Source organism: Coffea arabica, chromosome 2c (assembly GCF_036785885.1).
Source record: "Coffea arabica cultivar ET-39 chromosome 2c, Coffea Arabica ET-39 HiFi, whole genome shotgun sequence".
NCBI lineage: Eukaryota > Viridiplantae > Streptophyta > Magnoliopsida > Gentianales > Rubiaceae > Coffea > Coffea arabica.
In genome coordinates, this window is record NC_092312.1 from 24,348,621 (window position 1) to 24,491,488 (window position 142,868).

Below are 142,868 nucleotides of genomic sequence, written 5' to 3' on the forward strand. Positions count from 1 at the left end.
TACTAGAAATTGGGTTTGAGCATAAACAGCCTATAAATTTAGTATGTGATAATCAAGCGACAGTTTATATTGCGTCTAATTCAATGTTTCATGAAAGGATAAAACATATTGAAATTGATTGTTATCTCATTCGACAGAAATTGTTTGATGGAGTCATCAAGACATCTCATATACCGTCTGTAAATCAACTGGCTGATTTGTTTACCAAGAGTTTAGGGGTCTCTAGGGTGAAATACATTTGTAACAAGTTGGGTGCTTATGATATATATGCTTCAACTTGAGGGGAGTGTTAAGAGAATATAAATATTTTTGTAAATAATAAATTAGTAAGGGTATTCTTGTAAATAGTTTGTTAAGTTTGTACTCCTATAAATACTAGTTGGTCACTTATAATACGATGACTAGATGTTTTCCTTCTAAAATACCTATTCTCCGTAGTTATCAATATACATGTGAAATAGTCAAGAGAAAAATGACCAGGAAGGGAGTAAGTAGGCTTCTAGCCAAGGGAAGCAGAAATGTAGCACAATTTGGCATACTGGTCATAGCTTATAGATAATAACGTTGATGATGAACAAAGCACTAGATGCTTAATTTGTTGTCTATATATGTTAAGTGATTGCTCTTATTGGTGTTCTTTCAGTTTTCTTCATTTTTGGTTAGGCAAGATACTGTTTGAATAACTGTCAAGAAAGCCACTTATATTTTTTATTACTTGCTTTTGGATAGATAAATTAGTCGTAATGCCCGTGGAATACAAGCATCTTGTCACATGTTTCTTTTTGTTCCAGGATTCTGGAAAGTAGTTTTTATGCTATAACTGAAGTAGAATTCATGTAATAAGGAGCAATCAGGCGTTTAACTATAACAGCTACATTTATTACTACCTTCACACCAAAATAAAGAGCTACATTTATTACTACCTTCGTACCAGCTATGAACAAAAGCTTTTCCTCCAATTCAGGCAAACAAATCCAGCTGCTTTTCTAAAGGCAGGTCAAAAAATGTAACACTAATAGTTTATAATCAACCTCGCACACAGAATCTAATTACAAACCAACAAATTTAATAGCCAGAGACAACTGACAAACAGCAAGAAAACAGCAGTACAGTAGACAAAATAAAATCAAGGCAAAAGTAGAGCAAGGAGTTCACCTTGCAAAAGTACCAAAACTAAGCTTTTATCAATATTTCTTACAATCATAACCAAGCAAAAATGAGTAACCTCAATTATTTATGTTAAATACAGCCCTTAATTATAAAAGGAGAAAAATGAAGAGCAGAATAAGCAAATCGTGTCTTGTGACAAGAAAATAATAGTGCAGCAAAGAAAATATGATCAAGACGGAAATGGAGTGAAGGGCTCAGCCTGCAAAACCACCAAAAGGCAGAAATAAAGCGAGGTGTTCACCTTGCAAAATTAGGGAATTGAAACCTTCAATTGAAAAGGAAAGTTGCTTTTATTAGCGAGGAAAAAGAGTGAAGAATTCACATTGCAAAACCGCCAAACCCGAGCCTTCAATTGAAGAAAGAAACAAATCTAATGTGCAACTTTTGAGATGGCTTGCTCACAAGATTACCTACACAAGGGAGCTTTGTGCTGCTCCCACAGACCACTTCGCACACCGCCCACTCATCGGTAGAGCTGAAGCAACGACAATTACGCACAAGACGAACAATTTTAGTTGGAGAAACCAAACACACACCTAAAGCACAAATACAAAAGTCACCAAAGTTACCCATAATTACCGAATAATCGGTCCATGGGCAGCAAACCACCGCCATCCAATGCCAAAAGACCAAAACACCCCTCAAGCTCACAAAAATCACAGGATAACCAGACTATGAGGCACTGTTCACAAGCCATTCGCTCTTTATATATGTAAGATATGCTTGACTACGTGCATCTACCCAGGTGGGGCTTGCTATGCATATCGCTTTACTAGAACTTTAAGCTTTGTTTGGAAAAATTATTTCGTTTTCCATGAACACATTTTTCAATCATCTTTTTCTCTCACACATATCAAATCGCTATAATAATTTTTCTACAAAAAATCCTGAAAAATGCAATTCAAACAAAGCCTTTAGCTTCTCTCTTTTTTCCCAGTTTCCTCGAGAATCTAAAGAATCGTTTGACTTTGAATAAAAGCAAAGAAGAAGGGAGCTTTTTCACTCTTGAAAGAAGTCACCACTAGAGTGCAAAGCACTCTTGCAAGAGCTGCTTTAGAGAACAGAGGAAATAGAGCACAACACTTAGAACGAGGCCAAGCATTTTTGTTCCAATCTAACATAAGGAGATTATGGATTTTATACTATATAGGGTAAAATACAGAAAACCTCCTTGTGATTTGACTAATTGACACGCTATCTCCTCATTATTTAAAAACCACCCACACTACCCCCTCGTGCTTTGGACTAGAGTGGAATTACGCTTTTTGACTTACTGTGAACCGGTAGTCTGTCTATTACTAATTTTTTTCTTTTTTTATTTTATTTTCCTTTCCTTTCCTTTCTTTGTCTTTTCTTTTCTATTTTTCCTCTTCTTCTTCCTCCATTTCACATTCTCCACAACTCACAATATCGAAGCATGCTTGGGAGGTCTCCGACGAGTCTTTTCAGGTAGTGGTTTCCCAAAAGTACTGCAAGTGCAAAACCCATATGCCGAAACCTTCGGAGATGGCGGCTCTATCGCCGGAGACACCCTACTAGTGCGATAACAGGGTCCACCACCGTTGGATCGGCTCCTCTCAATCGATCCAACAACAGTTCTTGGTGACACCCAGGAGGCAGCAACCTCTTCTTTGGCTTCTTGCTAGCCTTGGGGTTGGGTTCTTACTGGCCCTATATAACTGCAGGCAAAATTGCTGCATCAATTGCATTAGAGAGTCATTGGCAGGTAGTCCTCGCCTTTATTTGCAGGTTTTTGGGGGATCGGAGATTTTAGTTTAGAATCTTCTTTCAATTCTTTGCTAAGATGAAACTCTCTTTCTCCCTCTCCTCAAAGCCCCAAAATTCGACCCTCGAGAAACCCTTTGCCGCCGCCACCGACAGCGGAGAGTCAAAAGAATTCGTTACCGAATTCGACTCCTCCAAGGCTCCAACCGCAAAAAATAGGGATAATCGGGTAATTCCTCCTAAGCCTAACAAATGGAGGTTGACTAAGAAGATGAAGAACCTCGAGCTCCCACTCCAATCTGATGCTCAAGAGCAACCGATGCTCCAATTTGAAGTTGTTGAATCTGGCCCGTTTGACCCAACTTCTGAGAGTATGTCCTACGACCTTAATCTGCATAATTCGAGTAATGGGGCGCTGCTATTGCCGTGCTGCATGATTCTTTTCTTCTTTTTCCTTTAGCCGCTATTGCTGCCATTGCCGCTGCCACTTTGTTAGCCATTACTGCCACCATCACCTACTACGAAACTTTCAGCAACCCAAGAGACATAAATAGACAACCCAACAGACATAAATTGCCGCTACCACTTTGTTAGCCATTGCAACGAGGTTCCAAATTCAACAATGCTAGAGAGTTGCGTGAATGATGGAGATCAAGGTTTACGAACCCCTAATAAAATTGGATGAAGATGAATTGATTTATTAGATCAAGCCAGACTGAATTGACAGTGGAGGTGCCCAGATTTTTAGGATTCTTTGGGCAGCAAGATCCACCTAAATTCTGTGAGGTGCTATGGTAAATTTTGGCGATAAAGATTTTGGATCGAGTAAAGGAAGAAAAGGAAAGGAAAATGGAAGGGAAAAGCAAAATAGAAAAAATGAAAATTGAAGGAAAAAAAAAAGGAAGGAGCAAGATTTCTCCTATAAAATTTGTAAAGATACCTATGATAGTTAAGTCAAAGCACCAAAATTGAAAGAAAAAATGACAATAAAATAAAAAATATTAAAAAAATAATAATACATCACTTTCAGGTAGCATACAGGTTACCGGTTAAATTTCACTCTAGTCTAAAGCACGAGAGGGTAGTGTGGGTATTTTTAAATAATGAGGAGGTAGCGTATCAAATAGCCAAATTACAAGGAGGTTTTCTGTATTTTACCCTACTATATCCTTATACTATATAAGAATGAGTTAAGGGCAAAAATTTCAACCGCAAGGGTGGGGTTATTTTGGAAATAGTAAATATTATGTATTAGCTTAAAAGCTTTAGGTGCAACTTAACAAAGCATGTATTTGGATATGTTTACTAAAATAACCCCGTTTCATTACATTTAAAGTCCTCATTGATGAGCCATTGGGTATTGATGGAATGTATAATGAGTGTACAACTGTTTTTGCACTTTGTACACCCCATATATGCTTGTGTGTTGGTGTAATTACTGGAATACCCTTAGCAATCAATTATTCCTCTAGACGGACAAGTAAACGTTGCTTCGCCGTGGGAAGAGGCGCTATTGAAATCCTCCGCTGTCTGAAACGTTCCACTCCTTGCCGGGCTGTTATTGAGTGTTAATTGTTATGAGTGTTATGAGTGTTAATGGCTGCCGAACTGTTATCCCCTTTACGAGCGCCCCACGTAAGTCCGTTTCCCCCCGTTCAGTTTCAGTCTCTCGCCGAGTCCCTTTACAAAGGCCTGCCGCATCGTTTCCTCTTCCAGGTTTCAATTGCTTAGTCTCGACTTCTGTTAGCTAGATGAGTTAATGCTGTATGCACTTTACTCTGAAATTACCTATCTTGTGGCCGCGTTTCACGCCCCAAATGCCTTACTTGCTTGTTAGGGCTGCTAATGATTGGATAGGGGAGGCGTGAGAGTTCAAATGGGGCTTACACATTTCTTATGCTCTCCAATCCTGCTGTAATTATATTGATCATCCTATTTTCCCCTTATTAATTACACTCCAATTTAATTTCCGAACCGTGGGTATGTTAATGCCCAGACGGTTGATGCTCAGGTACCCCCTGTTCGCATTTCGGGATTGGGTTACTTCTTCGTGGCTCCATAGTAAGCAGCTCAGAATGCTCTTCAGCCGCAGCTATACCTGGTGGTTCAGCTTGAGGTTAGATTCCACCCCTCCCCCCAATTTTTCAGTTCTACCCTTATTTTTGTGAGTGTGTTCTTAGAACCTGCAATTAGCAACTTTTATTGCGTTGCCTAACTGCTGCCCTCTGTAATTTGACTGGGTTGGCTATGATCTTATAGGTTTGGAGCAACAGCAAGAATGAGCTCTCAGTGGGGATTTTGGCCTAAGGTTAGCTTTCAGCGTACCTCTACCTTTTAGTATTACCACCGACCTTGAATTTGCTACCGTTCTAATGTTGAACTGCCTTGCTGTTTTGAAAAGGGTAGCTTTCTTGCTCCAATGATTATATCGTTTATTGTTGATTTGGGTGTGCAGTTTTGACTTTACTTACTGCTAAATATGTTCCTTATTTTATTTTATATTGTATGAGAATCAAATTGTTATGTTGTATTCCAATCTCGACATTGCTATGCAGTTAATGGCAACTTAATCTATATTGAGAAGAAGGGGCAACTTAATCTATATTGAGAAGAAGCTATATGGGGCTTGCATGCACTAATTTGTGAAATGCAAGTTCGTCAGAGTCTATATGTAGAGAATGCTTGCTAAACCTGTTAATTAACTCCGAAATCTCAATCCTTACTTCAGTTTCCCTCTTATTCTTGTAATCTCCAAATTCAGCCGCAATTTCTCTGCTGTTACACCTGCACCAGTCCTCTCCCAATCTTAATGCAGAATTGAAGCCTTTAAATTGGCCTCAAAGTTGCCTTTTCTTACATCCTGCCTCATATTTATCTCACCCTTGCAATCTCCAATTCAGCCAACACTGCTGTGCAGTCACACTTGCACCCGTCCTCTCCTGATGTTAATGCAGAATTGAGGCCTTTTACTTGGCCTCAAGGTTGCCTTTTCTTGGCCTCTGCATAAGTAATATGAACCTTTTTACTAGGTTTATACAATTAAGTCAGCAACCAATAGGAACTTTTGTGAACAAATTCTGATAATCCTTTACGAGCTCTGATCATCATTCAACATTCACACTGCAAAGATCAAAGATTTATTAAGTCTCATCTAGGCTTCGGCTCTTTAACTCGAGCTCCAAACTAATAAAGCCTATGCTTTCTGGAAAATTTATAGAAGAAAGCAGACCTAATAAGTAGACAGGTAGCTAGGAATTTAGCCAACGAGGTGCCTGTACAGTTTGAGATTATACATAGGGCAGGAGATATAGAAGTTTCAGCTTATAACAGCCACTGGTCTAGCTTCTCCAACAGCCACGGGTCTGATTTCACCACCTCCTTCCCCTGTCAACCATGCATGCATGGATGCCCTGAAATAACAGATCAGAGGATCAAAATTACAGTTAATTTATACCGAAAGTTAATAATATATGGAATTTCTAGACCATAAATTAATCCTTGCATTTCAAAGATATCAAGATAAGGAGTAAGAAGTGACAAAGTAATTTAAGTTGATCTAAAAGGTCTGTTAAGTTCATTTCTGGAACTCAGAAATCCACTCCCGGAATGTTTAAACTCATACTAACCCTCCATAATGTTATACGTCTCTCTTTTCCTCTGCTTAAAAGGACAACAAATTATGCATAGATTTTTGTGCAAAAATAGTAACTGTTATTAATAGAAAAAGTCAGCGTCAAGATCCTTATTCAAGGAACAGAAGAGGTGATCACCATTGTGTGTACAGACTACAGCATCAATCTTTCAATAGGAATTTTTTTAATACTTGGGTTTATACTCATTTTCTCAGCATCAATCTTTAAATGATGAGTGTATGATAATGGTATTTTTTTTAATATAAAATTTTAGAAACTTGAAAATAGTATGGAAAATGATTGATGATATTTTCAAAAAATAACCATGGTTCCCTGCAAAACTAACCACAGTTACGAATTAAATATTGGAAGTGACCTCAGATAAGGAATCTTAAAGAAATAGTTATGCTAAGAAAGGGGAAAATTAAGCATTTAATTGGAAAGGCTAATAGCTCTTTTATTTTCTTTGATTTTTTCCCTATTTCTTTTGATTTCTGTTTGTATTTCTTAAATATTGGAAGTGACCTCAGATAAAGAATCTTAAAGAAATAGTTATGCTGAGAAAGAGGAAAATTAAGCATTTAATTGGAAAGGCTAATAGCTCTTTTTTTATTTTCTTTCATTTTTTTTCTATTACTTTTGATTTCTGTTTGTATTTGCTAAAAAGACAACATATACATAAGGACAAAACTTATGAAAAATAGAAAAATTGGGCAGTAAGCATTTATTAATAATCCGGAGAGTATAGTTTAAATTGTTCAATTACCTAAATACCCAAAGCAATCATGACTTAAATCGTAAAGCAAAGTTTGACTAGAAAATAAGTATACTAAATTTTCATTCAACTTAATTCTACTCATACGAGTTAGTGCTATAAGATTTTTGTTTTTGACAATTCAATTTTGATAACAAATATGTTAATTATATTGTTTTATGTAAGAGAAAAACATTTTAATTTTAGTTGTATGTTGATTAATCAATACTTTCATACTTATGAGTTTCATAAGAATAGAAAGGAATTTGTTTAATTATAATTTGTTGAGTTGCACCTAAATATGGTACTTAGACTACCAATCTAATTGCTGTTAAGAACAAACCTTACGCAAGTTGAGTGAAATGAGGATTTGCTTCTGTTTTATTGAATAAGAATGAAAATTTTGTTTAAAGTCAGTTTGATTCCTTGATCATACTTTAAATCCAGCTATTTTCCCTCTATTTAACGGAAGGATTTTTTTTTTTTATCAAAAAATCCATGAAATATTCCTTTATTAAGGTGCCTGCATAATACCCTTAAAGAGGATCTTCAATTTTTTTTGGTTGAGTCTTTTTTAAAAGTGTCATATGTATCCAGATTGGAATCAAGTCACACATGACTGTGGATGAACTATATCTTCGTAAATACTCCATTGCCTATTGAGGGATTGATAGTTAAAGGAAAATTTTCCATTAAAGGAAAATAACTTACACAAGTTTAAGGACCAATCCAATTATCATCTTCTACAAAGTCCAGAGAAGGAACCAGTGATGCAGCACCTGCACAACAAAAGGACGGCACCGCCAAGAAGCAACGCAACTGAGTACTTAAGGCTGCCCATTACGGACACCATAACTATAATAAAGGCTGCAATCTAATAAGTTTGCTATTAAGGACACCATCACAGTTTCGTTTAAAGGCTGTCTACTACTATTGCTATGACTAAATAAGGGACTCCATGGAGCCAGACCTACAGCAACAACTCTCTTTCTTCACTCCCATCTTTCCTTTATGGACTATTACTACTGTTCAACTTCTCCTACTTTATGGACTATTTCTGGTTTGCAACAGTAACTGCTGCTCATTATTTGATGTTTATTTCTTCTCACAATATATTATTGTTTGTTTCACAAAGCAACCTTTTTTCCCACAGGCACCAAACACCCGCGCGATGCGCGGGCACTCCCCCCCTAGTATGTTTCAAAGTTTATGTGTGACTTGGCTGCAGAGAGACAAGAAAAGAACGTAATTAATGAGCAAAAGCTGTACGGGTGAAGGAGCTCAACAGATTCAAAGGGACAATTAGAGACAAGACTCTGTGGAAGTTCTCACATGAAATGAGATAGGTGAGCTCCAAGCCACTCCTCCATTAAGGGAAAGCCAGCAAGGGGAAAAAGGATCAAGACACTGTGCTATAGGGCAACTCCATGAATGTGAAAAGAGAAAAATAGCTGTTACAATGATAACCCATAAAATTTGTGAAAATAATTTGATCTAACACTGTAATTTCCCTCTATTGTACCTGTTGAGAGAGCATATATATCTACCTTGTATATAAAAAGAAATCCAAATTACTGTAGCTAACCATCTTTTTGACACATGTATTGCATATATTTTTGACAAGTGGACCTTTGATTATTTTACCTAAATTTTTCTTTTCCTTTTTTGATTCAATTGGGCTAAAGAATTAAAATATTTTTTCTCCTTGAGAAAATCAACTCCATCTCTTCTTTTTCTTCTTGCAGTAACTACTGCCATCCCTGATCTATTTTATTTTTTATTTTTTAAAACTAATCTAACTAAGATTGTTGCCATGTTCTTTTTCTTTTTTTTTTGTCAAGATGATAGCTACTTAGCAAAAAAAATTCTTTATTATTTTTATCCCACTTTGCATTTTCTTTTCTTCCTTTTTTCTTCATCTCTAATCTCTTATGTTTGCTCTATTTCTTTATCATAATGTTATAGCCACCTGGCATTTGTTTGTTAAATTTATAGGATGATGTTTTTATTTGGTAGTCCTTCATGGATAAAAGGTGAAATATTAAAATATCTTAGAATTCATTTTATACCAATGATCATTTTCTATGAAAAATAGAACAAAAATTCATTCTTTTATTTTCTCCTCCCATGATTTGATTTCTGACTTCACATTTTGTTTCTTTTTTTTTTTTTTTTTTTTGGTTCCATTTTGTAATTATCTACAATTTTGTGTATTTTTTTAGGAGAAAGATATATCATGTGATGTTTCCACCAAGATAAATCTAGTTAGGCATTCTTGTATCTCCATTTTTCTCTATCTCTTTCTTTTTGCAATTACTTTATGGCCTGTTCAATTTAATTGAAGGATCCAATAAGATTTTGTATATATTTAAACTAAAGTGAATTTTTGTTTGTTTTTTAAGTACTCTAAGTGTTGTAGTATCAATTGGGTTGGTATTCAAGGATTGTAGTCGGTGGTGGAAGTCACAATTGAGACTTTCGGCCTAGAATGTGACTTGACAAAAAATTGTTAGAAAATTCAATTTTGATTAGGAAGATGGTTTTGCAATAAAAAATAGTTCAATTCTAATTTGTATATGTAGATCAAGAAACATAGCAATTCATATTTTTATCTAATCTTGCTATTTATATTCTGGAGCTGCAGGATAATGTTGTCACCTTTACGCGGAATTTAAATAGATGAACTGGATTCTTCTATCAAAAAGAAAAATATGAAAGTTTATAGTAAGCTATATTGATGTTGAAAATTGTACCATGTTTTAGCAGTTTTCTAAACTTTTTCTCATTATTAAAGTACTAAAAGTATTACGATTGCTTTTAATTTAGTTTTAACTAAAACTATACTACTATTAATACATCAATGCACTTATAGTGTATTAATTTTCTCTCCTTTTTGGGTATCATATAATAGTGGTTCAAAAATCTTTATTCAAATCACAATAAATAGGGAGGTTGAATTCATAAATGAGATTTCTTTTTACAACAAATTTTGAGAGAAATTTTATTTATTTTCCATATTTTGTTAATTGTATTCCTACAATAAACAAAAGTTATATGATAAAAATAATAGCGGAAGTATGATTAACAAAAATGAGAATTCAAATAATATTTGTCAATTTTAATTGCTTTGATGCTCAATTTTTCTCTTATATTTCTATTCATTCATCATGTGGCAAAATAATTTGATGCTATGCATTCGACTAAATTTCTAGGGTCCAAACTGTGCTTTGCACAGTTCAAGTACCTCTAGTTTTGCATAGAAGTTTCCAACAATGAGTCCCTTAAATGCAGCCACGGTTATCACTGCTATACCTCTTTTTGAGAAACACATGACTAACCTGATATTTGGTGCACTTCGTCTGGCGAAAAAGAATACCTGAAGAAGAATCTTAATTTTCCTTACTGGAACAAATTGAGTAGACAATGAACTAATTATGTCAACTGGGATACATAAGGAACTGAACTCAGACCGGTACAAAGACGAGGGAACAACCTATATCCCCTATTTGCCTGGAAATTTCTTTTCTCCGAGATCACATGCATATGCCGAAGCATAAAGCAAGATCACCACAAATTAAGTTGAATGCAACTGATGTGAAACTGAAGAACCCTTCTCCCTCCTTATCATGGCATGCATTTGCTGAAGAATACAGTACATTATCACAAATTGAATACAATACAACACGTACGAAACTGGAAACCCTTCTCCCGTTTTCATGGCGTTAGACTAATTTTACTAATGGTATACGTCTCAATTACATATGTACTATGACCTTAAACGAAACAGAGACTTCCATTTAAAATTTTACAATGTATTTTCTAAACGAAACAGAGACTTCCATTTAAAATTTTACAATGTATTTTCTAAACGAAACAGAGACTTCCATTTACAATTGTTTACAATGTATTTTCAATGTCGAACACAATATCGAAGCAACTTCAATGACTGACCAACAGAAACTTCCATTTCAACTTAGTCGGTGTACATTATAATGTAAAATCTAATTACAGTTTTGATAGCAAATGAATACAAAGGTTTCTCTATGTGTATCATTCACCAGTAATCACCGCAAGAGCAAGAACCATCCACAAAATGGTGAAATCGGTTTCGATCCCTCACAATTATTTTGCGTCCTGTAATTTTTGAGATGAGCTTAGTAACAGTATGACAATCTAGACATACCCTTAGGTTCTTGACAATCTTAATAGTAGTTCCCTGACTGGTACTTATAAGTCCAAAGCCAATTGCAAGCTTTTCACTATGAACTTCAAGCGATCGCTCTTTCTCAGTGTCTCCAATATCATGTAACACTGTGTCTATCTTAGGTACATATCCATGAGCTTTTAGCCGTCGATTCATCTCCTCTAACATCATGTAAATCTCTTTACTATTCGGGTGTTTCCAGTCACCAGAAAGAAATTCATGTACCTTGTTGTCCACCTCAATTGAACTGCAACCTGGCTCCTTTTGGACCCCACTTTGCTTCATCATTGACCTTACTCTTGCAACCCCGTCCCAATTGCCAGTAGCTGCATATATATTAGAAAGAAGAACAAAAGTTCCTGAATTTGCAATTTTCTGCTCCACAAGAGATCCCGCAATAACCTCTGCCAAATTCAGGTTTCCATGAAGTCTACATGCAGCGAGTAGAGTTCCCCATAAAATAGGATCCGGGTCAATCTTCATGTTCTTAATGAGCTGATACGCATCTTCCAAGTGCCCAGCACGGCCAAGAAGATTTACCATACATCCATAATGCTCAACCTTAGGCTGAAACCCATATTCATCTTTCATTAAATTAAAAAAGGCCCAACCTTCAGAGATCAGTCCAGCATTAGCACAAGCATTTAAAATACCAAGAAATGTTATATCAGTTGGTTCAACACACATTCGACGCATCTCATTAAACAACTCTAATGCTTCTCGGCTAAGCCCATGCATTGCATATCCCAGAATCATGGAATTCCATGCAACAACATCCTTCAAGATCATTCCATCAAACACTGCCCTAGCATCCTCCAAACTTCCACATTTGCTGTACATATCAACCAAAGCAGTACCAACATGGACATTTATTTTAATGCCATTATTCTTCAGGTAAGAATGAACCCACAGGGCTGACTCCAAAGACCCCAATTGCCCACATGCAGAAAGAATTGCAAGCATAGTCACTTCATTAGGCTTCACCTTTGCCAATAACATCTGCCTAAAAAGTACTAGAGCTTCATTTGGCCTTCCATGCTGAGTATACCCATCAATCATCACATTCCAGCAGACTACATCCCTGTCATCCATCTCATTGAACAAAGCTCTCGCCTCATCAACATCCCCACTCTTTGCATACCCAGTAATCATTGCCGTCAATGAAACCAAACTTCTTTCAGGCATTGTGTCAAACAATTGACGGGCAGACACCACATCACCACTTCTTGCATAAATATCCACAAGTGCAGTTCTCACATATGTATCACAGTCAAATCTGAACTTGAGGGCTTGGCAATGAAGAGCTCGCCCAAGATCAAAAGGGCAAGCTTTAAGGATAGCTGAGAACGTAAATGCATTGGGTTCAACGTTTTCCATGAGCATTTGAATGTAGTAAACCAAAGCTTCATTATGAAGATTATTCATGGCATGGCTATGAATGATGGTAGTGTAAAAGAAAACATTGGGATTGTGAGATTTCTTGAAAAGTGTAACTGTCTGTTGAAGATAGCCAAAAGAAGAGTAAGAGCGCTGGAGCTTGAAATTCAAGACAGGGTGATTTTCAAAGCCATGACGTATGAGGAATGCATGAATTTGTCGAATGTGATTGATGGTTTTTGATTTGTCAATAAAAAATGCAAGGTTATCAGGAGATGGTGGAGAATAATTTTTCTTGATGGTTGTTTTGGTCGGTGTAAGTGTTGGTGGAGCGGTAAAAAGGGAAGTTGAAGACATGATTTACTAGCTGTGCCCCCAAAGCTTAGCTTTCACAAGATTCAAGTTGTCAGAGAAACAATTAAACCTGAATGCTGGAGGGTCATTACTGGTGCAAGCATCTAAGATATCCATTCTATGTAAGACTAAGTAAACGCTGGACTAGCTGAGGAGTCAATTTCTGCAGCAAGCAATTTCCCTTGTTGAGATAAAACCCGGAATTAGTGCCTAACAAATTAGAACTCAGGAAGAATCATGTAAGATACACTTGAAATAAATGGAACAAGTTAAGAAGTGACAAACAATTATAGGCACTAGTGCATGTTGGTGTTTTTAGTTAATTTCAGAAATTTTTGTACTATCGGTTTATTCATTGCAAGTAAAGAAGTACGTCAATCAATTACAGAAGTTACCTTGATATGTCATGTTTGTCGCAATGCATTTCGACTATACAGCCTATGAATACAGATTTTTTACTGAAAAAAAGCCAGAGGCTTAAAAAAGAGAAACTCAAAGAATTTTCTGGAATTTTTTTGTTACTTCTCTACTCTACTAGAGTTGGATTTCTGACAAATCTTACTGTAATTTCCCTCCTTTTATTTTCTTTTCTTTTCTTGCACCAGCTTGCCTTGTGAAGTCCTAGAAGAGCAATATGAAACCAAAGAAAGAAGAACAATCAAAGCACATCAACCTACTTCCTCCCGGAAAAGTTCACCTTGTGTATCAATTATCAGCCAAACTTCAGAAGAATTCCTCCCTCAAACTGTTATCTTTTGTGCACTTAAATACAGAATGATGCACTCTTCCACTTACTAATCTTTTGTAAAAGCTCTTGGTTCTACCATTTCAATTCCATGAAGATAGAGAATGCATTAACAAACTTCTAATTTTCCATCAAATATTGCTGGTAGAATCTCATATTCATCATATTTTACAACCACTGAATAACATAATCTCGAATTGGCACAGTAAAAAACTACCTCAAAACCCACAAGGGTCACATCAAAATCGAAACATAATGAGATATTTAAGCCAGTAATTGCTTCAAACAGTGGGCAGGCATCTTCAACTACCTTTCTTAATTCACACTATACAAACGCTAGTTGATTTCTTTTGTGCATTCCCAATGTTCGGGTACGTGGATTTACAGCTAAATTTGCAGTTAGATATTGTGGTCAAGTACAGAAAGACTAGTAGAGATAGAGAAGATGTATTCACCTGAGGAGCTTGAAAACTGCTGCTTAGGAGTCAGAGAGAAATGCCGGAGGGAAGAAAGATGGAGCCATGCTGATTAGTCCATTTCTGTTTTCCTTTCCTTTCAGGATAGCTTTGCGGAGATGGATTTGTTTGCGACGTCGTTTCCTTCCCTATTTGCTACCAGAGAATATTTCCTAGTAGCATTTATTTCTCATTAACATATATTATTTGAGTAATTTCACCTTTTCCTTCAAAAAAAAAAAAAAAAGTGATTTCATTTTGGTTACTATTTCCAAATTGAGACTTTTTATTCGTCTGAGGTGAATTTTTCCCAAACCCTTTAACAAGAGCACATGTTAGCCAAACCGTACTAGTTGTTTTTATTCTTAATATGGAATTGAGTCCTCAAATGCTGGAAAATCAACTCCGTACAAAAATCAATCTCCCAAATCAACTTTTCAAGATTTCACTCGGCGCATTAAAATATAGTTAAAAAATGAATCAAACTATTTGATACCCGAATTGAACTCGACTTGATAAAAACTCGTTCAAATTTAATTCGTTAACTACTCAAGCCAAATTTGAATAATGTTTTATATTTGATAACATTCAATTCGATTAAAAAAAAAAAAAACTCTCTCGAACTTGGTTTGACAAATAAACAGGTCAAATTTGAACAAAATTTTATATTCGTTAAAATAATCAAACAAGTTTCAACACTAAAATGTTCGACTTAATTAAGTTCATTTACACCCCTACATTAAAAAATTCAAAGTTCAAAAAAAAGAATCCCTAACAAGCATTACAAAAAACAAAAAGCAAAAAAAAAAAAAGAAAAAGAAAAAAGCCCTCATAATTCTTGTTACGTGTCAATAGAAATTTGACGTAATTTAAAACAATATGAAAATATCACCCGTGATCTCCCTTATTTATCTTGTGGTGCACATTTGCTTAAATTTTTACGCCAACTATTCTTTGTTGCTCCGGATTAAAATCCAAATTTAAGTTGCGTAAAAAACGAAGCAGAAAAGAAAAGAAAGAAAGAAAATCTTAACCAAGCAACAAGAACTATAATAAGAAGCAAAATTATCAAGCTTTGGACTTGCTTGAATCCGAGTTCGGGCCCTACAAAATATTGAACCACAAAATGTATTCCATTTTTACACTAACATATGCTTTAAACATTATTGTCAAAAACTTCCTTTTACATAAAATCAATACTTTAGCAAGTTCAAATTGCCAAATTCATCTTTTCCAAATCATAAAAATGCACCACCCCCTAGTTACATATATTCTTGAACTTGATCCACCTGAGTCAACCTTATACAAGCACTCAGCTAGAAATCAAACAGGGCTCAAGTCATACAAGTTAAACAAACCATCCCCAGCCACTCAAAACAAGCCATTCCAAGCTTCTTCTTTTTTTCCCCCCTTGCTCCTGAAAACAAGTAGCATTGTTCTTTGATCTGCTACAGATTGGAGGAGGGATTTTAAGAATAGAAGAAAAAAAATAAGAAAATATGATGATCTACATTCTTTCGGCACAAAACTGAAGCTTATGAGGACGAATTTTAATCCTCAGAGTCTCTGCTTTCAGGAAGTACTATTCCTTCTGAATTGATGAACCTGTTTGTTGCACCAAAAACATCAGCTAGTCGCAGAACTGTTGTTTGACATGTAGCAGTCATTGGTAGGAATGTATCTGGAAGGCTAGGGACACATTCAGGGAGAAACTCTATCTTTATGGATGTTCGAGTATACAGGCCGAGCACTGCCCGACAAAATATGAATCTGCAAAAGCGCAACATACTTTCACCTTCAAAACGTATATTATTTTCAAAAAGAGGCTCTTCTAAAGCCAAAGGACAGTCTACTACAATGAACCCAAAATTTAAAACCAAATAATAATAATAAAGGATCTTAAAGCCCATAAAGCAATGTGTCTTTCGGATGGTCCAACATTTAGCTGCTTTTACTGTAAGTGGAAGTCAAAACCCTTGATGTGCTGAACTACTGATAGCTTGAAATTCATGTTCACCAGAGGTCCATAAGTTCAAGCAACAAATAAGTTCAAATCAAATAGGTACTAGGCAAAGGATAATTGAGAAAAGAATAAGCAGCACTTAATTACCTCAGGAGGAGTCGTCTTATGAATGGATCAGCCAAAATTTGAGCCCAAACAGGATTAAGATTGTCTGATACAGCCAGTAATGATCCCCACTCATTTAACGATGAGGAAAGCAACTTCTCAGCTTTATTATACAAATCCTGACAACACATACTTCTTCTGAGACCTTGCAGATCCTTAAAGAAAATTAAACTAAAAAGTGGAAAAAACTGAAGGGAACACTATTGACTACTATCTAACCGTCTCAATATCAGAGCTGGTAAAACCAAGCATAAGAATAAAAGCCTGCAGAGGAGCTGTCAGGAAATTGGTGAATGGACTTCCACCAGGCTGGCGAGAAGAGTCAACAGCTGATATAGGCAATGAGGCAGTGGGTGACAGGAGCATGGCAACTGGCTCTCCTTTTTCGGCTCCATCTATAGCCTATCCACGGTGCATGCCACAACTAGGTGATGTCAGTAGTTATCAACTCCTAGAAATTGATTTATCAGTACTTTAAGAAATGTTTCCTTGCAAGAGTTTCAGAAGTTTAAGCGATTTTCCTACCTCTCAGAACCACAGTTCAGTGTAGCCTAAGTTCAAGTATGTTCTACAAGGAATAGTTCTTATTCTGATTGGATTGCTATAGGGATGAAATTAAATACTCTAATAAAAAGCTTAGTGCCATCAATCAACTGAGGCGGATAACAGATCAGAGAAGACAAAAACAGGTATCACAGGAAGGTACTGTGTGCAGATGCTCTCCTAAGACAAGAATACCCCTTCAAATATCAAACAACCATTTCAGTGAAAGCAATATCTTCCTACAGCTTTTAAAATTCCAAAGCAGACACGAATGGGCACTAGAGCAATTTTGGTCTACAGGCTAGCTGAATCTGTCAACATTCATATGACACCGATGCGAATGTGACATTACCCTAGCTAACAGAAATGTAACCACTCTACAAAAGCTAATCATGACATTCAATTAGGGTCGCATACATAGAGATATCTAAGTGTATAGAACTCCCACCAATCCTACTGAGTGAAAGTCAAGTTCTGTCCATGTCTCTAAACACCCGCTTGCTCACTTAGAAATGATACATAAATAAAAAAAGATGATATGTAGAACCCAGGTTATTTAGTTTCTCTGTGAAACGACTAAGCCATTTTACAAGATACCTCCTCAGAGGCAAAAAGGGTCCTTGAATTGACATGTTATGAACTCTCTCCTGTTACCTTCTAGACTAAAATCACCTCTTCTTCACAGACATGCTTTTACAAGAAAAAATTTAATCCTCAAAACATATATATTTGTTGGGAAACCAAAACTCTCAAGAGTATGCTAACATGCTAGCTTTCTCATGCACAGAGACGTGTCAGCCCAAGGTCAAATAAAAGATTTTCTACAGAACAAAATCTAGAATTGATGAAAATCACAAGGCTTTGTGCTATGGAAGAAATTAGTGCAAATGCACATGACTGAAAGACTTCTTTTAATTGGACCCCTCATAATTCCTTCTTTTAGTATAACATGAGACATACATATGTAGCCAAAAATGATACTGAAAAAGTGAGAAAACAAAAAACTGAGAACCTATGTCATTATGAATATCTGGAGAATGTGTTTTCGCATTTGAAGATTTCATTGTTAAGATGAAATAGAGGTTTGCTGGATCTCAGTGTTTCACACAAAAGTTTGATCCTACATGGAAGCTAAGCTGATGATGGGAAGTTAAGATGATGGTGATCTCATTAAGATAGCATAACAAAATGCCTTTTGCCAGTCAAGTGTTTACAGATGACTTTATGGTCTGTTTGACTAGACCCTACATGGAAGCTTTACTGTGAGAATCTCCATATGGCATAGAACTGGAACATAGAATACATCAAATACTCAAGTGATAAGACATCCAAGCATCATCTTCATTTCCAACACTTGGCATATATAAAGCCGCTTATAGTTAACTTCGGGAATAAATTATACAAGAAGCCCATCTCCTAGTACATACCTTGAATGCTCTGCTAATGTCACTGTCAACTATTAGGAAGAGTGGCGTTCTTGTAAATGGAATTAAATCACAAGGATAGATGCAATTTGAACCTGAAAATTTAGTTTGGTCAGCATGAAAGATTATGACAATCAAAATTCAACAGGACAGCAAAAATCACTAGTTGATCAAATTCAGATTACTTATGCAGAGTGAATACATGCAAATAATACTTGTTCTCTTAATTTTGGGAGAATCCAAACCAGATGTACAATCATTAGCTAAACCAAGCCACCAACTGAATTAGGCAAATCATTCTATGACTAACAAATTAACTAAACCAACCCACCAACTGAAAGGGATGATTTAATAGCGACTAAAAGAAACGGAAAAAAAAAAAGCAGTAGTTTATGATTAGGGAATCCTAACTTGTAATTGTTAGTCTATCTAAGAATAGATACCTCCACTTCCACGCCCACCAATATTTAAACAACCAGTGCGGTTATCTAAGCAGCCCACATCACTGTGAACAGAAGTAGGATTTGATCGGTCATTTTCAGCATGGGATGAAGATGACAAACTTTGCCCACTGATCCCTGAAGCATATAAAAATGTGTACATAGTTTACCTTAAGCAATTAGACAATGTAAATTATCAAGGATTATAACAGAAACTACAAAAATTCATCATGGAAGAGACACGGGCACACCTTTGTCACCTGAAGCTGACATGTATATTAAGAAAACCCCATCAGGAGGAAGCTCCTCGCAGATTGTGGATAATACCTGCATGATGCGTCCTAGCCAATTGAAGTTCTTTTGCATAACATTGTTTTCTTAAGAGCTCATTGAAAGTCCTCAACCATAAATTCAATCTATTTTTGAATTCCTCACACATTTAGTAATACAGTTAGCAGCAGAACTGTTCCTTTAATCTTCACAAAAAGGAAAAAAAAAAAATCCTATCGCAAACTAATATCAACTACTACATATTATATTTTAGTAGAAGGGATAATTCTCATACTAACATTCTATGCATTCAGCTCCAACTTGTAAATAATTGCTAACTAAGAAGATTCTGATTCATATTATGCAAAAACTTTATTGTTTTTACATCCACAGACCATCTATAATTCAAATTGGCACCTCCACATTAACTAGTGTTTCCCCAAGTATAAAAATACATTCATGTTACTGTCTTGAATTTAAGCCCTAAAAAACTACTTTTATCTTTTGATCAAATAAGTGGTGCCTGGTCTGTAGTCCAGAACATAATTCATCTTAAGGGTTTAGCTTGAGATCTTTATGGACATGCACATATACATGGGCTGCACAAAAGTAATAACATAACCACTAAAGACTAGCTACTCACAGCAACGAAATGTGTAACAGAAGGACGATATAAGATTGCTTTTCTTGGATTTGGTGGCAACATAGGATCAGTTATATCCTGGGAATAGTTGATGTGACTGTGTCCTGGAGCCCCATTCTGGCCAATGCTATTACCACTTGGAGGAGCAGCACCTGTCTGGTAAAATGAACCGCTAGGCTCCCACTCCAGGCACTGTAGCATTCTGAAAGTGTCAAGTGTGAGTTCTGAAAATTTGACCTGATCAATTGATAACAAAACCGCATCAATTAGCTAAATAGGAAGCATCACCAGTTGGTACTTCATAATTTAGACAAAAAAACCAAGAACTTCACTGGAACTTAGACTATGATGTGCCTCGAGAACAAGCGTAAGATGCACAAACCTCATTAGGATGGTAGCTGCACAATAATGCATCTTTCAGTTTTAGCTTTCTCTTTGCCTCAGCAGCATTTGGTATGGAATCTGGATGGAGATCCAGTACCACACTATATCTCAAAGGCCTCAAATTCATAAAAGCTGTGTCAGCTTTTAGAAATTTAACTATTTCCTGAACCACCAGCTTCCATTCTTTAAAGTCAGTTTCCTGGAAACATCATTCAACTGTCGCTCATACATGTGTAATAAACAAGAGGACCAAGAACTCTTAAAACTTAGAAAAAATATTAATTAGAAAACTAGAAATGGTCCATTTCAATCTCTTGGCACTAAAATGATAACATTGCAAACCATCTCTTATTACACAATATTACCACGTCAAACCACAAAATATATCTAATTGATAACTAAACAATTTGAGCCTTTGCTCACCAATTGTACAGTTTTACCCAATATTAACAAAATCACTTATCGTTTCTTGGAAAAAAAAGATAACTAAACAAAAGTTTCAGACATAGAGAAATGCATGTGAAAGAAAATTTTTTCTTATAATGAAAGTGGAAAATTTTGCATATTAAACTGAAAAGATGAATTCATATTAGAACATACAGAAATCACACTTGAGAAAATGTTACTAACAGGCAATGCTTAACGTGGCTCAATTAGTAAAAACACATTAGGGGTGAAGCTTAGGACTGTTAAGTGCTGATAGATGTAACCTGGTATGTCCTCTTGCAATCATCAAGTAGCATCTTGAATTGATTCACTAACTGATACACCACATCTCGCCGACTCAACACCAAACAAACAGTCAAAAACCGAGCAAGAAATCTCAACTGCTTGAATGCGATGTTAATTTCTTGGAACATTCCATCCTTGAAATACTCCCTCGTTAGTATTGCCTCATAAAATATATATGATTCAGACAAATAACTAGCCTCGCTTGTTCTCATATACTGCCCAAAATAAAGCTGGCCAATCCGTGAAGCAATATCCCCAATCTCCCATCTCTTTAGACCTGCTTCCACCAGCTTCTGCCGGTTCTCTTGTTGAAACTTCCACAATTGGGTGTAAATCTTGAAAACTTTAGAGAAATAAGTATCATACCTGGGTAAATTTTTCAAAAGAAAAATCATTAAGACCAAAATGATCAGCATCATGCAACAGTCTCAATTTCAGGAAACCGGTAGTTATTAACTTCAACCGTTTAGAGAGATCGATACCAGATGCCCACATACACACACACACACACATGTGGCTATCAGTTACAAGGTATCCAGCCTGGGAACAAAGATTTCTATCTTCACACTGTTTTTTCAAGTAAATGTAAGTTCAACAAATTGTACAAAAACACAGGCAATGCACACAAATGCATAGGCTACGCTGTTTGACGAATATCAATGAAACTTCCAGTAAAGGGACAACTTCTGAAAGAATACAGTGATCCTCAATTCCCCAAAAAACCCAATTCCCCCAAAATCATATTTTCTTTACTCCCCTACTATCTCAGTTACCAACGCGAAAAAACCCATGATCCTCCGAACCGAAAGTACAGTACAACCGAATACCGTACGTCCCATTCAAATTCTTGTCTCCAATTCAACAAATTTAATACTTGGCTCTATTCCAATTCCTTTTTGTTTTCCTCTCTCTCTCTCTCTTTTAACTATCAACAGAACTCACCAAAGATTTTCTGCACGTGAACATCATTCAATACAAATAACATCAACCCACAAGTGAAAATGCCAAATGAACCAAGGAAAAAACGTAAATAAGGAAAAGGGTCTTTTTCTTCTTTACCTATTACGTTGGTAATAAGGCAAATCCCTGATCTTGGAAAACTTCTTATCAGCTTTTGCCACCAAAGACCAATAAACTTCACTCACAGGAAGATTAAAATTCCCAACATTACTGTTAACATTACTGCTACTACTGCTGTTGTAAAGATGCTGCTGTGACATTTTACAATCTGATGTTCATGGATTCAATACAAATGGTCTTTCTTTCTTTCCTCAACTGTTATGTTATTTTTTGCTTGTATTTGTGGGCTGATACCGGCAAGCAGCAGGAAGATGGAGTAAACGGCCCCAGTGACTTTTCATTTTTCAGCTTTCAACCCCCAAGTTTTGGAACATGTTGCATTCTAGTCCCGAAGCTTCAATTTTACCAATGCCGACCCCTGGCCTTAAGAAACTTTCATAATAAGCCCGCTAACTTTAAGCTATTTGTAGCATATCACTCGTGTGATGTGTCAAATGTAATTTTTTAACTGTTGATTCTTAATAATGCCATTTATCAAATGTTAGACCAAATTAACCCAACGTTTTATGTGGGAATCATCGTCAATCTCATAATGAATTCGGTTAGACCCAGTTGTCGAGTTATTCGATAGTGTCGATTCGCTAATTTTTTTATGTGATATCATGGACTTTTCAAGGTGGTATGGATCTCCGAACTGTTGTTTGAAACTACGTCTTAAAGGAATGACCTAATCTGACCAATGTATCAGGTGCCATCCAACTGACACATATTAGGGTTCAAATCTAACCCTAACACCGTCGAATTTTTTTTAACTAAGACATCATACTCTCCTTCATTTCCCTCTTTGTTGTTCGTCAGTATAGATGCCCCTCATTTTGCCCTTTCAAAGTTGTATAATCACTCTCTTGTTCTCAGTGCTACCACATTTGGGAATCTTTATTAACTTAAGTATCAAAGTGAAACTAGGGATAAAGCCTCATGTCGAGTTCCTTTGTGATTCGCAGGTCGTATTTTTGTGTCCGTTCCAACCTGGTACTTCAACATTTAGGATTACCTATTAAAACATTAAAGCCATTTTAAATTAGAAGTGAAATTTGTTTACTTAATTTGCTAAAATTTGGACAGTCGTAGTACTTATAAAATTACTAAAGTTCTCTATATTACTATTGACAAACTATTAAATACTTTTATTCTTTTAGTTTTGTTCAAGTAACTCTATTTGTCTATCATATTCCAAAAGGAGGGAGGACCCAACACAATTATCTCAGGAGATAAAAATTTATCATCTTATTCTATTTACATATATAAATATATGGAAATTATGATATTAATAGATGCTATTTTGTATATAAGTTGAAAAATATGTCATTACAGTTATACAAATTTTATTTTTTTAAAAATAATTGAAGAATGGTTTGGCAAGTATAATACACCAAAAGTTTATTGCACATTTTATAAGACTATATGAAAAGTAGGAGAATTTTTTAAATGTCTGAAATGTCAAAATATTTTAAGTTACACGTATGAATGCGTATTATACAGGTATAACATGAGTATTTACTAACTGGGTTAAACGGTAACTTAAGTCAAGTTGATAAAACCTAGGTTAATATGATTAAAGGTTGATGCAAAATGATGTTACAACATAAAAGGCAACTTTGCTTAAGGACTTGGCATGGTAACAAAAATCAAGTAAGCAAAACTATTGTAAATAGGGTGAAGATTATGCAAACATTTTGCATTTGAATATAAAATATAAATAAATCATATTACTTTGCATTATTTTGTTTATCTTTACTATACTAATAGCTAGTTTGGGAGATGAGATTTGAACAGAAAAGAAAGGAATAGAAGAGAAAGACTGCATCTCCCACATTTGAGAGTTTTAAGTGAAAGGAAAGGAAAAGAAACCGACGGAATTGAAAGGAGAAAAAAATAGTTACAGACTTACAGTTTAAAAAAAATTTCCCAAATCGGGCAGAAAGCAAAGGAAAGCACGGAAAGGCAGCAAAAAGTTTTTTAAATTGCCCATTCTACCCCTAAAAAGCTGTTGAATGAAATATTTATTTACTTATATGTCCAAAATTACTTCTTTTCTTTCATAAACTCCCAAACAACATTAAAACCTCTTCCCTTCTTTTCTTATCTTTTCTTTTCTCTCGTAACTTAATCTTTCTCTTCCTTTCTTTTCTATCCTCAACTCACAAACTAGCTATAAAAGTGGGAGTTTGGATTGCTACAGTGAAATTGGGCCGGTTATCAAGTAATTTTCAGCAACTTTCAGGGCATTTGGTTTTGTTAGTTGGACAGGTGTACTTCTTGGAGGGGTGGGAAGCGGTTGGTGAAAACCTCATTACCATTCATTTTTTACGCATGTTTTCTTTCAGTTTGGGACCTTTGGGTTAACTAATGCAGCAGTTTATTGTTTTTTAAGTGCTAAAATTATGAAGAAGCCACTACTGTTATCTCAAAGATTTCATCTCCAAGAATCATTGATGCACATCACTAAAAACGCATACAAGTTTTCTAACTCCATCCCATTACAAGCAAACAAGAAATAGAGAAGAAGGGGAAAGTAATAGCAAAGCCACAAAAAAGGGAGTCCGGGGAGCACGGAGGAGTCATTGCCTGCTGACCGGAATCCACCGCCGCCACTGCCATCGCCATTATCGTTAAATTTCTTCACCAGAAGAGCATTGTGAACTTTCGATGGTTTTGAAAGGTGAACTTTTCACTCTACTTCTATTAGCTTATCGGTTTTGAGTTTATCAATTTGCTGATCATAATTGAAGGTCGCATTGATGTGATTTGTTTGTTGTGCTGATGTCTTTTGTTTTATGATTAAGGGCTGTATTTTTAGACAGGTCATTCAAACTTATTTGACGTGCACACCATATATTCGCTATATGTCCTCATTTAACATCTACAATCATTGTGTGTTAGTTTTTCTCTGTTTCAGAAAATTGTATGATGTTTTGGATTGGTTTAATGTAATTTCATCAATGCATGTTTCGATTGTGATATGGTATTTGCTTGTTCTTTTGTTTTTTGTAATTTGTTATGATATTATGGTTCCCTTCCTGTGTTTACATAGTACATTATATGGTTCACGTAAATTTGAAAATTGCAGAGCAAAAAATCTAGTATCGTTGTCAACGGTTATGAATAAAGAACATAAGTAAGAGACTTTCGATGCTTAATACCCAAGCCAATGCAAATGTCCACTTGGATAGAAACCAAGTAGTTCTTGATTTGTGATTAGTACATGAATTGGCAACCAAACCCATGAGCATTTTGTTTAACCACTTCGAAATATTCATTTGGTTTTAGATTCTGTTGAAGATAAAATACCTTTCAAATCTTTTGTAACAAGTTGGCAAACTGTTGCAAAATTGACGTAGCCAGATGTAGATTTTTATATTGAGCAACAACTTCTTTGATATCAAAACTGGTGGAGCATTAATTTGTCATTTTTTTAACAACTCATTTATAATGTATTGGAGCAATTGATTTTTCTTCTCGTAAACAACACCTAACAGGTTTTGCAGTTCCTATAACCTTCTCTTAGTATAATATCTGTATAGTTTAATCCATTACAAACTAATAAGTTTCCAAAAAGAACCAGAAAAGCTACAGAATAGAAAGGAATATATGGAAGGCCAATTGGATGCTATTTTTCTCTTTTTCTTTCTTTAATTTTCCTTGTGTAAGACATGGCCAGGCATTTCATACTTTCTGTTTGACTTTGTGTTTGTGTGTGTGTGTATGTGTGTTTTATCTTTTTCCTATTTTACTTTGTGGGTTTAGCTGTTTGTAATCTAGCCTATGAATATATCCAATTCATTTTCTATGTTTGAGATTTAAAACATTAGAAATTACGCAGGAAACTAATCAAATTAAAAGGTGTTGAACATCAAATTTGCAAGTTCAATTTTTTTTTGAATGAGTTTAATTAGGTTGTCAAGAGACAAACTATTATAAACTAATTACATTAAGGTATTTGTATTCCAGAGGCATTACAACTAACTTTTCTATCCAAAACCAAGTAACAAGAAAAATATAGGTGATTTTCTAAACATATTGAGAGGTTATTACAGTTGGTCTAGGTGTTATTCCTAACTTCAATAAATGAATGGTGGTCTAACAATATGAACTTGTTAGCCCTGAATTTATGCAATGTAAAGCTAAGAAAAGATGATGTGTTTTTTTTTTGACAATTAGCTATACTTTTTTTTTTGAGTCTGAGCAAGCTTAGACTGTTGAAATATGCCATGGTAGTGAAATTAGTTCCAAAGATTCTTTGATGTTAAATTCAGGCCACTTCAGAAGAGCGTTCAGCATGATTGATGGGTTAAATGTATAATTTTTGGTTCTCTTTTTTTTTTTTCCAGGAAAGGAAGTCAGTTTTTGTCCCAAGTCACTTATGAAATTTCACGCAAGTAGCTAACTCTTCAATTTAGAATAATAATTTCATGCAAGTAGCTAACTCTTGAATTTAAAACAATTGGATTTCCCCACTTTTGCGTGATTTCTTTTTCCCTTGCATATTTTGTCTCTTCAAACCAAATTAACAAAAAAAAAAAGAGAAAAAAATGAGAGGCAGAGTCTTGTTCGAGGAATAGGGATGAGCTATTGTTTGCCGAGCAGAGTTCGCCACCACTATTGTGGTGGCAAAATTTCTTCATCGGAAAAGCACGGTGAAGTTTCTTCATTTTTTGGGTTTTCTGATCTTGTTCTCCAATTAATTGGGTATCCATGAAACAAACACAGAACACACTCTTATCTCAGGAGCAACTTAAACGATTGAAGAACTCATTCTCATTTCAGACATTTCATTCTCTAGAATCATTAACCATGGAAAATGATGGATATTGTGAATGGATGAAAAGTTGAATTCAATCAAATACAGTTGCGATTGTCACCTCTTGGTTATAAATGTTCCATAACAGCTAATTTCTGCTCTGTTTACTCTTTGTAGTATTTTTCTCCATCCTAATTAGTGCCCAAAACCTATTTGTAAAATGCCTTAAAGCCAGATTCAGCTTTCTGAATTTAATTAAGATAAAATGTTGCATACTTATACTAGGTGTTCTAAGGATTGCAGATAGAGAGAGCTTATTTGTTTTAAACCAAGTTTACCACGTTTAGAACCAAGATAGAGAGAACTCATATTGGAGGGAACTTATTTGTTTTAAGTCAAGTTTACCATCATTAACATATTTTTGTAGCCTTGGACAAGTTGGAACATTTACTGTCTTTAGAGTCTAAAGCAATACAATCATAGTTAGAAAATGCACCTCCTCATGCCCAATGTATGACTTGGGAATTAGGATGATGATGGTATTGAATAGGGCTGGTCACTTCTTGGTTATAAATGTTCCGTGGCAGCTAATTTCTGCTCTGTGTTCATATTTCATTCTGTTTTTTATTTTTTAAGTTCCGTTTTCTTACTCACCTTTGTTTGGTGATTTGATGTTTTGTTTTCAGATTTCCAAGTTAGCAAAGGGTAATAAGATCTCCTGTTTTATTCCGGTGATTTGAGTTTCTGATGATTCTCTATTTATGTGGTGCATGCTTTGATTTGTGTTCTTTACATGAACTTTTGCCTCCATTTATGTGGACCATAGTCTCAGGGCCAACTTCTCCTTCCAATTGAAAGCTTCCATTTCCTAATTTTGCAAGGTGAGCTCTTTGCTTTATTTTGCCTTTTCGTGATTTTGTCCTTGTAAAGAAAGGCCTAATGAGTCAGAGCGTTCAAATCAGCGCAATGGTTCACTGAAGGATGTTAATGAATATGTTATTAATTCTTGATAGCATATTGGAGGCACAAACGTTGTTATTTATTTATTTATTAATTGTGTTTATGCTAATAATTTAGTTGGTTATGCATTCTTATTGAAACCTTTTTACATATGTATAGTTGAGCTTTTTCTAAATGGGTCGCCAATGAAAATATGCAAGCTTAGAAGAAGCGTATGAAGAAAGGATTAGAAAGAGACGTGAGCAACGTGCCAGTCCGAGTGCTAAGCATGACTGTGGTAGATATCAAGGTGTATGTATTATGGCTATAAGTACATTTAACATATGCGAATCGAGCATGACGAGGACAGTGATATCAATTCATGTATCAGCCACCCTGGTGCATTGAGTATGACTTAATAAACCAGGAAAAGGATTCTCTCACATCAGAATTATTAAGTATGCAAGTGTTTTATACTAAATTACTCGCCATCATTTAATTTTGAATGTGAAATGTTGGAGAAAACCACCTTTCAAATAAAAAGAAATAAATAAAATGTCCGCCCAAATTAGACTAGAATAAGGCTTAAAAGCTGCAACAAAATCCAAGCCCATTTTTTCCTTAAAACTCACCTTCCTCTAGTAAATGCACTCCCAAATCCTAACATGATAGGATTATTTTACCGCATCAATAGAGATTTAATAAGATTTTATGTTCTACACAAACAAACAAAAAGAGAATTTTCAACTGATAGTGACTAATGAGAAGTTATGGCCTTGTTTATTCACTCAATTTATGTTCCTCGACGAGTAGTTGAAATTAACCTTGAAATTCAAAATATGGAAGATAATAATATCTGAAATACTCAAAGATTAATGGCACCAGTGTATTTGTGTACCATCAAACCATAAAAATAAGGAATAATTTTTAATTTTTATAACGATGAGTAGTTCTTAAAAAATATATATATAGAGATGTAGCCAACAACAAACTAATAAAAGAGATAATTCATTAGCTTTAAAGAATTGAAGTTTTCTTGCTCATTAAGCTAAAATGGCAATAAAAATGTTTTACATCAAATCATTAGTAAAAAACTTAGAAGTTAAAATTATTAAAAAATTCTTTGACATTATGAGAGGCTTTGTTTTGAACACCGTTCCATTTAATCAATTATAAACAATAATTTTTACGATTTGATGTTTCAATAGTAAAAAAAAAAAAAATTAAAAGTCAAAACTATTAAAAAAATCCTATGGCATTTAGGTTTGTTTTAAACTTTTTTTTTTTCTTTTAATCAAGTACAAATTATAAACAATAATTTTCATGAATTGATGAAGGATTTTACACTTATACTATAAAACATAAACATGTCTATGCATGCATAAATTATATGTAGATACGTGTATATGTGTGTGTATTGGCGCACATATGTGTGTTTATGTATATGTTATGTATGAAAGAGAGGAATTAACTAAGTAAATATTATATGATAATTGGACTAACAAATTATGTAATTTTTACAAAAACCAAAATTTTAAGAAAATTTTATTAAAAATTCCCAAAATGAACTGCAAGAAAGGCTAATCCTTTATAGATTATTAATTGTTTAGTCAATAAGATATTAAAAGCATATCATGGGCACCTTTTGAAAATAAAAAATTGTTAGGACCGATAATAGACTAACAAAAGGATGATTTATTAGTGTATAAAAGAAATAAAACTTTCTTGCTCATTCAATTAAAATAAAACAAATGCATTAACGTCAAATCCTTAATTAAAGAATTAAATTGAAAAGCCGTTAAAAATAGCCTATGATATTATGGGAGGTTATGTCAAACTCCTACTTTATTATGTACAAATTATAAATAATACTTTTTCTTAGCTAAAACGACAACTAATTATAAATAATAGCTTCTTTGCTAACTAATTTCTATGGATTCATCTTTCCTACACTCACAGTGTATACACGATCAGTATTAGATAAATGACAATTATGCAAAATTTGAATTTGAAATTCAATTTTTGCACACATGTCATGAATCTAACGATGAAAGTGTTTTACTACAGATAGTATATACACTGTCAATGTAGGAAAGATTTCCTCAATTTCTATAACATAGAGTGGCTAAGTGATTAGAGAGTATGTTTACTAGATAAATTTTATACATCACATCCACATACAGTAGCTAAGTGATGCGAGGACCGTAAATTAGGGGATGCAATCTTCAACTATTGCACACCCCTCTAAATTTTAATTGTAGAGTACAATGATAATGCTTCTTATCTTTGCAAAATTCCATTTCGGTTGCTATTTTTACAAGTTTATATATATAAAAAAAATGTATTGTAGCGATCGATTTAATATATGTGATATAAAAAATAATTAAAAATATATTCACGAAAAACGTAAAAATTTACTTTTATTAACAATATTACTGTCTAGAGTTTCTTCAAAAGATGTCAGACAAAATGAATATCTGGGGTGGAGGCGGAGCTTCGTGATACTTGCCATAGAAAGTCACAGATGCCAAAAGCACGTGCTTCCCAGTTTCCACAAACCCTTGAATTCTCGGTTGAACAAATCCGAAGCTGTCTGAATGGGTTGACATTGGATTCGAATCAAGACAACGGGGACTAAGGAACATGCCAAGGAGGGATTTATGAGCCAAGACATTTTCAAAGTGTTGGTATTGGTGAATTTCAACGTTGAATCCAAATTAGGACTCCATAGAATTACTTTTTCTGCAGAATTTTATATTTTATTGTTGGAATTTTTTGACGGGTACTTTAATCGTGGACACCCCCCCTAAACGGATGCAATCATAATTATTGTACCCTTTATCTATAAATACTTTTCAAAACATTCCGTTTGGATTGCTATTTTTTTATAAATTTGGTAGAAAAATATATTGTAGCGATTTGATATATGTGAAGTAAATAAAAAGATGATTGAGAAATGTATTCATAGAAAATATAAATTTTTTTTTTTTTTTGGAAAAATTGGCTTTCTTGAGATTTCAATTAGAAGGAGAGATGGGTTGAATGGTTCGAATGGAGGATGTGTAAGTGAGAGGTTTTAGATTAAAAAAAAAAGAAAAAAATTTCACTTAACGAGTATTTATTAGACACTTGTTAGTCAAGTCCATTATTTTTTAGAGTTTTTTAACGGATATTTTTTAAGGCACCTATTACTCAAATACTAGTTTCTTTATAGAATTTTTCTAACAAGTACCCATTGGACGTTCATTAATACATCTAAATTTTACATAACATATCATGTATATACACATTTTAATATTTATCGTCTTTTCTTGCATTTATACATTTTCTCTGATTAATCTTGCATTTTCAAGAATCTAACAATTGAAGTGCATCTTATCTCGAGCGCCTAATGAGCATCGATCAGACCCATTTTTTACTATTAATATTTATACATTACGTCACAATACAAAAACATAATCCACGTGACACTTAAAATCAAATCTATAAGCGTACATGAATACCTAATGAGGTCAGGAATTAATTATCTAAATTCTCGTATATTGTGTGTGCGTTTTTATCCTGATTACTTGTTTTGTCATTTGGACTATTTTATTCGGATGGGAAGTGGGAACTGCGAAATTTCCAGACGGAGAAAAACACATCTGATGGGACCCACGCATTCATGACTCACACAAATTAATTAATGTGTAATGGGGTCATTTACCAAAATAGAAGGAAAAAGAAAAAAAATGAATAAGAAAAAAACTTCAACGACCAATTCGGGTTTGACTTTTAAGAGCAGACGTAAAAAGTAAAAACAATTAACTAACATCTCAAACCCATTCTCTTCTTTCTCGAATAAATACTCTTCAACCCAGAAAACCGTTTTTTCTCGAATTCTTTCATTTGGGCTGCTGCTTCTTCTTCTTCTGGATTTTGAACATTTGAATCCTAGATTTCTGCTGAAACCATTATTAAGGTAGAAAGAATTCCCATTTTACCTCTCTTTTTCTCTTCTGTTGATGTTCTGGAATTCTTTGAATTTTTTCATTTCTGCATGAATTTTCAATCATTTCTTGATTTTGAGGTTCCTTTCATTTTCTTCTGAATTTTCTTGTTATATGATTTATTATTACCATTGGTTTTATGTTCCAGTTTGGTTTCCATTAATCATGGTAATTTTTGTTGTGGGGTAAGTCTAAACATTTTAACTTGTTACTTCGTGTCTGTTTCACTAAAGACATTCTGAACTTCTTTTAGCTTACTTCTTTTATACTTTGTTTTTCCTCTTCTTCTGGTGCCTGGTCTTGTTTCTTTTTTTTTTTTTTTTTTTTGAGTTTTTTGTGCGCTGTTTTCTATCTTTGTAATCTTGTTTAATCAATTAGTAATTCCTGATACGGGCTACCACTTGTTTAATGCATGCAGCTGTTTGGTTGAAGTCTGGTTTTGCTAATTTCGTAATTAAAATTTGAATGATATTCTTGAATATAGGCTCTCAGAAAGAAGTTCTTGACTGCATGGCTACCTTAGTGGTGAGTGTGTTAAAAATTTTATTGCTTGATGACAAAATTATTGTATCTTCTGAATAGAGCAATGAGAAGCAGAAATATTCATCAAAGTTGTGTCATGTTGTTTGTCTTAGCTTTTTTTTTTTTTTTCATTGATTTTCATCATGTAACATCCTTGGCTTGTCCGAAGAAAGTTATACACAATTTGAAGCAGACCTAGCTTTTTTTAGCAAGATGGAGATGCGTCTGTGTTTTTTTTTTTTGGTGGGGGAGGGGGGTGGGAGGTAACCACTCATCTTTTGCTATTTTTAAGTGCTAGAGACTCCATGAGTATAAACTGGACATTGCAACTTATGGCTAGTATACTTGTTCAGAAAAAAGTGCTCTCTGGCGTTACAGGAATTTTTGAGCTCACCAGTCTAGTTAGTCCACTTTATTGAAAAATAAAATCTTCTATTCTGCATCCAGAAACCTGAAATACTGTAGAGGGATCTGGGATGCTATTGTTCGATCTGCACTGATTAACGGCTGGAAGTAAGATTCTTCAGTATACAAATCATGTGGGAGTTCTGGATTGGCTGTTAGCATCATCTACTTTGGTCATTTTTGGGGACATTGTAGGATTTAGTCTGCAGATTGGTAATGTGATGTATCAGAGTTTTCTGGACAAATTGGACTAGATGTACCTCTCAAACATGTTAATCTTTCTCGTTTTTCTATCTGGTGATGTTGCAAAACGAGAAAATGAAAGTGGATGCATCCATAAACTTTACATGAAGCCATGGAACCTGATTTCTGTTGGTTCCAAAGTTGTTTTTTACAGATTATTGACCATTTTGAACTTGAGCTGTTTTTCTGGTGATTCAAGATTGTAAGCTCCATTTCCAGTGTATATCAGCAAGTGATTTTATGAAGTGTGCTGTCATTGTATGTTGAATTATGTGGCTCTGCTTGCTTGGTCTTATATATGTCAACCAGTTGAGGGCACTGGACCTTCAAACTTATGTTGAACTTAAATTGGTGGTGCTCAAGTAATCATGCTTGCCTCCTGTGACTTGGTTGTTGAAATAATTTAGTAAACTTTTATGCAGCTTTTTTCTTTTCTTGATTTCATTCTTTTTGGAGAAGTAGATGAGGACATGAGATAAGAGGTCTTCTTCATGATGTTCGAATAAGATGGTCCCAAAGCATTGAAGTGTCCTACTGTTAACGATCAGAATAAAAGGTTGTGCAAAAATCTCGAAGTAATAGATCTATGAATGGAAACAAAGATATGCACATGGAGGCAGGAAGCAACAATTTGGCTAGCAGGTAGTTCATTAGGAAAGCATTGGAGGGATGTGTATGCCTTTTGATACTTCTTCTAAGACAATATCAATCTGCTTGCAGGCCAAACATGGCAACAAATTCCATAACAAAGAATTTCAAGGGAAGTGACAATCATCACAATTTTCAAGACCAGGCAGCTGTGGTAGGGGTATATCTGAATCAAGACAATCCATTTATAGACACTTGTATTGCTCTTCTTCACTAATTATGCTTGTCAATAGGAACTGTATTCACAGTCTAGGGCTAAAGAGAGTGAGATAATGTTTCTTCGTGAGCAAATTGCTCTTGCCAGTATGAAGGTATACCATGTTATTTAAGTCTTTTACTCCACATTTGGTACTCTGTATGTCATAGTTCTGCCCAGAAAAAAAAAATGACCTTCATTTAACTGGTCAGGAATCTCAGCTGTTGAGTGAGAAACATTCACTTGAAAGAAAATTTTCTGAGTTGAGATTGGTATGTCTTATATTTCTCATACAATTAATTCTCTTATCCTATCAGTTTGGTCCTTGTCATTTGTACTCTCTTATTCATTCACTCACTTACTGACAAAGGTCTGATTGGAAGAAATCTCTTGACTACAGGCTCTAGACGAAAAGCAAAATGAAGCCATAACTTCTGCCTCAAATGAATTGGCCCGGAGAAAAGGTGATCTTGAAGAAAATCTGAGATTGATTAATGAGTTGAAGGTAGGTTTTCATTTAAATTTTTTCAGGAGAATTGTTCAAATCAGATCTGAACTGAGGAAATATAGTTGAACGTGGACTGGATTCAATCTTTTCATGTGTGTGTATGTGTGTGTGTGTGTTTTTTTTTTTAATTTTCATGCTTTTTAGGATGTCCCGTACTGGTAGGAATTAGGTTTTTTTTGCTTGCTCTGCCACTGGGGGCATAACTTGTACATGTCTTTAAAAGGATGGATCAGTCAATGATCAAAATAGGCTAGTACTCTTTCAGTCCATTTGTGTATTGTTGTTTGCAAATATTAGTTGTCTTACAACATATGCTTTTCTGCTTCTACATAAGCTTGTTAACAAACCTGGATGGTAGGATGATTTTTATTACTCCAAAACTTTTTATTCAAATGCAGTCCGTGAAGTTTTCTCTGATCTTATAGCTAAGTTTATAGGTACATTGAACTGGAGACTGTTGTTTTAATTGGGAGGGTAGATAGATTGTGGCAAGGAGGGTTTTCTTTGCTTTTTTGGCCAGGGTGAAACTGCTCATGCCTTGTGTAGCTGTTCTGTTAGATTTGATGCTTCTTTTGTGTTATTGCGGATTAATTTCCTTTGTCCCAAATTAATGTTGCCTCAAGGACTTGTAGAGATTTCTGGTTGTTCAAGAGGTAAAAGATTTCGTATCCACAGTCTGATTGCTGACCTTGCTTCTAAGGCTAAAGAGACGTTATATAGGTTTTTCATGAATGCCTGACAGACTATTCCTTGATCTTACTGGCTGGAAGTAAAGAGTGCTCAAAGACTTTGTTCATGTGCAGTGGCTAAGTAGAACCATAGCATGTAGATCCTCAAGATAATTCATTTGGAAGTCACCAACTTGCTTTGTTTCTTACCATTTGTTTCAATGTCACTCTGTGTGTTTTGAGTATATTTCTGTTAACTATGAGCAGGTCCTTCTTCTTTTAGTTGTATTGCTTATTCTTACTTCATACTTTCAAAAGAGATCTTTATGCATTGTTCTTGTCAATCTATATCACCTCCTTCTTCAGTATTCGAACCTATTTTGTCATTGCTAATATCCTCTTTTCTTTTAATGCAAATTGTGATGATGTAAAACAAAAATTTGATAGGCTTGGAAAGTGGTTTTGTCTTCATTTTACTTTGTTCCCTTTTTGTAAGATTTTTTTGTTATCTGGACTAGTCACAAATATTCATCTTTTATATAAGTTGTAATTAGCTGAACTCAGAAAAGGTAGCATCCATCTTAGAAGCCCCATCTTTTTTGGGGAAAAAAAAACTTTGTTCAAAAGTCACTATGTGGAGTTCCTTACCTCTGAACAGCATCAATTTATTGCCCCATAGAAAAGGATAGTCATCAAGTTGGTGTGGAAGAAGAAAGGAGAAGGGAAACAAGAACGTCAACTGCAATGTATTCTGTTGATTTAATATGAATGCTCAATTAGACTGCAGTCTGTATTTCACATTCCTAGAGTACAGGATTGTTGAGTTTTTGAGGAAAATATTATAACCTTCCAACTGAAAGCACTACACGAAAACAAAAGTGGAGGACTGGTGACATTTTACTTGGATTGGCTTTTGAGGTTACCACTCTTTCTCCAAACATGAAAACGGATTCATCAAATTCCCTTTTTTGGTATTTTACATAAATCCACACATCAGTTTATAAATCTCTGGAAGTGCATGAAGTTGACTCTGTTAAAATGGTCTGCTTGGCAGGCTTGTTTTTGGGCTGTTTTGGACAAACAAATTTGTTTCAAAATATCATCTGCAGTAACTTGCTAAAAAACGCCCTAAAACACCCAAAAACGTATACCCAAAAAATGAAAAACCACCCCACCACTGCCACCCTTCTCCCCCCTTCCCTCCTCCTCCACCCACTTTGCCACTGCTCTCCTACTCCCCTTCTTTCTTCTCGACCACCTTCTCCACCTTCCTGGGGAAGAGAGGGACGAGGGCAGCAAGATTGGGGGGAAGTGGAAGGGATGGGGAGGGGAGGTGGGTGGCAGGGAGAAGAGGGAGGTGGCAGGTTGGTAGGAGGAGGTGGGAAGGGAGAATAGGAGTGGCCGGGGAGGGGGGGACGGAGAGGTGTTTTGGACAAACACCAATATTTCCCAAAAACAATTACCATTATCTACAGTAGATTCCATTTAAATGGACCTGTAGTATTACTGGTAAGGTTGGTAATGTTGAATCCATGAAAATTTTAAGTTGTGCAGTTTGAAGTAAAAGAAACTGTTCCCTACCCGAAATGAAGACATTTCATTCAGGATATAGGGATTTCTTCGGATGCTTCCTCAAATATGATGAGCCAATTTCACATAAAATGACAAATTTTTATTTTCAAAATCTTGATAGATCCCATTTAGGAGTTGTGAAAATATACCTTGAGTTTTAGTTTGTCTGTATCTCAAAAGAGTGAAAAGTTTTACCTTGAAAAGATAGTTGAAATTTGAATGTTGCTGTGGAGAAAGGGAAAAGAAAAGAATCATTGGCATATGTCTTCTGGAGCTGTTTGCTGGACATATTGCCTTGTGACAAAGTCAAACATTTCTTTTCTGCTGCTTTTTGTATTGTACTTGAATGCTCTATTACATGCTTCAAACACAGAAAGCATATTAGAATTTTTCTTTCTGTGTAAAAATGGAGACCAATTATAGCCCCATTCAATACATATCTAGTCAATTACTAATGGAAGTTATCTGTTGATGGTGACAAGCCTTAAACCTTGTCTTTTCAAGTTAAAACCATTCCTTTGTAGCCAAATAAAGTATCAAAATATTGATGGCATGACTGATCTTCAAATCGAAATTGAGTTTGTCCTGTTAAAGGTAGATACTTCATATGGTAATGCATACCATCTACAATAGTACATATCCACTTGTAACTTTTATTAGATGTGAAATGTTTGGACTTCCTCTGATACACAAGGACAACTTCATGCTAATTTATGAAGTTCCATATACTCTTTCTTGACTAGATACAATGGTAGTTTTATGTCAAATATTTTCCTCTGAGGATTGTGTTTGAAAGGTTCATGTATGCTTCAGATTGCAGAAGATGAGAAATACATCTTTATGTCATCAATGCTGGGGTTGTTGGCAGAGTATGGCATTTGGCCTCGTGTTACTAATGCATTTACTCTTACGAACAGCATTAAGGTATGTACTAGAGCACGCAGATAGTTATATGTTATTAGTATGTGTTTTACTTGATCCTACAGTAAAATTTTAAATTTTAGTTTCATGTTGCCTTAGAAATGTATTCCTGATGGGAAGCTATTGTTTTAGTTAGAGATCTGTCTTTCTGGCTATTTGCCCATAAATTTGCCCTTAATTAATGATTATTCATAGCTCATTTTTAATGACTGAATTACCACCTCTTCTGTAAGCTTAAGCTGTTAGACAGAAGTGTGACTTTTTGGACTTTAGCACTCTATCTAATATTCTGCGTTTTGAAGCAGAATTTGAATAATTATAATTATAATAAGGGGATGTTAGCTTTGATTTGCAAATAATATGAAGATGATATTAATACTGTTTGATCATATGACAAGTTTAATCTTTTGAGATGTTGCAATTTTGTTTGTGATTGAAATAGACAGTTTCTTGACTACTAATGCTGAAATAGGTCTAAAATTTTCATCTTGGTTTTCTTAATTAAGTATTTTCTTACTGGTACACTACATATGACTGCAAGACATTTCATGGGAAGGGGGCCACAACTTCAAGTGAATATAGCCAGAGACTGCTGGTATATTATTGGTAGCTGATATTGTTGCTTGTAGCAAAATATCCTTTCACTTTGGCAGAAGCATGCTTCTTATGTTCATGTATCAGAATCAGTTTGTGGGATCTCCAAGCGCCGGAAAGCCATGTAAATCGAGGTTATAGTATTTAATGTTGATCATGGTGCTCTTCTGGGTTATAGCAATCAATGAATGCAATGTGCTTAGTTTTGTATATGGGTAGGCTTCTGCGGAACTTAAGAGAGGAAGCATAAACATTAGAATTGAGGATGAAACCTAAAAGAAGAACTTTAAAGGATCTTGGATGTGAATTTTTAAATTGATTAGTTTGAAAGGCAGAATCTGTCTTGTGTAAATTGTCCTTATTCCAGCTTAGAAAATGCTCATGTTCTTAATGTGTTAAAGCCAAATTATGTGGGAACCACAAAAGGCTTTGATTGAACAGCGTCCAAAAACTGGGGATTAAAGTGCATCAAAATGGATGGCCTGCAATAACTAGTACTTAAGAGGAGAAGGTTCAGTGAAAAAGAAGTCATGCATTTTGTGCTTTGAGCTCTTACCAAATTAAGCAGTAAAAGGAAGAAGACTACACAACAGGATAGAGAAAATGTAGTATTTTTACCTGGGAAGGGAAAGGAAATCAGAAAATGACAATTTAAACTCTGGTAATTTGACTCCACTGCACATAATTGAATGCTCATATGGGTTTTCAAAGACTCAAAGTCTACCAAAATATAATGAAACTATTAATAGAGAGACTACGAGTCCTGAATAAGATAAACCAGTATCCAACCATCAGAACCAACACAATAAAATAATCTGATCAAGACCCTTGAATAGCTTACTCCTAATTCATGGACAGTAATCTTGGAAATAGGGAGTACATAAAAGACTCAAAGGAGACAGTTTCAGTCTTAACATGAGAAAACTCAAACTGAAGCATCTTGCATGTACACCTGTGCCTTTCCCTTGCATGTGCATCCTGCATCCAAGCAAATTTGTTTGGGATTATTTTTCTAATCGTGGTATATGGAACACTTCAAAACTGATAATCATATGAGTAATAGCATAAGGGGCCATATATATTTACAGATTAGCAATTCATGGTTTTGCAAGCATTTCAGAAGGATATGGTACTTGAAAGAACAAAAATTGAAGTATGTGATTTGCGTACTTGCAACTATTACAAGACCTTGTTATTCTGAATCACTTTTTATTAATTTAATTTAACAAGGAAATTTAGTCTTTGTCATTTCTGTGCCTCAAAATGCTGCCAAATGGAATATGCATTCCATCAATGTTCCTTGCCAGAGTATCAAGAACTTTAATGAACGGTTTAATGTTATCAGTTGGCTTTCTTCTTTTATTTTGGAGTGGAGAAGGGTAACTTTTATGCATCTTTATCTATGATATGCACGCCATACTATTAGTGCAGCTATGGTATGCATATCGAAATTGACTTTATCCCTTAATCATTGTATTGGTCATTTGCACACTAAAAATGGCTATTTGGGCTTTTTCTCGATGGCTTCTGCTTCTTCCCTAGTTGATTATGGAAAAGTGATTCTTGGGAAATTTGTTGAAAGAAATTGAAATCATGCTTTTGTTGTTAAAGTTTGTCAAAGTCAGTTAGCTGTTTCGATCGAAAACTCCTAAAGGCATTTATAATCTTTTATTTCTCTTATATATGTTTTAAATTTTCCTTATTTTATGTATGCTTTTGATGAAAAATTATGCTGAAATTTTGTAATTTAGTCTTTTACCTTATGGCTACCTATGCAGATTAGGAAAGGATATGCTGCTTGTATAAAAAATTCTTGTTAGTTTTGCAAATTTATAGATTTCAGGCTTATGGAATCTCATTTTTTTGCAGCACTTGCATGATCAACTGCAATCGAAGATTAAAACTTCACATGTAAGATTTTTGCTTGTGAGTAGTAATTGCAATTTTCTTTTGTTACTGAATGATAATATAAGATTATATGCACAAGCATGATCTAAATTTAAGATTGTACGCAATTTTGTTGATAATCATGTGAAAATTTCATGCTTATTTCTGGATCAAGGATTTCACATGTAGTCCTGTTGTTGAGAAAGAAAGTTTGTTTTGTGTTGTCTTCGACTTCGTACTGTGCTGAAGAATTTGATATGAATAATATTGTGCTAAACTTTTCTACACTTGTTTCTCATCCTAAAACCAGTACTCTGGTAGTGAAAATTTATATAAACTGTTAGGGAAACATAGGTGTATTTTGTCCCATCTTGCTGTTGATACATGTGTTCCTTAGCGGCTTCACCCAACATGCTTTGTATGATTTCTATTCTCTCCTTTCCTGGTGGAGATACTCTGTTTATTTTCCTTTGCTTTGATCTGTTGTGGGTTGTTACAGATCCCAGTTAAGTGGGTTGATATGCAAAATTATGCACTATAGATGGCCTTCTTTTTCCTTCATAATCTAAATTCATCTTACAGAACGTAACTTTTCACTTGTAGTATAAATGATCAACCTCATATATCTCTTGGCGCAGGATAAAATTGAAGAGCTAAATGCAATAGCTGGAAATCATACTGGCAAGGAGAACCCTAGTGCTGGCCCCATTATGGGTCAATTTCCTAACAGTTCCATGGTAAACAGAGTTCTTTTTCATAGTTTACTCAAAGAAGTGTAATTCTGCCTTTTCTTTCTCCCTAGGGTAAGTTATGCACTAATTTGGATGTCCTTCGTTTCAAGGGCATGGGTGGATCTTCTCATCAAAACCACTATTTAGATGGACATCAAATGGAGCCAGCTGATGGTGTACCGACGTACATGCAAGAGAATGATCATCAACAAACTGGAAGTTTAATGCTTAATCATGGAATATATGGTTCACGGAGTGCAGATAATCATTCAAAACTTACATCTGATAATGATAGGCAAGTCTGGGGTTCTGCAGGCTTACTAATTTGGTCAGAATATGCTATGAAAATCTAATGTTGTTCTCACATTTTGCAACATATCGATTTGACTGGTTCATGTTATGCTTCGTTCTTTGGTTCTTTGGTTGTTTTGTTACATGAAACCTTAAAATTGTGACCGCCAACTTCTTTGAAGCATTGTAAAACTGTGAATAGTGTGCTTCTTGGAAATAGATGAAGTTGCCATGAATTTTTATTACTTTTCAGCCATAGTCAATTGCACAATCTAATTGGGTATTTCTCCATCAGAATTTTATTGTAAGCAGTTTCTCATTGTCAGCCAAGACTTTCAAAGATTTTTAGTGTTTGTAAGTCTGATTTAATTTTACATACTTGTGGAGGCAGAAAAAGATTATTACTGGAGATATCTCTTTCCTAGACACAAGAATCAGTGCAACTTACATGTTTAATATTTGTTGTAATGCCTTCAGTATAGACCGCTGCATTAATGTAAACATTCTGGCTTTCTTATTATTTGCATTGTCAATGTCTGAACCTAAAAAGTTAGACTTCTGTGTGCTGCATCAGCCCCAAAGGAGTACATCATCAGATGCTTGGTTTCCAAGATAGATTGATAAAGTATGCCTACAATATGAGCAGAAATTTTGCTGCTTTGAACATCAAGAAGCTGAGTTATTTACCTTGCAGATGTAGCTTTTTAATTAGATTAATTTTACTCTTGTTGATTGATTGATTTATATTTCCCATAAGCCATGTGTTGAAATAGATATCTTTTCATGATTAGACATATTGTAGATATGACCTCCCTGTATACATATTTTTGTCTGCATGTGCAAAAGAGGAAGAAGACATTTTATAGATAAGCCATTAGATGTCTGGTAGATAAGCTTTGACTTCCCCATGCATATATTTTACCCATTAGTGTGAAATAGGAAGAAGACAAATCCATATGGCTTTTCCCGAGCTAGTGCATTCTAGTGTGCAACAAATTATTGTTGCTCTGTTGCATTGTGATTAGAAACTGTAGAATTAAATAGCTAGTTTGATTATTGACAATTTTCAACTTGTAAGTCTGCCCGATTTAGTTGATTCTTATAGTATTATTTAAAGGTTTAAAGAACCTGAGAACTGGTTCAGGCTGAACTTTTTGTATCAGGTTTTTGTTTTCAACCAGCTTGTCATTCTTATATTATCTGGTGGTCCTTTTTTTTTTGGCATTTCCTACTGGATAAATGCTTCTTCCTAACAGACACATTTGCAGGGGTGTTGTAGGTTCTGAGGTAGACAATATATTTGACAGAAGTGGCATAAATATGAGACCAGATGAAAATGATCAGTTTTACCACTCTCCTAGAGTTGGTTCTTTAACTTCAGAAGGTAATACATGTTTTAGTCTGTATTCTTAATGATGGATTTCCTACAAAATCTAATTTTGTTTTTGGCACTAGGAGAGGGTCCTGGAATAGAAGGCTTTCAAATTATTGGAGATGCTAAACCTGGAGGAAAGCTTTTAGGCTGTGGATATCCTGTTCGTGGAACTTCTCTCTGTATGTTTCAGGTAAATATCATTCAAGGTTACTTCAGAAGATAACAACTTTTTTATTTTGTTGATATAATGTTATTATTTTTTAATTTCTTATTTAATCATTTCTCTTTGCACCAGTGGGTTCGTCATTATCCAGATGGAACTAGGCAGTACATCGAGGGTAATCGTCATTTATCAATTAGGCCTTCTCTCGCATATTAATTTTTCTCAAAAAAAGAAATTGCAATTAATTATAATCTATAGTTTTATTCTGCACTCCTCGTATATTCACATATCAACAATAGAAGTGTTCCTTAGATATGTCATATTTTTCTAATCAGGAGCCACCAACCCAGAATATGTAGTTACAGCTGATGACATCGATAAAGTTATAGCTGTAGAGTGCATACCAATGGATGATCATGGACGCCAGGTTCTGCTTGACCTTTGTTTTTTTTTTTTTTATATATATGTTTATGAAGTTATTTTCCTTTGTTGCTTTAGAGTGTCTAAACTGCGGGTAATAAGTTCTAACTGCATGTTTTGCTTTCGAGTGGTCTCAGACATACCAATACATCCATATATTTCTGGTACAAAATCTTCAATTATTCAAGCTTGACCTTCTTAGAAATGTTTCTTACCTTGTGTCCAAGTACCTGCACTGATTTGCTGTTGGAGAAAACTTAATGATCAAATTTGGGGAGAAGAGTATTTAAAAAGATCTTCAAGAATTTGTTGATTATTTGATAAGCAAATTAGTCAGAACTTGTTCATCTAGTAAAATTCTTTTCTGAAATTTTATGGGCTTAGCACTTGAAAGTTGTGGACTCGATCTCATAATTTGTTGATACACGTTTACTTGGTTATAGTGAAGCCCAGGGATAACACTCAGGTTCAGGTTTAGCTTTCTGCTACTTGTACAAAGAAAAGAAAGAAAAGATTATAGGAAATCTTGGGCATGTTGGTAATCAATATTCTTTGAAGGATTTTTTTGAGATAACTTAGATCATCCTTTAAATTTGTTGTTTATTTTTGTTTGGGTAAATTACACTTTTCTCTCCTGTCATTTAGCGCTTTTCACAATACCCTCCTCTGGTTTAAAAGCTATATTTAACGCCTCATTGTTTGGGCTAAAGTCTCAAAGTGATGGAAATTGTCCTCTGCAGTGGAACCAGCTGGAATGTCTAGATTACTTTCACTTAAAACTAAAATGATTGAAGTGGTCAAGCTATAATGTAGTATGGGTTGTCAAAATCTATACATAACCCCCTCTGCGGTTAACAAATAGTTTCTATCTTGACATTGGGGTACTTTTGACTTTTTTGTCAGAAGGCAATTTCTGTCACTTTTACACTTTAGTACAAACCATGGGGGGTTTATGTATAGCTTTGGAACCATAGGAGGGTTATGTGAAAAACTGATAGACCCTTCTTGTGTTACTTTAGTTACAGCAAATAAATTGAACCAATTCAATAATTTGAAGAAGTTCTAGACTGTTCAACTTTCTCATACAGCCATGCTGTTTCTTTTTCTAATTCTGATCACGCCATGATTGCTTAGTGAATTTGACCATTGTTTATTAGAAATCTAGGTGGCTTTCATCTCAATTTTTTATTATTGTGGCACATGCATGAATACTCATCTTTAAGTGTCAGTCTGTTGTCTTCTTGACGTTTCACAAGCCATCTTTTTTTTTTTTTAATTTTAATCAGGGAGATCTTGTCAGGCTATTTGCAAATGATCAGAACAAAATAACATGTGGTAAGTTCAGTTACTTTAATTAACAGTTGTATGGTTGATGCTTGAAATATCAAATTGACATGGTGGTTCGTATTCTCATTTTTGTGTTCTCATGGTCCAGAAAGCTACACAGTTCTTACAGTATTTGTTCCTATAACTTTTTTTTGGTATCTTTTATCTGATAAAACTGAACTGGAATCCTGCCCATCCTCTTTCTTTTAGTGGTATTTGATTAAGGAATATAGTTTTAGAACTCAAAATTGTTCTTTTAGTTCATTAAGCATGTCCCTTATAAGTCTTATCTAAATGAAAACCATCAAGTATAAGGAACCCAAGATGCTCAATAGTAGAGGTAAGGTTGTCATGGCTTGTCCTTGTAATCTCTACTCAAAGCTAATATACGTATATTGATCCAATCCAAACCAACCTCCAGGACACGATGGTAGTTATTGATTGAAATGTCAATAGTGGCAGGTTAGCTAATTTATGAAGAATTTAAAGGACATTACACCAGACCCACCATTAAGCTTGGTATATAGCACAAAATGAAATTTTTTGGCCAGATGATTTTATGTTTCACTCTTTCTGACTATGAAAATTAATTGTGTCAGTGATGTAAGAACTTTAAAGAGGCTAATACATTCGATGCAGGAAATCTGTAAACAGGCTGATACATTTGATGCAGGAAAGCTGCAAAAGAATTTAATTCAGTCTTTGATTTGTATTAATCCCTATTCTAAATAAGGTTGAGACAATGTACTCTGTTCTTGAATATATTAAAAGCTTCCTGAAAAGTAGAAGAAGCCTGTAATCATGTGTTCTGCTTAACCTCAAATAATATATCTCCTAACTATGTAAATTTAAAAAGTAATCAACTACTGATGTTTATGTAAATAATACTTGAACACATACAACTAGCCAATTCCTTTGAGTAATTATTCTAGTTCCTGTCAACATTCGTTGACAAATTTGGTCTAGTTTGGGCAATCAAGTTTGGATCGTGTGATAGTTTCAACCAGAAACAACAACCTTGAAAAGAGATAGAAATGTCATGTATTATTTGCAAGGAATCATGCGAAGCGCCAAAATTGCAATTCTTTCTCTCTCTCTAAAATGAGAAGCTACCTAGACCTCGTAGTTTGTATTTTAAAAAGCCCAACTAATTTTCATTCTAGAGTTACCAAAAGAACTGTCAAGAGCCCTAAATTTCTTCAGCATGTAGATCTTAATGCTTTTACAAGAAGTCAATTAAGTCATTACCTCCAAGAGGTGTCAATTATTTTAATTTGACTTGTTTAGATGCTTGCAGAAGAAAATTGCTTAGCAAGTGTCAATTCGGTTTGGAACATTTTACCTTATTGTTTCTGAATGTTTATTTTCATATGAAGTTTTAGAATATCTCATCATGCTTTGTAGTTACCCATGAATGCATAATTACAGTTTTGCAACTACATATATTATATTTTCCAGTTGCTTTTAGCAGTTTAACATCATCAAGTTTTTGGTAAGTGGACTGTGGATATTTGTTTGCATAAGCATCAGTACAGGACATTCTTTGGTTGCCTGCTCATTTCTCTGCAATACTTGCTGGCAAATGATACCTTTGGCTTTTGCAGATCCTGATATGCAACTGGAGATAGACACCCATATTTCAAATGGCCAAGCGACATTCAATGTTCTAATGCTTGTAGGTTATATATAATTTGCAAATATCAAACTCATATTTATTTACCTACTCATACTGTTCACTTGTTAGACACCACTTATCTAATTTTGGATCTAATTTATAGGATTATAGGTGCTAGTTTGTAGGTTTATAATTTGTACTCACCTTTTTAGATGCATAAACACAGAGTGATTTGTGGATTATTATCAATATCAGGAAAGGTTTACACCAGTAATAAGTGAATTAGAAAGGCCTCTAATGGTGTAATAGTTATTAGTTGCTTACTCCTAATGTACAGTCAAATAGTGAGTGCACCATATCATACTTTCCATATAGTAATGTTGCAATAGATTTTGCAAATGGAGTAAAAGATTTTGAAAGGAGCAGATAGCATGTAGCATCTTGAAGTTGTAATGTTAACCAAGGCACTCTTCCCTTTATTTGGCTCCCTTTCAAATATTTGTAGTCATGTGATTATTACTCTTTTTGAGTTAAAATGGACCATCCATTGCTGAGAGGCATACAATGAAATAATGAGATGTCCTTCCCCACTGTTATATTTGTATCTTTTCTGTGAAATTGCTGCCTCGTCCGCCTGGTTGTCCACCTGGAAAAAAACAAGAGATCCTACATGCCCTCTTCGCTTTTTCTGCTTTAGAAGTATTATCTACATGAGCAATTATTAAATCTTTATTTGCGGCAGAATAAATCACCAGCATCATCCCCTCATGCATGATTAATGTTGCTACATATAAAATTACCAAAAGTGATAAGATCTGGAAATTGTAAACCTTAAAAAGATGAATAAACTGATTATGATTGTGTTAAATTCTTAGGAGTTGTGAGTACTGCAGATAATTCTATATTTGTTACCCTGCCAAAAGATAGCTAAACCTTGACTATGTATGTTGTTATTAGCAACTTAAATTATTTTTTATTTAGCTATAAAGATATTTAGCATTAATCATCCAATTTGCAAACAGATAGATTCTTCCGAGAATTGGGAACCGGCAACCATATTTTTGAGGCGATCAAGTTTCCAAGTCAAGGTTCACAGAATGCAGGAAGTGGCAATTGCAGAGAAATTTTCCAGAGACTTGTCGGTAATGCTTTTTACTTTCTAACAGTTTGGACAATCAAGAATCTAATACTCATATTGGGGATTGTTTTTATCTGGACCTGAATTTCATTTATGGAATGCAAATACATTTAAGCACTTTTTGGAATGACAGTGTTTCACTTTTTTAAGCAATTATATGTATGCAGAGAAGTTTTATAAATGCATATTTGCCTATGTTGATCATTTGATCCATTTGGGTTCCTATAGATGATAATTGTGTCCCAAAAGTGAGTTGATTCCCTACTCAATTAAGCTTCTCCCTTACTCAAGTGATCTGTCAAAACAATTGTGTGCTGAAGTTTAAATTTGTCAGTAACTTTGCATGGCCAGCTAAAAGTGGGCTTTTTAGACAAGACAAGATTGTCGTCACTTTACATTGGCCTCCAACATTAACTGATGGTGTAGTGATACATTAAAATTAAATTGTACTTGATTGTTGTGGAGTGACTGTATTAGTGAGAATAATGTACATGACTACCAGTATTTATTAGTGATACCTTGTTATGTATTTTGATTTTGTGATTATTGGGTTTAGATTTGGAATATTCTCAGGGATAACAAACATATCAACAGCATTGCTCTCTTACCTTTTGCAGGTTAAAATTCCCAATGGGGTCTCATCACAGTTTGTTTTAACATATTCTGATGGTTCTTCACATTTTTTCAGCACAAACAATGATGTTAGGTATGCACCATTATAACTTTCTAACTTGCCCTGCGTTACTCTCATAAGTGGTAATTATGCATGGTGTTGTGGGGTACATGAATCCTTTTTCATAGGTTTGCACATGGAACTTCCCATTTAGTTTTACTATGTAACTAAGAACTTAAAAGCTCCTCTCTATGATATTCACAGGAGGACCTTAGTGGGGCCACGCTAATGTACATTCAGGATTTTGGAAAAAAAAAACTTTCTAATGATTTTCCATTTTCCTGGTTGATTGTATGTAATTGTATGTGTTTTAATGTTTATGCATAGACGTACAAGAAATAATAGCAAATATGATGATGAGCAACTTCATACATATCCTCTGAGTTGTGCAGCATTATGCCTAGAGTTCCTTCCTTCGCCCCCCCCCCCCCTCTTTTTCAGAGAGTCATCTTCCTTAAAATGTGTGCAATAGGTGTAACTCTTCCTTTGGCTTCCCAATTGGGGTTGGGCCTAGTATAGCCGTCACTTGGAGCTCGTTTCTAAACATCAGGATATTTACCTAAACAGAACAACTACTGCTTAGTGAATAAATTAGCTCATTTAGGGAGCTCAAAATCAGCTTCCAAGTTACATAGATTGCTGAGCAAGCAATGGGCATGGCTACAAAAGCTTGATGCTATGATCTTTGAGCCAATTTAATTGTATCATCTTGTGGGAGGTTCCAAGCTGCTAGCTCTGGAATAATCTTGTTTTCTCCTTGTAGAGTTACTAACAATTCGATAAGGAGTGCCATTTTCGAGCTCTGTAAATGAATGTCTTTTGTTCTTTTTCTTTCCCTGATTTTATGGCTCAATTACAATGGAAGGAATCACTTCTGCATAATTTGATTAAATTTTAGTGCCTTTTTTTTCACCGAATTAATAGTTTACTACAGCTATACTAGAGTAACTGCACGCCTCATGTTTTCTTGGTGTGTATTGCAATGTATGATGTGATGCCATTTCTTTCTGGCAGAATGCGTGATACACTAGCATTGACAATAAGAATCTTCCAGACGAAGGTATGCTTCTCTGCAGATAACATCATTTGTACTTTTGGAATCTAGAAGTCTCTTTTTGTTAAAGATCCTTGGTATTTTCTCTCTTTAATCAAGGATTTTTATCTTTGTGTGATGTAAGTGGTTTTGTAGTTCCTTATGTTCTTGGATAGTGAGTAAGTTTTTTGTTGTTATGTACTCTAGACTCGGGAAGATATAAGCCAATACACAAGCAAACTGATGTAGTTCCATTTTTATCTTGTTAGATGCAACAGTAAGCTGCAGGAGAATAAATAATGAAAATATTAAGTTTTTTTAATCTTAAAATCCACCTAGTTCGAGAGTTTACTTGGCTACCTATTTTATTAAACAGTTCCAAGTTTGAAATCCCAATACAAAAAGTTAAAAGTCTATATAAATCAAGCAAAAGTTTTCCAAAGTTTGGAGACGAATTGAAATCAAAAGTATAGCAGCTTCTATATGCTGAGTCTGCTGACAAGAAAAATTTTGGGATCAAACCAGCTTCCCTGTAAAATTGCATCTCTCCAAATATGAGAACGTTGAAAACATCAAAAACATTGAACAGAAAACCCAAGTGAAAGTTAGGTTTTCTTTTTCTTTCATTATTTAGAAGGGAAGGGATGGGAAAGGAAGTAGTGGCGAGGACAGGGGATTCATGGGATTGGAGATGAGAAATGAAGCCTCATACTAAGACAAGGAGCAATATACCTCTTATCCGCTGGAATGCTTGAATATAAATCAGTTGATTCAAGGAATATTGTTTATTTTAGATGTCTACTCATGAGATCAGGAGGCAAGTTAGTCAATCTGCCTTTCCTTTCTTCCTCATTGTCTTCTTTCCTCTATTTGGCTATAATTGAAAACAAAATTTGTCATGTTAACATCACTAGCATTTTAAACACCTGGAAAGGGAATACTTATAAAATTGGACAGATTTGTTCAACGTAAAGTTACAGGGCATCCCATGCAATCAAAGTTTAGTACATATGCAAAATGTTCCCTCAGGCTCAACACAATATTGCCAGTGTCCTAGATCCCTTTAAACTCTACTGTCAACAGATTCTAAAAGGTTAGTAGCACCAAGTTGAATATGCAGCTAAATTTCATCATTCATTGGCCTTGTGCCAAAATGAATACTGATGTGGCCCTAGACATATGAAATCGGCTGTTGAAGCAGTAACAAATGTATCGATTATGCAGCCCATATAGACATTTATTGGCATTGTGTCAATGTCAAACCTAAACTGATTATCTGTAGGACATAGCATGCATACTTGCTTGGCATATTGCTAAGCTTTTCTGCCATTGTCGTGCTCAGAAACAAATGTGGATCATTGAGATCTTACTATATGTGTTTGATGGTATAAAATAGCTTGGACTTATTTCTTTCTTCTTCTAGATTCCAAATCACAACTGTCTTCAAAGTGGTTACAATTTATCTATGCCACACTTCCAACAAGACTTTCCATTATTGAAAATTCTAAAAAGTTTTGTGCTTGTTCAAATTGGTAGAATGAATTGTGCAACTGCTCCTTGTAGAATTTCTACATAGAGCTCCAGTTTCAAACCTGACTAGTCACTCTTACCAAGTGGGATCCTATTACAAGTAGCTTTAGTTAGTTTCCCAAAATTCCAAGGTCCATGCTCAAAGAAAGTATGTCATATAGGACATGAAGCCAAAGGCTGCAACCGGTATACATGTTTGACATGTTCTGCAGTGTCCATTAGATATAAGTTCAACATTACTAAGTCTTTTAACAAGTCTTTCTGATGTGTACAAGTTTTGGTGATATGAAGCAAAATTGTGGTCAATTGAAAGCTCAACCACAAAACCATTGGGTTTGTTGATTTTCTATAATTCATGGAACGTGGGACATTATGCATGTCTTTGGTGATTAGATTGTAAAATTTCTTTTGATGGGTTTCATAAGGCTACAATTGACACCAATAGTTTGTAATAGCTTTTATGACTAGTGTTTTGACTATGGGGAAAAAGAGACTGTGTCTGATATGATAATAATTTGATGCATTTTAAACTACATTTGCTTGTTTGAAGCATTGTTGCATTGAAGTTCAGTGTACTCCTAAAGGTTTTCATGTCCATATGCATCGAATTAGTTCACTTAGTGAACATCATGCAGGTGAAGTTCACAAATTTATATAGGATATCAAGGCTTCAACATGAAATAGTAACCTCTCAACATGCCTTTTTAATGTTCCAACTCCAAAACCATATTAGAAATCCCAATAACTAGATGAAAATGATTCTCCATGGGAGCTAGTTTATTCTCAATCTATGTCAGGGGAATGTCTTAATTTGGTTAATTACAAAATTATTGAGCAAATAGTGGGACTCTTTAAGGCTGCACTCTAAACATATTTGCTATTTGTTGCTTAGAACCTTGTCAATTACCATAATAACGCTTCTCCTATCTTTGCTCTCGACCTTTACCTTACAAGTAATGAGCAGATGGATCTTCTGATGACATAGTGCATAGGCACATGAAATTCTTATCCTTGGTGGGGAAAAATGGTAGGATACGGAGGAGTTTCTCTCACTTTTGAGTGTCGTTAGTCCAATTGCCACTGAGTTTGCCTCTCATTTCCTGTATAGCATCTATTTCTCTTTTCCTGTGTAGCATTTGGAACGTTTGCACTATCTAATACCAATGAAATAGGGAAGTTATATCATTCATGTTAAGTCTTTAGACATTTAAGTTTTGAAATATAAGTTGGGGAGTTATCATTTTTATTGGAATCCATAGATGGTCAAAATGCTTAGTGTCAAAATACTTAGCTTTATGTTTATTTTGCATTTCATATTTTGTTCGTGCCTTCGATTAATATATACTCTTCCTTCTTGAATTTGTGGATTGGGCTTAAAAGTTTTCTTCTCTACTTTTGTGAGGTATGGGAACTTTTGTTTGGAATTTGCTCTTAAGTCTTTGGATATGTTTGAGATTTATTTATTTTTATTCTTTCAAGCAGGCGATGGACGAAAAGAGGAAGGGGAAGAGCATGAATTCTTCATAGGAGTACAGTTTTTGTAGCTATATAGTATTCTTTTAGAAAATAGAAAATGTGAAAACAACGAGATGCACATATTCTTGTATACTAGCTTTTAGTAAGTTAATAAAATTATATTTTGTTTTCCACTTTCCTGTTGTAAAGAGCATAACTTTTGGTCTTTAAATTGTTAATTGCATATTTGAGTTCCCATCAGTTTTATATTCCATGCCCTCTCTCACTCCCCCCCCCCCACCCCAAAAAAAAACCCGCTCTTCATATATAATATGTACATACATGTAGGCATGTAAGTGTGTATGTGACATTCAAAATAGTTGGAATGGAAATTGGCACCATGTTAAAGAATTTAACCTGAATCATGTACTGATTCAGGGATTTTACTGTCTTTTGGACTGCTGCTAGTTTTGGAATACCAGGTTTTCTTTTTCTGGACAAGTATAGTGTATCCTTGAAGTGAAAAGTTCTAGTTACGGTAACCTCACTTGCATTCTTTTAAATAGGTAGTACAGCACAAGGGTCTGGGATGTCAATCTCTTCTCTATAGATGCTTGCTCCAGTGAAATAGATAGTACTAAAGACATAGCTCAAATTATTTTAACAGCACTGAGCTGCGTATGGTCTGGTGATTCAACAAGTATTATTCATCCCACTGCATACTCTGTGGAAGTGCTGGTTCAGTCCAGTACGTGTTGTCGTCATTTTGTTGGATCATCATTGAAATAAGCTATGAAAGCTGTTCGTCCTTATTTTGAACTTCTACTAGCTTCTTGAGAAGTTGAAGTTGAGTAGAGTATTAAACTGGCTCACAATAGAGATGTATTCTCACTTTAGCGCTCAAGCTTAATGGCCTGTTAGGAATTTCATAGCTGGAGAACAAAGGAAATTGAGCGATAGGAGAAAAGCAATGCAGGAATTTCTTTTGATTGTGGCTATTTTGTTTCACAGCACAGTTAAAAGCAAATCATGCTTCTCATCCATTGCATTGTATTTAATACCATGTAGGAAGCAAGTTATGCTTTTCTCTATTTGTTTAAGAATCTTTACCACCAGTCTTTGATTTTATTGGGAATATCTCTACCTGTCATACAGGAAAGGCTCTGCCATGTAAAGAATATTATTTTGTATGACAAAAGTATGCTAAAGGGACAACAACTAATTTGAGCCTGTGCATTTATATAGCTTATTAGACAAGGACAATCATCTGGGAAACAAAAGATTTGCCTTTTGCTTGTTTTTAGTTACAGCAAGCATTGAATGTAGAAAAGAGGGAGCATAACTGTAAGATAGCTGTTCACTTCTTACCTCTGATTGATAGTTCTGAATCTGGGACAGAAAAGTATTTGATTCCATTGACGTAATGCTTTTATGATCTTGTTTTTCTTGACTTCTCTGCATAATGGAATTGACTCTGTATTATTATGTGATATGGTTCTTATATGAGAATTCTAAGTTGACCCTTTGGGGGGTGGGGGTGGGGGTGGGGGAATAGTCTTGCCAAGTATTGTTCTTATTACAGCCTCCTAGGAATGGCAATGGTCCCTGCCCCATTAGCCCTCCGCGGGCACCCGCCCTAATTGCCATCCCTACAGCCTCTGGATGAGCATACTGTCTGGACATTTCATGTGAACATTTGTCATCCTTAATGGCTCTATAACTGATCGAAAATTTTGTTCCTATCTCGTATCGTTTGCTCAACTTCAAGTGTTAAAGTAGTTGAGTTGAATGTTGGTTGTCTGTCATGAGTGGTTGTTGAATCTGAGGAAAGAGAATCAAGATTCTAGATTGGTGAATTTGTTGCTTGCTGATATTGATATGGTACTGTATTACTTTCATTCTGCTATTATCTGATATTTGCATAGATTGTTGATCGTGTTTACAGTTTATTTGTAGTTATATTAATATTTAGCCTGTGAATTATGCTTGTAACATATACATTGTTTTGCATTTATCATAATGACCATGACCCTTCATATTCCAAATACTTTCACAAGATTTGGGCACTTACACATTGACAACTCTTGCTACATAACCTGGCATGGTGCAGCCACTGCCTAGTTCCATGTGATTTTGTTGTTAGAATGGGGAATTTTCCACATGACTACCCAACGGAAGGGGTTAGGTGTAGCAGCACAGGGTGGCCTAATTCAACCATCTTATCAGCAATTTTTGGACCCGTTTTCATATAAACTATCTTAGGGTAGGTGAAAACAAGGGTAGGATAAGTGATAACTAATTGGAAGAAAAATCAATCACCTCACAAGTGTTATGGGATGGTGTAATCTGAACTGAAGAGGTTTGGTAGATAAATATTGATCTTGAACCCTAGTAAAAGCCTTTAGGACCTATAGTTCCTCTTAGTTCATCTCTCCACCATTTGAATGATTTTAATTGTGGAAGGAAAAAGTTCTGTATTGTTGCGTTTCAATCACAAGCGATGCAGACAACTCCTAGCAGAGTTGCAGCTTGCAATGACAGCCGAGTATGGAGGATAATCCTAAACAGGAATGGCGAAATAAAGCATTTTCCTTCAGTTTCAGGATCTTTACAGGCCAAATGCTAAATACAGAACGTATCAAGGATTTCAAGAACCAATTCCTACACAAGATTTGATTCAGGTGTCATCTACACATCCCAAATTAGACCAGAAAGAACTACTAACATATTGAACTAGAATTAGGATTGTAAGTGAATTTGGTTCATTACCTCCAAGTTCCAACCTCTGAAGTCCACGTGTGGCAGTGCATGATTGTCTGATAAAAGGGTAACTTTTTGTATGGTAGAAGCTTCTGCTTCTTTTAATTAGAATTGTTTTTCTGAACTTTGAGACGGTGCAACAAACAGAATAAGAAAAAGAAAACCATGTTTTCAAGAATATTATAGTGGATGGAGTATCATATTCCTTTCCTTAACTAATTGATTTCTAAAGGAAACTAATCTTATATAATAATGTGCTCACTTAATTTATGGATCTTGATGAATCCCAGTGGTTCTTAGCCTAGAGAAAATTGATTGTCAATGCTTTTGCTCGAGTGCTTGTGCAACATTTCTTGTGTCACTTTCTTGAGTGGGGCAACCAACACTTTTGTTGTTGTTGTGGTTTGGAGGTGCGGTGCACTCCACATATCCAGATTCATCAACTAACTTGGACGGTAACAGGATGTTTATTAATCACTTTCATCAGAAACCCAACCAATATCATCTCTTTGGTCAACAAATCATCATAGGTGGGGAGGAGGGAAAAGAAATGCAAAAGAGGACGCTTTAAGTAAAGCCAAGTAGATAAAGAGAAAGAAGATGAGGAAGCTAAAGTCACTCCTAAAAGAAACAACAGTGGAAAGTACACCGCAACCTCCATCTCCTCCTCTTCTTTGCTTCCCTTGCCCTCTAAGCCCTCTTTCCTTAGACTCCTCATCTGTGCACCTACTCATCTCTCATTTCTCTTGCAAAGCATGCCTATGTTGATAGCATGTGAATTATGGAAACACCATACATAAGCTGTTCCAGATTTTAGTGGCCATAAAATTTTGGACATGGGATCTGTGGGGAGGCCAAGTTCCTGGGCACCATATGATACTTACAGGGATTGTTCACAAGGAATTTGCAGCATATATTGTCCTCAATGGTGCTACATAATCTTCCCTCCTCCTCCTCCTCTTGGAAATGATGATGGCTCAGGCACCACATTCTCCCCTCTAATTATAGCAATCCTCGGTATATTGGCGAGCGCCTTCCTTCTAGTGAGCTACTATACCATTGTCACCAGATATTGCAGAAGAAGAAGATCAAGAAATTCAAACATTGAGTTTGAAGCTCACCATGATGAAGTGACTCATGACCAATGGCAGGTTGCTACAACTGGTTTAGACGAGGCACTTATCAAGTCTATAACAGTTTTCAGGTATAAGAAAGGCGATGGATTGGTGGAAGGGACGGAATGTGCAGTGTGTTTAAATGAGTTTCAGGAAGATGAAAGCCTCAGATTGTTGCCAAAATGTTGTCATGCTTTTCACCTTCCTTGTATTGATGCATGGTTGAAATCTCACTCCAATTGTCCTCTTTGCCGTGCCAACGTAAATCCTGCTATTCCAACCCTGCCTCCTCCGGCTCCTCCAAGTTCTCAAACTTCCTTGACCACCCTCAACATATCTTCCCTCGAAATCCAGAGACAAAATGATCTGATATTCGTGGTAGAGGATCATCAAGAAAGGAGTACTCATCAAGAAGAAGTTTCTATTAGCCTCGTTTCAGATGTTCTTTTTAAGGATGCTCTCCAATTTGACAATGAGTCGGAAAATGTTGACTCCAGAAACTGCATAATTGGTGACCGAGAAGATGCAAGACAATTCAGAAGATCGATGTCCTTAGGTACATTTTCTCGTCGGCGCAATCTTCCGGTTGCTGATAGCCTGAGAACCAATGAACATGATCGAGAAGACTCAGACGGTGGGATCGGAATTGGTTCTTCAAAAGGGATGCAGGAGGGACAAAGCAAGCAAAAAGATAGAAGCAAAGACTGCGATTTAGCAGCAAGAGTTCCTGCTGTAATGAAGAGATCTTTTTCCACAGGAAGATTCAATTTTACAAGGCAAGATAAAGGCAAGAATCATATCATTCCCAGCTAAAACTGCTAGCTCTTGTGAATACTAATTTCTTTAATCTACAGTTCCAAAGATTGTTCAAATTCACCAAAATATGAAAATTAACAAGTTGTTAATTCTCTTTGATAAACTAAGCTACATTATACATCATAAATGTCTGTTTTCCCAAATAGTTTATATGCTTTTGTCAAATTATCTTTCAATGATGAAGAAATCTCACTCCTTGATAACACAACAGTTTCTTGATACACTGGAAGAGGTTGGCCAGCTTCTACTAAGACAGTTTTGAAACCAAACAACAATAATCTATTGCACAAGTGAACTGCACCAATCCATTCCAAAGCTATGGAATATTGTATTTGTTTGGTAAACTACTTCTTGATTTGTCTATTTTCAAGAATTAGCGTCATGTTCTCTCAATTCTTCTAGCTCATTATAGGTTGCTTATAGATTCGGCAAATATAAGGTTCTTTTCTGAACATTTTTCCAACCTTACTTAACTTGCATTCTAATCTTTGTTCTAATTACCAAATCTACATTGCCTGAATATTGCAAACCGAAACTAAGATCAAGCCCAAAAAAAAAAAAAAATGCCAATTATGCAATGATTCTTCCCATCAAGAAAAGATCATGCACTATCATGGAATTTCAGTTTAATTCTTTAATTGTTTAGTTGCACCTTCATGCCTAACATACAAATTTACAAAGTTAAAAAGGCCAAGTAGGCACTTGTCAATTATTGGCCTACCCATAATTAATTGACCACTTTGATGGCATTTTACATATTTTTCTTATTTGACGTACGGCTACCTATTTACTACATGATTTTGCCATAAAATGCTGTCCTCGGGAATGGATGCAATCATCCTTTCAATTATTATTATTATTTTTTGTCAAATAGTTGTGGACCTATGCTTTACAATTGGAGATAGATGGAAGTTTTAGAATACTGCTAGTAAAGTACAAGAACAGTTCCAACCACCCTTTACTTGTTGGCATTTGGTGCACAAAGGAAGTGACTAGATTTAAAAAAAAAAAAAAAATAGATCCATACTTTTTTAAATATCAAGTTAATCAATAATTTTTCAGGTATATTTCTCGAGTCTATAGAATCTTTTAATAATTCATTTAGCAGGCAATCATTCGTGCACTATCATATTTAGATATAATTTAATCATTGGAAGATTAAGGAGTTACTTTTTTTTTATTTTATAAATGAGCTAGAGACTTCCTTGTGACAAAGCATTAAAGTCCCGCGAATTAATCTTCCCATATTTATTTATTATTTATAATTTATAAGAGTAAATCTTATATAAACTGAAAGTGTATACACTTTCACCTTTGGATGCATGACACATATTGTCAGTGTATAGAAGATTAATCTTATCTTACTATAATATAAGCAAAGGTCCAAAATTACTATAGCAACTTTCCTTGCTGACACGTGGCATTATGGGTGAATTTTGAGTTTTCTCTTTTGCTTTCTCTATGGACATAGAATTGCCTTGTGGACTTGGCATTGCTTTATAAGGCTGATTAGGGGAATAAGTCCTCTGTCTACGGTTATAAGTTTGAAATATTTTTAATAGATTTTTCAAACTCTAGATTTTGGAGAAATATAATTCAATTGGAGTATCATTTACATGATCATTTCAACTTATATTTGACAAATTAACTTAAGTTTTAATTGGATTACAACGTTATTATCATTATTATTTGAATTTATATTTATTTCAATATGAATTATCATTTAAAGTTATATTTGACAAATTAAGTTGCATTTGTTAAAATTCGTTGAATTGCATGGATTTTTTCAAATTGTTATATTTTTTGACATTTTGTTATTTTTAATGTAAGAAAAAAGATTAGACAAAACTAATTTCATCTTATTATAAAGAAAAATATTATTACCACTACTTAATGTAATGTGCATTTTTTTGTTTCAAATTTATTTTAATTTGTTCATATTAAGATATTTGGTAGCATTTGACTTTATGTTCATATATTTTTGTTATCAAATCTATTTTAATTCATTTATACCTTAATATAAATATGAATGCATTAACGTCTATTTTATACTTCATTTATACTCTATTTTTAGTTGACGAACGCATTAACGTCTTAATGACAAAAATATGTGCATCTCTATTATATTTCATTAAAATGCTCTTTGTTGTTGTTTTCATGGTAATCATTAGATTTGCATTTTTTCTTTTTTTTTGGTGCTGTCAGATTATTAATTTATTCAATAAAGTTTATTTATTATAAGTTCTAATTCGGAGAAAAAAATGTTTTTCCAACCTTATTGCATTATTAGATTATTCAACAAGCCAGCTTACAGATTGCTTGGTTCTCTTATTTTTCCTCTGCTTTGCTTGTAATAAGTCATAAGTCAAATAATGCTCTTCAACTACTCAACTTTTTCTCAATTATCTAACCAGATTAGATACTTACATTTTTCTTTAGAGTTAGGTTGTCTTTTACAAGAAAATCAACCTTTTGAGGAATTATCAATTGTATTTCATCGTTTATAACCATAGATTGAAAGACAAGCTACTAGCTTAATTTAGCTTTCATAGACTACCCTTTTAGATGAAATTATTATCAACAAACAAACGTTGAATAATAAAGTACACACCATTACATACACTACCAACCTTTATTGTGCTTCATTTCCTTCCAATTTTAATTTCCTTCTCGTTCTCACATAGCAGAGAGAAAGCTTCCTTCACTTTCTTGTTTTCTCACGTTTGGTAATACAATTTTCTTACTTTTTACTTCAACAAATCTATGCATTTATATATTACTATAGTAACATATACTTTCTTTTACGTGTTTTGTGTTTTCCTTTTGCAGCATTACTTTCAGTACTCAAGATTTTTCCTTTGCCTGTCACTTTACTCTAGGTTAGTCACTTCACTTATTTTATTTAGCACCAGTTAAACCTATATAAACCAACTGGAATTGTTACCAAACATAATATACATTTTTCCTATCTATTTTATTTTATATATGCATTAATACTTGCTTTTTATTACAATGAATTTTTTCCCTTTATTAACCAGCAATGTATTAAGATACTCTTTATAATATATTTACACATGACACTCAATTTATAAATAATCATTCAAATTTTGTTACCCTTAAAACCCTTTAGGGTGGGCATTGGTTGTGCGTAGTGCAGCCAGGCCTTACTAGTATCTAAATATATAAAAGAGAGAGTTGGAGAATGAACAGTAGCTTTTTGGTCAAGCGGTTATGCCGTTATTTTTGTGACTTTGAGGGGCATTTTGATCTTTTGGCATTGGATGGCAATGGTTTTGCTGGAAATTCGCTTTTGGCATTGGATGACTTTGAGGGCCGTTTTGGTCATTAAAATTCTTTGCTTTACCCCCTTAGCCGCAGACAAGATGGCTCAAAGCAAATTTATTTCCAACACCAAGCCACGTGCCGTGCCTTGCCTTGCCGTGGGATTATTTCCAACACCAAGCCACGTGCTTCCTGTGGCATTTGGTTTGGATTATCTTGAAGAAAAAATTGTAGGACAAAATAAGTTAATAATACACACTAATTCATGGGTAAAATAATCTAATCTTTAACAATATAAAATGGGGAGTTGCTCTATGAATAGTATTTTTTTTTGTCAAGCGATTATCCTGTAATTTTGGGAATAAAAGATGGAGTTGGTGTATGAATAGTAAATTTTTTGTCAAGCGGTTATAAGGTAATTTTGGGCAACTTTGTTGGCTTTTGTATTTGTTGGCTTTTTCCTTTTTTTTTCACAAATTAAAACATTTAATCAATATAATCACAACAATTATTTTTGGGAGGGAGTTGGCTTATGAATAGTGAATTTTTTGTCAAGCATTTATAAGGTAATTTTGGGCAACTTTGAGGGCAAATTTGTTGGCTTTTTCCTTTTTTTTTTGCACAAAGTAAAACATTTAGGGTCCGTTTGTTTCGGGTGAAAATGTTTTACAGGAAAATATTTTCCTAATTTCTCGTGTTTGGTTGCACAAAAGTTACTGAAAATATTTTCACTCATCTTCCCCGTACCACTCAACCCAATCCAACCCTCCCCCTCGTATATTCAAAATAAAAAAAAAAACCTCATCCTACTCATCCTATGCTAGTAATTAATTATGTATAATACGGACATTCTTTTCTAGAGAAACTTTCAGCAGTGAGAGTGCAAGATATATATCAAAATAACCATTGCATGTGATTGATATTTGACACTAAATGGCCAGCAATTCGTTTATTGCTTAAGGAGATATTTTTTATTCATATATACATTTCTCCAAGATTTTTTAAAGTTAAACAATGAGATAAATTTTCTTATTTTGCATGGGAAGAAGTATGTAGTTATAATGTGTAGAAAGTAAAGATAGAGATAAAAGTGAAAATATTTCAAAAGTTAAACAAATACCAGAAAAATGAAGTAAGAAAATATTTTCAATAAGATAACCAAACACCTGAAAGTGATGAAAGGAAAATGATTTTCATGGAAAATTACTTCCACGGAAAATATTTTCCCAAGGAAAACATTTTATTTTCAACCAAACAGACCCTTAATCAATATAATCACAACAATTATTTTTCTTTCATGTTTTTGTATAATGCTGCTCACTAATATTAGATTATTAATCTACATTAAGAGCCATGCATTATTACATTGTTTTTGAAATTTACAGTACTTTAATTTTTTTAATGTAAGAAACAATCTAAATAATGTTGAGTGTTCTGTAAATACACAATTATTGAGGAATATAATTAACAAATTATTATTGGCTTTAGTGACTTTAAAAAATGGATTTTATTACAGCGACATGAAATAAAATTGTTTGGAAAAAAATGAATGCATATATTGCAAAAAAAAATGAAATAAAAAAGTGCTCTGTAAAATTGTTGAATACAGTAATTGTTTAGCGTGTTCAGCAGTAGCTTTTGACTGAATGATTCCCAAAAGTTAAACAGCAGTAAAAAAAAAAGAAAAGAAAAGAAAAGAAGTCCAACATTGTTATCACAATTAACCAAAATCGATTAAGGTGTCATGGGACTAAAAATGGTTTCTAATCCTACTACTTTTTAAAACATACAATTATAAAGATATATTAGTCTATATATCCATATTAGTCTATATAATTATTACAAATTTTTAATGCCCTTTTTTTATTCTTATTTTTCGTTCTTTAAAAAGAATAATTAGTATGTTATTTACTAATAGTCCGAGCATCCAATAACAATTGCAGGATAACTACTTGACAAAAAAAATTGTTCATGGGGCAACTCTCACTTTTATATTGTTAGATAAATATCCATATTTAATATATATATATATAATTATTATAAAATGTTTCCTAATGGCTCTAAATTTAATGTGTATATATTCATTTTTCCTAATGGCTCTAAATTACTCTAAATTGAAAAGCAATGTTGTATGCTATTTTTTATTATTCTTTTAGTCAAACATGCAACATTAATTACATTAAAAAAATTAAAGTCCTGTAAATTTCAAAAACAATGTAATAATACATGGCTCTTAATGTGGATTAATGATCTAATATTAGTGAGAGACATTATACAAAAATATGAAAAAAAATAATTTTTGTGATTATATTGATTAAATGTTTTAATTTGTGCAAAAAAAAGGAAATAGGCCCATATTTATGAAACTTAGTGAGTAATAGAGATATACATAAATATAGATGGATATCTTTATAATTACCTCACCCAAACCACATAATTTATACAAATCATACCACACAAAATGTCGACACTGCATTGTCTCAATTATTGTACTTTATTAACCATTATATTACAAAATATTCTCCATACTTCACAAACTATTAACACTATATTCATTCAATCAATTTACCGCACTATTATTTTATAATTCAAATCAGACTTATAATAATTATATAACTCTCTATATTATAAGAAATATATAATGGCTAAAAATTAAGCAACTTAACACGGGAAATATTAGTGCTCCTGCGCGTTCCGTCTCACTAGTAATTTATATATGAGAAAGTTTCTTTAGGGATTCTAAAAGTACAAATGGCAATTTTTGGATGGAAACCAGTTCTTTCCCTCTCCAGCACAAGAAAAACGTTTTCCAAAATTTTCAGTTGTACGTAACAAATGTGAATCTTTTATTAGTGAATGTGATCAAGGCTCAATCATGGGCCTAGACGTATCTAGTTTAAGAGTCCAACCAGAGCCCAATTACAGCATTATGTGGCAAGCTCCTTTGGGATCATTTTCTGCGTAAGAAGTTAGTATGGATAATTAAAATAATGGGCTAAGTGAAGCCCATACCTGCCCATATGTAAATGGACTATGAATTTCAAATTTGCATCGTCATAAAAGCTGTCTAATGGTTTGCAAATTTGACAATCACACCAAAAAGTACACATTTATGGGCTAATGGTCTGCTCAAGTCATCGTATTCCAATGTGTACAAGTCCGAGCTTTAAACCCCCCGTACCAAGCCACCTGCTATCTTTTCAGGCCTGCTCAGGTATAAATTTCCCATTTTCTCAAATTTTTTTAATAGTATAAGTAGGAGGTCTCGCAACCGTGACCTTTCACTTACGCTCCTATCATTTAATTTATCCCTCTTTCTGCATTTTCTCTATCTAAATCTTTTTTTACATGATTTTGTTGGACTAATCTTTTTTACACGTAGAGTCTGAATTCAAATAATAAAGTTATGTAACATGCATACAATCCCGCTAGTGTATACATAGTTGGTGTAGTATAGGTTAATCCTATTTTATCTCATATTAAAATGTAACTTCATTTGTTAAACAGTTAATCTTTTAGATTGACATCATAATTACACGGTTGAGTAACCAACCTCGTCTTAATTTTAATCAGCAGTTTTAAAACTAAAATAGATTAAAGTAGTTTTGACGTAACCTTTTCTACATAGTCTTACTAAAAGAAAAGGGTTAATTCCACTTTGTCTCCCCAAACTTTGGACGATTACCCACTTCAGTCCTTAAACTTCAAAATGGGACACTTAAGTCCCTAAACTTATAATATCTCCCACTTAAGGAAAATTGTTAACAAATCCTAAATGTCGTTGGTGGTCAAAGTGTCCCATTTTATAAGGATTTAGGGATTTAAGTGTCCCATTTTATAAGTTTAGGGATTTAAGTGGGAGGTATTTATAAGTTTAGGGACTTAAGTATTCCATTTTGAAGTTTAGGGACTGAAGTGGGTAATAGTCCAAAGTTTGGGGGGACAAAGTGAAATTAACCCGAAAGAAAATCCTGCCTGAGTTATTAATAGTTATTTTTCGTTATTCTCGTCGTAGCAACAACTAGAGTAATTAATATGGTAGTCGTTATATTTTTCTTAGCTTTTTTGTATCACAATGGTAAAAGAGAGAAAATAAAATCATTCAATTTGACGAATTGAGCTTAAATACTATAACAGTTTGACAAATTTTGCCTCAAAAAGGGACCAAACAGCTAGGCAAATACAAGTATTAGAAAAAACAAAACAAAAAGGAACCTTTTCTTGCTTGAAATCTATGTTTAATGAGAGTGGCAAATTGATAGCCGTTCATCTATTTGCAAGAAGTTGAAGTTGAAGTTGGTTCGTATGTGAAGTGACGTGTTATTGTTGAAATTTTTTTTGGAGAAATAAGGCACCAAAAATTGGCAAATTGCAAAATATTTATCTCACCTGATCAAGGGTGATTTGACTTGAGTTACATCAGTGTTTAAGAAGATGGAGATTGACATTGCAATATGGAAGAAAAGGGGAAAAGTATCAGTTTAGCTGTATAACGAATACTTCCTTTTAAAAAACAAAACGTTTCCATGCATGCAGAAAACTCATTTGGCTTTTCGACGGTGACTGTCTAGCTATTTGCTTTTGTTTCTTTTTTTTTTTTTCTTTTTTTTCAACACAGCAAACTATGGAGGAAAAAAAAAAAAGAAGCAAATCTTAATTTCATAAATCAACTACAATACCAAAGAAGCAAACTTCTGCACTACCCGCATTAAAGAGGCATTGTCAGTCGCAAAATGTAGATTTGCTGTTTAACGATTGACCTGGGGGCAACAGAACTTTAATAGCCTCCTTCTTACTAGGTTCAGGGTTCACCCTCTATCAGGAAGGACAGGACAGTGCAAGTAGGAACCACAGTCATCAAAATCAAATACTTTAAAATACAATTGCCCAGAAAATTAGGAATGGTTATTTATTGATACTAAATTGCCTAACGTCGTCATTGCAAGATTATCTTAAAATACTTCAGAAGTATTGTAGCCCAAGAAAATCAATCATTTGACCACATGCTAGGATGGATGAGGTCCCTGAATCCTGAAATTGATGGTGTAACTGGAACTGAATGGAACCCTTTATCAACCTCTGATCCTGATTCAAACAGCATCTATTTTGGCGATCAATCTGAAGATGTTGTGCCAGATCCTGCCCATTCATTTGACGCAATATTATTGGAGCAAGTTTTTGGTGTACCATGGACTAGTGATCAGTTCTCGTCATCATCAGCTTCCCAAGATCTTTCTCCAACACTGGATGGCTTCACACAGAATGCGGAAAGGTTTCAGGATTGGATAGTTGTGAAGATAATGAATGGATTCAAACCAATGTCGTCATTGCCAGAAATAGTAATGCATGGACACAGACCAGAGTCATTGCCAGTTTACAAGGAGCTGATTTCAGAATTTGCAGTTTATGACAGACGGTTTTCATCAATTCCTGGTTTGACACAGCCAAATACGCTGTTTATCAGCTCCGCTACATCTTATGGTGCCATAGATTTCTTTCACAACTCTGGACTGAAATTTTGTTAATTATCATCTACGACGAACATGGTGGATTTTATGATCATGTTCCAACTCCTCTCACCGGGATTCCAAGCCCAGATAACAAAGTAGCTCCTGCACCCCATAATTTCAGGTTTGATCGCTTCGGTGTTAGCGGTTCCGGCAATTCTGATTTCTCCCTGGATTGAACGCGGAACTGGTGTGTGAAGCATTATATTTTGGCTAATGTTTTGGTGTTTAGACAATAGCTAATTGGTACCTAAATTTCTTCTAGGTCAAGTTATTAACTAGGATTTTGGATACAATTGGCAAAGCAGTGTCACACGGGCCTTCAGGGCCATATCCTACATCAGAATTTGAACATTCATCAATGCCAGAAACTCTTAAGAAGATTTTCCATTGAAAGGAGTTCTTGACGAATATTGATGCACGGGCAGGCACCTTCGAATGTGTTCTGAATAGGAATAGCCCCGGAACTGATTGTCCAGGTTGCCATGCTTAATCCTTTTTCTTACATACAAGCTTTGACAAATGATACTGTCACAGTTAGTCATTATATGCCAAAAATTTTTTTTTTCTTTTTTCTAAAATGACAAATTTATTCTCCATTAGTTAGAGATTGTGTTCACATTAACAAGTTAAAGTATTTATAAATTAATTTTCTATATATACATTATCAATGTATATTAATTCAAGTAGTTATATGCCAAAATAATTTTTCCTTTTTTTTTTATCCTTCCACCTCTTCCCACATCCTTTCTGCAATTGTTAGGTACAGGATTCGAATCTTGAACCTAACAGCAGTGAAGACACTAAGAGCCCTCCGCTTGTGTTGTATTGTGAAAAGTTTTAATACCAAATTAATGAATTAAATCCACTACTAGTGGAGGAAAACAAATAAATTTATTATACTCGATCGAGATGTATATAATAACAACACTCACAAAATAAACCTATACTAGACACTACAAAATTGAGTTTTACTCTTGGAAATATCTGCTCTAATTTTATCAGAGTCTCATCTTGATTTGAGAATGGACTTCGGCAATTTGTCCATTGCCAATAAATCAGTAAAACAAACACTCTAAAGCCGTAAAAAGTGCTGCCTTTCTTCTATGGATAACTTTAATCGAACTCATAAATGCAACAATAGCCTACAAATTTTAACTAAAGGCATTGTTGTGTTATTTAAAATACCCTGACCACTAGACTGACCCACTGGGTTTATATCAAAACAATTTCTTTTTTTCTTTCTTAAATGGCAAATTTAGATTCCTCTAATTAAAGATTGGGTTCACATTCAATGGATAATTTGTCATGTCATGTAAGAAATTTGTGCTCGCATTATAATATCAGTTGCGGCATAATACTTGTCAAAATATATATGTGGATGCATTAGATTTGAAACGTATATTATGTATAACATGTATGTGTACGAGCTCATGCTAACACACCTCCACAATCCAAACTTAAGCTCCCAAAACTGATAAGATTTCACTTAAGAAAAAAAAAAAACTAGATTCTTCTGATTTATTATTTCAACAATTCATGGAAAATCATGATACCGGTTTCAGTGGTCTAGGTCCCAAATCTTTTTTTTTTTTTTTTTTTTTTAGAGCATGGGCTCTATAATATGCCATGCAGTCTAAAACTCTAAAATAACTTAAATTTGACTTTCTCCCTTTCCATAACTAATGCAAATTTTCAGATATATTGGGAATTTGATCATCTAACCTTTTTTTTTTATGTTATTTTATCTTATCTTAATATGATCTCATTTGTTAGACATTTAATCCTTTCAGATTGACATCATATAATTACGTAACTGTTAGATTGGAAACCAACATCATCTTAATATTTATCTGCAATTATAATATTAAATAGATCAAAGTGGTTTTGATGAAACCCTTTTACATAGTATTACTAGAAGAAAATCCTGTGTGAGTTATCATTATTTCCTCTTTTTTTTTTGGTATTTCTCATTGTAGCAACAATTTTAAATTGGCAGTCGTTAAATTTTGTTGATGCTGTTGATGATGTATCTTAGTCAATTTCTTTTCTAATAGAAAATAGAAAATCTTTTCAATTAATGTTAGTGAAAGATAGCAATACTTCTCTGTTGAAGAAAATAGAAAAATTTTATTGATTAAAGTTGTCTATGTTATCTCATCTAAAAATTGTTTCCAAATTTAAGAAAGTTTTGCGAGCTCAAGGGTAATTTTACTTGCGTTACATCACTATTTAAGGAGGGCTATTGACGTTACAATCTATATCTATATCTATATGTATTGCAGAAGAGGTTTTTAGCAGAAACCCTCTCATAGCTTCCAAACTTATCATTCTTTTTTCTAGATTTTTGTATTTATTTTAATACATAAAAAGTAGTGGGTTATAACCAACCTTATCACCAGTCAAATTTAAAATTTAAAACATTTCCACTATCTACTTCATAACCCGTTTATAGTTTGTTATTTATACTTTAAATCCTTTTTACTCCTTAATTAAAGACAAATGCTCATTCGTATACTATTTTAATACAATATTACATTTTTATAATTAAGAAATATTTATCACCAAACTAACCCTATAACCACCCCTACAAATGAGCATTGCAAATTACAATCACTTTTCAAAAAAATCACAAATGTGCAACTAAATGTAAAGTTGAGGGGGGTAAAGTGCAGCTAAATGTAAAGTTAAGGGGCTTACTATATTTAACCCTAAAAAAATCCCAAGAACGGGACAAGTAGTGGGTGTGGGTTATGGATTTTTGTATTATTTTAATACATAAAAAGTAGTGGGTTATAACCAACCCTATCACCAGTCAAATTTAAAATTTAAAACTTTCTCATAATCTACTTCATAAATCGTTAAATATATTTATACTTTAAATCCTTTTTATACTTTTGTATTTATTTATACTTTAAATCCTTTTTACTCCTTAATTAAAGACAAATGCTCATTCACATGTTATTTTTAATACAATTTTAATTCGGGAGCATACAACATGATCAAGAAACGGCAGAACCAATTAGAACTAGATTTTGACCAAAAAAAAGTTATGCCTAGATGCCACTGGCACGTTGTTGTAACTTGCGATACCAATTAGGACTATTTAGCATTTTTTTTTGCAAGGAATTAGGGCACTGTAAAGCTTATTTAGGCAAACTTTACCTCATCGGTGATTTGAGTATCAAGTTATTGAATATATTACAAATCCTATAATCATGCTCACATTTTCCCCATATTTCCCCCACGTTTCTTGATCATCTAATAAGGAAACTATAAAAACTAATGAAACAGTAAGAAAAACATTAAAAAAGGAAAATGCATGGTTGACGCAACAAACGGCTTTTATAACTTAAAATCGTTGACGCATGGTTGCAAACACAATGATTGGAAATATTACCATCTTAAAATGCATATGAAGAAAAGAAAAAGAATATGTAACAAATTCAACAATTTTTTAAGTGCATTTTCGTCCAAATTTAATTATGTTAGTCATAGTTATAGTTCAACTTTACGAGGAATATACATACATACTTCTTCCCTATTACCTATCACTTCAAGAAGCGAGAAGACGCTTCAGCTCAGATTATGAAGACACCAATCCCTCCTTTAAAACACTACAACCAAGTAAAACTTTTTCATTTTAGTTAAAGATTAAATCGTTGCCTGGTGATAGGGTATTAATTGTTAGTAATTTTATCGTTAATTCTCCTCTTTATTCTTGCCAAATATTGTTTTAATTGTCAATATATATTTATATTTGGTATTTGGATATAATTTCAGAAAATGGAGCAGAAAAATGCTAAGAAGGGGACATTCTTGAGAAGATTTCTCCACACGAGAAAGCTTCTAAAAGCTTTCCACAATCAGCCCAAATTGTGCAAACCAACGGAATTGCTGATGAAGAATTGAATTGATATGATGAAATCCACTAGCAATAAGAAATCAAAGCGGGGACCACGTAGAAAGTTGAGGAATTGCTTTAGACATTTGGTTCCTCTTTTGGGAGATGTAATTGATTAGCTATGGCTGGCATTTGATCAGGAGATTACTTTTCCAATTGCTCCCTACGTAGCTAGTCCCTTAAGAGACTAGTGCTCCAATAAAATAAGAAGGCACTAGATTAGTGGGCTCAAGGAGAAAAGACTATGAAAAAGCTATGAAGACTAAAGGCTTGCCTTATATATATCGGACGATGGCAGAAGACATTAGACTAGTTTTTAGTTTTCTCTCCAAGAGGCTCCGTAGGTAGAATAGGTAGTTGATTGGTTTGTTGGATTTTGGGTGTGAAGTTTTCTTCAGAAGTTTGTTTTATGTTTCTTCGGTCTCTTTCACTCAACTAGTTTCTTCCATGAAACTAGTTCTATTGCATTAGATTACGGAGAATCAAATTTTCATTTTCAGTTACTAGCAAGAGTTATTTATGTCTTCCAATTCAATTGAATTGCGTGGGAATTTTCTTATGAGGCGCGGCTAATTTTCTTCTCTAGTCAAGGATCAATGCGAAGACGCAGTCCCAAATATCTGTGAGATCTAATTAATTTTACGTGTTCCTTAATTTATTAATATTTGCATGTTTTCTATTTTAATTTCCATGGGATTATTTTGTTAATTGGATATCAAGGGCCCGATGTGCAATTTGACTTCTTAATCTCTTGTCAAATTAATCAATTAAATCCGTAATTGTTTAGTTGGTTAATATTAGTGACAACTAGTATTTTCACATACTAGGGGAACATGCAATCTGATTTAAATAACCCTCGTAGAGTGTTATTAATTTGGGTTAGGCTTTTCTAGTTTTTAATGCAATTAGGAAATTAATTCCTGCGGTCGTACCTAGGAGTATTTCCTGATTAGGGGTAATCAACGGTCGTACCTTGGTTATCAATAAATTAAGGAAAACCTGGTCGTTAGAGCTTATCGGCGACTATAACTAACCTGTTAATAAAATTAAGTGAACTTTCTTTGCATCAATGATCGGATGAATGGACTGTGTCTACGTAGTTGTATCCTTGGCTAGAATTTATTTATCATTTATTTAATTGCTATTTACAATTGTATTAATTAATTATTTATTTTTGGTTAATTATTTTTAGTTAAATTGTTTAATTATTTATTTTTAATTTCATTTTGATAAAATTTCCCCATGTCTCGAATTTAAAAAGAATCAAATTTTTTCCAGTCCCTGTGGATTCGACCCTGCTTACTACTATACACAGAAAATTTATTTTTCTTAATCAGGTATTTATTATTGCACAGGCACGACACCTGTCAATTTTTGGCGCCGTTGCCGGGGACTGGCGTTAATTATTTGTTTCTTTTTAAGTTTATTTTTGTTCTAATTTTCTGATATTTTTCTAGTTTATGCCTCGCTCTTCTCGTACAGGCGAATTAATTTTCGACCCTGAAGTAGAGAAGACCGCGCGTAGAATGAGAAAAGAAACCAGGCGGCTCAGGGAGGAGCAATACGATATTGCACCTCAAGAACTTGATCCAGAGGTTGAGCCGACAAATTTGTCTGGTGACAATTCAGGTGACAATTCAAGTGATTCAGACCAAGAGGAAGTCACTATGGCAAATGCACGAACACTAAGGGAGTTGGCTGCTCCTGATTTAAATCAGCAGCCCTTGTGCATTACTTTTCCACATTTAAATGATGACACTCCCTTTGAACTAAAATCTGGTCTAATTCATCTCTTGCCATCTTTTCATGGTCTACCAGGTGAGGAGCCCTACAAGCACTTGCAAGAGTTCGACGTCGTTTGCAACAACATGAAGCCCCCGGGAATTACAGAAGAGCAAATAAAGATGAGGGCCTTCCCCTTCTCTTTGAAGGACTCCGCAAAAGACTGGCTCTACTACCTACCGCCTGGTAGTATCACCACGTGGGATCAACTGAAGAAAAAATTCTTGGACAAGTACTTTCCGGCATCTCGAGCTGCGAGCCTAAGGAAGGAGATATGTGGTATCAAACAACACCCAAGCGAATCTCTCTATGAGTACTGGGAGAGATTTAAGAAACTGTGCACGAAATGCCCTCAGCATCAGATAAGTGAGCAACTGCCCATTCAATATTTCTATGAGGGGTTACTTTTCAGGGACAGAAGCATAATCGATGCTGCAAGTGGAGGGGCGTTGGTGAACAAAACCCCTCGAGGAGCATGGGAGTTGATTGAAGGGATGGCTGAGAACTCACAGTAGTTTGGTTCAAGAGAGGACATCCCGACGCGTAGGGTGAATGAGGTGGAAACGTCCTCTATCCAACAGCAGATCTCCGAATTAACATCTTTCGTAAGACAATTAGCTGTGGGGAGTGCTTCACAAGCCAAAGTGTGTGGGGTGTGCACTGCCGTGGGTCATCCTACGAAAATGTGTCCACTGGTTCAAGAAAAAACTGCAGAACAGGTGAACATGGCTGGCCACGTGCCCGCGCCAAGAAAGCAGTACGACCCGTACTCAACACCTACAATCCTGGTTGGAGGGATCACCCCAACCTTAGCTATGGAGGAAATAGGCAGTTTAACTTTGTGCCAAATAAACAGCAAGGACACCAACAGCAGTACCATCCTCGGCCACCACCACCACCACCCCCTTCAAACTCAAATCCGTCCATGGAAGAGATGATGAAGCAATTACTTGCTAACCAACAAAAGACGGATTCAGACCTGCAAAGCATGAGAAATCAATTGGGACAGGTGCAATCATTGCAAAATCAAATGAATCAAATGGCCATAACGATCAACCGTCTGGAGTCCCAAGTTCAAGGGAAGTTGTCATCTCAACCTGAGGCGAATCCAAAGAATGTAAGTGCAATGACCTTAAGGAATGGCAAGGAAGTTCAAGGACCCGAACCGGTGATTCCTAAAGACAAGGACGAGGAACGGATTGAGAAAGAATTGGAAGAGGTGGGCAGAGACAACAAAAATGCAAAGGTACCCTCGAACCCAATTCCTACAACTAAAACTAATCCACCTCCCTTTCCTAGCAGGTTAGAGAAACCAAAGAAGCAAGACAAGGAAAAAGAGGTCTTGGAGATCTTTCGCAAGGTGAAAATCAACATACCCCTGCTGGATGCGATTAAACAAGTACCCAGGTACGCAAAATTTTTGAGGGACCTGTGTGCCAACCGCAAGCGGTTGAAGGGGGATGAACGAGTTATAGTTGGGGAGAATGTTTCAGCAATTCTACAAAGGAAATTTCCACCAAAATACGGAGATCCAGGTATGTTTACTATTCCTTGTAGGATAGGTAATACTTTGATTGGAAAGGCCATGTTAGACCTGGGAGCCTCAATTAATGTCATGCCAAAGTCAATTTATGCTTCCTTAAACTTAGGCCCTTTGAAAGAGACTGGGATAATAATCCAATTAGCTGACAGGACCAATGCATACCCTGACGGGTTGATTGAAGATGTTTTGATAAAAATTAACGAATTGGTTTTTTCAGCTGATTTTTATGTGCTCGACATGGAGGATGAACACTCCCGTGATCCGTCACCTTTGTTGTTAGGTAGACCCTTTTTGAGCACAGCCCGAACCAAAATTGATGTTAATAAGGGTACTTTGTCTATGGAATTTGATGGTGAGATTGTTCACTTTAACATCTTTGAGACCATGAAATATCCATCCGAATCAAATGTTGGCTCTGTTTTTTCGGTAAATGTTATTGACCCTGCTATACAGGAGATTTTTGAAATTGAAGGCAGGGATGAGCTAGAGGTCGTTCTGACCAGGCACTTCGAGTCCGAAACGACCTCTGGAGTAGAGTTGAGTGAAGAGTTTAAATGCGTGATTGGATCGTTGCAAACGTTACCAACCACGAAGACAAGGTATGACCTCGCACCCATTTTTATACCTGAACCTCACAAAAGGTTACTTCTATCTGTGGTGCAGGCACCTGTCTTGGAACTGAAACCGCTGCCGAAACACCTGAAGTATGTATACTTGGGTGAAGGGGAGACACTTCCAGTGATCATCTCCGCGGGTTTATCAAAGGTTCAAGAAGAGAAACTACTTCGAGTTCTTAGGGAACATAAGCAGGCGATAGGATGGACCATCGCCGACATCAAGGGAATTAGCCCCGCGGTGTGTATGCACCGAATTCGACTCGAAGAAAATGCTAAACCCGTACGGCAAGCTCAACGAAGATTAAATCCTCTCATGATGGAGGTCGTAAAGAAAGAGATTTTAAAACTGCTGGACGTTGGAATTATATTTGCAATATCAGATAACCCGTGGGTAAGTCCAGTACAGGTGGTCCCGAAGAATGCAGGGGTGACGGTAGAATCAAACCAAGAGGGTGAGCTCGTACCAATTCGAAAGCCCACCGGATGGCGACAGTGTATCGATTACCGAAAGCTAAATGCCGTCACGAAAAAGGACCATTTCCCCCTCCCTTTCATTGACCAAATGGTGGAACGATTAGCATGTCGAGCTTACTATTGTTTCTTGGATGGATTTTCAGGTTATTTTCAAATTGCCATCGCACCCGAGGACTAAGAAAAGACTACTTTCACCTGCCCGTTTGGAACATTTGCATACCGAAGGATGCCATTTGGATTGTGCAATGCACCTGCTACCTTCCAAAGATGCATGGTAAGTATCTTTTCAGAATATGTTGAGAAGAGTATTGAGGTTTTCATGGACGATTTCAGTGTATATGGTGAAAGTTTTGAAAACTGTCTAGATAACCTGAAATTGATTTTAGTAAGGTGTATAGAAACTAATCTCGTGCTTAATTGGGAAAAATGTCATTTTATGGTTGAACACGGGATAGTTTTGGGTCATGTTGTATCATCTACAGGTATTGAGGTTGATAAGGCAAAAATAGATGTTATATCTACTTTACCTTACCCCGCGAGTGTGCGGGAAGTTCGTTCTTTCTTGGGTCACGCAAGTTTCTATAGAAGGTTCATCAAGGACTTCTCGAAAATTGGAGCACCCTTGTTCCAACTTTTGCAAAAAGATGTATCCTTCGAATTTGATGAAACATGTAAGGGGGCATTCAATAAGTTAAAGGAGTTATTGACCACCTCACCTATTATCCAACCCCCTGACTGGAACCTCCCATTTGAAATCATGTGTGACGCCAGCGACTATGCAGTGGGTGCGGTATTGGGTCAAAGAGTAGAAAAGGCAGCTCATGCTATCTACTACGCATCTCGAGCTTTGAACGGAGTTCAATTGAACTATTCAACCACCGAAAAGGAGCTTTTAGCAGTTGTTTTTGCCTTAGAGAAATTTCGGTCTTATTTACTTGGTGCTAAAGTTATTATTTTTTCTGATCATGCAGCTTTGCGGTATCTGTTGATCAAGAAAGAGGCAAAATCGCGATTGATACGGTGGATATTGTTGTTATAAGAGTTCAACCTGGAGATCCGAGATAAGAAAGGGGCAGAGAACCTGGTAGCAGATCACTTGAGTCGAGTACAAGTCGTCGAAGAGGACCTCCCATTGAGAGAAGCATTTCCTGAGGAGCATTTATTTTCTATTAATTCATCCTTGCCTTGGTATGCAGATATTGTTAATTTTCTAGTCACTGACAAATTTCCTACAGGATGGCCTAAGGCAAAGAGAGATAAGTTGAGGAGCGATGCAAAATTCTACATTTGGGATGATCCTTACCTCTGGAAGCGGGGTGCCGATCAAATCATCCGTAGATGTGTAAGTGAAGCTGAATTTCAATCCATTCTAGCCTATTGTCATTCTTTTGCATGTGGAGGTCACTTTGGACCGAAGAGAACGGCTCGTAAGGTGCTAGAGAGTGGATTCTATTGGCCAACTCTATTCAAAGATGCCTACTCATTTTGTAAGTCATGTGATAAGTGTCAAAGAGTGGGTAATATCTCTCATAGGGTGACAATGACTCAAACCCCAATGATTTTTGTTGAAATTTTTGACGTTTGGGGCATTGATTTTATGGGTCCTTTTCCTTCGTCCTGTGGTTTTTTGTATATATTGCTTGCTGTAGATTATGTTTCGAAGTGGGTAGAAGCAAAGGCCACCCGCACTAATGATTCCAAAGTGGTTGCAGAATTCGTTAAGTCTAATATTTTTGTCCGCTTTGGGATGCCACGAGCAATTGTAAGTGATCGGGGTACTCATTTCTGCAACAAAACGATCGCTGCAATGTTTAGGAGATACGGTGTCTTGCACAAAGTCTTTACATCCTACCATCCTCAGACAAATGGTCAGGCGGAAGTATCGAACCGAGAGATCAAATCAATTCTAGAAAAGATGGTCCGACCCGATAGGAAGGATTGGAGTGTGAGACTAGAGGATGCACTATGGGCATATAGGACGGCATACAAGACACCCATTGACATGTCCCCTTACCGATTGGTATTTGGAAAGCCATGTCATCTCCCGGTAGAGTTTGAGCATAGAGCGTTTTGGGCGGTCAAGCAATGCAATATGGATATCGAGGAGGGCGGAATTCAAAGGAAGTTGCAATTACAAGAGTTGGAAGAAATCCGAAATGAAGCATACGAGAATGCAATGATCTATAAAGAGAAGAATCAGATCTTTCATGACCAACAGATCTCTAGGAAGACATTCGTCTGCGGGCAAAAAGTTTTACTATACCACTCCAAATTGAAGTTATTTCCAGGTAAGCTACGTTCTCGTTGGATTGGTCCCTTTGTTGTAACTAATGTCTTTGATTATGGTGCAGTGGAGATCCACAGTCTGAAGACGGAGAAGAAATTTGTGGTGAATGGTCATCGTCTCAAGCCTTATTATGATGAGGCTCCAGTTGAGCGAGTAGAGATGACGCATTTGGAGGACCCAATTTGCTTGGTTTAAGCAAATTATGGGCTATGTCTAGCCAAAGACATTAAAGAAAGGCGCTAGTTTGGGAGGCAACCCAAATATTAGTTTTGTTATTTCTAGTTGTTTTGTTCTTTCTAGTTGGTTCTTTTGCATTGGGTCATTTACTCGTTGGGTAGTATCAGTACTCATATTTCCTTTACTGAAATCAGGAAGTGAGATCTTGGCGTGCCCACGCGGCGTTGGTGTCTCCTGAGGTCAGTGGATGTTTTATAATCTTGGCATGCCCACGCGGTGTTTGACGACCTAAAAAAAAAAAAAATCCTTCTTTTTCTTCTTTTCTTTTTCTTTCTTCTTTCTTTCTTTCTTTCTTTCTTTCTTCTTTCCCTGTTTTCCCCTTTTCTCTGGTTCCTTCAACCAGAGCCGCCGCCGCCCCAGGTCTCCTCCCTTCCTCCTGCTCCACCGACGCCATCGCCGCTCCTCGCGCGCCACCTGGAGCCCGCCGCTCCCTCGCGCGCGCTACCCCAACCCGTCGCCCACCACCCGCAGTCGCTGAGCACCACCAGATCCAGCTGCCGCAAACTCTTCTCTCTCACAGCCACCACCTTCATCGCACCACTGGCTTCGTATGCACGCGTCTGCTTGAATCTCTTTTTATTATTTTTTTTTATTTTCTTATTTTATTATTGCAGCATGTTTTTATTATTTTTATTACAGTACATTTTTGAAAGTTTTGCGTGTTTGGACTACCTGACATTTCTATTCCTCCTTAGTTGGGTACTTCTGTGTTACTTTGCTTGTTTCTTTTTACTTTGCTTGATTTTTATTTATTTAGTAGATTGATTTGTGGTTAGTCGTGTGATTTACTTATTCCTTATGCGTGCACCGATGATACTAGTTTAGGGTGTTTTGCATATCTTTATTGATTTTACTTCGACACCTGTCATTATATATATATATATATTTTAGGTCGAATTGTGTTTAAATTGCTGTAATTTGTGTCCAATTGTGGGTAATTTGCTGAGATTGTTTGTTAAATTAGGAGGTGCTTGTAATGCTTAAATTTGCTTATTGAAGTAGATTGTCTCTAATTGCCTTGTGTGAGAGTCTTTGGTCTTTTCCATTTCAATTATTACATTGATTGGGGTGATTTTGAGGTGCATTGTTATTGCATTTGGCTAAGTTTGGAACCACAAGAGCTTATTGATTGCATTTACTATAAGTGTTGGGGTATTTGTATAACTTGTGGGTGATTGAAGTGTGCATTTTGTTGTTTAAATTAACTAAGCGAGAGGCCCCAATATTTATTACAATTGTTATTACAATTTGTTGGAAATGGTTGTCTATTGTTCATTGGAGTGATATTTGGAGAAAATGGTGAGACTCAGATCAACCCCAAGGGCTAATCCATCGATGTCTTGACGATTTCAGGGGAGTTTCGTTGCCCTTCTTCTTACTTTTTCTATATATTTGTTACATTGAGGGCAATGTATATTTTAAGTGTGGGGGGAATGGTTTGGATTTGATTGGAGTTTCTTTAAATTGTTGCTTTTCTTATTGTTGTCTTGATGAATAAATGTGGCAACTCACTCTTCTATTGCTGGTTGTGATTTATCCTATGAATTTTGTTTAGATGGCAAGTAAACGCATGTTATCTTGGTGAATATCATGAGTTTAATGACTTGGTGCAAATTGTGGTTAACTTGTTTAGGCAATATAAATATTTTATTAGCAATTGTTGTGTGGATTGGGCAATTGTTGATCTTAGTTCTCCATATTAGGACATGACGTGGGCCATGATCTTTAACTATTTGGTATTCCGGTGCTTTAATTGTGGTTAATAAATGGCTCTACTCCGCTAATGTCATCACCCAGTAACCGGGAGTCTTCACCACAAGTGTCGACTCTCGCGTCAAAAAGTTGCGATATCTATGAGTAGTTAGTCCTGAAGCTGTGAAAAGTTGAGTAACTGGGCTCTTTCATCTAAAAATGTCAGAGTTCACGTCAAAAGACTTGAATAGCTTGGGACTGAGCATTTATTAAAAAAAAAAAAGAGAGAAGAAAATAATAAGTAAGCTTATGATCATGTTGGCCTGCCGATCCTTGTTCTTCAATGTTGAGATTTTGGTTGTCAGTTGACCCAATTGCTAACTTTTGCTAGTTTAATATTTTGATTTCTTAGACGAGTTAGCTATGAATTGGACGAGTCTATGATTTCAGGAGCTAACCGGGAGAAATATGTCTTGACACTTAGCCACTAAAACTTGATTTTGGAATAAGCATAACTTGGCAGTAAATAAAATGAGAGTTAGCCATTGTTGAGTTTAGTGTTCCCATACTTGAGGACAAGCATGATTTACGTGTGGGGGGAATTGTTAGGGTATTAATTGTTAGTAATTTTATCGTTAATTCTCCTCTTTATTCTTGCCAAATATTGTTTTAATTGTCAATATATATTTATATTTGGTATTTGGATATAATTTCAGAAAATGGAGCAGAAAAATGCTAAGAAGGGGACATTCTTGAGAAGATTTCTCCACACGAGAAAACTTCTAAAAGCTTTCCACAATCAGCCCAAATTGTGCAAACCAACGGAATTGCTGATGAAGAATTGAATTGATATGATGAAATTCACTAGCAATAAGAAATCAAAGCGGGGACCACGTAGAAAGTTGAGGAATTGCTTTAGACATTTGGTTCCTCTTTTGGGAGATGTAATTGATTAGCTATGGCTGGCATTTGATCAGGAGATTACTTTTCCAATTGCTCCCTACGTAGCTAGTCCCTTAAGAGACTAGTGCTCCAATAAAATAAGAAGGCACTAGATTAGTGGGCTCAAGGAGAAAAGACTATGAAAAAGCTATGAAGACTAAAGGCTTGCCTTATATATATCGGACGATGGCAGAAGACATTAGACTAGTTTTTAGTTTTCTCTCCAAGAGGCTCCGTAGGTAGAATAGGTAGTTGATTGGTTTGTTGGATTTTGGGTGTGAAGTTTTCTTCAGAAGTTTGTTTTATGTTTCTTCGGTCTCTTTCACTCAACTAGTTTCTTCCATGAAACTAGTTCTATTGCATTAGATTACGGAGAATCAAATTTTCATTTTCAGTTACTAGCAAGAGTTATTTATGTCTTCCAATTCAATTGAATTGCGTGGGAATTTTCTTATGAGGCGCGGCTAATTTTCTTCTCTAGTCAAGGATCAATGCGAAGACGCAGTCCCAAATATCTGTGAGATCTAATTAATTTTACGTGTTCCTTAATTTATTAATATTTGCATGTTTTCTATTTTAATTTCCATGGGATTATTTTGTTAATTGGATATCAAGGGCCCGATGTGCAATTTGACTTCTTAATCTCTTGTCAAATTAATCAATTAAATCCGTAATTGTTTAGTTGGTTAATATTAGTGACAACTAGTATTTTCACATACTAGGGGAACATGCAATCTGATTTAAATAACCCTCGTAGAGTGTTATTAATTTGGGTTAGGCTTTTCTAGTTTTTAATGCAATTAGGAAATTAATTCCTGCGGTCGTACCTAGGAGTATTTCCTGATTAGGGGTAATCAACGGTCGTACCTTGGTTATCAATAAATTAAGGAAAAGCTGGTCGTTAGAGCTTATCGGCGACTATAACTAACCTGTTAATAAAATTAAGTGAACTTTCTTTGCATCAATGATCGGATGAATGGACTGTGTCTACGTAGTTGTATCCTTGGCTAGAATTTATTTATCATTTATTTAATTGCTATTTACAATTGTATTAATTAATTATTTATTTTTGGTTAATTATTTTTAGTTAAATTGTTTAATTATTTATTTTTAATTTCATTTTGATAAAATTTCCCCATGTCTCGAATTTAAAAAGAATCAAATTTTTTCCAGTCCCTGTGGATTCGACCCTACTTACTACTATACACAGAAAATTTATTTTTCTTAAGCAGGTATTTATTATTGCACAGGCACGACACCTGTCACCTGGTGTTTATATCTTCTACACCCAAGGCTGCAATATTTGAGTTTTTGGCTAAAATAATCTATTTTTCAAAAAATAATCCCAAAGTAATGCTCTTTCAGTTTTTATTCCCTTATTAATCTAATTATTGCCATGTAGACTCTCCATCAAAGGAAAAAAATAACTTATAAATCTTTTGTTTATATATTACACAGTTTTTCTTTATTTAGTGCCTTAAGGACATTCTGTAAACATATTACAAAAGGAAAGTGGATCCATAATTAGTGTTTTAAAATTGTTGATCACCCTCCAAATTGCAATGATTTTGTCAAAGAACTTTTTTTTTTCTGCCATTATTCCTCCCTAGCTTTGTTCTTGATTATTATATCACAAGTTCCTTTCTTTTTTTTCTTCTTACTTGCAATTATATATATGGTAGTCTCCTAACTTTGTAAATTTTAAGAAGTTTGCAAAAACTCAAATTGTTTGAAGTACGAGTAAACATTTCAAGATACATAATAATCATAGTTTACATGAACTATAAAAATTCCACTATAAGGGGAAAGAAAATTTGAAAAAAATTCTCTTGCATTTTTTGACTTATCAAAAGAGAATACATTTCAAAAAAATAGGAGAGAGAAAATATAACTAGATCAGTGTTAGTATCAAAATTAACACGCTATATGAGCCAATCTAATTTGAGAAATACTAATTAACTCAATAATAGATAGAGAAATATTTTTATTTATCTTTAAGATTGTACATAAGTAGCAAAATTTGAACTATTGAAAGGTTATTAAAAATCTATTGACGTGGATTGTATCTTTTAATATAAGATGGAAATGTGAATACTTTCCATACTCAAAGTCCACATGGGAACAAGTAGGTTAACAAGGGAATATATTTTGAAAGTGCATTAGTTTGGGAATAGTTTTAAAGAATGAGGTTATTGTGGAAATAAACTCTGCAATATTTAGTTTTCAAAACTTTCAAACGTATATTCTTATGTAACATATAATTTCAACGATAGTTAAGAATATGTCCTTGAAGTTTGAGCAAAAACATTAATGAATAGTTTCTATCCGAATAAAAAATTAATGAAATATATTTTTACATCTATCTGTATTGCACAAGAGGTAGGGAAGGATAACATTTGATGCTTGCTGTGCTTTTAGTATTTCTTTAGATATTTTTTTTGGAGCTTTGTTTAAATTTTTTAATATATGTTAAGGGTTTAGATAAGGTACATAAATACAATATAGATTAGATACTAAAATAGTACTTTTTAAATTTTTAACCTTTTTCATGTAACTAATATAACTAATTCATTTCCAACGCACGGAATAAAAGAAATATATTAGTTAACCTTCATAATTTATTTTTTAACCTTTCAAATTTAATTTTTTCAAAAATATATACCCCGACAATAATATATAAAAACAAACTACTAGCCACGTGCATGTTAGTGGTTTTAGCCTTGTATTTCAAATTACTACATGTACCAAAATATATTTATATAGGGATTACTATATTAACTGTGGGTGTTAACAACAATTCTATTGGTACTTAATTTTCTTTTGATTAGAATACAATTGTATATTTGATCATTGATGCTATTTCTTCTTTAACTATTGTATTTCTTTGGTTAACAATTCTCATACAATGTATAACATCATTACATTTAAAACAAATACAAAAACTATTGATTGTTAGTTTAATATATATTTTAATGCATTTCTAGATCAAAGAAATGAAAATTCTACCTCTCATCAAGTTCCACAACCATCGATATCACCAATGATCCAGCGTGATCATGGTAAATATAAAGTTTCTTATATCATTAAACTCATCTTGCAATTACACTTTTTGCTGCATTATCTTGCTAAATCAACTGTTTACATGACATAATATTAGATGGAATATATAATGACTCAACAATTATTGAAGTTCCCCTCACACCAACGTCGCCATGTAATAGCCATAACGATGGTAAGATCTAGGTTTCTCGCTTATTTTTAACACATAATTAACCATTACCATTGCATTTTCAACTCTATTAATGTAACTTATACACCTTATTTCTATATTTACTGTTGATGATATAATGTTTATGAATTATTAAAATTATGCAGACTCATCTGAAGATCATTTGTTCCTGCTACGCAAGACGTTGTGTCTGTTAACATAGTTACAGCAGAACAACACGATGCTGTGCCTGCTAACATAGTTACAGTAAAACAAATTGGTAATGTTCTTATACTTTTCTCATGTAATTATATTTAATATTTTTTTAAATATGATATTAAGTACACAAATTAAGGGTGCTCATGGATCAAATAATCAATTCATTTCTAATTTACCTAACCATACCCTTCCTCAATTCGAATGGTTACTTAGTGACCGGTTAATCTATAACATAGGGTTAGATTTACAAGGTAATATATCCTTCTTCCAAGAAAAAGAAAAAGAAAAATATTTAGATTGACAAATCCAAAAAAACAACAGTTTTAAATTGAATAATTTTATTTAATTTTACAACTCTACAAAATCATTAATACGAAATAGACTTGCAAATCAAAAAGTACAAAAATTATCAAATCAATAATATCATTTAATCTTACAAATCTAAAAAATCATTAATATAAAATAGACTTGCAAAACATAAATTATAATATTTTTCAAATCAATAATATTGTTTAATTTTACAACTCTAAAATATCTTGAATACAAAATAGACTTGCAAATCGAATAATACAACATTTCCGAATCAATAATATTATTTAATCTTACAACTCTCAAAATCATGAATACAAAAGAATAATAATGCATCAAAATACCAAATATTTAAAAGATTTGTTCTTATTTTGTCCATTTGTTGCCACCTATCATTTTTTTTAATAACGATGGTAGGTTGCTCCATTAATTTTGAATTTCGTATGTACTTAATTCTCAAGATAATGGTGATAGGTTGTTCAACCAACGAATCAATTCATGCAAAGATCGTACATTTTCATTTGTAGAAATTCAATAGAATTAATTAAATCACCAATTTTGGCGTCGTACTAAAAGTTGATTGATGTGAAGAGTGTTCGTACATTCATGCAAGATTATCAAATCGAATGCATAATATTTGTAAGCACTTCATTTTAACAACATTTAATTACATTCATTTTTATTCATATATCATTCATTTTCTAATATAAATTTCTATTATTTTTTTTCAGATCTATCTTCCGAAAAAATGCAGTTTTTGAATAATATACACATTCTATCATATTTCAAACTATTATTTGACAGATATTACATTTTAATTGTGTTGGTACAATTTTTTAATCTTTTTTAATTCACCCTTTTATTTTTATTTTTTTCAATAATGTCAGCACCGTGCGTAGCACGGGTATTCACACTAGTATCAAAATAAAGGGGAAGAGGATAACTTTTTCTGTGTGACAAATACTTTCTTTTAAAGAACAAAAGGTTTTCCATGTTATGCGGTAGCTTTTCCAAGGTGAATGTCTACTTGCTTTTTTTTTTTTTTTTTTTTTTTTTAGCACAACACGATATGGAGGAAATTAAAAGGAGAGCAAATCTTAATGTCATAAATCAACCAAAAATTATCAAACAAGCAAATCTTTTGCATTATCCTCGTTAAAGAGGCCTTATAGAGTTGTAAAATATAGGTATATTGATGAGCAACAGTTCCCCGGTGGTGTAATTTGGTGTTTACTGTGATAGGGTAACTAAGTATCATTTGCCCGCTATCAAGAAGGACAAACCAAGTAAGAACCACAGTTATCAAATATCAAATACTTCTCCAATATGCTAAATGCCAAGAAAATTAGGTGTGGTTAGTAATTGATATTAACTTGCCTGATGTCATTGCATAATTATATTTCTTTTTGTTTATAAGTTTATTGTCTATCAATTCACATGTTACATGTAGTGTGTGCCTTTTCTTTTTTGCTAAATGGTGAGCTAGGTAGTACCTAGAGTTAACTTACATGCATCTCGAACTAATTCACCTCCTTGACTCAAAAAGCCTAATAAGCAAAGACTTAGAAATTGAAAGTGGAGATTCAAAGCTTGACAAATTTGCTTTACGCTGTACTACTTGTCTTGGTTGGTAAGCTCCAGATAATAGAAACAAGCTCTAGAAACTAATCTACTCTGTTGCCATATGTGTCAAAAACCATCAATATGTCATTCAATGTTAGAAATTTTCAAAATTTGTATCTAGTGATTCTAGGATGTACATACATGTATTGTACCATAAATCAATTGATTCAAAAATGTACATACATTGTGATAAATGTATATTCATGTATGTGAGAATTCTTGAATATAATGATAGATTCATGTCTTTGACCATAAAATTATGTGATGCTTGAATTTAAGTACATGAATTTGTATACAATACCTTGAATATGTTCATATAAGTATTTATTAAGTTCATTTGTTTCTTAAACAATCTCTCCTATATAAAGAGGACAAGTAGAAGGTATTTTGCTGCAGAAAATCACTTTTCTACTACTTTGAATTCTCTAAAAAAACACTCTTTAGTTTAAAAGGGTTTGTCTTACTTTGTGCAAGAGTTTAAGATAAACAAACTTCATCTTATCCTAAAGGATATTTGTTAAAGGTTATTACACATTATACCGGATATACAATCACGATTTAAAACCAATTCTTGTTACTTTGTTTGCCAGTTCATTGTAATACCATCAACATTTAAAAAAAAAAAAAAGAAAAAAAACCATGGGTATATATGGGCTTTGGCAGCTGTTTCTGAAGTTTCTGCCTTTCAACTGCTATGTATATATAACAGACTGCGAATTATTGATGTCTTCCTCTTCCATATCTTCTGAATTCTGATCATACTCGAAAGCTTCACTAAATCTTTTAGTCAAAGCGCCCAGAGAAAGCCTGTAATAATGCCTGAGCCTGCTATGGAGTATCCCATCAAAACCATACTCGTTTTAGTCCAAGAAAATCGATCATTCGATCACATGCTAGGATGGATGAAGTCCCTGAATCCAGAAATTGACGGTGTAACTGGAACCGAATCGAACCCCTTATCAACCTCTGATCCCGACTCAAACCGCATCTATTTCGGCGATCAATCTGGCAATGTCGAGCCAGATCCAGGCCATTCATTTGAAGCAATATATGAGCAAGTTTTTGGTGTGCCGTGGACTGGTGGTCAATCCTCAACATCTTCAGCCTCCCAAAACCTTCCTCCTACAATGGAAGGCTTTGCACAGAATGCTGAGAGGATACAGAAAGGGATGGCTGAGATAGTAATGAATGGATTCAGACCAGAGTCATTGACAGTTTACAAGGAGCTGATTTCAGAATTTGCTGTTTGTGACAGATGGTTTTCGTCAATTCCTACTTTAACACAACCAAATAGGCTATTTATCCACTCTGCTACATCTTATGGTGCCATTGCAAATGATACCAAGATGCTGATTCAGGGATACCCTCAGAAAACAATTTTTGAGTCCCTGGAAGAGTGTGGTTGCACTTTTGGGATTTATCATCAGTACCCTCCGTCCACACTTTTCTTCAGGTAAGTATGAGTTGTTTTTGATGCAATTTTTTCTCCCTTAATTAACTTATTTCTGAAATTCTCGCAGTTATTTTCTTTTTCCCTCTGGCCGCTTTGCCTTTTTCATTGTTGGGGCCAATTTGTCAACGTATGGTCTTTGGCTGCTTTTGAAGATTTTGGGGGAAACTTTTTCCACAGTAAAGAAAGTTAAACATTTCTGTCTTTGTGGTCTATGCATTGCCCCGTGTACAATTGACTCTCTCATTGGGACGAATTAGAAATGATGCTTTAATCAGATTAATGACTTTAAGCAGCCCCTTCTCTGTACACTGATTTAATAGCCACCTAACTAGGATAATGATTGAATTAGATGGACTTAATGCAAAAGTCTTTTTAAGGGTCTTTATGCATTGCATTATTTTCTGCAAATCGGCAAGGTTACATTGTGATATGAGACTAAGTGAATTGAATTCTTTTTTTTCTTAAGCTCCAAATGCCTGTTACTAAACTTAGTTGAGCAGGTAGAGCCTAGAGGATGTGCTTTCACTAGTAGATTCAGTCTAAAGGAATAGTATAATGATGTGATTACATGATAGTTGGTAGAGACTGATGGATAAATCCAAAGCAGGCGTCATCGTCAATGTAAATTGGGTCAAAAAAAGCTTGCACTTCTATGATTTTTTTTTTTTTTGAGAGATGCACTTCTGTCATTTTATAATGCACTATGCACCAGCTGATGAGGATTTTCTTTATTGCTACATAAAATAGAATTAGCTTAGTTTTTGAGGCCATCCCGATGATAATGGTTGTAATTTATTAAAATGTGTGATTCATGAACTTAATTAAAGTACCTCTTTTTTTCATCGCTTGTTATCTCTGCCAATTTCAAATATCAAGACAATTACACATTCTTGAGGGTTCTTCGGCATCAAATGGCATTCATAAAAAAGGATTACATTGTACCAGTTGTATGTAACTGGCATCGGACAGCTGATGCATCTATGACAACTCTTTTAAAGAAGTTAAAAGACTAGCTATCACACTATTCCGGATATGTTGTCACCTAAAAGGTAAATTAAAATAGGACCATATTGGTATTAGGCAGTGATAAGAAAATGATGCTATTACTACTCGTGCAGGATTGAATATCCATAGATAATTGGATGAGCTTGTTCAAATTCTCTCTCACAAAACGTACTTTGCTTCTATTTATCAGAAATCTTAGAAAGTTGAAGTACACAAAAAACTTCCATCAGTTTGATATAGACTTCAAGAGGCATTGCAAGGAGGGTAAACTACCAAACTATGCAGTAGTTGAACAGAGATATTTTGAAACAAAACTCGTACCAGGGAACGATGATCATCCACCACATGATGTCTCTGAAGGCCAGAAATTTGTGAAAGAAGTCTATGAAGCAATAAGGTCAAGTCCCCAGTGGAATGAAATGTTGTTCATTATCATCTATGACGAACATGGGGGATTTTATGATCATGTTCCAACTCCTGTCACCGGAATTCCAAGCCCAGATGACAAAGTAGCTCCTGCACCCCATAATTTCAGGTTTGATCGCCTTGGCATTAGGGTTCCAGCTATTCTGGTTTCTCCCTGGATTGAACGTGGAACTGGTATGTTAAGCATTAACATTTTGTACTTGATACTTTAGTGCTTAGACATATAGTTTTGTACTTAATGTTGTTCTGGTCAAGTTGTTAACCAGCATAAATGTAACATATTGGCAAAGCAGTGTTACATGGGCCATCAGGGCCATATCCTACATCGGAGTTTGAACATTCATCAATTCCAGCCACTGTTAAGAAGATTTTCAATTTAAAAGAGTTCTTGACAAAGAGAGATGCATGGGCAGGCACTTTGGAATGTGTTCTGAATAGGGGCAGCCCCAGAAGTGATTGTCCAGGTAACCCTTCATAATCCTTTTTCTTGCATAAAATATTTGGCAAATGATATTACCTATAGTTGGTATTTTAATGTCAATATAATTTTCTTTTAAAATGATTAATTTACCCCTTCACTAGTCAAAGATTGGGTTCACATTAAATTTGTCAAATTTTCAAGAAAATTGGCATCAAGAGACTTGCCAAAACATTTTCATTGTTTCTTTTTTATTTCATTAGATTTTAAAACGTATAAACTGGAAACAGGGGTCAAAACACTAGATCACTATCAACCACAAGCTCCTGCTAACACAAGCCCCTAGTACAAACTTAAGCTCCCAAAATCCAACACTTTATCAAAAGACTGTTTTTTCTGATTTCCTACTTCAAAATTAGATGGAGAATTATTAGCTCACAGAATTCAAGCTGAATTAGTAATCATCAAATTTCTCGACATTCTAGAAAAAAGGGAGGAGAAATATTCTACGGAACAGGATAGTCAGAAAAAAAAAAAAAAAAAAAAGAGTTCTGCAGGTCGAAAATTTGACTCTAAAAAAAATGTTTGCAATGATACATGATGACAGTTATGTTGCCGGAGCCAGTAAAATTAAGAGATAGGGAAGCCAATGAAGAATCAAAGCTGAGTGAGTTTCAAGAAGAGTTGGTGCAATTGGCTGCTGTATTGAGCGGAGATCTTGCAAAGGACATCTATCCACAGAAAATACTGGAGAATATGAAAGTCATTGAGGCTGTAAACTATGTTGAAAATGCATTCCAGAAATTCAGAGACGAATGTGATAACGCCTTCAAGACTGGAGCCGATGAATCTAATATTGTTTGTGCACCAAGTCCACCACCCGAAAAGCATCGATCGAAATCCTTAGCTCATAAAATCTTGTCATGCATTGCCTGTCACCGTTGATTCATGGTCTGCGCATGTAAAGTAATTAATCCAAATGCACCCATTGGACACTGAATTGGGTTTTGTTGGGCAATTTTGCAGCCTATGGAGAATGAGCTCTCTCATATGTGGTTTGGCAATTGTTGGTAGATTCGTGGTTTTGACTATGAATTCGGACTTATACCCCCTATAGCACCAAAACATAACAAAAAAAGACAATTTTTTTTTGATTACTAATCTAGTTTATTGAGTAAAGAAAAATTACGATACTAGTTATATGTTATTTTTAGTACCATGGACTAATGTATTACAAGATTACAAAGTAATCGCGAAAATATCCATTTTTGTTGAAAAGTAAAATACAGCATGCATTGGTTATCAAGACATAACTACGCAAGGACAGTCTTGTGCACAAAAAAAACAGAGGCCATCAAAAGCTACCCAAGAAGGATAGGCCTCGGGTGGTAGATCAAGATTAACTGGAACTGATTGAAGGCTATTGGCTATTTCGCTGGTGCTATTAGAACATGAACGTGAAAATGGTTAAGCTGTCAATTAGTTTGTTGCGTATACAAGCTGCTGAAATCATTAGTTAGTTAGTTATGGAAATGGCCGCTGCCTCAGTAGGCTATCCACCGCCTCAATGGCTGTATAAATAGAAGCAGTAGGAGAAGGAAAATCATCATCTGGATTGAAACAAGAGTTCCTCGTTCATTTATGTATATTTCTCTGTCCTTTCATCATCAATACAATAATTCCTTATGCTTATGAATTGCTGCTCGATTATTTTGCAATTCCTGAGTTAAGGAATCTTGATCTTTACTGCTTTCTGCATTAGTGGTATCAGAGTTGGGTTATCCAGCTCAGAGGTCAGAGATGGCAGAAGACACTAGATCACATGACAACAGAAAACTTGGAAGAACACGTAAAGGCCATGTTGAGAGAGAAACAAGATCAATTTGAGAAATAAATGACGGCACTAAGGAATCTGAGTTGCATACGCAGAAAAATCAGACGGAAGGGAACTCTTCTCCTCAAAATTCTGGATCTTTTGGGGTTAATGGAGGTAACTATCAGATTCCAACACGATTTTCTAGACTTGATTTTCCCAAATTTAATGGGGAGGATTTTAGAGGTTGGCTGTACGAGCAGTTCTTTGAGGTGGATGAAACTCCACCTGCTTTGAAGGTAAAAATGGCAGCAGTGAACTTGAAGGGTAAGGCTCTGCAATGGCACCAAGTCTACATGAAGTCCAAGTTGACTCGAGAGGACCTTCGTCGGAGGAGTATATCAGGGTATTATCTTCAAGATTTGGAGATTATCTGTATGATGACCCAATAGGAGAACTGAAGGAATTAAAGCAAATTGGTACTGTGTTAATGTACCAGGAACAATTTGAAAAGTTACTCAACAGGATAGATTTACCTGAAGATTATGCAACAAGCTGCTTCTTAAGTGGGTTAAAACCAGAAATTCAGCTGGCTGTTTAGATGTTCATGCCCAAGAATGTGGCCCATGCAAGCGCGCTTGCAAAGATAGAGGCGGCAAGGCTGAATATGCAATAGAAGGCCAAAGTCAACACCAAGGTATCTCCTAATCTCTCAGATCTTGTTAGCAGTATGCATCAACCCTATTATTGGAAGAATAATAGTTGTACTGGGTCTTCTAATCACCAATGGAGGAAGAATGCTAGGCCCTTATTGCCTACCCCTTCTATGCCTGCCCTACCTAGTACTGGGAGGGGTAATGAGGAGTTGGAATGAAAATCTCACAGAAGGCTAACTTGAGCAGAAATGGATGATAAGCGGGCTAAGGGATTATGCTTTTGGTGTGATGAAAAATTTGGCATGGGGGCATAGACGTGGCAATAAACAGTTCCATAGATTGGAGATTTGGGATGACCAGAGGCATGTTTATGAAGAAAAGGGGAGTGAGTCTATGGAAGAGGAAGTTGATGATGGAGAAACCAGGGGAGGTAATTTGGCACACATTTCAATCAATGCTATGACTAGCATGGCAGTGCCAAATTTTAGAACTTTGAGGATCACAGGCCACGTGGGCAAACGATCAGTGAACGTACTCATTGATTGTGGTAGTTCCCATAACGTCATCCATCCTAATGTAATACAGAGGTTGGGGCTAAAAGTACAGAGAGTAATGCCTTTGGTGGTAGAAGTTGCAAATGGAAATAAGCTTACCACTAATGAATTGTGTTCCAACTTTATCTGGAAAATGCAAGGACGAGTTCAAAACTGATCTACTGGTACTACCAATGAAAGGGTGTGAAGTGGTTCTGGGAATTTAGTGGTTAAGCACTATTGGAGACATTAAGTGGAATTTTGGAGAACTTAGAATGGAGTTCCTGCAGAATGGTCACAGAGTAGTATTGAGAGGAATGAAGCAATTGGGATTGCAGTTGATCAAGAAGAAAAAAATGCAACAAGTTGCTTGATCAAGGCAGTTGTTGATCACACTGAAGAAAATGTTGACATTCTTGCTATAACTACTACACATAAAGGTGATCAGGTATAAGAAGGGTCTGCATTAGATTAGTTGCTAAAGGAATATGATGATTTGTTCCAAGAACCTACAGAATTGCCCTCAAAAAGGCTGCATGGTCATAGAATACCTCTTAAGGAAGGCACTCACCCTATCAGTGTCAGGCCTTATAGGTACCTAGCCTTTCAGAAGGGGGAAATAGAAAGATTGGTTACTAAGATGCTTGAAAGTGGCATTATCAGACCAAACTCAAGCCCTTATTCATCACTTGTTGTGCTAGTTAAGAAGAAGGATGGCTCATGGAGGATGTGTATTGATTATAGGCAACTAAACCAAGCTACTGTCAAGAACAAATTCCCAATTCCACTGATTGAAGAGCTGTTGGATGAGCTAATTGGTGCTAAATATTTTTCTAAACTAGATCTTAGATCTGGTTATCATCAATCAGAATGTGCCCAGAGGATATTCATAAGATAGCTTTTAGGACCCATGATGGTCATTATGAATTTTTAGTTATGCCATTTGGTCTCACAAATGCTCCTTCTTTCCAGAATCTCATGAATGATGTTTTCAGGTCTTTTCTCAAAAAATTCTTGTTGGTCTTCTTCGATGGCATACTGATAGATAGTCAAATATAGAAAGATCATATGATACATCTCCGGAAGGTTTTTGAAACTTTGAGAGCTAATACTTTAAAGGTTAAATTGAGTAAGTGCGCTTTTGCAAAGCAGTAGATTGATTACTTGGGACATGTGATTACTTCAGAAGGAGTACAAGCAGCCCCCAAAAGATAGCAGCTATTCAATCTTGGCCTATACCTCAGAATGTCAAGGGGCTAAGGGGTTTTTTTAGGCCTCATAGGATATTACAGAAGATTTGTACAACATTATGGGAGAATCGCTAAGCCTTTGACTGAGTAACTTAAGAAGAACCAATTTCAGAGGAGTAATGCAGCAATGCAGGCTTTTTAGGAATTGCAAAAAGCCATGAGTAATCCACCTGTACTAGCATTACCAGATTTTAACCAAGTATTCACTGTTGAGATTGATGCATCAAGAACTGGGATAGGGGCAGTCTTAGTGCGAGGGAAGAGGCCTATTGCTTTCTTCAGCAAGGCATTGTCTCCAACTCATCAGGCCTTATCTGTGTATGAAAATGAAATGCTAGCAGTGGTGACTGCTATAGAGAAATGGAGGGCTTATTTGATTAGCAGACATTTTACAGTCAGAACAGATATCAGAGCCTCAAGTACATTCTGTAACAGAGGATTCACACTCCTTTACAACAGAAATGGATAGCTAAACTGATGGGATATGATTATATAGTGCAGTATAAAAGGGGCAATGACAACATTGTTGCTGATGCCTTATCCAGGAGATCTCATGTGGAAGGGCAATTGCATTCCTTAGTCACATTTACTTCCTCTTTGATTGTTGACATCCAGAACAGCTAGCAGAATGATAAGCAGTTGCAGGATATTATTCAGAACTTGTCTGTAGGGCACCAGTGCCATTAACATTATACATGGAGTCAGGAGCTTCTTAAGAGGAAGGGCAATTGCATTCCTTAGTCACATTTACTTCCTCTTTGATTGTTGACATCCAGAACAGCTAGCAGAATGATAAGCAGTTGCAGGATATTATTCAGAACTTGTCTGTAGGGCACCAGTGCCATTAACATTATACATGGAGTCAGGAGCTTCTTAAGAGGAAGGGCAAGTTGGTAATTGGAGATGATCCAATTTTGAAACATAAACTGATGGAATTATGGCGTTCTAGTGCACAAGGTGGTCATTCAGGAATGGAAGTGACTTATAAAAAGTTGAAAAGCGTGGTCTATTGGAAACATTTTTTCAGGGATGTTGCCAACTTTGTTGCAGCTTGTGATATCTGTCAGAGGTCCAAACCAGAGAATTCCTCTTATTTTGGTCTTTTGCAACCACTCCCCATTCCACACAGGGTTTGGACAGATATTTTCATGGATTTCATTGAAGGTTTGCCCTTATCCAAGGGAAAAAATATCATTTTAGTGGTAGTGGACAGGCTTAGCCAATATGCACATTTCTTGGCTTTAGCCCATCCATATTCAGCTATTACTGTGGCTCAGCTATTCTTGGATTAAATTTGTCATTTGCATAGTTTGCCCCAATCCATTGTGAGTGACAGGGATACCACATTCCTTAGTAATTTTTGGCTGGAGCTTTTCAAGCTTCAGCAGTTTCGAGTTCATATCATCCTCAGAGTGATGGACAAATTGAGGTGGTCAACAGATGTCTCGAGCAATACCTGAGATGTATGACCAGTGATCAACCTAAGCAGTGGAGCCTGTGGTTATCTTTAGCAGAATATTGGTACAACACCAACTTTCACACTTCTACCAAATTCACCCCCTATGAAGTGGCCTATGGTCAGGCAGCACCGATTCATGTACCATACCTACGTGAAGCAGCCACAGTCGAATCAGTAGACAGAAGTCTTAAGGCTAGAGAGATGTTGATGCATCAGTTGAAGCATAATTTGGCCAAAGCCCAGCATAGGATGAAGCAACTGGTCGATAAGCACAGGACTGAGAAGCAATTAACATTGGTGATTGGGTTTATATTAAATTGCAACCATACAGGCAGCACTCCTTATGAGCTCATCACTGTCAGAAGCTAGCTCCTCATTATTTTGGACCTTTCCAAATAGAAGCGAAGGTGGGATCAGTTGCTTACAAATTGAACCTTCCATGTTTTTGTGCTAAAAAAGAAGATAGGGTCAGTCCCAGTTCAAACTTATATCCCTGCTGGAGTGACGGATCAGGGACAACTTATGATGGAACCTATAGAAATTCTAGGCAGGCAGATAGCAAGGAGGGGTCGAACTACAGCAACACAAGTTCTGGTTCAATGGAGTAATTGTTTTTGAGAGGATTCTACTTGGGAGTATTTGCAAGATCTTCAGCGGCAATTCCCTCATGAGGAGGGGTGATTGATGCGCGTGAAAATGGTTAACAAATTAGTCCAGGGAAATCTGTTTGGAATAGCTCCTAGTGCTGAGCTGTCAATTAGTTTGTTACGTATACAAGCTTCTGACATCATTAGTTAGTTAGTTAGTTAGTTATGAAAATGGCCACCGCCTCAATGACTATAAATAGAAGTAGTAGGAGAAGGGAAATCATCATCTGGATTGTAACCAGAGTTCCATATATATATATATATGCATCTGTATACGTAAATATGGATTTTTCTTTTGAAAATATAGGGACAAATTTAACTTTCTTCACCATTGATTCAACTTGCTAAGTGCTATTGTAGTCTGTAAATCTATAGTACACAACTTGGAAATTGATATAATATTTTAGAATCTTTGGAATGGATAGCTAATCTCATAAGTTGCACAGACTCAAACAGTCAAATATGTGTTTTATATATTCAGTGGCCACCACAGGGGTTCAACCCTTGCCTCTTACCAAATTATTTGCTTCTCATGGGCAGTTTGGTTGGTCTCAACAAGCCTCCTTAAGAGCTGGTGTCCAGTGCCCGCAAGGATCCGAGTCCTGTGGTTATCGTGTTCGGGGGGACGGGGCCTCTCCTCCCGGGTTGGAGTGGGATTAGTCGGGCCCGTAAGAATTGATCCACACACCCATTCCGTCAACAAAAAAAAAAAAAAAAAAAAGATAAAAAGATTCAGAAGTTCTGAATCTCAAATATTTACAGTCTTGATCTTAATGTCAATGTAAAGAATATTTTACGTCCACGAAAAGACTTAGCTCATCCAACTTTAATTGGTGCAAAAAAACTAAGGGCAGTTTGGTTTCCTCATAAGTAGTAGGCAAATGTTAAATTTCTGACTTTTGAATGCCTTGCAAGAATGGCTTTTGCCGTTTAGTATATGATTCCCACGCAACCCCGAGACCCCGATTTTAAGCTCAAATTGGCACCTCTCTTGAGCTGTCGCTTTTTTAATGCACGTTAAACTTTAGTGAATGCCTATTTTAGGTTGATTACTTCATCTGATTACATATTTTAATTTTCGATAATTAGTTTCTTGTTTATGTTTATGTTTTTTTTTTATTGCGTCTAAATTTTAAATTTTTTTAATAGCCAAAAGAGTTAAATCCAAATTCTGCCATCAAGAACCAAATTAGAGAACTACAAATACATAACGTAGTAAACATACTAAGCATCTCAATCTACACAAGGCGTAATGAAACTACTGAGATGGTAAATGTTGATCGAGTTCTAACTCATATTTGTATAAGTAGATACATACAAAAAACTATTGGTGGTTGTAAGTTTTGATATTTTTTTTTCTAAACAAAAAAAAAAAAAAAAGGAACTAGAATAGACTCGGATATTGATTACGTTGTTATTATTATTATTTGTGGGCATACAAGTGGCCAACTTGAGCGTAAGGAGATTCAAGCCTTACATGTCTCATGTCGAGATTAATGAACTTACTAACTATGTAACCCAAGTTTAGGGTTCTAATAATAATTATCCGGCAAGGTTACAGAATTGAATGGATTACTCAAAATATTTATATGGGAGAGAAGAAAATAAGGATAATTCATACTATTATTGAAATCTCAAATAATGAAACATTGTAAACACTTTTAGACTCTTTTAAGAAAGTACTCTGACTAACGCGCTGTTTATAACTTATTAAAACTTGTAAAATAAGAAATTATCAAATAAAACACAAACTTCTAATTAAATCACACAACTATTAAAAACTTGACTCCAATAAAACCAATAAATAAAAATTTCTAAATTTGGATTATTTTGCTAACACTAACACAATAACTAAGATCGATAACATATTATTGTACGGATTCTTTCACTTTTAAGGGCTATTCTTCCCATCTTCTGTGCATCACACCCATCGCATGTGCTTTTATTCTTTTTTTTTTTTGCGCCAACGTCACAGCATATGCTTTTACTATCAGATTGATTTAAGCCGTGGTCCACCTCCCCCAAAAAAAATAAAATTGTGTTGGCTTCCAAAGATAAAAATGGATAAACACAAGAATAGCCCTAGAACGTGTCCAATATATTTATGCGCAATAAACGTGTCAGACAGACTGGATATAAAAAATCAAGCACGTAACCAAACAGAATATTTAGTTGTCATTATTGGCTTCAAGTAAACTACAATAATAATAACCAAAAAAAAAAAAAAAAAAATCCATAGTCAATGTCTGAAAGGACGACGTGGGACCATAATCATATTGCACTCAGTCCAAGTACCAAAAGCAGAAAGATGCAATTAATTCTGTTAACTCTTTTTTTCCTTTTAAATAAAATCAGCAATTTAGTAAGCCATAGTATGATCAAGAAACCATTCAATGTGCACAATGCATACCGCTACGCTTAAAATTCAATATATACTGGTTTACCTCATTTATCCACTTCTAAATTCCCATCTTGTGACCATGGCAGGATCATGAATTGTTCATTATATGCAATCATAGGAGTGATCCTGTGATTGCAGCAAGTTCGGATCTAATCTAACCAAAATTAGAGGATTATAACTATATAATCATGATAAATATACTAAGCATCTCAATCGATCTATACGAGGCATGAAACCTAAATCTTGAGTTCTAAGTATAAATAGATACTTCAGAAAGAAATATTTTATCCCATTAAATTGTTGGAAGGCAATATTCCTAGCACAATAATAATGTTCCTTTCCTCAAATGTGAATATTATTTTCAATCAATCAATCAATTTCATATATTCCTCTTGATTTTTTTAGATCCACTAAGCACTAATTACTCCTCTTCTTTTCTCTCTGATTAAAGTTTTTCCTACTCACTCACATTCTTCTTCTTCTCTCTCTCTCTCTCTCTCTCTCATAAATTCATCAATTATTTTCATGATTTACTAAAAAGATTGATCTTGGCTTCAATAATTTCTTGTATACTAATTCTACATGCTCTTATATTTTTTATTCTTATAATTTTACTCAAAAGGTTCTTTTTTCAAACATAACATAATTGAAGTCAAAATAAATAATAGTTTAAAATGAGAATAATCCCAAAAAATAGCCTTACTTTCCCTTCAATATTTATGGGACAAACTACATAATGTAATTTAAACTTATTTTCATCTAATTATTAGAGAATATGAATATTTGATAGAAATCAAGTCATACATGATAAATATGAATAATTGATAAAAGATAAAAGTCAAGACGTACATGACAAGTATAAAAGAGGAAATGATGGTAAAGTTTTAGCAGTATTAGTTGCTCAAAAGGCATGATAAACAAGCAGAATTCAAAGAAAAAAACGCATGTAGTATGTCAAAAAATTTTATGCTAAAGCATTGAGTTACAATGATATCATAATAATAATAATTTTAAATTGAAATTTGTTGGAGTTAAATGAAGTTCTATTTGCAAAAATAAATAAATGAATAAATAAAAGTTTTAGAATTGAATGAAAAAGCAAGAGTGCATAGAACCAAAAAGATACAAAAAAGATTAAAACAAAAATTGTGTTATTTAAGTATAAAATAATAGATCTATAGTGTGTAAGTGAGAAAGAGAAAAAGAAGAATAATTGAAAGAAGAATAAGAGATCCTAACAGAAAATACTTAGTTAGAGAGAGAAAAGAGAAGTAACTAATACATAATGGATCCTAAGAAAATCAATAAACTTATATAAAGTTGATTGATTGAAAGCAATCTTAGCATATAAGTAAATTGCGTTCTGACACAAGCATAATTTCTCTGATCACAATACATAATGGATCCTAAATCGTTAGGTTAGTGAAATATTTGTCATATTGGAATTTTTCAAACATATGACAAATTTAGATAAATCAAGAATATAGATATATATATATATATTTATTTTTAATGAATATCAACGTATTTTTTTCCTAAACTGCATTACAATAGGAAACTAAAATGCTGTCAATTTACATCATTCCTGTAATTTCTACAATATATAAATGGCATTGTTGACTCATGAATTTTTCCAATTTACCATCAATGGACATTTTTCCCCCACTTAATACGAGACTAAACGTAATCTAGGTTTTTGCATGAGATTTTTGGTCTTTGAGTACTCCAATTAGTATTTACTGGTTAAGAAGTTTTCCACGAGTAAAAGGATGGCCTGGCCTATCATATTTCATAGCTTATGACAACATATGTTGATGTTTACATATCTCCTTTTGCCAAAAAATTAAGCATTCATGATGTTAACACTATTGGTAATTGTTCGTTTGGATATTATTTTGGGATAATATCAGAAATCTCCCTTGAAATTTCTCCTAATATTACTTAACATCTCTGAAGTTTCTAAAATATCACTTACCTCCCTTATTAATTGCAAAAAGACTATATTAACCTTCACTTGATACATAACTCATATATCAAATAAATGAAGCACATAAAATAAAAATAAAAAAAGAAACAAAAGTCACTTTCTTCTCTATCCCTTTTCTCCAACATTTTCTCTTACTCATTTTTTTGGATTACTATGAGATTTTGTATTTGTATATTATAGTAAATTAAATTTTGTTTATCTTTTACTTTTTATGATTGTGATAAAGTAGGATATGATTTCTTTGTTTATTTTGAATTGATTTTTATAATGATTAGTACAACTAAAATATTTGGGTCACTGGTTAAGAAGAAGTTGAAGAAAAAATATAAGATTCATAAAAAAACGATTTTGAGCATATAGAGTCAAATTGGTGCTAATTTATTTCCTTAAAAATATTTTTTTATTTTCCCAATTTATATTGTTAGAGATTATAGTTTTGTGATGTGGTGGTACTAGTGAAGATTGGTTTTTAGGTGGTGATTTTTCTTAGAGTAAACAAGGTAGCTTATGAGTATTTTTTATTTAGTAAAATGAGTAAAGTTGTAGTTTATGATTTTTTTTTAAACACAAATAACAAAAGTAAGGAAGGTAAGTGATATTTTTAAAATCTTAGAAATACTAAGTGATATTAAGAGAAACCTTAGGGGAGGTTATGATATTATCCCTATTTTTGTTTTCTAAAAACTTGAATTGACTTGGACATTGATTACATTAAATTTTTTTTTTGGGTGGTTGTTGAAATATAATTGGGCAACTTGAGGGTGAGGATATTCAAGCCTTGTGCACTTGCAAACTCAACTAAGATTGGTAAGAATTGTACGATAGATGACGATGAATGAATCACAGCCCTATTTCACTCAAAAGCAAAAAAATGCAAATTTGTCAACTTTGAAAGTCATCGTTTCTCTTCATTTCCTTTTGAAATCAGGATGGCGTAGTATGATCAAGCTTGCAAGAAACCATCCAAGTGCTACGTGTACTGGTTTTAGCTCACTTATCCACTTCTAAATTTTCATCCCTCTTAGTGCATAAAATAGAAAGGTGGTGTGATTCCAATAAATTTCTTCTTTTTTTTTTTGTGTACAAAATGTTTATATCTTGACAATATATATGGTGGGTAGACACCGTATAATGCAATAAATACAAATACTAAACTAATCAATATACACATATATGGGAGATAGACACCTTATATAATAAATGTGGAAACTAAACTAATCAATATAAACACTAAGACAATAATATATAAAAAAAAAATACAACAATTTTTGTCACTCATTGAAATTTGCACCGACAAATTCCAATTCTAACCATTCAATTTTGAATCATGATATAATATGCAAAGGATTTGAATCCTTTATAATATGTTTATATGTTTTAGAAGGTGCAAATAATAATGCAAATGCTACACAATTACTTAAAGCAACTAGTATACATGATTATGTTTACTTAAGTACTTTCTTCTACACAAAAAATATTCTCTAATTTTATGCTACATATATGTTACAAATTCCTTTTTTATTAAAAGGAAATACAGGTAAATGAGCTGAAAATTTCTGGTATATATGGGGACTTTTTTTACGCTATGACGATCTATACAAGTTACCCTACAAAACAAATAATACATGAATTGATCTATTCCTGCCTGATTTGATTTTTCCATCTGCTTCTATAGTAGGGAAAAAAACAAAAAACCAAAGCACACAAGGTAAGAAAGATTTTTTAAAGTTTAAAATCTAGTTCATATCTTCAGCTCCTCGTTTGCTTATCATTTAAGTTTCGATACGCCTCACTATCCCTAACAAAATCCTGAGAAACAGCTGTATAAAGATTTAAAATTCAACTTAAAACCAATTGGCCTAAGAACTAGCTAGTTGGTACTCGGTAGTTTCATTTTGGAACCTCAAAGAATCCCTCCTTTCTTGTACACTCGAACTCCCTTCCTACCCTCCCTTTCCAAAACTAATATCAAAGCATAATATAGGAACAGAGAAAGAACACCATCAAGAATGGGTTCAGAACCTCCAAATCCATACCCCATCAAAACAGTTGTAGTACTAGTCCAAGAAAATCGTTCATTTGATCACATGCTAGGTTGGATGAGAACCCTTAATCCAGAAATCAATGGTGCCACCGGAACTGAGTCCAACCCTCTCTCCACCGCGCAAACATCCAATAACCTCCTTCTCTTCGGTGACAAATCAGTATATGTTGATCCAGACCCCGGCCATTCAATCCAAGACATTTTTGAGCAAATTTTTGGGGTGCCATGGAGCCAAGACGTTGCGTCCAAGAAACTAGAGCCAAGCATGCAAGGATTTGCTCAAAATGCAGAGAGAAATGAAAAAGGCATGTCTGAAACAGTGATGAATGGATTCAGACCGGAAGCTGTTCCGGTTTATAAAGAGTTGGTGTCGGAGTTTGCTGTTTGTGATCGGTGGTTTGCAGCTGTTCCGGCTTCCACGCAGCCTAATCGGTTGTTTGTGCACTCAGCCACGTCTCATGGTCTTACCAGTAATGATACAAAGATATTGGTTGAAGGGCTTCCTCAGAAAACCATATTTGAATCATTGGATGAGGCCGGGCATAGCTTTGGAATATACTATCAGTACCCTCCATCAACACTCTTCTACAGGTGTTCTTTTTCTTCTTTTTTTCTTTTTCGCTCTATTTTTTTCCCTATGTCCTTCTACCATGTTATTGACATACGAAAATGGAACTAGCAAGTATGATTTCTGTATGAAAATATATATTTTTGGAAATTTGTTTGAATGGTTGGCGAGGATATATAGTAGTTCTACAACTAAGGGTGTGGAGAATACTCATGTAATTTTAGAGTAAACATTACAATTGCTAATTTTCAAAATACACGAATTTTTACGTGTGAGATCTCCACTTTGGAGATTCTCAATTAGTTTTGGAATCAAATAATCATCCTCGAAAAAATCTCTTAATTAAAGAAATAGAGGTGGTAATTACTATGTAAGGTACAAATTACAGCTGGATGCCCAGCTACTTAAAATTGAGTAGAGTACCACATGGTTGATTACTATAATGATTCTTTGTTCTTGATGGATCCACTGTCCTCCTATTAATTACACGAATTTAAAAATGCATGATCTTTAATTTAACGGTACAAAGCCAGCTTCTATTTGGATTAAATAGTTACGAATTGAAGGACGAGTGAGAACTTTTATGCCCTCATTTTCTGTTCTTTTGTTTTGTACAGTCGATTACTTCAAGTGTTACAGTATATTTTTAGTTTACGACTGAATTGGCAATTACAATGACTTCATCATCCTCTTTTTTTGGTCACAAAGGTCTCGGTTCTACGTTTTGCTGATTATACAAATCGTGAAATTGCATTTGATAGCGTCAAGGAATACACTAATGAGGTTCTAGTAGTGATTGTTGTCCAAAGTCATCCATTGGAATGTAATTTAAGGAAAAGAATTAAAAGTCAAATGCTTTCCTCAGGTCTTCTCTTACTAACGGTTCACTGTGCCATTTTCATGTAAACTAATTTTTTTCTTCTCAGTGTTGACATGTGAATTCACCATCCATCCTGCTTAGTATGAAAACTGAACCCAATTTGTGATCTTTTCTCGTGATAAAGTAAAGTTGTCATGAGATCTTGTTTAACAAGTAAGTCAATGGCCAATAGTCAGAACTATACCACCTATTATACATTCAATAGGTTAAATTAGACATTTCGTTTGAGAAGTTGCATTACAAGGCAAGGAGTGCAGAGTATAGTAATTGTTGGTTCAATGACATCAATCCACCACAGTCTTTTTCTTTGGTAATAACCAACATTAAGTACCATCTATGGTACAGTAAGATTGTGTTTTTCTTAATCAATAATTAGACAAAATTAAATATGAAACAGTTTCTTGCAAGAACCCATCTTCATCTGGGACATTCTTAATCGAAGTATATTAATCATTTTCCTCAAAAAAAAAAAAAAAAGAAGAAGAAGAAGAAGAAGGAGGTAATTCATTCGTTTTTAAAATTGATCGAAAAGCGGTCCTAGATCAACTCTGGAGATAACCAGTTGACTGGAGTAATAATTTTATTATGAGATTGCCAATTAATGCTAGTCAAATACATCAGTAGCAATTATCAGAACAATCTGGATGTTGTCAAATTAGAAAAAGAAACAAGGTTTGAGCTAAAAATGGTATTCGCCCTTTTGAGTTTTGATAAGTTAATTTTTCTGGATTTATCTCCTTAAACAAGTTACGCTTGTTATGATTACAGCTGCTGGCACTGCTAATGTTGTTTTATTGTTCACTTTTTTGTCATCCTATGTTTAGATCCCCGATATATTGAGTTTTCTTGACTGTTGACTATGTAAGACTAGGTAGCTTTGGGTTCATACGTGCTAGATAATGTTTATTTCATTGCAATGTGCCTTGAAAGAGCAGTGTTATTGAATGCAGGAATCTTCGAAAATTGAAGTACATAAAGAACTTTCATCCCTTTGATCTCACTTTTAAAAGGCATTGCAAAGAGGGAAAGCTACCAAACTATGTAGTAGTTGAACAAAGGTATTTTGACTTGAAGATATTGCCAGGGAATGATGATCATCCTTCTCATGATGTCTTTGAGGGCCAAAAATTTGTCAAAGAAGTCTATGAAGCATTGAGATCAAGTCCCCAGTGGAATGAAATGTTGTTCATAATCATATATGATGAGCATGGTGGTTTCTTTGATCATGTGCCAACACCGGTCACTGGTGTTCCAAGCCCAGATGACATCGTTGGTCCTGAGCCTTACAAATTTCAGTTTGATCGCTTAGGTGTTCGGGTTCCTTCCATTATGGTATCCCCTTGGATTGAGAAAGGAACGGGTAATACACCTGGATTGACTGTTCTTGAATGTACCTTTAAGATTATAACTGTGCGTTTTTGGTACCTTAGGGGAGGAAAGAAAGTTAAGAGTTTGAATCTTGATCTCGAGTAGCAGTAGTAAACAGAGATATGATCACTCAACCAGGCAAAATAATGAGGGACTAATGATAGTAGCTATTTCTTGTTCATGGGTACTTGAACTCACCCATCGGTTGATTGATTTCATTTTGCAGTGTTACATGGGCCTTCAGGACCATATCCTACATCTGAGTTCGAACATTCCTCAATACCGGCAACTGTTAAGAAAATCTTCAACTTGAAAGAGTTTCTTACCAAGCGCGACGCATGGGCTGGCACTTTTGAGTCTGTGATCAGCAGAGAGACTCCAAGAACTGATTGTCCAGGTATCAGTTCTTTCTATTCCTTTACATTGCATGTAAACTAGTTAATTTTACAAGATTACACGTCTACCTCTTTTCTCATGCACCATGCTTCAACCAGATATAGCTTTGTTCTGATTCAGTTTCGGTTGTTATACGTATGGCGTACTGCAGTAACTTTGCCGGAACCAGTCAGATTAAGAGAGACTGAAGCAAAAGAAGATGCTAAATTAACGGACTTCCAGAAAGAATTGGTTCAGATGTCAGCAGTTTTAGGGGGAGACCACATAAAGGACACTTATCCGCACAAACTAGTGGAAGACATGACTGTCGCTACAGCCGCGGATTATGTTCATAATTCCTTCAAGAAATTCTTAGATGAATGTGAGAGATTGAGGGAAAATGGAGCAGATGAATCTACTATTTGTTCTTTACCAGCAGATCCACCAGAGAAACAAGCAAAATCTCCTTCTTTTGTTTCCAAATTCTTTTCTTGTATAGCTTGCAATAACTCTTAAACCCTGAAGCTGCTAGCATTCGATCTCCAGTCAATGTTTCTCAATCTTCGTTACACATGAAAAACTCACTAGTTTATTGTATTTGGTCTTTCTTTTAAGTGTAAAGGGACAACGCACTCCTGAAGTTGTTAACTTATGCGCTGCTAAACTTTTATGATCTATTCAACTTTTATGTATAAAGAAAATTGATTTGGTTGGAAGTCTTCAAATTGAATCTTAACATTGTTCTTGTTCACATGAATTCGCACTATAATTACCTTATTCCCTGGAGGGATAGCTTTCTTTGTAAAATCATGCTTGTATATATGTTGTCCAAAGGGAGAAGTGAAATACCAAGTAAAATGACAAAAAGGGGGCAGGGACAGTACTTAATCCCTCTGCAAATCAGCATTAGGATTTCCACCCGGTGGGGGAAAATTGGCCTATGGCAAGTGATTTAGAGTATCATCAAACCAGCTGCTATGGATTGTCATAAAAAGCATGTGATTTATTCAATCAACCAAAGTAAAAGCAATCAAGGCTAACCGAAAGAAAAAACGAAGAACAATATCATAAAAGCCATAGGGAATCAATTTCATGGGCACTAGAGGCTAAAGCAGCCACCTTGATCCTGTTATATGGAGCTGTAACTCCGAACTTGGCCTTCACAAGCTAAGAGACTGTCTCCATGAACTCCTTGTCTGATTCAAGAGAAGTCATTATATGTGGTAGAAGGCAAATCTCAAAGTCCATGCTTCCACCTCCTTCAACTCCTGGACTCACAACCATTTTCCCATCGAATTTGTCTGCACGACCGGTTCGAACTGCTAATGGAATCCCAAGTCCAAAATCAATTCCGTACACGTTAAATCGTGGAGAGCCTGCCAAGAGTAATCTACTGGGATCGGGAGCATCACTACCAGATAGGATTGCCGATTGCAGCCATGATTCCATCTGCTCTTGTGATATTATGTAACCTATCTGATTGATCACTTCCTGGTGCAATAGCCATGCTGCCCATCCTAGGCCGTGTTCCAGTAATTCACCACAGCCAGCTGTTGCTATCGCTGCTCGCAGATAGTTACCGAAGTAGTCCTCAGGCACTGGTGGAACTGACTTTGATCTTGCATTTGCAACCATAACGAAGCTTGTTTTTCGATCTGATGGGAAGTTCCGAGCCCTTGTTATGCATCTCCAAAGATGAGCGGACACTGTCTGCAAGGAAGAAATCTCAGTAGCATTCCGCTCAGCATTTACTTTTGCTTTCAGCTTTCTCACTGTCTCAGATGAGAAATGAAATATTTTTTCCCTAATCATATCAGCTGGCAATATATCTGCTTCATCTCTATTGATGATGACTTGATCATCATGGTCATAAATCAATGGAAGTCTGAGAAACGGATTATGTCGTCCCCGGGGAAACAGTCGATCATGTACTGGGAGCCTTGAGATTACACTAGTCTTTCCCTCCGCTTTGAATATCTCTGACCATGAGGTCAAGCTAGAAATGCCAGAGAGATACCATATGGTTCATGGAGCATCCAATGAAGATCCATCTATCAACTCGGTGACTTGAATGGTCAGCAAAGACTCGGTGTGACCATCATAGTTGATTGACCTCTCATGATCAAACAATGATCTCAAAATTCGGGGAACGTACGTCGTTGAAAGTACATCATCCATGGTCAAGTCCAATGATGCGAGAATAAATCGACCCCCAGGGCTTTTATTGCAATCGATATAAATTGCCAATTCAGAAGGATTCTCATCTTTTTTTCTGCGTTACCAGACGACCTGCTAATGGATAGAAATGAACAAGGGTGAGAGAAAGTGATTCCTTGAGTTTCTGCACAAGTTCTTGAAGTTGGTTCTCATCATCGGTGTCAAATCCTGGAGGCTTTGCAAAAACGAAGCCCCTCTGCATATAGTTTGCAATGACCAACATTACGTCCCATGGTGACGAGTAAAATGGTTGTTTTGACTCTTCCGGAGTGTATTTTGGTTTGATAAAACATTGAGACACATATTGGACTGTCGGAGACTCCATACCTCTTAAACCTGTATCACTCTTGTTCCGGAGGAGTTGCCACAATTTCTACTTTGCACTTCTTCGTATTTAAGGTTCTAGCAAAATTTTGTATGGTGAGTTGGCTTTATTTTATTTTATTTGGTTTTATTTTGTTGTTATTTTCTAAATTGCGACGTGTGGGGCAGTGTCATTTATATTTGACTAGTTTTTTAAGCCTCGCGCCCAACTTGTGTTAATTTAATTTAATTGATAGCAGGTAGTTCGGTGTTAAAGATTTGCGTTGTCAAAATGTGACGAACTGTGTCAGGTTTCTGAGTGTGGTGGCAGGATTGGTGTTGTTTGTGCATGCATGGGTGCCATATATTTGCATTGAAGTTGACACTTGGCAGTTTGGGTTGTAGTCGTGCGACAACTATTATGTTGTGTGTTTTTTTGTGTATCAGAGTGGAGGTTTTGTTCTATAAAAACGTGGAGTTTTGGAGTAGTGGTTCGTAAGCTTGTAATTTTTTTTTTTTTTTTGTATTATTATGGAGATGAATCGTGTGTCTATTAGTCAATTAAATGATAATATCCATGCATGGGTTATTCGGGTTCAAGGGATTGTCTATTTAAATGATGTTCAGGTGTCAGATGAGGTGTTACAATTATATTCTACGTATTATATAGGAAGTACGACAGTTCGTAGATTAACGAATAATTGAGTAGTTCTTGGAACAGTTGCCTTCGAGTTAGTGATTACACAATATAGCTTTATTCAGTTGGTTGATCCATCACTGAGATTGCCAATTGATAATATATATAATTTTACTCCGTTTGCGAATCTGGGTTCCTTGAGATATTTCGGAGATTCGAGCTTAGGTATTTATTTGAGTTTGATTGAGTATATGTATATATATATGTTTCATTTAACAATTATGGCTCTGTAACTATTTACGTTTTTGTTGTAGCAATTCTTGCTATTGTGATTTGAAGTCTTACCCTTGCAAATATTTATTATCGGAGGAAGATATATACGGGTTCAAGAGTTTATTATACTAAATGAGGAGTATGTTTTATTTATAGAACATTTTTTAGTAAGTTTTTTTTTGTATTAGGAACATTTTTTATGTTCATGTAATAATTATTTTTATTGTTTTTAGGATGAGACCAATGATATTTGCCATGTGGGAGGATTTTCTCGAGTCAGAAGGGATGCATCTTGTTCAGATTGCGAATGAACATCCAGTTGTTTTAATCTGTAGGCCTAAAGTTAGTCGTTTTTATGGTGAATTGTTTATTTTATTTTTTTTCCATGCTTTTGATTAGGGTTGAATAATTTTTTTTTAAATTGTTTCTTTGTTTTCAGGGGTGTCACTTGCTACACAGGAACATACCATTGTTATGTATAATGTCGATATTTCACGAGCTCGTGAATTACACGAGTGGTACGAAGCCATGCCAGGAGATGGGGGTAGTTAAATTGTACGAGATGTTTTGCCGGTCCAATGCTGTTGTTGGAATTATAGCTATGCAATTATTGGTAAAAATGCTTTGAGTTGGTGTAGTTTGGTTGCTTGAAGGAGTTAGGCGTAGTTTAATGGAATGAGTTGTAAAATAATTCTAAGTTGAGTCATGGCTGTTTTGTCGTATTTATCTTGTTGGTGTTCATAGCTTTTTTGGTTTAGTCTGTTAGGAGCAGTAAGTGTGTGTAAAAATTAGATAATACTGGCTTGTATTCTATTTATCTTTAGCATTACTGTGCATTTCATATTTACTCAGAGATGTTTGTTACATTGATCAGGTACGAAAGTTGTGCTCTTTAAGCAAAAGTCCTAATTTATGTACATAAGGTAGTTTACTTAGACAAAAGTTACTACATTGGTATTGGTATTTTTGGTGGCAGCGCAAATTTTTTCTACTTTGCGACGCTTCGTCGTAACTTCCGAGCTTGGATAAGGGAGGCGCTTTGACTGGAGCTGGACATTTTCTTCTTCAGTGGTAGTCTGAGTCGCAGGATCTGAACAAAAGTCTTGATCTTTGTACATTATGTGGTCCACCTAAACAAAAGGTATCACATTAGTATTTATTTTCTTGATAGCAAGACAGGTTATTCATGGCTTATGACGCTTTGGTGTCATCTCCGAGCTTGGATCAAGGAGGTGTTTTGACTGAAGCCGACCTTTCTCTTCTTCACTGGTACTTTCACTTGCAGATGTGACTGTTAGTTGTGAAGTTGAGGTGTAGTTATCAGTAGTTGAAGCCGAGATAGCTATAGATCCCGATGCCTCGGATTCAGTATTAGAAAGATGGGTCGGATTGGCAATGCATTGTTGCGGTAATATTGGGAGGCATGCTACAATATTGTGGCGAGGGTTGTGTATGAACTGGACTGACCTTGTTGTATTTCTAACTTGGATATAGTAGTGAGTGTTTTGTAGCCTGTTATTGATGGTGGCTATGACAGGTGTCGTGCCTGTGCAATAATAAATACCTGCTTAAGAAAAATAAATTTTCTGTGTATAGTAGTAAGCAGGGTCGAATCCACAGGGACTGGGAAAAATTCGATTCTTTTTAAATTCGAGACACGGGGGATTTTTATCAGATAAAACTAAAAATAAATAATTAAACAATTTAACTAAAAATAATCAAACAATTTAACCAAAAATAAATAAATAATTAATACGAATGTAAATGGCAATTAAATAAATAATAAATAAATTCTAGTCAAGGATACAACTACGTAGACACAGTCCATTCATCCGATCATTGATGCAAAGAAAGTTCACCTAATTTTATTAACAGGCTAGTTATAGTCGCCGATAAGCTCTAACGACCAGCTTTTCCTTAATTTATTGATAACCAAGGTACGACCATTGATTACCCCTAACCAGGAAATACTCCTAGGTACGACCGTAGGAATTAATTTCCTAATTGCATTAAAAACTAGAAAAGCCTAACCCAAATTAATAACACGCTACGAGGGTTATTTAAATCAGATTGCATGTCCCCCTAGTATGTGAAAATACTAGTTGTCACTAATATTAACCAACTAAACAATTACGGATTTAATTGATTAATTTGACAGGAGATTAAAAAGTCAAATTGCACATCGGGCCCTTGATATCCAATTAACAAAATAATCCCATGGAAATTAAAATAGAAAACATGCAAATATTAATAAATTAAGGAACACGTAAAATTAATTAGATCTCACAGATAATTGGGACTGCGTCTTCGCATTGATCCTTGACTAGAGAAGAAAATTAGCCACGCCTCATAAGAAAATCTTCACACAATTCAATTGAATTTAAAGACATCATCTTTCTTCGATAATTGAGAGAGTGAATAACAAAGCTCTCGGAAGAGAATAAGAAAATTGCACACTAGAATTCAACAAACCAAAACAACTCCCTATTCTCTCCTCTGGAACATCCCTCGGAGAGAAAACTAAAAACTCCTCTATCCTCCTACGGAGCTTCTCTGGAGAGAAAACTCAAACTAGTCTAATGTCTCTTGAAGCTCGTCCGATTTCTTCATACATAAAAAACCAGCCAAAATGGAGACATCACCCCACGTCCTTCAAAGAGGTCATCATTTCTCTACACAATCATTTCCATTCCACTCAAAACAAAAGCAATTGTCGGTTTTCTTTTTGACCAAGTGCACACGTTCACCAAAAACCCTCTGTTTTGAAACTCGGACCGGACCGGCCGGTCGAACCGGGAACCGGCCAGGTAACCGGTCCGAGTCTTATTTAAAAACCGGAAATTTAAAACCCGGTCAAAGCCGGTCAAAAACCGGGTTTGACCGGAAAAAACCGGTTTTTCCGGTTCAACAGTAATTTTTTTTAAAAAAAAATTCAAACTTTATAATATTATGTTTTGACCCTCTAAATTGTTAAAACTTATCGATATACCTCAAATATTTGATACTTTATAAATATTTTCCTAAAATTTGATGTTATTTTTCAATTAAACTCATAATTTTAATTCTAAACTTGTTAATATTTATTAAATAATATAAATTGCTACTTAATTGTTCTAATTTCTTTATATTTTCTTGTTAAATATATTTGAAACATCAAATATATATGAATATACCTTTATTAATATCAATATATTATTAGATATTATAAATATAATATTTTAATTTTTAAATAATTTTTATTTATGACGTCATCCGGTTCGACCCCTATCGACCCCCGGTTGAACCCATTGACCCCTGACCCCTGACCTTGGCCGAGTCGCTATCCGGTCCGATTCTGAAAACATAGGCAAAACCACAAATGTGCAAAGAAAGCACACTTTAGACAATACAACTTATTTGCGGTCCCCACCAACTTTGACATGTTGTCTAGCCAAATTGAATTCCCAAATGCAATTCCATTCTTCTACGTTGGTTTGCACCAAAATTGTGCAAAGTTTCACAATAATCTTCTCAAGAGGTTTCTGCTCCAATTTCTGAAATTATATCCAAATACCAAATATAAATATATATTGACAATTAAAGCAAATTAAAGCAATATTTGGCAAGGATAAAAAGGAAAATTAACAATAAAATTACTAACAATTAACACCCTATCAGGCTATGTCCAGCTAGTCTTCTACTTGTTCCATGCGTATGACTTCATGCTCTCTGAAGAATTGATTCAGCATAGTCATCTTCGATAGTGGCTGTTAGCAAACCGGTATCATCACATAGCTGGGTTTCAAAGCGCAATCTAAAAGTTGCAAAGTAGATATAGGTGAAATTGTTAGTAATAAATATGTGATTAGTTCGTAGCTCCGAAGTTTATATACAAGGAGGATTCATTACTGTTTGTTAAGAATGTAGGTGTAAGTTTTATAGCTGATACCTTGCGAGAGGTCTCGGATACGTCATTCGGCAAAAGAAACATGTGAAATCCGTGTCGATATCTGCACCGATAGGCTTCATACAAGTGGGATTGGGACAACTGAGGAAATAGTAACGCGAGTTGGTGTTTCGGATACGAATTTCTGCTTTGATCCAAAAGGGCTTTGTTTGCATATTTTTGTAATGAAAGTTAGGAAAAGTAAATTTTAAATTTAGTTTAGACATGGAGGTTAGGAAATTGACCTGTTGAGCAGTAGGGTCAATAGTATATATTTCTCGTAGCTGCAATGCAATTGGTGGATGGACTTGTTCATGAGCTTTGTCATAGAGTTTCTCTTGAATTAACTTCCGTATATAAGTAGCATTTTCAGCAATCCGTGTCGATATCTGCACCGATAGGCTTCACACAAGTGGGATTGGGACAACTGAGGAAATAGTAACGCGAGTTGGTGTTTCGGATACGAATTTCTGCTTTGATCCAAAAGGGCTTTGTTTGCATATTTTTGTAATGAAAGTTAGGAAAAGTAAATTTTAAATTTAGTTTAGACATGGAGGTTAGGAAATTGACCTGTTGAGCAGTAGGGTCAATAGTATAGCTGCGATTCAATTGGTGGATGGACTTGTTGATGAGCTTTGTCATAGAGTTTCTCTTGAATTAACTTTCGTATATAAGTAGCATTTTCAGCAATCCTGTTAGTAAGAGAGTGCATATTAGGATAGTACTAATAATAGGTTAAAGGTAGAGAATATTTATCTTACCATTGCCTCAATAGTGCAGCCTGGGGGATTTCTAGATTGAATATTATGATAGAAGTTGCCAGAGTCCCAATAGATATAGCTGAGAAATTGTGTAATTATTAGCAACACGGAAATTTCTACAGAATGTTTTATCGTAGTGCTATTTGAAAGTAGCTAGGTCTTACTGTGATGAGTGTTGAACTTTGGTCTTGCTATGATAATGATTGGCTGGTGAGGTATCAAGCTCTTTAATTGGGCACCTTCAGAAGGGAGGAATTCTTCCCACATGGTGAATAATAAAGGTTTTTCCCTGTTGCATGAAGAAGTTATAGAAAGTTTAAAGTTTTTGTGTTAGTTAAAAATGTTTCTATGACAGTCATCATCTTACTCTTCATTAAGAACAACAAATTCCTGAATTGGAACATAACGGTTGCCTCTGGGAACAGTGCGAGAAGGTAAGGCATGGATGATGGCACATAAGATACCTAAGAAAAATCATATATGCTGCATCAGTTCAATAAAGTTTAACAGGTAAAAATTAGAAAGTAAGGTGAAGAGAGCTGTGTTGGCATGCTTATTCTTGTATTGTCATCTTCAATGAAGCCATGCAGCTCGCGAAATTGTGCAAATTGGTAGCAGTGTTCACAAGAGAGTGTATTATCAGGTGCAATAGCATGGATGAAGGTTCTCTTTGATATTGCCAGTTGATAGGCCGATGAAGCCATGAAGAATGGACTGGCAATCTTTGTTATCCAAGCATTTCCAATGTAATAGGTGGAATGCAATTGCAAGATTGGATCAAGATCTTCAATATCGCGATCATACACAGAAGCTTGAATTGTGTTATTCTGTTTTTTTTCTTGTATGAGAAAAAATAATTAGATTTACTGTAATATAATTTCGTAGGGCCAAGAAAAATGCTTGCTGGAAATCGTATGTAGTAGTAAGAATTTGAGAATGTGCACTCACTGCTGCATCTGCGAAGATATATTTCTGATATGGAGTGCCAGTGTCTTTGCCATAACGAATAGGGCTCTTTTCTATAATAACAAGCTTTGCAAACCAGTTTCTGTTCGCGTCTGTTCGGTCGGGAATGAGAACGCACTTGGTTTCTATGTTTGATCTGAAATTTTCATGGTTCATATAAAGTAAAACTGATAAAATATCGCATATTATAATTTGTAGATTTCTAGATAGGTCAAGTAAATAACAGACTTAAGCACTGTAAAATCATAAGATACCTGGCAGTAGTCATTGCAAGTGTTTTTGCAATGCTTGTCAATAGCAGATTGCAGTAAGTTGCTTATTTTGAAGTCTGGAAGATATTATGCAGAATTTCATATAAATGACAGTGAGGTGAAGAAAATAACGAGGAATCAAATGTTTATGGTAGATGTTTTTATATTTTATATATAAGCATTAGCTTGAAATATGCTTCTGATGCAAGATAGATTGATGGAAATTGGAATTATATGAGAGTTGACAGAATGGAAGTTGGAGACGTAAGAGTATAAGGGAATAAGAATAAAAGACTTACCTTTACAGGTAAAAAAGAAGGCTGCCGTGAACTGAAGGATATGGGGGAGGCTTCACATAGGATAGTAGTTTTCTAATATGCTGTTAAGCATATATATATATATATATATATATATATATATATATATATATATATTGATATATACATAGACATAATAGCAAGGTTACTTCATGCATGAGTGCACCGCATAGAAAAAAAAATGACATAATGATGGAATTATAGAATTGTGTGCTGTGGGAAGAGAAGGTTACACGTAGCTTATCAATTATATGCGTCATGCAAGTAGCAGTACAGGTGTTGGTAATATGAGCAAGTGAGATGTCTGATGTATTATAGGTATGACTAAAGCAGAGTTTTGTAATGCTTCTAACTATTATTCGTTTATATCATATACCTGTTTTCTTCGATGGTAGTTGAATTATGTCTTTAGTGCGTTGAAGAGAAGCTTCTGAAAGCAATGAGAGTGATTGATAGTAGACTCTGGTATTCTCTTTGTTGAAGTTAGCATTGGTTTTTGCTTGTTTCTCAGAGGTTGTATAAACTTCTGATAGGCGTGGGATTGGTTGCAAAATGGATGCCAGGTCAACAAGCATATTCGTGCTTTCGTGTCTGAATTGCGCAAAGCCTTTTATGGATATCTTTGAATACCTTTTTGCAAAGTTTTATAGAGAAGTTACTTTGTACTTGATTGTCTGAACTATATTTAGCTGCATTAGTCTCTTTTATACGTAAGCTAGGACATAGTTTTGAGTGATTAAAAATAAAATTAAATGCAGCGCAAGAAAATATTAGGAATTTAATGTGCCACTAGATAGACCTAAGAATCCGAGGGAAGAGTGAATATTTAACCTCATGCAACGTAAAAATAAAAGTTTCTTTGTTGTTGCAGTGATTAGATTCGTTAACTGAATCAAGAGACAGAGTGATCAGATTTTTTAATACAAAAACTGAGGATCCGGCCTTCTCTAATGTAAAAATAAATATTTCTATGCTGTCTTGGTGATCAGATTTTGCAATATTTCTACTTTTTTGCTTAACAGATGACAAGCTCTCTTGCTTTTCTGCGAAGTCTGAATCTAAGTGAGAGATAGAACGATCTTTTCTTTCATGTTTCGCCTTGAAATTTGATATTTATGCAGTAGGTTAAATAATGATAATTGTTATTATGATTGCATTTGATAATTAGAAAGTCATCTTGTATAGGACGTATAGATGTACCAGTGTATGTATATAGATATATGCATTTAATGTAGAATGAAGATCAACTGATTCTTTAAAGACGTTGGATGAAAAAAATGTCAGATGTGTAAACAAAAGCAACCATAGTTTTTCACTACTGTGTTACCATATAAGAATATAGGTTGTTTACAATATGTATGGGTTTAAACTTTACAAAAGATTAAGTCACACTGGAATTACACTGTTCATGTAAATTTATGAAAAAAGCGATCAATAATTTTGGAAGCAAGAACCCGACAACTTTGATCTCCTTACTGGGAAGAAAGCGGTCATATTGCTAGTTCAGAGCTAAAAATGAAGCATTGATTGCTCATAATATCAGTACATCATAAAACTGTTTGTCTATATTTTGACTAAAAGAAAGGTCATAGATGAAATCTAGGAAAATGTTGCATTAAACTAATTGAAATCGTGAGACCAGACGAAGCCGCTGGAGAATGCAAAGAACAAAGAAAACCTGGGACGGGGAAAGAATCTAGAGGTCTCTCGTACCCTCAGGTGGTTATCAAGAGGTTTGATCGAGCAGGGATTGACCGTACTGGAAATTCTTTTCTAACTAAATTTGCAACAATGGTTGGCTGATTAAGGCACAAGAATTTTGTTCAACTTCGAGGATGGTGCTGTGAAGGATCAGAAGTAGTTCTGATCTATGACCATTTACAAAGTAGTAGTTTGGACGAAGTCTTTCACAAGAATACAAGTTCTGCAATTATCCTCTTTTGAAAGCAAAGGTTCAATATAGTCGTCAGAGTTACGTTTTCATACCTGCATAATGTGGGAGAATTCATAGGGATGTGAACACTTGTAATATAGCTTATTTTGTGGTTGAATTGGTGGGGGCGTGTCAAGGAAAAAAAGTACATAGAGAAGTGGAAATTCCTGCAACTTTTAGTTATAGTGATGAAGACAGAGACTGAACGAGTGGAAGAAGATTACCTTTGCAAGAGTGGTAATTGGTACATCATGAAAGTGGTGAAGGAGGCCTATGTAAGCTTTGTAAGTGTGCAGAGCCAACTATTGCTATCCGTTTAACATGATCATTTAACAGTCTGATTTGCTCCAGATATGTGTTGATGTCTCTCGCATTGGAATTGTCTTCACATTCTTGTAGAACAGGGGAATATGTTTTCTAAACACTGGGAGGAAAAGATTGAAACCAGTAACATATCTCATTCCAGGGATATATAATAACATTTCAGCTATCACAATATGGTCGACCTGTTTTTGTTGAAGTTCTAAAATTTTTCTTCCTCCTTCACAATTATTACCAAATGCTGCGTGGGAAATCACATGACCGATTAAAGTTTGAAGATAAGGCTAAACATCTAGCTCACAAGATTCTTCCAGCGAAAGTTTTTCGTCCCAACTTCTCAACATCTCACTGTCCAGTTATTAGGATCCCCCAGAAGGCGCAACTTCTCTTAAGAAGCTTCAACAGCTCTCTAGGGTAAGGAATGGAACTTCCCGGCACGCAGGAAAGAGTGGTTGAGTTTGAGCCTTGAGTTTATTGTACGACCTACGTCCTTCTCTTAAGTCAGTGCCAGAGAGATTTGAGTTTCTAGTCTGTTTTAAGACATTCCGAGCATCAAGGCAGGTGCTAGAAAGCCCTCCGCCCTTCTATGGCTTATTCCCTTCCGATCCAGAAATAGCTAGGGCCGATGGTTGTGCTTCCCCTGCCTCCTCTGCTTCCCCTTTATAAAGGGGGAGGAATCTCGGGTGTATGGCTGATTTAGAGGTTGATATTTCGTAGGAGGCAGTTGACTTTTTCCAAGCCTTATTCTCAGCTGAATCTAGTTTGAGATCCTTCAGGGGATAAAAACCTTATTGATGTTAATTGAGAAGTGTTGCGTCCAAAGTCGCCCTAAAAGCAAGTGATACGGAGGATGAGAATCTATCACATGGACTTTTACCCTATCTTTCCCGCTGCGAGTTTGTTGTCTATGTGTTGATGCTCTGGTAAGCACGGGGCGAAAGCCTCAACCTCATCATTTTCATTCTTTCAAGTGGAAAGCTCACGAGTTCATTTCACAGATCAGAATCAAGCCGGTTCGTCAAGCAGTCGACCAGGCCAGGGGCCAGATATCTTGAGAATGGAGCTACAAAATCCTAATGCTGAAGGTCAACCTATCGTGCGATAACGCGGCTTACTTTCATTCGGCCTCATTGTCCGGCTCACTTAGTTGTCCGAGGCAGATCCCTGCTATTAACGTTAGGGGTAGAGGCCCACCCCTTCACGCTCATGTCACGTCAAGCTGCTTAATTCAATTCTATCTGCACCTGACACCAGCAAGATCAATCTCTTTCTTACTCATCCATTAACAAGGCAAAAGCAAGGTCCTTGAAAATACCTTTTGAAGTTGGGGTTTGAGCTCCTTAGTCGGTAAAACAAGGAAGAAACCTATGTAGTGGGTTCGACTCCCACAGGGTCATCCAGTGGTTGATGGTTCGAGGTTCAGACGCATCGAGCTCAAGCTCCTTAGATTTACGGATTCGAAAGGGGCCTAAATCCAACAAGAAGAGAAGGCAGGGTTCGGTGTTTAAAAGGTGGGGCTTAGGGGTTCAAGTATCTCCATTTGTTACGACGACACCAGATCAGAGCGAGAGACGAGAACTGGATAGTTTTCTCACTGAAGTCGAAATAGATGGCCTGTTTAGTAATTAGAGCTAGCTGGCACATTTTCTCCTATTTAGGGGCCTAGTGAAATGTAGCTTTTCTAGTATGGGATTTCAGCCTAACTTTTGCTCATTTGCACAGTAGCATTTTTTCCTTGTAGGCATCATATCGTAGATGAAGCTTCACTGGCAGTAGAAGAAGAGGCCTCTCTGTCTACTTCCAACTGATTGTAAAGTTTCTGTAGCAGTTGTTGTTGAGCGCAGAAGATTTGCTCGCATGCAGAATGGCACTACAAACTCTATACTCTGAATGAAGATCCCGTAAGAAGGATAGCAAATAACATATTGGTCAGGATAAGTTTTTTTTTTAAGAACAAGAAGTGAATGATATAGGTTAACACGTTATTTTTCGAGCATCAAGATATATACTTAACTTTAATAGTTACTACATGCTTAAACTGGACAACTGGTAAAAGAACAGTTACATTGTCTCAGGATAGACAAATCACAGACATGACTTAATACGAGGATGCAAACATTATTGTAGTCTAAAATCATTCTTCAGTTGGAAACTGTTCATTCTGTTCAAAGTTTTCTCCTTTTTGTGCATATTCATTTCTGACTGAGCAACATTTGCGCTCTTAAAAATAGGGGCATATTTTTCAATGCCACTTCATTATGTCTACATAGTTGCTAGATTCCCTACACACATTGTGATAGTTATCAAATGAGGAAGAAGATTTAATGTAACGTTTCTATGCTGACCAGCTTGTAGAGAATGAGTTGTCAGTCTCCCATGACAAGGTATGTAGTCACAAAGCGACTCTAGTATTCAAGAAGTACTCAGTGCCCAACAAACAGATTTTAAAAGCCAATTTTAACTAGAAATGAATACTAATCAAGAAAAACTCCTTTTTATACATTTTGGAGACTTTTTGTTCTCAAAGCAACAAGCAATGCGTAACACTTAATGCAGACCAATCATAGACAAGATTTCTTTGTATACGACATTTTTTGTGTAGTTTGTGTGCGCAGAGAAAAAAGTTAGTCGTCTAATAAGTACTTTCACATTATTTTTTGTTTTTCCTCATGATAATGCAACATATAATTGGCCGTGTGAAAATACAGGTTCTTTTAGATACAAGCCAACATAATCTAATGTTTGCCCTTGTGTTTTGTTAATTGTCATTGCGAAGCATAATCTTAAAGGGAACTAAATTCTTTTAAAGAGGACGGAGCAAAGTTCATCATCTGAACATTGTAAAGAAATTCGAGGTATGAAAACTGACTTACCTGTATATGCAGCAAAAGAAATATCTGCTTGAATGACATTATTTTCGAACTCTTTGCATATGAGTCGTGTGCCATTTGAAAGCTCTTCAGTTGGATTTATATTTTGGATTAACATAACAGGACAGTTCTTCTTCAATTTTAATTCATGTGAAGGCAATCCTTTTGGTGTAAGTGTATTTAGAAAATCTTGGTTCTCCAGTTGGTGCGATGTATCAAGAGCTTCATCAAAACTTAGATATGTTTTTTGTGGACTTGGGAATTTGTTGATTAGCATATCATTGATTTCATGCACAAAATCATTCCGCCTCATCAAGATAGCTCTATTAACAATTGACGATAGATCACTGTTGAATGTCTCCATATCTGGGAATACCATATTTACCAAAGTTTCCACTGATGAAGTATCGTGTACAAAAGGTAGATTAATTGGTGCTGGGATCTTAATTTCGTTCATATAATTTGATATTTCTGTACCATCACCAATTCGAAGTAGAAAATTGCTGAAGTTCTTATTCGAACGAACTCGCATATTTTCCTTTAGCCTTAGCTTTGTTAGTTGTTGCCATATAGGTGACATGACCAAGCTTGCACTAATAATATCTTCCTTATTGCCTTTTGTCACAACTGGTAATGTTTGGCGGAAATCTCCTTCGAAAACCACAGTTTTACCACCAAATAACAGGTCGCGACTAGTGATATCTCTCATCATTTCATCAAACCGTTCGATTGATTTTCGTTTTGCCATACTTGCCTCATCCCAGATAATAAGCTTTGCATCTCTAATCAACTGTGCAATTGTAGTTTGTTTTCCAACATGGCAGCTCTTGGAATCATCATCATACAGGGGTATTTTAAATCGCGAGTGTGCAGTACGGCCTCCAGGCAAGATTGAAGCTGCAATACCCGAAGTTGCAGTTGCAAGTGCTATGCCACCAACCGATCTTATTTTTGCAAGAAGGGCTCGATATAGAAATGTTTTCCCCGTACCTCCTGGTCCATCCACGAAAAATGATGTTGAGGTATTACGTGTAACAGCATTTAAAATCTGTTCATAGGCATTTCTCTGATCATCGTTCAGTTGATCAATTGCTTGAAGGTCACTCTCATCTACAATTATATTCCTTTCAGTTTCTATATCTCTTGTTACCATTTCTTGTTGGGATTGTTGGATTAGTGGTGTGTTCAACTGATAATCAGCTAAACTCTTTCCCATTGATTGTAAGTAGTTGTCAATGCATTGTAGTACTTTCACTTCTACAAGATGAGTTGGGATTGAAGAATCTCGTTTTATATCTTTAGATAGGAAGTCTTAAAATTGTAGCCATAGTTGAGCAGGGTTCTTTGGGCTGCAATAAACTAAGATAGCAGCAAATAATTGGCGCAATGAATTGGGCATTTGGTAGGCAACTGCTTCGGATAAACACAGCTCGGCTGCATTATCTGTTTGTAATAGTCCCATTATATCCGCAGCTTCATGGAATGAAACACAAACACGTCCATTTACAGTTCTTAAATCTGTAAATGAAGTTGGCTTCCTCACATGCATCAACAAAATTCGTAAATAATATCTTTCTCCTTCTGATGGATGTGCACCTAAAATACGGCCAATGACTTCCCTTTGCTTGTGTTGTTCCCAAATTTTTGATTGTTGATTCCATCTGAAGTATTCAGGAAATTGTGCGTACACACAATTCAAATTCTTTGCATAGTTGTCATACTTGTTCATGGAAAAGAATTCTGTTAGCATGGTTTTCTGTAAAGCTTGATTTTTTACAACACTATGAAGTGAGCTTTTTTCTGGAAATGTACTGGCTGTTTGTTTTCCAAATGTACTTGTAAGGTCATGACAGATGGATGTATTTGATTCAAATCGAAACCAAAAATTCGCCACATTGCTTCGGGAGGGGATACCCATCTCACTGCAACATAATTTTTTATTTCATCCACATTGTTATTTGTCTCAATGTCACTCAATTGATACAAAACCCTATCATGTCCTTTGTATATATACTTGTATATATATTTGACAGCTTGAATCGTGGAGCATATTTCAACATTAATATGACAATTAAATTTTACTAAGAGGTAAGGACAATAAGGCACTACCCAACGATTATCCAGATAATGGCCACGTACCTTAACTTTCTTCTTGTCATTTCGACGATGGTATAGCAGATATGAGTTGGTTGTATGTATCGTTGACACACAGAATTGTTTGGGATATCAGTCTTTGCAACCAACATGCACACGCGGGATTCATAGTACCACAAGGACCATGCATCATGTGTTTAACAACAAGAGTATGTAAATATTCGCGCTCATCGATATCAGGTAACTCGACACAAACAATTCGATTATAAGTTTTAGGAGAATACATCTTACTCCCCTGCTTTAGAATAATTAAGAAGTGGGCATAAGGAAGACCTCGTTTTTCAAATTCAATAACATACGGTATACGCTGCTATTTTTCTAAAAATATTTTTCTTGAAAAGTTCATTTTTTAATTGCTCTAATTTTGCTCTGAATACATGGGAAACTAAATCCAGGCGATTCTCAACCTTATCAGTTTAAGAAGTAAATTTTTAATTTCAGGCCAATTTCGATTACAAGTTATTGTTAAAAAAATGTCTGGTTTTCCATATCGTTGGACTAACGACATTGCATCCATGTAGCGACGCCTCATATCACGAGAGCCTCCAATGAATGATCCTGGAAGAATTATCCGTGTTCCAATATTGGAAGATGAAGATTCTCCTTGTGAGAGACTATCTATAAGACTTTGATATAACTCCGTTCGAAGCTGTGTCTGATTGCCATTCAGCCTATAGAAATCTAACCTTGTTAATTCGATTTTCACATACATATCTACAATGTACTGTTGTAGCAGTCTCCCGATATGCAATAGCATGGAGCTAATTACCCGAATTCTCAGCATTCATTAATTGATCTGGTGTAGTTCCAGCACCGGGAGCTAGCTCAACTTCTTCCTCACAAGAAGCTGCCCCATGCACATTTGGAGTTCGAGCAATGCGTTTTATACTCTGATGCCAACCTAGTTCAGCACTGGCAAAAATGAGTGGGTATTGTAAGGGATCATAACAACTAAAGTAATGCTTCATAATCTGAGTTTTTCCATTTTTTCCATAAATCTGAATATGTTTTGACGTCACATGCTCATTATCACAATTATCTGTTCAAATAGCACCAACTTGAGATACAGTTGGTTTATTGAATACTTTTTGATCAATTGCAGGGCTAGATTGCAGTACTATTTTATAATTATCTATGTTTGGTAGATTTTGTAAGCCTCGGAAAAACGTCGAATAAGGATTAATCTTCAAGATCCCTTCAAGTTTAGTAATTAGGCTCTGCTGAAATCTATTAGAGATGGATAACCGATTTACCGTTTCATGATCAGTATCAAAAAAATATAACTGCACATTCCTTGCCTTTTCGCCATCATTAGGGATTAACTGATTTATAAAGTGGTACATTTGACCTTGAATTCTAAAGGTGTATATTCCATTATAAGACTCATTTAATGATTTGTCACAGTTCACTCCAATAGACATGAATGCAAACATGTTATTATAACTTCTAACACATCTGCGGAATTCAATAGCTTCTTCAGAATCCTCAAGATACAACATCATCAATTCTCTTGGCATTTTAGTAGGAAGTAATTGGGTTTCACCAAAAGAACAGCAAAATCCAGGTGGTTCAAACTGAAATTTCTTTGCTTTACAATGTTGGCAATCCGGAATATTTGGTAATATATCAGGCTCAGTGGCGACGACGCTTAATGGATCCGTTGCCAACATCTTACGTTGTTCCTGCCTTGCATCACTTCGTCGAACTGATCTACACTTTTTGCTTGTTGGTGTAGACAAAACACTACCGCCGGCAATGATAGGCCCTGAGCATGCATCTCTTGAATAACCAGCAATACTACTGTTAGAAGTCGATGGCAAAGCTGTTGATTCTACGTGCGTTTCTTCTACATATTCATGCATTCGTCTAACTGATGTTTCTACACAATCTTGTCTTGTTCTTTTGTTACTTGCATGACTGATAGAACTACCATTTGAATGCGAACAGATCGATCAAACATGATGTCCATCTCTATTGTTTACTCCTTCAGTATCGATACTGACCATACTCTTATATCTCAATTCCACATATGAAGGGCCGCTGGAAGGTTGCTCGATAGGTACAGAAAGTCTTGTTCTAGCAGCAGTATCTAAGGAATAAATATTTCACTAATCTTTGTATTAGCATTATCAATACATCTAAAGTCCAGCATTTCTCATACCAATCGTAATTTTCTGAAACCTCGACAAATCAGCAGAACAGAAGCATTATCAGGAAAGAGTGATATATGCTAAATACTCCAAGATAACTAATACATGAATTAATATAACATAGTATTCGTATTATGCACAGCTCACGTGTGCTACGTATATCTATAACCATAGCACACACCTCGGTATTCTCTAGAACTGTCACTAGCACGCTGCTGTCGTCTCCTCGCATTCCTCTCTCTAGTCGCTTCTTCCAAGCTTACATATTTCCGTGGACGACCCATTAAAGAAACTCAGCTATACACAAGTAAGAAGGTTTCAATAAGAGTAGTACCATAACTTTTGATTCACAGAACCACAAACAAAGCTTACTCCAATGCGCAGGCTCCATAAGAATTGAAAGGAAAGGAGCCGAAGTACAGCATATAAAATACCAGTCAGATTCTAATTTATATAAACCTCTATATAAACCTCAATGATTAGAGAACAGACATGCATGACAATCAACAATAGCAGAATAATACAAGACCAATTATACCTTATATCTAACACAAGACCAGTTCAAAGTACCGAAGATTAGGAGAGAGTCCCAAAACCGAGACTAGTGGGCATTAAGTCTCACAGGATCCAGAGAAAGGGATTGAATCAACAAAATCAAATTGGCCTTGGTGGAGGGAATTAGATATAAGATAGGTATATGAAAAATAAAAACGCGACCGAATTAACAAAATAAAATTGCCCTTGGCGGAGGAGATGGATATAAGATGGGTATATGGCAAACAAAACTGACGAGGTTGGTATTCCAAACTTTGCTGATCACAGGAAAATTGAAGATTTGGTTTTGCACAGGCTAAGAAACATACGAGACACAGTAATGAGATTGCAAAGCCTTCGTGCAGCTATTCTTGCACTCTTTCCAGAACACTTAGATTCAACTATGAAGAAAGACATGGTGTAGGAGGCAATTCAGTAGGAAGAGACAAAGGAAAAAAAAAAGCAACCGGCAAAGAAAGCTAAGAAAAGAATGAGAGGGTAATGGAAATTGCCAAGCTTTCTAGCAGCGGTTCTTGCACCGTACCATAATCCACCGCTAAGCATGTCCCTATTTGAGGACAGCACGTGGGGTACGAGCAGAATGGAACGGATGGAAACAAAGCCACCATGCGGACACCAGCGAATCGAAAGCCATGCAGACAGCTGATAACAGCGAACTCACCACCCACAACAACTCCACGTGGATAGCAACAAATTTCCAGCAAAGCCACTACCACTGAATGGCACAAGACCAAACCGCCCCTCAAGTTCACACAAATCGCACTATAACCAGCCCATTTACACTGTAGCAATCCCAACTTCCACCTTTAGTATAGTAAAGATTTTGAGTCACGTGGATACTTTTTCAATCCGTACATGTGGGTAGGGCTGTCAATAGGATTGAACTGGTCCGACCTCAGCCTATTTGACCTGAAAGAAAAGGGGTCGAGCCTAGTATAATTATGTAGCGGGCAAAATTTAAATCTTGATTTAACGTCCAATTAAAATGTTGTTAGCCGAGATTGGGCCTCTATAGGCTCAGTCTGATTAAAGTCCAACCTATAATTATATATATTTTATTTATATTTTGATATGTAATTGTGTATATATATATATACACTCCCTAATGTATATAAACATAAATGCATTATTTTTTTAATATGTGATGTATAATTAGATTATTAGTAATTAGTGTTGATTTTGAAAAAACTTAGATTCATTAAATAAATATATTTAAAGAAAAAACCTATTAAGAGTCTATGGACTAATGAAGATTTGGTATTTTCAAATCCTACCAGGAGCAAATTGAGAAGGTTATGGAGAAGTTTCAACCTTTGATGATGCATTAATTGTTGATCATATTTTTTTTAATTATTTTTCATGTATTTTAAAAGCATTAGACATGATTATTGTTGAAAAACTTTTGGTTTATGTACTTTTAATGAAGTTTTTACCATTTTATGCATAGTTTTAATATTGTAGATTATAAATTAACTTTACTATTTAATGGTTATAGTAATTATATTCAGAAAATTAAAGAGTAATAAGTGAGTTTGGACTAAATCTAACTTAGGTTCAATGTTTGAATGTTTTGTGATGCAAATATGAACTTCACATATATTAGTTTGAAATTCATGACCTTAATCCCAAATGTCTTTATAATTAAGTGAGTCGAGTCTACATTTGTTAAAATTTGGCTTAGATGGCCAATTGACAGTACTAATGTGGGGGCAATGTTATTAATGTTGATTTTGAGGTGTCGATTTTGAGTCATGTAGATATTTTCTAAATTAATACATGTGGGGTAAAGTTTTTTTTTTTTGGCAGAAATGTGGGGTAATGTTGCTAATGTTGATTTGGAGTCATATGGATATTTTCTAAATTCGTACTTGTGGGGCAATGTTATAAAAGTTGTGGGGCAATGTTATAAAAGTTGATTTTGAGCAGTGTGTTAGCAAATGTAGCTAGTCATATACTCATATGTCAGAAAAGGGGTTACATGGATGGTTTATTGGTTAGACTGACGAAGAGATGATTGAGCCAACGAATTTAGAAAAACATGTCTAATTTAGAACTTATAAAAGGAAATATATAAATATTAATAAAAGGCTCAATTTTATTTTATCATACTTTTACATATATAAATAATTATTTAAAGATTAATTATTTTATTCATTAATACAACAAGATTTTGAGAAAATTTTTTCAATTCTTTTTATTATCTTATTTTAATATTATTAATTCTTTTTATCATCTTATTTTTGCCTAAAAATAAAATAGTTGTTTAAGTACTCAATTATTGTCACATCATGGTTACACTATTAATTTGAAAGTTGAAGTGATTAACTTACAATGAGAAAGTAAACAAAAATTTTTAAGGAGACATTTGGCCAACAAGTAATGAACTAACCTAATAGTAAAGTTCTTGCACATTAAGACGAAATCCAAGATTCAAATCTTAACACAACCCATCCTAATGGCCGATTCACTAGGCCAAATTGTTTAACTGCGATCCACTTTAATAACTATGGTATAGTGGATTTTATTGCATCTATTGTGTGGCTTGTATATCCTCTTTCTATCAACTTTATATTTGTTGTCTATTGTTTTCTAAAAATATCTTGTTTTTTTTGTTTATAACTCAAGAATTATATATATATATATATATATATATATGTAGATGGCCAGTGATAGATGTGTTCAAGGTAGTGAATAATTTGTAAAGGTAAGTGGCTAGAATGATGGTCAAAGGGGTCGGTGTTTTTTAAATCATGTTGGATGGTTAGATGACGTTATTAGAGTTGAGATAGTTGAATTCTTTAAGACTTTTTATAAGGTTAATGTCTAGTCTTCCACTGATAAATGTGTTTTGAGAAAATAGGGTCAATTTCCACTCAAAAGTCTTTTGATGAGCAAGATGTGTATTTTTTATTTTAAAAAATGACCATTTTTTTCTTTAAGTTCCAGTTTTATTTCACCACGGCAAATAATAGTAAGTTCCCACAAGACAGGATCAACCTGTTTCACACATTATCGCTAACTTCCAGAAACTTACAAAAACTTTATGGCTACACAGAAGAACAAAAACCACTTAAAGCAAAACATGGAAGATCAAACTGCCATGCAATGCTCAATTCCCAATATTCCGATTGCTTACGAAGTTAATCATTCTCTTAAATCTAAGTCTACAGACAAAGAGGGATCCATGTCCATTAAATTGGACATGAGTAAAGCTTTTGATAGGGTTGAATGGCATTTTCTTAAAGGAATGAAGTTAGCTTTAGGATTTCATCCATCTTTTGTTGATTTTATGTCCAATAGTTCTTCTACTATTTTTTATTCCTTTTAACTAAATGGTGTTCAATTTGGTTATCTGCGATCTCAACAAGGTATTAGACAAGACGATCCTATTTCTCTATATTTATTTCTTACATGTGCAGAGGCTTTTTCTTGTCTATTACAAGAAGCAGAGGCATGTGATAAATTGTCAGGAGTTCAAAATCAAATAGGACAAAGTGGTCCCAAACTCTCTCTTTTATTATTGTAGACAATACTTTGTTATTTGGCAAGGTGAGTAGGGACAGACGCAAACATCCTATCAATGATTATTTTTTATCTATTCACCTATTCTACAAGAATAATAGGACACTACAAGAAGCTCCACATATTCAGGATATTTTGCAACTATATGAGAAACTTCTAGTCAAGAGGTCAATCTTAAGAAATCAGCAATGATTTTTGGTAGTAATACTGATTTGTCAACCCCGTCAAAATATTACTTAGTTCCTAAATATTAAGGAAGTGGTCGCACATGAAAAATATCTTGGTCTTCCCACCATTATTGGACGGTCCAAATTTGAGGTATTCTCTTCTATCAAGAGCAGAATTTAGCAACGAATTCAAGGTTGTTATGGACAATGATTATCAAAAAAAGGGAAAGAAATTTTGCTGAAAGCAGTAGTTCGGGCAATTCCTACATATTCGATGTCCTATTTCAAATTTCCACATTCTTTGTTGATGGATATTGAATTAATGATGAGTAACTTTTAGTGGGGTGATGGAAATAAGGCTAGACCAATTCATTAGGTCCATTGGGATAAACTTTGCAGCAGAAAAAATGATGGAGGAATCGATTTTAGGCAACTTAATGCTTTTAATCTCGCATTGTTATCTAAGCAAGCCTGGTGCATTGCTACACTACACAACCATCTAGTCTTTCTCCTTTAGGTATATAAAGCTAAATATTTTTCCAATACTGATTTTTTTCAAGTTTAAGAAGGATCTCAGTCTTCCTGATCTTGGCACAGATTATGTGAGGTCAAAAAGTATATTGAAGTAGGAAGCAGATGGCGAGTTAATTCTGGCCATTCTATCAAAATTTGGAAAGATAGATGGCTTTCGCAGTCATCTACTTTTATAATTGTGTCACGATCTACTACATTACCAAAGAATTCCACAGTTGATTGTTTAATAGACTTTGACTGAAAATCTTGTCGAGTTGACTCATTGCAAGAGATTTTTTGGCCAGATGAGATTAAATTAATTCAAAGCATTCTAGCTGGAAACGATCGCAATAAGGATAAGCTAATTTGGCATTTTTTTTAAGGAATGGATGCTTTACTGTGAAGAGTGCGTATCACTTGATCAAGTAGCGATCCTTTAATTGGGAGAATTTGCCATCCAATAGTAGTATTCTAAAACAAAGTGTTTGGTCTTGATTTTGGCACTTGAATCTTCCTGAGAAAATTAAAATTTTCTTATAGAGGGTGTGTAAATATGTACTACCAACCAGCACTAAACTCAATACTAAAAGGCTTCATTTAGATATGGCTTGTCCTTTATGTCTCACTCTGGTTGATGATATTGATCATACCTTGTTAATTTGTCCTATAGCTATGCAATCGTGGCTCTTAGTTTCTTAAGCCAAAAAGTTCAACTGCATTCAACTAATTAGGTCAAATCTTGGCTTCCTAACTTTCTTTTTAGACTATCAAGCAAGGAGATGATATTGGTGAGTGTTATACTTTGTATTTTGGAGCGATTTTTGATGGACCTTATAGGTATTCTCTTAGTTTGGTCCCCCCATCTATAGCATTCCTAAATCAATTCCATGGACCAAATTCCAAAGATAAATTTAATATGCCTACCTCTATCAATCGAGGTCATCAATATCTCGTTGGATATGATCCAGTGCAGGTTTTGTTAAGGCAAATTTTGACGAAACTGTGTTTATGGATGACGGATTACCAGGGGTTGGTGTTATTATTTGAGATTATAATGGAAGTTTCATTGTTGAACTTTCCAAAAAAATTCTTGGGATATTGGAACCAAATATAATTGAACCATATGCGGCTCAATATGCTATTCAATTACTGCATGATTTGGGTTTCAATAAGATTGTTCCAGAAGGATATTCACAAATGGTCATCAAAATGTTGGATCATTTGGAATCTGATGATTCATCATGTGGTTTGTTGATTGATGACGCCATTGTTTATGTCAAGATTTCATGCGCTTCATATGGAGTCATAAATCTTTTAATGTTCTTACTCATAACCTTGCTAGGTATGCTGTTAATCTTTTAGATTCTTGTATATGGAGAATCTCTCCTTCATCTTTTACCAGTTCTACACTTATTGCAGATTTGATTTCATGATCAATAAAATTATTCTATTTTTATTATTAAAAAAACAAATATAAGTGGTTGCTGATAGGCTAATTTCCAGACATACCCAGCAAATCTATTCTTAGTCATCTGGAGCGTGGACACATAGAAAATGACCGGTCTCTTACTTTCGAAATCTTGCTTAATGTTATCCCTCATCTATCACCGTGTATGAATTTAGTCTCTTATTTTTAATAAAGTTGACCAGTGTAGGACCTTTGACACAAATTGAGAAAAGCTAATGAAAAAGTCACGTGAGTTGCACATGCATTGCTAAAACAAAACTAAATGACCAAATTGGTCCCAAACCTTTAAAGATTTAACCATTACGGATCGGAATTATAATAGCAAACAAAATTTGTCTCTTTAACTTTAAAAAAATTTTGGCCAAAGGTGATCCATTTATCTAAAAATTAAGAGTTGCTAATGAAGTTTAGAGACCAATTAAGGAACTTTCATAACATTAGTCTAGAAAAATTATAACGACTTTAAAATCCAAAATAATTTATTAAATTTCTAAAACTCACAAAAAAAAAAACACATTAAAGTGAAGAAAATAAATTTATATAACTTAAAAAATTTTCAAACAAAATGTTAATCATAGAGTTAATTTTTTCTTCTTTTAGCCGAAAATATCGTGGAGATATGTACTAAAAGTCAGAGAAAACTCTTCAGGATTATTTGCGACAAAGTACAAAAAACTATTTTATTCATTACAAAATATTCGGTGAGTTTTACACTTTTACGGTTGTATAAATTATTTAGAAATTTTGAATATTTATTGAAAAATGGCACGAACCCATATAGGATGTCTCATCTTCGTTAGCGACTCTCAATTTTTTTTTTTTTTAAAAGGATTACTTTAACCAAGTATTCTTTTTTTTTTTTTTTTTTTGTTTGAAGCATTACTTTGACCAAGTTATCTGTGTCTGCACATATTACTAAGGGACCATAATAGTTAAAACTATAAAGTTGAAAGACTAAATCAGTCAAGCAATTGTATTTTTCATGACGCAGATATGATTCACGTGTTTTCAATTGAAGGTACCTTTAGGTCCTTTACCATCATATTTTTCTTTGGGATACAATACAACCATGTTCAATGTCATTGAAAATTTTTTTTTTGGGGGGCAATGTCATTGAATTTGATACATAAAAGTCCTTTCTTGTGATTATGGGGTACAAGTCTATAATACTCACAAGATAATATAAATAGGGAACACAACCTACTTTGAGCATTCATATGAGGAATTTGATTTGACTGAAAAATTTATTTGTTTCTTGGGGTAAGTTTCTCTAAAGAAGAGTCATGGAAATTGGTTAATTTCATATTCTTTTGGAGTAAAATTCTATAAAATAGTTTATTGAAATTATTAGACAAATTTAGGAAATTATTTGCCTTGGCAAAACATCTTATGACTATGTATGCTCTCTTTTTTCTTTTGTAACCAACTCTAAACTTGTCGAGTGTAGAAACAACCTTGATTAACAGTGAAACCGGGCGCCACTTGGGACTATTTTCTAGAAAATGGGACTTAATATAGTATAGCTAGTAAATATGTAATGATTTATAGTCTAGTGACTAAGATTTAAACTTCAGGAATTAGAGATCTTGAATTCAAATTCCTATTTTCCTCATCTCTACTTATCAAATCCCATCATTCCCCTTTCTATAAAAAAAAAAAAAAAAAAGAATTAATGTTCTATACACTGATAGTGTATATACTTTCACCATTAGATGCATGACACATAATTCGAATTTGAATTTGAAACTCAAATTTTGCATATATGTTATATATTCAGCCGTGATAGTGTATACAACGTCAGTGTATATAAGATTTACTCTTAAAAAATATAATAATTCATACACTAGTGTCCAACAGATTGGTCATTGTTTAAAGATACAAAATGGTTTTGTTGATTTCTATCGAATGAATGAAGCCGATTGCGAGTATCATTTGGAAACTAATCAAACAGTTAGAAGGAAGGTTTCTTGAATGGTTTTTTGAAGTTAAATTTCCTTTAAAAGTTAATTGAGGAAGAGTAAGGAAGAAAACATATTTGAGAAAATTTGTGCTATATATATATTTTTAACTATATCAAATCTAATTAAAGACGAGGACTTACAAGTAATATAGTATCTTCATAACACATACCTTTATTGTTGAGATTGTTTCGCCACCAGATAATTCCAAAGTTTAAACGGCTTTATTCATCTTTTTTCAATCCCTTTGTTTACTTTGTTTTGAGAAGCCATAACTCTTTACAAGAAAGCGGTAGGTTACTTGCGAATCAAGTGGCTGCCTTAATGTCTTTGGACCGCTTTTCTAGTAACCAATTGGAGGGAGAATCTGCAAATCTGCGAAGCCCCTCACTCTCTCCTCTTTAGCTCTGCCAGAGTCCGCCCTCTCGTTTCCAAGCTTCCAAGAGGAGCAAGACAAAATCGCTCGCTCACTCTCTCTTTCTCGTCTGTCGGTGTCCACCATTTCTGAGCTTCCACCAGATTTCCGCCATTTCTGCCAGGCGAATTTGCCCCCTCCCGTTACTTTTACTACCTCAGCAGTCATCCCCAACCAACCATATTTTCTTTTTCCTTCTGAACTCTGAAAAGCTCGTGAGTGTGCTGCTGCTTAGCTTTCAAACAGCATAAAAGGTTTGATCTCGCAATGCAAAAGCCTGATTTTTATGCATTTAGCAAATTTTTTTGAGCTCGCGTTTTCTCGAAAATGCGAGTTCAATAATAAAATAAATTTTTTTTCCACGTGAGCTCGCATTCCATATGTAACCTCGCATTTCCTGAATGCGAAGATCCCTAGCCGGAATTTCAAACCAAAATCATCACCCTCTTGTAGAATTTTTTTGAAATCCATCGCAAAGTTAGAAATTTGTCCGTTGCCAATCGCCGACGCCGACTCCCGCCATCTAATGGCAAACTTTGTAAAAAAATTTATGCCCTCTTCATCTTTTTGTGTGGGTTGCAATTCTGGCTACAAACTCAACCAAAATTCACTGCACAATCGTTAAATGGGCCTACATGTGAGGCTAGGCTGCTCTATAACCTCTCCTTTCCCAACGGAAGCAAAGACCAAATTTCACTCTATTTATAGCAAAGCACTTGTCATCGGGGTAGAAGTAGAACATGATCAAGTCAAATGAACCTATTTATGTTGACTACTTCCATTTTTTCGGATAAAATTGAAACAAAAAAGAAAAATAAAATAAAAAAATTGCGAGTGAAGATTAATAACTAGCTGCTCCATTACCTTCTTCAAAAACCCATTTCCTATCCCTTACCAAATTTAACACAAGTCTTTTTCCTATCCCTTACCATATTTAAGACAAAGCCTTTCAAATGATATGAAGGACAAACTTCCAAATCTCAATTTACAAAAAACTGGAAAAAAAAAAAAACACAAATCAAGTAGCCAAGTCTTTTTGAAGATAATAGTTTCACTTGTGTATCTAAACAATAGCAAATGATTTCTCTAAACATCATAGTACTCTACCAATTCTAGTCCGAATCCAGCACCATAATGTCCGTATCTTCGCATGTTCTTAGTGGCTTAACCGAAGAAGAAATAAAAAATTGGATGGAATAGGAAAAAACAACGACTTTGGTTTAGAAAGATGGAGGAGGAGGAGAAAAGATAAAGGAGGAATTAGAATATGTGATGAAATTGACTGCAAAGAAGGGTGAATTCTTATTTTATTCAATTTGTTGGTTTATGTATATATATATATATAATTTTTATGTAAGCAATATGATAAAACATGGCCTCTATAAGGGCATTTTGGGATTATCACACTAATTTTTTGCTGACCATACCAGCTTCACTAACTACTCAAGACGGTAGGGATGATTTTGATAAAGGTTTGCTCGGCAGAGGGTTTGACTGTTATTTTGTCAAACCTCAAGGTTTGATTGGAAATTTGGTCAAATTTCGGGGGAGATAAATGTAATTAATCCACTTATCATTGAGTAAACTAACTTTCTACAAATTTAGTATTACATTACAAAGTAGCTTACGACAAACCTATTTCATTTAAAATTGATTGGCTGTCTCACTAGTTGAATTCAAAATGTTATTTGAGCTTGCTGGCCTCAAAAGTGAGTCAAATTCTTTATGTATTTGTCATTGAATTTTATTGTAAAAATGCTATTCATTGATGGAATCAATCCATTCAAAAGAAAGATATCTCTACACACTATAAAAAAAAAATCTGCCTCTAACACATTTAACAAGCAAAACAACAAAAAAAGTCTAAAGAATTTAAAGTCCAATCATCCATCACAAGATGCAATTTAATTTAGAATATCACCATACTGCTACCATGCATTATCATCATAAGCATCGAAATTATAGCATTCACTGCAGGAAACCCTTATTTGGGTTGTTGGGTTTTTCCCCATTTTTGTGACAGGGTGGATGCTCTAACTAGAAGCAACGCCACCAGGTCGGCTACCTGGAGAGTCTGAAATTATAGCATTCGCTACAGGAAAACAATTCTTGAACTCAGTAATTAACTTGCCCTTCATAAACTAAGAGACGGTCTCCATAAACTCCCTGTCACATTCAAGAGACGTCATTGCATGTGGTACAAGGCAAATCTCGAAATCCATGCTTCCCCCTCCTTCGGCTCCTGGACTCACTATCAATTTTCCATCAAATTTATTTCCACTCCCATTTCGGATTGCAACTGGTTTCCCAAGTCCAAATTCAGTTCCATACATGTTGAATCGTGGAGAGCCTCCCAGAAGTACAGTATTGGGATCAGGCTCATCAGCCCTACGAGGTAGGATTGGCGTTTGCAGCCATGAATTGATCCATTCATTTGAATGATTGATCACTGCTTGATGCAGCAGCCAGGCTGCCCATCCTAGGCCCTGTTCCAGCAATTCGCCACAGCCAGTTGTTGCCATTGCTGGCTCTAGGTAGTTACCAAAGCAGTCCTGAGACATTGGTGGAACTAACCTTGATCTAACATTCATAATAGTAAAGAACGCTGTTTGGCGATCTAATGGGAAGTTTCGAGCCCTAGTGATACATCTCCACAGATGAGCTGACAGAGCCTGTAAAGAAGAAATCTCATTGGTATTGCGTTCAGCATTTGCCTTTGCCTTTATCTTTGCCACTGACTCTGATGAGAAATGAAATATTCTTTCCCTGATCGTGTCGTTATCTCCATCATCTATGCTGATGATGACTTGATCATCACGGGCCCTAAGTAGATGGCTAAGTAATGGATCATGTTGTCCCTGTGAAGGCAATCCATCATGTGCTGGTGTTCTTGAGACAGCAGTAATAGCGTCCAGCCATGTGTTTGCTTTGTCTCTGCTGATGATGACTTGATGATCATCATGGTGAATGAATGGAAGTCTAAGAAATGGATCATGTGGTCCTCGTGGAAACCATCGATCATGTACTGGGGGTCTTGAGATAGCACTTGTCCTCCCCTCAGCTTTGAATATCTCCGACCATGAGTCCAAGAAATGCCAGAGAGACGTCCCATCTCCAACCATGTGGTTCATGGAACATCCAATGAAGATCCCATCTATCAGCTCAGTGATTTGAATGGTCAGCAGAGACTTGGTGTGACCAGCATAGTTGACTGACCTTCCGTGATCAAACAATGATCCTACAATTCGAGGAATATCTGTCGGTGAAGTTATATCATCTATAGTCAGGTCCAGGGATGCGTGAATAAATCGTGCCCCAGGCCCTTTACTGCAGTCGATATAGAATGCCAAATCAGAAGGATTCTCTTCTTTTTTCTGTGTTGCAAGACGACCAGCCAATGGATAGAAATGAACAAGGGTTATAGAAAGAGACTCCTTTAGTTTCTGCACGAATTCTTGAATTTGGTTCTCATCAGTGTCAAATGCCAGAGACTTTGCAAAAACGAAGCCTTTCTGCATATAGTGCATAAAGACCGCAACCACATCCCATGGTGCCAAGTAAACTGGTTGTTTCGACTCTTCTGGAGTGTACTTTGGTCTGATAAAACATTCAGATAGATATTGGACTGCCGGAGTCTCCATTCTTTCACCTGCGCTAGTCAGCTAGTCTGAATTTCAACAGATGGAGCAAATTGTCAGAATTGACAGATGGAGCACATTGTCAGAATTTCAACATTGGAATCATTGTTATTAATACAGTGTCCCCTTGTTAGCTGGAAAGATGCCCCATCACTAGAATCTTTTAATATGAAATTCTTCTTGTTGCAAAAAATTGATGTAATGGCGGAAAGAGGGTCCAATAAAAAAATCTCAAGATGAAGCAACGGCAATTCGTTTGGCATTGATAAAAGCCAAGGAGCAAAAGTGGACAAGAATTACAATCAGTATCAAGGACAAGAACTTGCTTTCATCAGTCCACCAAGGAAGCTCCAATCACATTAAAACTTGTCACATTGGTAGAAGGCTCTAGCCGCTCCTTTAGTTTAGAAAATACCAGAAATATGGATTTATGTCATAGGCTTAGCGTTCACGCTTTAAGCATTTTTTTGTGATGAGGAGAGGCTGCATCATACTCCTTAGTGCGATTATGCACTATTGTACAGCTTTGTTGGGGCCTTTGCCCAACACTTTGTAAAGTTACTGATGATTAATATAACTGTTACGTTTCCCAAAAAAAAAAAAAAGGGCAAAAAGTAGATGTGATGGACTACCTAAACATGATTAGCAAAATGGATGTAACATGATAATCAAATTGAAGTCCCTTTTTTTTTTTTTTAAAGTGGGAGGTTTTGACCAAAGACTTTCGATTTATAATTTCTCCCACTTTACTACTCAACCTAGCGCTTCCCTCAAATTGAATCTTTTAAAGACGGTTGTGAAAGAGTGGTAGATGCATTGACTACCTAAATATCTATATCTATATTATATATAATGGGAGAGGATCTCTTTTAATGTAAATAATTTATGTCACTTAATGTTATGTTAAAATATCTTTTAAAATTAGTTTTCAAACTATTCAAGTTCTCTCTATTTCTCTACGATGATTTAACTCTTCACTATAATTAGATACATTCTTTCTTTTTCTCTATCATAATTTTAAATATAATAACTTCCTAAATAAAAAAGGGTAGTATTTATAGGTTTTTGGACAAAAAATATACATACTCTAACATAATTCTACGTACAATGACTTATTCTAAAAAATTTAATTATATATTTTGGAATAAGCACACAAGGAAAGTGTGCCAAAGCACTAGTGAATGGCAAATTGTAGGCAATATGCCTATAAGTTTTTAAAGTCATATTTGATAACTCAATTCAACATTTAAACTTAATTGATTAAGATTTTAACATATTCAAATGTGTTTGATAACAAAACATTAAACATCTGAATTAATTAAGTGGCATTGAATTTTCTAAAAAAAATTTGCTCTTAAAAATAAGTGATAAGTTATTCACTTATTATTTAATGTGATATACATTCAAATGTGTCAAATTTATGCCTTGTTTGATAACTCAATTCAGCATTTAAATTTAACAGATTCAGATCTTAACATATTCAGACCGTTTGATAATAAAAAATTAAATATTTAAATTAATTAAGTGTCACTGAATTTCCCAGACAAAACTTGCTCCCAGAATTAAGTGACAAGTTATTCACTTATCACTGAATATGATATGCACTCAAATGTATTAGATTTAATTTAACAATTCAATAGTTTAATAGATTTAGATTTTAGATTTCAGTTTTATCAAATGCACCCTTAGTATTTAATAATTAAATAACTTAATGGATTAAAACTTATGATTTTAGATTTCGGATTTCAATTTTATTAAACGCACCCAGTGGTTTAGAGTGTGTTTGATAAAACTGAAATTTGAAAATTGAACTATAAAATCTAAATCCATTAAATTATTGAATTGTTAAGTATTAAATCAAATACATTTAAGTGTATATCACATTCAGAAATAAGTGAATAGTTTATCACTTATTTTTGAGAGCACGTTTTGTTTAGAAAATTCAGTATCACTTAATTAATTCAGATGTTCAATTTTTAGTTATTCGTCTGAATATATTAAGATTTAAATTGATTAAGTTTAAGTGATTAATTGCGTTATCAAACAGGCCTTACATAATTTATAAGTATTCATCGATTTGCAAATTGATTTATTTTAACATTAGTGGCCCACAGAATATTTAAAAATGTTGGAGTTATTGGCCCAACAAAAAAGTGATGAAAATCCATCCAGTAGGAAAAAGACGTGGGTGGCAGCACGCTTTTGGTGAAATCGTCTTGAATACAAAACTCTGGCCCTGTCTTTTCCCAAACCACCCACCATGGCGAACGATGCACCACCACCACCACCACCACCACCACCACCAATGCCGCCAGAGCTGAAGCTTCCTATATGCTGCGTATCACACTTATTCCAAAATGCCGCCACAAACTCACCTGACAAAATCGCCGTCATACACGCCTCCGGTGGCGCTAAACTAATTTCCCAGCAATACGACGGTCACTTGAGCTTCGACCAGCAGATTAGACCTGTTTCTAATCCTGAATTAGTTGACTCCAAAACGGCACCGCCTTTATTGTCTAAGCAGCCACCGGTTTACGGAGGCGACGAGTGCTTTACTTATTCTGAAATTCTCTCTGCAGTTAATTCTCTGAGTTCTCGGCTCAGGCGCATTCTTGATGGTGCTGATGACCCCCATATTATCAAACCTCAATCTGGTACTAATGCAGAAAGATGATTTTTTTTTATTTGTTTTGTTTTGGTTTTGTGGGTTAGAGTTGTATGGTTTCATGATAATATTGATGTGATGATATGGTGAATTTAGTTTTTGTAGCAAATTCTGAAGTAATGTGTAATTCTGTAAAAGTTAAAATCAGTTTTAGCTATCTGATTCGTGTAAATGTGTAAAAGGACGGTAAAGCTGTCAGTTTTTGTTCTAAGTACTTGGTTTCTGCATAATCTTGCATAATCTGAAATTAATGTTTCTGCTCGACGTTGTGTGAAAAAATAAGCGTTATTTTAACGTTAGATTACTTTTCAATAGAAAAAATGTAAAGAAAGAGATGTAACACGGATGAAGAAGGGATCAATTGAAAGATATTTATTGGAGCATTGCCTTTTCTAACTGTAAATGATGAGAAATTTAATTGTCCAAGTTAATATTCTTGACGTTTATTTGTGTTTGTTTTTGCTTATCATATTTCTGGAGCAGGATACAAACTTGGTGGGCAACAGGCGAATAGTGATAAAAATTCTGAATCTATGGGCTTTTTTAGCCTGAGTGGAGAGCAGGTTACCAAGCTGCATGATAAATGTATGCCAAGAAGAATTGGGATATATATGGAACCTTCTGTGGAGTACATTGTTGCAGTCCTCTCTGTTTTAAGGTGTGGAGAGTCATTCATGCCTCTAGACCCATCTTGGCCCGAAGAAAGGATACTGTCAGTTGTGTTTTCTTCAAGAGCTGATCTTATTATTGGGTGTGAAAGTTTAGTTGATGATGGTTGTTTTCATCAGCTCGATAATGTACACTGGCTTGCTTCTCGTGGCTATTGTCCTGTTTTGTGTATTTCTATTAGGCAGTGCATTCAAAGACAAAGTCATTTATGTAGTTTAGTATGGCCCTGTGAAAGTGAATCGTCCAGACTCTTTTGTTACTTGATGTACACATCAGGATCAACAGGAAAGCCTAAAGGTGTATGTGGTACTGAAGCAGGTTAGCTGGTGTTCTAGGCTCTTTATTGGAACATCTTATGGATTTTAACTGCCTCAACTGTAAATGCTTAGTTTAAATCCAATCATTACTTTGAATTTTGAATTTCCTTCTGATATTCATCTGCATCACAATGTTTTCTGTCAGCCCTTTTTCAGGTCTACTAAATCGGTTCCTATGGATGCAAGACTTATATCCCATGCATGGACAAGATTATCTGGTTTTCAAGACATCCATAAGCTTTATTGATCATTTGCAAGAATTTCTGAGTGGCATACTAACTACTTCTACGTTAGTTGTACCTCCATTCAATGTGCTGAAAGAGAATATACTTTGCATGGTTGACTTTTTACAGGTAACTAGCTAAAGTATTTGAAAATTGTCTACTAAAACTTGATAGAACTTTGTCAATTTTTGGGGTGTCATGTAAATGATATCACTGATGGAAGCAAAAAAATTTTTACTTTGGGGACATGTAATGAGATCATAAACAACTTCTGGGCCACTTAGCCATTTAATATCTTATTCACATGAGGCAAAAGTTTTTGGCTTTTATGCTTTAGTAGTATGCTTCACGAAAGCACATGTAATAGCTTCACGTTCACTGGAACTAGTTTATCATATGTTGTTGATGGTGTCTTCTGCCTATAGTCTGTCTGTACTTTATTTCTCTTAAAAGCAAGTTGTAATTCTCTTGGACCACATGTCAAAGTTTAATTGCCGCTGCATACCTGAATTGTTTTTTCTCTGGGATGTCAATGTGTAGTATGTCTTGTAAAGAATGTAACCAAATTCTTACATTGCAAAAAAGCTAGAAGAAGCCAAGTGATGGAACAATGAGCACGATTTAACAACGGAGCTAAACAGGCTATAATTGATATATTGCAGATCTTAAAAACCTTTCTTCTCGTTATACTGCACTTGAGATTCAAACATTGTTATAAATTTTGCGAAAGTAATAAGCAGCAATATATCTCAACATGTTGAATAATTTTTTCTCAATTCTGAACATTTTTTTTTTTTTTACTTTTTGTGTTTTTGATTTCCCTTTTTCCTGTGGCTGCATTATTCTCAATAATTACAAAGGTTATGTAACCTCAGGAGTAGATGTCTAAATATAAAAAAACGCATTATAAGTTTAGAAAGTTAGCAATTTGATTTTATCTTCCTTTAAGATAAATGCATGTGCCAAGGTCCTGCATTCTTGCTCATGGTCCAGAGTATAAGAGCATTTGCTTTTTTTGTTTCTTTGACAGATATACTCTGTTAACAGGCTCGTTGCAGTTCCATCACTATTGAGAGCAGTCCTCCTTCCTTTGCAAGGTCCACATTATATGGGACTTCGTAGTTCTTTGAAGTTGCTAGTTTTAACTGGTGAAGTTTTGCACCTGTCCCTATGTGAGAGTTTGCTGAAGCTATTGCCCCATACTGCTATCTTGAACTTATACGGGAGTACAGAGGTTAGGAGACTTAATTGTTGCTACTTATCAGATGCCACCAGGAATAGCTATATCTTCAGTGCTTTTTGGTTTTGCTGTTACATTTCTGCTCCTTTTTCCAGTGCCTATGTTATCTTTAATTAGGACCCCCTAAAATAAGAATACAAGATTGTCAAACAATAAAGGTAGAAGGGGTGTCAGACCTACATGCAACTCTGTAGGAAACTTTCCATTTGAGCTAAGGGGCATAATAAAGTTGATGGCCATATTTCAAGAAATGCCATCTCCTCCTTGATAGCTGAAAAATGCTTTAGATTAACGTCTGAGGCATAAATGTTTAGAGATCTACCATTTTCTTCTTAATGGATCTTCTTAGTAGATCTGTCCAGGTTCAGTCAATCTTTTCTGTTCTTTCTCCACTATGTTTGGTTGATATTGCAGTTTAGACTGTTGGACTTGATCAAACTGTCCTTTGATTTTTTGTACATCGAAAACTAGGATTCTTTTTTCTTTATTCCTTTTTTCTCAAAACTTTTTGGACACAAAATCACGTATGTACCTAACACTAACCTGGTCCTGTCACCTATGTTTTGAAAATTTGGAAAGTGGGGTATGTGATTGTTTATTGTGAGAACCAAGTTCCAGAAACGCCTACAATATAGTTTTGTTATATGAAGACTTAGTTATAATGCTATCCCCTTAGGAAGGTTTTTGTAGTATGTTAGAGGAGCATCTTATGCACTAAACTGCAGCCAGTTTTGCCATTCTGGAATTAGTTTTGCAGCCCAGGATCATATTTGTAATTTCTGTATTTATGGTTGCCTATGCAAACTCTGTGTATGGATTGCTCAAGGTGTCGCAGCATATTGTGATGGTGATACTGCACTTCCTCCCCAAAAAAAAAAAAAAAAAAAAAAAAAAATTATGCATACATTTTATCTGATGTTTTTGGAGCCTTGGAAATTCTGATCTGCAACTCGCTAACATTTCTCCTGGTTTTAGTCAATGTCTTGCACATTTCTTTCTTCAATATCTTACATATTCAATTCTAAAACCAAGGTTGCAGGTGATTGTACATACTTTGATTGCAAGCAGTTGCCACTGATCTTGGAAAATGAGATTGTGAGCAGTGTTCCGATTGGCTTACCTCTTTCAAACTGTGATGTGGTGCTCATTGGGGAAAATGCACCAAAATATGGAGAAATTTACATTCGTGGACTGTGTAATGGTGTTGGATACTTTGATCATCTTTCCATTACTCCATTTGGCCCTGCAAAATTGCAACAAACTTCTTTTATTAATCATACCTCCAGGGATCCAAGACTACAGGGTTACTTCAAAACTGGTGATCTTGCAAGACAACTTCAAAGTGGTGATTTTATTTTTATCGGAAGGGAAGACCGCACCATAAAATTCAATGGGCAGCGGATTGCTTTAGAAGAGATAGAGAACACATTGAGGGAACATCCGCATATAGTTGATGCAGCAGTAACTTGCCTAAAAAAGCACGGAGAAATCTCAAGTATTGAAGCTTATTTGGTGCCAAAGAAAGTGCAAGACTGCAATGAAAACTTTAAATCTTCAATTAGGAGTTGGATGGTCAAGAAACTTCCACAAGCACTGATTCCTAGTCGTATCTTCTTTAGTGAATCATTTCCTACTACTTCCTCGGGGAAAGTGGATTATAATATGTTGGATGATTCCTCAAGTTCAAGGGCACATGGTCGGAGTTATGTTGGAGAAATTTGGGATAATGATGACTTGAAATTTATACAAAAGGTTCTTGATAAGTATTCATGATTTAAGTGTTTTTCCTTGCTTTTTTATTTTTTTCTTCTTTGTGATGTTTGTCCAAACTGAACTCTCATTCTGCATAATTAGCATTAGCATTTGGTACTTCTTCAGTTTTATTATAATTTTTCCCTTTTCAAATTATTGTGCCAATTGCAGGATATTCTGGTGATCTGGTAAATCTGAATTAATAAGTAGGAAAACTTGTGTATGTCTTTGCATGCTTTGCTTACATTTGAATAGAGTAGATTGGAGTGATTGTGAACTTTAGTATTGTTTTTTATGACCAAAACATGTGAGAACTGTTAGCTTGTGCTAACTTATAACTCTGCTAGCTGGTAATTTTTTATCTTGACATTGCCAACCAGTTTGACATCTCTCTTCTTTCTTTCACTCTAATCAAGACTAGTTCTAACTAACATATGGTAAGTATTAGTACAAGCACTGGATCATCAAACTTTTGGTACTTATTTTATCAATCATGTCTTTGAAGAGCTGGCTGTACTTATTTTGTTCTAAATTTTTTTTTAAAAATTTTACTTGTAAACATATACACACACACAAATGCATACTTATACAGTGCTTCCTTAGGTTCATAGCTGTGGCATCTGTTAGTATCGCATTTTTTAATTTTGCAGATTTGCCTTGTATAATGGATAACCTTCCATTCTTGTCTTTTTTTGATTAAAGAAGGTAATACCAAATGAAATGACACATTAGAAATACACAAAGATGAATTGATACAATATAAAAAGTGGCTAATTGAAGTATAGAGTAGCTTGTGAACATTCGAACAGAAAACTAGAGAGCTAAAGGAATGAAAAACAATAGTTCATGTTACTTTAAAAAGCAGCTGATGTATCTCTTCTGATGACTTATAAATTTGTTCTCAGAATGGTCTTTTTTCAAAATAGAGGGTGGTGAAGAGCTAAAAGGGTTGATTATTTTATTTCTAATAAACTTCTTTTACTGCCTGTGTCGAAGTGTAAATCTGATGCTACAGTTTGGTAACATGCTTTTATTTAATTGAGAAATCTACCCATGGATATATCACTGTCCAAATGTGGGGTATGCTGTGTATATACGGAAGTGCATTTCTTGCATAAAAAATTTAACATTTTTTATCTGCTTCCTAAGTTGAAATGCTCCAAACTTGATATGCCATTTGGTGGGCCTGTGGGACGTATTTTCTGATATGCACCTTTATAGAAATGTTTTACCATTAAAGATTTCGTTTTTTTTTTTTACTATTAAAGAGAGATCCATTTTGGTTTTTTTAAATTTTTTAGTTCATAATTAGATTGTACTAGAGCTAGTAAGTAAGCTAGTATTATTTCCTCAGGAAAGTATTTCTGACCAATATGTTTGGCTCCAATTAAGCAGGTTTTCAGTGAAGCTTTGATGGTTGACAACATCTCCATTCATGATA

General features: G+C 35.0%; 11 protein-coding genes, 6 long non-coding RNA genes and 1 other non-coding gene across 37 annotated transcripts in view; 10 read left to right on the forward strand and 8 right to left on the reverse strand.

Annotated features, from left to right (window-relative positions):
* The first annotated feature begins 4,417 nt into the window (after positions 1–4,417).
* Positions 4,418–8,366, forward strand: LOC140035880 (uncharacterized). Of its 4 annotated transcripts, none has more exons than XR_011839784.1 (3): positions 4,418–5,011; positions 5,155–5,203; positions 7,879–8,366. It is a non-coding gene; the product is annotated as an uncharacterized lncRNA (long non-coding RNA). The 4 variants fall into 4 exon arrangements; XR_011839785.1 differs by lacking the exon at positions 7,879–8,366 and having other exon boundaries at positions 4,418–4,611; positions 4,733–5,011; positions 5,155–5,425; XR_011839783.1 differs by lacking the exon at positions 7,879–8,366 and having other exon boundaries at positions 4,418–4,611; positions 4,892–5,011; positions 5,155–5,425.
* A 2,858-nt stretch (positions 8,367–11,224) lies between these two features.
* Positions 11,225–14,574, reverse strand: LOC113727015 (pentatricopeptide repeat-containing protein ELI1, chloroplastic-like). Of its 3 annotated transcripts, none has more exons than XM_027250964.2 (2): positions 14,417–14,574; positions 11,225–13,397 (listed from the first exon to the last, which is right to left on the reverse strand). In XM_027250964.2, the coding sequence occupies exon 2, from the start codon at positions 13,217–13,219 to the stop codon at positions 11,336–11,338; it is 1,884 nt and encodes a 627-aa protein (XP_027106765.2). In that variant the 5' UTR covers positions 13,220–13,397; positions 14,417–14,574; the 3' UTR covers positions 11,225–11,335. The 3 variants fall into 3 exon arrangements, with proteins under 3 accessions (XP_027106765.2, XP_071931533.1, XP_027106766.2); XM_072075432.1 differs by having other exon boundaries at positions 11,225–13,379; positions 14,417–14,570; XM_027250965.2 differs by having other exon boundaries at positions 11,225–13,426; positions 14,417–14,570.
* Positions 14,575–15,579: 1,005 nt separating this feature from the next.
* On the reverse strand, positions 15,580–22,302 carry LOC113727016 (uncharacterized). Of its 2 annotated transcripts, XM_027250967.2 has the most exons (11): positions 22,040–22,302; positions 20,959–21,346; positions 20,247–20,447; positions 19,865–20,101; positions 19,203–19,278; positions 18,955–19,089; positions 18,515–18,606; positions 16,764–16,946; positions 16,527–16,663; positions 15,928–16,186; positions 15,580–15,833 (listed from the first exon to the last, which is right to left on the reverse strand). In XM_027250967.2, exons 1-10 carry the CDS (start codon positions 22,198–22,200, stop codon positions 15,967–15,969), a joined length of 1,830 nt encoding a protein of 609 aa, XP_027106768.1. In that variant the 5' UTR covers positions 22,201–22,302; the 3' UTR covers positions 15,580–15,833; positions 15,928–15,966. The 2 variants fall into 2 exon arrangements, with proteins under 2 accessions (XP_027106768.1, XP_027106767.1); XM_027250966.2 differs by having other exon boundaries at positions 15,580–16,186.
* Positions 22,303–24,232: 1,930 nt separating this feature from the next.
* Positions 24,233–27,816, forward strand: LOC140035250 (uncharacterized). 2 transcript variants are annotated; one of them, XR_011839239.1, is made up of 3 exons: positions 24,233–24,722; positions 27,488–27,506; positions 27,628–27,816. It is a non-coding gene; the product is annotated as an uncharacterized lncRNA (long non-coding RNA). The 2 variants fall into 2 exon arrangements; XR_011839240.1 differs by lacking the exon at positions 27,488–27,506.
* A 3,711-nt stretch (positions 27,817–31,527) lies between these two features.
* On the forward strand, positions 31,528–51,837 carry LOC113724130 (uncharacterized). Of its 8 annotated transcripts, none has more exons than XM_072075438.1 (21): positions 31,531–31,701; positions 32,214–32,254; positions 33,322–33,541; positions 33,620–33,701; positions 33,781–33,858; positions 33,956–34,015; positions 34,144–34,248; positions 37,305–37,415; positions 39,876–39,917; positions 40,532–40,630; positions 40,735–40,919; positions 42,184–42,299; positions 42,371–42,480; positions 42,586–42,628; positions 42,789–42,880; positions 44,160–44,208; positions 45,804–45,874; positions 46,837–46,956; positions 47,570–47,658; positions 48,640–48,685; positions 51,671–51,837. In XM_072075438.1, the coding sequence occupies exons 3-21, from the start codon at positions 33,486–33,488 to the stop codon at positions 51,713–51,715; spliced, it is 1,599 nt and encodes a 532-aa protein (XP_071931539.1). In that variant the 5' UTR covers positions 31,531–31,701; positions 32,214–32,254; positions 33,322–33,485; the 3' UTR covers positions 51,716–51,837. The 8 variants fall into 8 exon arrangements, with proteins under 8 accessions (XP_071931543.1, XP_071931540.1, XP_071931541.1 ...); XM_072075437.1 differs by having other exon boundaries at positions 33,362–33,541; XM_072075439.1 differs by lacking the exon at positions 32,214–32,254 and having other exon boundaries at positions 31,530–31,701; positions 33,362–33,541.
* Positions 51,838–54,907: 3,070 nt separating this feature from the next.
* On the forward strand, positions 54,908–56,437 carry LOC113727017 (RING-H2 finger protein ATL52-like). Its single transcript, XM_027250969.2, has one exon. The coding sequence runs from the start codon at positions 55,240–55,242 to the stop codon at positions 56,329–56,331; it is 1,092 nt and encodes a 363-aa protein (XP_027106770.1). The 5' UTR covers positions 54,908–55,239; the 3' UTR covers positions 56,332–56,437.
* A 7,882-nt stretch (positions 56,438–64,319) lies between these two features.
* Positions 64,320–65,519, forward strand: LOC113722882 (non-specific phospholipase C3-like). The gene has a single exon (XM_027246109.2). It carries the CDS (start codon positions 64,620–64,622, stop codon positions 65,139–65,141), a length of 522 nt encoding a protein of 173 aa, XP_027101910.1. The 5' UTR covers positions 64,320–64,619; the 3' UTR covers positions 65,142–65,519.
* A 5,547-nt stretch (positions 65,520–71,066) lies between these two features.
* Positions 71,067–71,173, reverse strand: LOC113728293 (small nucleolar RNA R71). The gene has a single exon (XR_003458022.1). It is a non-coding gene; the product is annotated as a small nucleolar RNA R71 (small nucleolar RNA).
* Positions 71,174–84,636: 13,463 nt separating this feature from the next.
* LOC113722891 (non-specific phospholipase C3) lies at positions 84,637–88,311 on the forward strand. 2 transcript variants are annotated; one of them, XM_072075443.1, is made up of 4 exons: positions 84,637–85,413; positions 86,609–87,018; positions 87,135–87,308; positions 87,870–88,311. In XM_072075443.1, exons 1-4 carry the CDS (start codon positions 84,776–84,778, stop codon positions 88,205–88,207), a joined length of 1,560 nt encoding a protein of 519 aa, XP_071931544.1. In that variant the 5' UTR covers positions 84,637–84,775; the 3' UTR covers positions 88,208–88,311. The 2 variants fall into 2 exon arrangements, with proteins under 2 accessions (XP_071931544.1, XP_027101922.1); XM_027246121.2 differs by having other exon boundaries at positions 87,138–87,308.
* An 11,570-nt stretch (positions 88,312–99,881) lies between these two features.
* On the forward strand, positions 99,882–103,968 carry LOC113723240 (non-specific phospholipase C4-like). The gene is made up of 4 exons (XM_027246415.2): positions 99,882–100,643; positions 102,451–102,860; positions 103,095–103,265; positions 103,416–103,968. Exons 1-4 carry the CDS (start codon positions 100,018–100,020, stop codon positions 103,757–103,759), a joined length of 1,551 nt encoding a protein of 516 aa, XP_027102216.1. The 5' UTR covers positions 99,882–100,017; the 3' UTR covers positions 103,760–103,968.
* Positions 103,969–104,280: 312 nt separating this feature from the next.
* On the reverse strand, positions 104,281–105,878 carry LOC113724131 (uncharacterized acetyltransferase At3g50280). Its single transcript, XM_072076836.1, has 2 exons — positions 105,507–105,878; positions 104,281–105,268 (listed from the first exon to the last, which is right to left on the reverse strand). The coding sequence occupies exons 1-2, from the start codon at positions 105,783–105,785 to the stop codon at positions 104,411–104,413; spliced, it is 1,137 nt and encodes a 378-aa protein (XP_071932937.1). The 5' UTR covers positions 105,786–105,878; the 3' UTR covers positions 104,281–104,410.
* A 382-nt stretch (positions 105,879–106,260) lies between these two features.
* LOC113722900 (uncharacterized) lies at positions 106,261–107,537 on the forward strand. Its single transcript, XR_003456848.2, has 4 exons — positions 106,261–106,625; positions 106,715–106,812; positions 106,907–107,015; positions 107,113–107,537. It is a non-coding gene; the product is annotated as an uncharacterized lncRNA (long non-coding RNA).
* A 138-nt stretch (positions 107,538–107,675) lies between these two features.
* Positions 107,676–108,191, forward strand: LOC140035251 (uncharacterized). Its single transcript, XR_011839241.1, has 2 exons — positions 107,676–107,814; positions 107,959–108,191. It is a non-coding gene; the product is annotated as an uncharacterized lncRNA (long non-coding RNA).
* Positions 108,192–109,889: 1,698 nt separating this feature from the next.
* LOC140035881 (uncharacterized) lies at positions 109,890–112,931 on the reverse strand. 2 transcript variants are annotated; one of them, XR_011839787.1, is made up of 11 exons: positions 112,876–112,931; positions 112,580–112,653; positions 112,308–112,461; positions 111,727–112,197; positions 111,524–111,648; positions 111,360–111,438; positions 111,169–111,290; positions 110,844–111,025; positions 110,602–110,700; positions 110,314–110,466; positions 109,890–110,206 (listed from the first exon to the last, which is right to left on the reverse strand). It is a non-coding gene; the product is annotated as an uncharacterized lncRNA (long non-coding RNA). The 2 variants fall into 2 exon arrangements; XR_011839786.1 differs by lacking the exon at positions 112,876–112,931 and having other exon boundaries at positions 112,580–112,839.
* A 4,350-nt stretch (positions 112,932–117,281) lies between these two features.
* LOC140035564 (uncharacterized) lies at positions 117,282–119,170 on the reverse strand. Its single transcript, XM_072076837.1, has 2 exons — positions 118,021–119,170; positions 117,282–117,349 (listed from the first exon to the last, which is right to left on the reverse strand). Exons 1-2 carry the CDS (start codon positions 119,168–119,170, stop codon positions 117,282–117,284), a joined length of 1,218 nt encoding a protein of 405 aa, XP_071932938.1.
* A 2,415-nt stretch (positions 119,171–121,585) lies between these two features.
* Positions 121,586–123,484, reverse strand: LOC140035252 (uncharacterized). The gene is made up of 2 exons (XR_011839242.1): positions 122,860–123,484; positions 121,586–122,618 (listed from the first exon to the last, which is right to left on the reverse strand). It is a non-coding gene; the product is annotated as an uncharacterized lncRNA (long non-coding RNA).
* Positions 123,485–132,790: 9,306 nt separating this feature from the next.
* On the reverse strand, positions 132,791–134,775 carry LOC113724133 (uncharacterized acetyltransferase At3g50280-like). Its single transcript, XM_027247071.2, has one exon. The coding sequence runs from the start codon at positions 134,558–134,560 to the stop codon at positions 133,061–133,063; it is 1,500 nt and encodes a 499-aa protein (XP_027102872.1). The 5' UTR covers positions 134,561–134,775; the 3' UTR covers positions 132,791–133,060.
* Positions 134,776–136,720: 1,945 nt separating this feature from the next.
* Positions 136,721–142,868, forward strand: part of LOC113727018 (putative acyl-activating enzyme 19) — a 16,386-nt gene continuing 10,238 nt past the window's right edge. For 2 of the 4 annotated variants that reach the window (XR_003457676.2, XM_027250971.2), the window contains exons 1-6: positions 136,721–137,214; positions 137,709–138,212; positions 138,368–138,564; positions 139,466–139,669; positions 140,708–141,427; positions 142,823–142,868. The exon at positions 142,823–142,868 is cut by the window's right edge and continues 628 nt beyond it. Coding sequence is in view for 3 of the 4 variants with exons in the window: in XM_027250971.2 (XP_027106772.2) it covers positions 136,818–137,214; positions 137,709–138,212; positions 138,368–138,564; positions 139,466–139,669; positions 140,708–141,427; positions 142,823–142,868 (2,068 nt within the window). In the remaining variant the exon portion in view is untranslated. Of the gene's footprint in view, positions 137,215–137,708; positions 138,213–138,356; positions 138,565–139,465; positions 139,670–140,707; positions 141,428–142,822 lie in introns of those variants that run through there. The other 2 variants (XM_027250970.2, XM_072075444.1) reach the window with 2 other exon arrangements.

Coding starts and splice junctions, on each gene's coding strand:
- LOC113727015 (XM_027250964.2), bottom strand. CDS start 13,219: ATGTCTTCAACTTCCCTTTTTACCGCTCCACCAACACTTACACCGACC.
- LOC113727016 (XM_027250967.2), bottom strand. CDS start 22,200: ATGTCACAGCAGCATCTTTACAACAGCAGTAGTAGCAGTAATGTTAAC. Junction 20,448..20,958: donor ATTGCAAGAGGACATACCAG/GTTACATCTATC, acceptor TGATGTTTCCAG/GAAACTGACTTTAAAGAATG. Junction 16,187..16,526: donor ATAAGACGACTCCTCCTGAG/GTAATTAAGTGC, acceptor GCGCTTTTGCAG/ATTCATATTTTGTCGGGCAG.
- LOC113724130 (XM_072075439.1), top strand. CDS start 33,486: ATGAATGGAAACAAAGATATGCACATGGAGGCAGGAAGCAACAATTTG. Junction 40,631..40,734: donor AATTTCCTAACAGTTCCATG/GTAAACAGAGTT, acceptor CTTCGTTTCAAG/GGCATGGGTGGATCTTCTCA. Junction 42,881..44,159: donor TGGATGATCATGGACGCCAG/GTTCTGCTTGAC, acceptor AATTTTAATCAG/GGAGATCTTGTCAGGCTATT.
- LOC113727017 (XM_027250969.2), top strand. CDS start 55,240: ATGGGATCTGTGGGGAGGCCAAGTTCCTGGGCACCATATGATACTTAC.
- LOC113722882 (XM_027246109.2), top strand. CDS start 64,620: ATGCTAGGATGGATGAGGTCCCTGAATCCTGAAATTGATGGTGTAACT.
- LOC113722891 (XM_072075443.1), top strand. CDS start 84,776: ATGCCTGAGCCTGCTATGGAGTATCCCATCAAAACCATACTCGTTTTA. Junction 87,019..87,134: donor CTGGATTGAACGTGGAACTG/GTATGTTAAGCA, acceptor ATATTGGCAAAG/CAGTGTTACATGGGCCATCA. Junction 87,309..87,869: donor CCCCAGAAGTGATTGTCCAG/GTAACCCTTCAT, acceptor ACATGATGACAG/TTATGTTGCCGGAGCCAGTA.
- LOC113723240 (XM_027246415.2), top strand. CDS start 100,018: ATGGGTTCAGAACCTCCAAATCCATACCCCATCAAAACAGTTGTAGTA. Junction 100,644..102,450: donor CCATCAACACTCTTCTACAG/GTGTTCTTTTTC, acceptor TATTGAATGCAG/GAATCTTCGAAAATTGAAGT. Junction 103,266..103,415: donor TCCAAGAACTGATTGTCCAG/GTATCAGTTCTT, acceptor GGCGTACTGCAG/TAACTTTGCCGGAACCAGTC.
- LOC113724131 (XM_072076836.1), bottom strand. CDS start 105,785: ATGGAGTCTCCGACAGTCCAATATGTGTCTCAATGTTTTATCAAACCA. Junction 105,269..105,506: donor TGGTAACGCAGAAAAAAAGA/TGAGAATCCTTC, acceptor GATGCTCCATGA/ACCATATGGTATCTCTCTGG.
- LOC140035564 (XM_072076837.1), bottom strand. CDS start 119,170: ATGGTAACAAGAGATATAGAAACTGAAAGGAATATAATTGTAGATGAG. Junction 117,350..118,020: donor TTCTTTTGCTGCATATACAG/GTAAGTCAGTTT, acceptor AATGTTGCTCAG/TCAGAAATGAATATGCACAA.
- LOC113724133 (XM_027247071.2), bottom strand. CDS start 134,560: ATGGAGACTCCGGCAGTCCAATATCTATCTGAATGTTTTATCAGACCA.